The sequence below is a fragment of the Aethalodelphis obliquidens genome, unplaced genomic scaffold, assembly GCF_003676395.1.
Source record: "Aethalodelphis obliquidens isolate GAN/ISIS:26980383/991018 unplaced genomic scaffold, ASM367639v1 scaffold11, whole genome shotgun sequence".
Taxonomy (NCBI): domain Eukaryota; kingdom Metazoa; phylum Chordata; class Mammalia; order Artiodactyla; family Delphinidae; genus Aethalodelphis; species Aethalodelphis obliquidens.
Genome location: NW_020837955.1, coordinates 33,515,887 through 33,660,065, shown reverse-complemented (window position 1 = coordinate 33,660,065; position 144,179 = coordinate 33,515,887). Strand labels below are relative to the sequence as shown.

At 43.4% G+C, this 144,179-nt stretch overlaps 1 protein-coding gene and 2 pseudogenes across 2 annotated transcripts; 2 read left to right on the top strand and 1 right to left on the bottom strand.

Moving 5' to 3' along the window:
• Positions 1–1,944: 1,944 nt before the first annotated feature.
• On the top strand, positions 1,945–2,622 carry LOC113623668 (essential MCU regulator, mitochondrial pseudogene; annotated as a pseudogene).
• Positions 2,623–59,729: 57,107 nt separating this feature from the next.
• LOC113623667 (N-alpha-acetyltransferase 50-like) lies at positions 59,730–61,412 on the bottom strand (annotated as a pseudogene).
• Positions 61,413–68,310: 6,898 nt separating this feature from the next.
• Positions 68,311–132,724, top strand: CACUL1 (CDK2 associated cullin domain 1). Of its 2 annotated transcripts, XM_027112726.1 has the most exons (9): positions 68,317–68,950; positions 89,736–89,862; positions 90,748–90,850; positions 113,163–113,258; positions 118,051–118,153; positions 120,144–120,233; positions 123,789–123,927; positions 131,172–131,215; positions 131,635–131,838. In XM_027112726.1, the coding sequence occupies exons 1-9, from the start codon at positions 68,590–68,592 to the stop codon at positions 131,673–131,675; spliced, it is 1,104 nt and encodes a 367-aa protein (XP_026968527.1). In that variant the 5' UTR covers positions 68,317–68,589; the 3' UTR covers positions 131,676–131,838. The 2 variants fall into 2 exon arrangements, with proteins under 2 accessions (XP_026968525.1, XP_026968527.1); XM_027112724.1 differs by lacking the exon at positions 123,789–123,927 and having other exon boundaries at positions 68,311–68,950; positions 131,635–132,724.
• The last annotated feature ends 11,455 nt before the right edge of the window (positions 132,725–144,179 follow it).

The following is a 144,179-nucleotide window of genomic DNA, read 5'->3' as shown; positions in this document are numbered from 1 at the left end:
AAGGCCGTGGGTGCACAGGTGTGCTGGGCTTGCCTCAAGCTGGGGCCTGGCATGTGGTGTGCAGGCAGCCACTTGGATCAGGCAGGCCAGACAGGGCCCTGGACTACACCGTGCCCTTCTCTTAGGGTGGGAGGCGAGAAGGGGAGACCCCATGGGAGATGCTGGTCCAGTGACCCCTTTGGTCAAGTCTCTGCCACCTGGTTCTTCTTCAGGCGCATCTCATCGGGATACTTCTTCCATCCTGGTGCTGGTTCAGCTTTGATCTGGGAAAATAAAATGCCAGGCTGCTGGGTCCCCAGCTGCCATCTTCTGCAGCAAGAGTGAGACTTCATGATCCTGCTGGCTTACGCGCACTTCATTTCCCGGTAATTAAACAAGTGGAGATCAAAGTCGACAAATCTCCCCCATCTCTCAGCGCAGCAGATGAAAGGTAAATATTTCCAGGAACAGTTTTTTTTTTCCTCATTAAAAGTGAGATGTGAAATGTCTTCTCCTTACTTTGAAGAATACTGATAAGTTCAAGGTCACTCCAGATAAGATATTTAGTTTGACTGTCTTTATTATTCCACACCAATTGTTGGTCTGTAAAAAATTGGGTTAACCTGAGGGGATTGCAGAGGCTAAATCATAGCAAATAAGTCAGAAGACAAAGGAGAGTAAAGAATGATACCAAGATGGTAACTGGTCCGCACTGTGGAAACCTACGCCTTGTGTATTATCTTCTCGTTGCTGGGCAGGTGCAAGGGCTTCTGAGGCCAGTATCTAAGATGGGTCCTGGAGTCCTACATATGGAATCTCAGGCAGATGGCCCGATGCTTTCCCGGCTGGGCTCCAGAAGAGACCATTGAGATCTGCTGTTTTCTTTGTAAACGAAAGAACCCATCCCTAAGGCCATGAATCTGGGGGAGCTGGTCTATCCAACCTGGGTCCACAAATGCCTGCTGCGTGTCATCAGGCTCTTTTCAGTGCAAAGAACAGACCTCCCTTGAGCAGGTGGCTAATGTAAAGACACCGTGGGGACTCGGAATCAGAACAGGAACTCGAGTATGGCTCAAGGAGCCCACAGAGCCTTGGGAAGGAAGAAGACAGCCGCTTCCTGCTCTCTTCTGACTGCCCTCCCTGGCTTATCCATCCTTGCTGCCTCCTCCGACTTCCACCTGCTCACCAGCTCCCGGGGCTGCTCTGAGTGCAGGCCTCCCCCATGTCCCCTCTGTCCGTCTCTCACAGCTCACCTCTTCAGTCCCTCGTTCTCCGGTTCCAGACTCTAGAGAGAGAGGGAGAGAGAGATCTGGCTGACCTGGGCTGTCCTGTGGAGTGAAGTCACAGGTTTCTGGCCAGGCTGGGGGTGTTCCAGGCCACGCCCCCACCCAGCTAGCTGTAAGGGTGGGGCCTTGTCCCCAGAGTCACACGGTAAAAAAATGCCAGCTGCCCCTCAGCAGCAGATGTGGGTGTGAGAGTCTCCTCATGAGGGACTCTGGTGGTGTGAGGTTGTGATGGGCGTTTTAAGGGATGTCAGAGCGGGACCAAGAGGCTGATGGCTTGGGTTGGACTCTTGGCTGGCTTTTTATCAGCTGTTTTGTTGGTTTGTTTTTGAGATGTAATTCACATACCATTGTATTCACCGTTTTTTTGTTTGTTTGTTTTGTTTTAATTAATTTATTTATTTTTGTGGTACGCGGGCCTCTCACCGCTGTGGCCTCTCCCGTTGCGGAGCACAGGCTCCAGACGCGCAGGCTCAGCGGCCATGGCTCACGGGCCCAGCCGCTCCGCGGCATGTGGGATCTTCCCGGACCGGGGCACGAACCCGTGTCCCCTGCATCGGCAGGCGGACTCTCAACCACTGCTCCACCAGGGAAGCCCCTATTCACCGTTTTAAAGTGCACAATTCAGTGGTTTTCATTATATTTACGAGGTTTGGCGACCATCACCACTAATTCCAGAACATTTGCATCACTCTCTGCACACAGGGATTTCCCCGGCGGTCCAGTGGTTAAGGTTCAGTGCTTCCAGGTGCCCGGACGAGGGACGGAGCTGGGAGATGGCGTCCGGAGCGGCTCGCTGGCTCGCGTTGGCACCCGTCGCATCTGGGGCTTTCCGGAGCCGGCTGAGCCTGAGGAAGGGTGGTGAGGTCTCCGACGGACGGCGGACGCGGCGGCCCAGTTCGGAGTCTGGTACCATGAGGTCAGTCACCGTTACTCTCAACGGCTCCTTTTTGCCCAAACCGGTGAAATGTCCTTCTCCCTTCTCCGTGTGTTCTCCCTTGTGATCCCCTTTCTCTCATTAGCAAGAACTTTGCTGCCCTGCTTGAGGAGCATGATATTTTTGTTCCAGAGGATGATGATGATGATGACTAACAGGGCATGGAGGAAGTGTAGAAAGGAGAAAGTCCTGACTCGAGAAATGGTGATGCTCGCACCCTCTCCTCCTTCCCTGTCAGCACGTGGGAAAGCACCAGGGAAAGCCCGCAGCCTCCCAACCCTAGTGAAGCCTCCTGCATGGTCTGTGACCGTAGCTCAGATCCCCAGGCTCCGGGAGGCTCCTGGAGATGTGCTGCCCACCGAGCATAATCAAATTATGAATAAACGTAATAAATATCAAAATATCAAAAAAAAAAAAAAAGGATTCTGTGCTTCCACTGCAGGGGGCGCAGGTTCCAGGAACTAAGATCCCACAGTGCTGACAAAAAATTAAAAAAAAAATAACTTTGCACTCAAAGCAGTCCCTTCCCGTTTCCCCTCCCCCAGCCCCAGGCAGCCACTGATCTACTTTCTGTCCCTGTGGATTTGCCTTTTCTGGACGTTTCATGTAAATGGAGTCATACAATATGTAGCTTTTTGTGTTTGGCTTCTTTTACTTAGCATAATAATTTCAAGGTTCGTGTATATTGTGTAGCACGAATCAGTACTATGCCTGAATAATATTTAATTTACGGATATACCATATTTCATTTTTCCATTCATCAGTTGATGGACATTTGTGTTGTTTCTACTTTTTGGCTATTATGAATAACGCTGCTATGAATATTTGTGTACAGTTTTTAGGTGAACACGTGTTTTCATTTCTCTTGTGTAGATATCTAGGAGTGGAATTGCTGAGTTACATGACACTTCTATATTTATCTTTTTTTTTTTGGCCACACCACTTCCTAACCACTGGACCACCAGGGAATTCCCTATATTTATCTTTCTGAGGAACTGCCAGACTGTTTGCCAAAGTGTCTGCACCATTTTACATTCCCACCAACAGCGTACGAGAGCTCCAACTTCTCCATATACTCGCCAACACTTACTATCTGTCTTTCTGAGTGTAGCCATCCTGTGGGTGTGAAGTGTTTTTTCACTGTGGTTTTGATTTGCATTTTCCCAGTGGCTAATGATTTGAGTGTCTTTTCATGTACTTGTTGGCCACTTGATACCTTCTTCGGAGAAATGTCTATTCAAATCTTTGCTCATTAAAAAAATTTGACTTGTCTTTCATTAATTTACTAGCTGTTTGACATTGGGCTCATTGCTCAATCTCTCTGGGACTAAATTTTCTCCCCTTAACAGTGGGGGTACCTACCTTTCAAGGTCGTTGGGGACATTACATGAAGTCACGCATGTCAGTGCTTTCCTTACACAGTGCCTGATCGATGGAAAAAACTCAACTTATTGCGCCACTGTGAAGACTAACTTAATTTCTCAGTAGTATAATCTCTCCTTCACAAAGGAAACTGTTTTGCAGAGAGGGAGAAGGGACTTATGGAGAACAATTTGATCAGCGGCTGAGAAGCTGTGTCTGGATGGAGAGCGAGGATTCTCATCCCCGCCAAGGGACAGACGTCAGTTACAATAGAGCTTAATGCCTTTTTTGCTCAGTAGGGTTTCAGACCAGGGCTGAGGACAATAGAAGAATTTGGGAAGTGACAAAACGAGATAAGCTGGGGGGACATACGCAGAGAACAGAGAATCTTTAAAGGTGGTTTTTATGGAGCTTCACCTTGCGATGTATAAAATGTCTTCCTTGTCTTCCCACCAAAGTGTTAGTAAAATCGACATCTCACTAAGAATTGTAGAGTTGGATCTTTTTGAGAGAAAGCTGTGAAATGCTTCTGGTTGGAGGGGGTGGGGAATGAATGGGGTCAGCCACACCTGGAGTTGCACCGTGATTAGTGGAAGATGTGAGTCCAGGGAGTGCAGGGGGTCAGGTCCCTTTCCTAGCTGCTCGCTGCTGCTGTGTGATGGGGGGCAGGCTGGCCCCGTCAGCCTCCATGGTTCAGGGTGGGTGTATTCAGGGCAGAGATCTCCTAGCCCTACTGGGTGTGGGTGGTGCTTCGGAGCCGGGCCCCCAATCGGCTGAATGAGCATGGGGGGTTTTACTTCTGCTGTGCTGGTGTCACTTCCTCTCGGCTGGTGCAAACCCCCTCCAGGCTGGGTCTGCAGCTGGTGCAGTTCCTCTGACAGTGGCTGTCCCCCGGGGCCACAGAAGGGGATTCTCAGCCCTTCAGATTTCAGTAGGGAGAACTTGTTTTGGCTGGGCACTGCCTGCAAGATGCCTGTGGGCTACAACAATTGTCTCCCATCAACGGGATGCCAAAGTTAAAACTACCCCCATATCAAGAAAGTACCGCCTTGCTGGGGCATGGGCATTTCATGCCCTCAACATGGGATTCCATGTCAACGCTGGGATCATCCCTCTGGGCATGTGTGATGGCTGGCATGTGTGCAAGTACCACCTGAAGAACTATTAGAGAACAAGCTCTCTTATAAAAACACCCAAGAGGACAATTTATTTGTCAGTCCACAAACACAGATTAAATAGCACCTGCCGGGTAACGTGCACTGAAGCAGGCACTGGGGGAAAGACAGAGGTGAATGAATGAGATCTGCCATTCCATCTAGTGGGAGGGATAGAGTTAGACCAAGAGGGAAACAACATGCAAAGTTCATGATAGGATGAAATAAACGTCATAGTACAGTTCGAAGTAACCTGCTGTGGGTGGAGAGAGCACTTCATTTTAACTGGAGCACGAGGGAAAATGTGGTAGAGGGTGATGGGGCCTTGGAAGGGGGAGGATGCTCCTGGCTGAGGCACTGCCAGGATCAACGTGGCGTGGGTAGATGGTGTGGGGTGTGAGCAGAAAAGGGTGGTTAAGTTCTGGTGGCTGGAGCACAGGAGGTGTGGACAGCTGACCGGGAGAGGAGGCTGAAGAGGTGAGCTGCGGCCAGGTGGTGGGAATCTTTGGTGTCAGGCCAAGAGGTTTAGACTTTATTCTGGAGGCAAAAAGGAGACCAAAGAGGACTTCAAACAGGGGCTGTAGCATGGTCCTGCCTCTTTTTAGGAAGAAAGTGAGACAGAAGGAAGACAGCTAGGAAAGGTGAGAGGCTCAGAAGATTAGTAAGATTAATCAATCATTGTTAATTATATTTAGGAGTGAGAATTCCATTATGGATTTTTTTTGAAGAAATAGGAGTCCTCATCAGATGCATCCTTATCTCAGACCCATATTGAAATATTTACAATGACTCTGTAATTGAACCCTGAATAATGCTGGCCACTGGAAGATCTCAGGGGCTGGGCTTCAGTGGGTGATGGTGGAGTAGGTATTATTGGGATGGTCCAAGGGAGATAGGAAGCCCTGGTCCAGGATAGGGCCAGGTGAGGATGGAGTGGAGGGTGGATGAGGGAGAGGATATGAAGTAAAGCTGATTAGACTCTGAGTCCCTTTGGGGCAGGGGCCAGGTCTTCTGTTTCCTGCACAAGGTCTGGGGCATAAAGAAGGGGCCTGCTCCATCCTCAGAGATCAGCCATCCCCATCCCCAAGTCATCATTCTATCAGGTGGTCCCTCCCTCTTCTTGGATCCACGGGAAGATAGAACAGCTGGGCAGTTTGGAAATTCTGTAATCAGCTGGTCAGGACAGTGGGGAAACATCATGACCGTCTTCTGGCCTTGGTCATGCGCCTGTAATCTGGGCCCACTCTTGAGGCTTCAGCACCTTCGAGACACAGAGCGAGCACCCGCCTTACAGGACAGAGGCACCGGGGCTTTGAATGTCCCGAGTTTGAACAAATGGGAAGGGGAGAGGACGTCTGCTTTTCCTTCTTCTTCTTCTTTTGAGCCTTTCCTGGAGGTCTATGAGTTTGTTAAGGGCCCTGGTTCTCCTAGACCCACCCATAAAGGTCTGGGGTGGTGGATGACCCAGAACCTGTATTTTTAACAAGTGAGTCCGCTGCCTTCCAAAGTTTGAGCACTACTGATATGGGAAAATTTTTCTAAGGAAAAGGAAGGGTCTGTGTATTTAAACCCAAATACACTAGGGTTCAAATGACCTTGAACAGGAGAAGCCATTGGATTCTCTTTTCTTGCGGGAAACTGCCAAGAAATTTGAGTTTTTAGAAAAAGTCCTTCCGGGTTTGTACGAGAAATTGTCACCTTTTTGTAAATAATATGCTGCCTGAATTTCTGTAGACCTTACCAGCCTGTGCGTATGGAAGAGCCATGTTACAAGTAATAATCCCAACTGACCTGATTCTACTCCAGCTGTACCCACAGCATCTCTAGCATTTCCCATGAGGTAACTTAAACATGCTAAGGATCAAGTTCTCATCCACCAGGTGGCGCCATGGGCTTCCCAAGGTTCCGCTAGGCATTGGCCATCTTCCACCAGGCACCATCTCTTGGATACCCCAGAATTGGCATCATCACCCCCACTGAAGCCTGGGCTCTGAGGTTTTCCAGTGGCCAACACTATTCAGAGTTCAACTGCAGAGTCACGTAAATATTTCAGTATGTGTCTGAGATAAGGATGCATTGGATATTTCTAAAAAGACATACCCCAATAGAATTACCACCCCTAAAAGAAATGTGTAATGATTTCTTAATATCATCCAATACCAAGTCAGTGTTCAAATTTCCAGTTGTCTCATAGATGTCAACTTTTTAAACAGTTTGCTTATTTGAATCAGGGTCCGCAGAATGTCGTACGTGGTGACTGGTTCATTTGTTGCTAAATTTGTGGTTCTTTTATTCTACAGTCTCCCCCTCCATCTGTTTTTTTCCTTCTTGCAATTTAATCATACAAGAAACCAGGCTGTTTGTGGGGCTTCCCCAGTCTGGGCTTTGCTGATTGCAGCCCCTTGGTGTCCTTTAACATGCTCTTCTGCTGTATTTCCTATAAACTGGTAGTTGAATCCAGAAGCTTGATCAGATTCAAGTTCGTTTTTTTTTTTTTTAGTCATTACTACTTCATAGGCGGTGCTGTGTGCTTCTATCAGAAGGCAGTTAATGTCTGATTCTCTGTCTCTGTCTCTATCTCTATCTCTGCAGCTATCTCTATCTCTCTGTGGTATTAGCAGCCATTGAGGAGCAATGCTTAGGTCCATTAGTTTATTAGGGGCTGCAAAATGGGACATTCTAATTCTATCATTGTTCTTTATTTATTAGCTTAGTTACTTCCATAATGAGAAATGTCCCTCTATCAACTCTTTGCTTCCTCAGTGGCACAGTCCTTTCTGGAAAGATAGGTTAAATGCTTGATTGCTTTAATTTTATCAGTTTTCAAAATAAGAACTGGGTTCTCTAGCATCCTCTGATGGTAATCAGTTAGGTTTAGCACCATTAATGATCTCATGGATTTAAGTATGTTTGGTGTGTTTCGATCCACAGCAGTTATTACCCTTAGCGATGCTCAGATTTTCTCAGCTTGAGCCAGTGACCCTTGAGTCCTTTGTCATGACTCTTTGATGGCTTAGTCTCATCTTGTATATTTCCTGAGCCGGTCCTGGAACCCATCATTTCTCCAAGCAGCCCTGGTTCCTTCCAGTAGGAAATGGTATTTTAGAAGCGCTTTCTGGGTGTGAGGGATGCTTATTTCTCTTGGGTTGGTGATTGTTTCTGGGCCTTTTCAGTGCGTAAATCTCAGAACTAGTTCTTTTCTTTCGTTAAAGATAAAATGCATCATGATACTTACTGCTGCTTCCTATTCAAGTTCAACTGCAGGATTTTTACCAGATTTCTTCTATCTTACACGTGTCTCCTTTCTTTCATGCCAAGAATACAAGAACGATAGAATTAGAAAATCACAAAATCACTCATTTTCTTCATCCCACATACACACAGGGAAGTCAAGTGACTTACACAGGTCACATGGGCAGCAGGCATCGGTTCAGTCTGCCTGGCCTCAGAACCTGAGTCTTAAGGAGCACACGGTACGCTCCCTCTCTCTTACCAACTCCGCTGTCTGTAAAGTTCCTTCATGGATCCGTGGGGCCGGCTGAGGGACCAACCAGTGGAAACAACAAATCCCTCACCGAAATCAGAGCCTCCCCTCCAGCGAATCTGTTGACTGGGCCAAGAGCTTCCGCCTAGGCTCCCTTTCCCATGGAATGGGTTCTCTCAAGATGCAGCTCGACTTCGATGCCCGTAAAGCTCTCATGAACACCATGCGGGTTTCCCAGACACGGCCACGCAGTCTCTTCTCACTCAGATGGGAGTGGGACCCCACTTGCTTTTATAAGGCCCCCTCCCCCTTCTCTTTCCCGTTCAAGGCCAGGTCCACTTCTCCATCCTCAGCGAGTCTTGAGCTGAGCGGTTGCTTGGGTTTGACGTGAGGGCTGAGGCATGGTGTGTTGCAGGAGACCGAGGGTCCTGTCTCCGTGGCATAAGGAAAAGAGCTCAGGATTCACTGTGCTGACTTGATCTCCAGCCCTCGCTCTGCCTCGATCACTTCCCTGAGCCTCAGTTTTCTCCTCTGTAAGATGGGATTGTCCCATGTGCAAGGTGGAGTGATGATAAAGCCTCCTCGCAGGGTGGTTGTGAGGATTCAATGGGGGCATGTATAGGGATAGGGCTGTGAAATGAATCTGTTGACTAATGGTTTTCCTAAAGGGCCTCTGTACCCTGGGGTGTAAAGAAGGGGTGGCTGGAGAAGGGTTGGGTCCCAAACATCATTTGTTGCTGGTGGCAGATCAGGACCAGAGCATCTGCTTGCCGAGTTGAGAGGGAATTTATTTCGGCTCTAGCTGCCCGGGCAGCCCAGCCGCCTGTGTGGTCCCCGTGCGCCGCGGGTATGCTGAGATAATAGCTCAAGTACTTTGTTAAAAGAGAAAAGCTCTCCACGTTTCCATTAACTGCTCACGTGGGGCAGTTTCATCTCACTGCTCCAGGTTCCATTTACAGTCCAGTTTCTCAGCTGTGATGGACAGAAATACCTGACTTGTTTCCGCTTCTCTCCACGAACCACACGCATCCACAAACAGCAGAGATTCATCAGCTCACCCCTCACCCGTCCTTTCGTGTTCAAATCATTGCCTCCCCCTGATCTTTCTCTCCCTTGTCCTCTTCAAATGATAGAGCCACGCATGCATTTCACTTTGAATTTCCAATGTCCCAAGAAGTGCTTTCCTCCGCATTGGGGCCTGATGAGTTAATTTCTTAGGAAATAAGCTGAGCACCCAGGAGCTGTTATAATTCCCTACCCCCAATGCCAGCATCACAAAGAATAGCACAGCAGCACATAAATCTATTACTTGCATATGTTTACTTAATCACATTGGAATTCTCTTTGAACTTGACCCCAGGGAAGAGAGATCCCAGAACTGGCTGGTAGCTAAAATAATCCGCTGAAGAAAAAGTTCAGTGTCACACTAGAACTTCAGGGGCTGTTTGTGAAAAGCATGGAACCAGTGTGACTTCTACACTGTTTGATTCTGACAACAGGCTTACCCAGGGCTGGGGATGCCTCCCCATCTTAGGCTGTGGGTTGCAAACTGACTGGGAGGATATGATTTTCTTTTAAAATAAATAGGTGCCCTTACCTTGAATTTCCATATGGTAGGCAGTTAATGTGCCTGATCTCTGGAAAGCACAACGGGCAGTGGGGCCCTGGGCTAGACTTGTTAAGGCAAGATGGCAGAGTGGTTAGTACTGACTATGCTTGGGGATCCAAGGGGTGTGTGCAAATCTGGGAGTCAAAGAGGTCAGGCTGGGCAGGCCCAAGGACAAGCAAAGAGGAGCACGGGGCAGGGCAAGGGGTGGGGGAGTGAAGTGATGGGTCGGAGACCAACACTGCCCACAGGGCCCGGATACGCCAGCTCATTGCTACGGAGCGTTGCTTGTCTATATGTGGATGGATTAGTGCAGGCACAACTACGGCCAGTGCCGAATCTGACCTGATGCCTGTTTTTGTGTGGCCTGTGAGCTAAGAATGGTTTTTATATTTTTAAATGGTTGGTATCGATGAAAAAATTAATCAGTAGTCAATCTAAGAAAGAAATGGAAAATTTTATTCGAGCCAACCTGAAGATTATAACCCGGGAGACAGCCTCTCAGAAAGCCCTGAGGACGGCTCTGCCCGGGAGAGGTCAAAGCACAGTTATATAATTTTTGAGACAAATGATCTATTGACAGTTTACGCAACCCAGATCCAGAGGTACAAGAAGTAGTGGGTCATTGTGACCCCTTACAAGATTAAGAAGGAAGGTTATCTTCTAAGGAATTATGGGTCATCATGACCCTTTACAAGATTAAGAAGGAGTGTTATCTCCTAAGGAGGCCTGGATAATGCAGGTGCACAGTATACGCCAAAGGGGAGGGAGGAGGCCCAAATGGGCAGAGAAAAATTTTATGTTTTTTTTGGTCTTTCCATAAAATATGAATTTTATTTCATCATTGGAAAAAAATCAAAAGGAGAAAAATATTTTGTGATGTCAAATGTATGAAATTCAAATTTCAGTGTCTAGCAATAAAGTTTTATTAGAACACAGCTGCACTTGCTCGTTTACATAATGTCTAAGGCTGCTTTTGTGCCGCTGTGGCAGGGTCAAGCCACTGCGTCAGAGGCTGTGTGGACCACAGAGCCTGAGATATACTTTCTTGCCCTTTGCAGGAAAAGTTTGCCCACCTGTGGATTCGTTTAATATGCACAGATGTGAAGCACAGGTTTGAGACAACTTGGGTTCTGGGTGGAATTAAGACCAAGTGAAATGAGCCATGAACTAGCTTGTCTTAGTGTGGGCCAGTTTCCTAATCTGTGAAATGGGTGTATTAACGTTACCGGTCTCATAAGGTGGCTGCCCACTGAGAACCTGCTGACGGACCCCTCATGTGTATTTCAAGACATTTACGTGGCTGGGAGGGGCCACAGAAATTGGCTGGAGATCATTTGCAGACCTGGGTCATCATCTGAACCACTTGCTGAGCTCTAAAAACAGGGAGTCCTGGGCCACCATTCCTTGGAGAGACTGATGCAGTAGGTCTGGGGTGGGACTGAGAGGCTGTGATGTCACCGAGCTGCCCCGGGTTGGGGAAGCAGTGATCTGGCTATGCACCTCGAGCCACAGGTGAAGACACAGGGGTTTGATCAATCCTTCCGGGTCCATCTTCAGTGACTCCTCTGCCTGTACCCTTTCTTCCTGAGATCTCGTGGCCCCATGTTTCTTCTTTTGTCCCCTCACTGAGCTCAGGCTGTCCTGTGGCATCACAGTTTGTGGACGCCATTCTCTGCCCCTTTAGGCTGGGAGCTTGCTAAGGCCAGGCTCGAGGGAACACGTTTGTCTCCCCACTAAAGCCCTAGGCCAAGGCCACTCCTGGTTCCACACCCAGCGAGGCGTGGGCAGCTGTGCCACAGGTGGGAGGTGTGGCTTTGACTTCTACTCGGCTCTTCCCTAGCTGGGGGGACTCGGGCCAACCATTTAACAGTGCCTCCCTTTCCCCCCATCCAAGGCCTCAATTTCCTCATCTATGATATGTGGCTGGTCCTCCTCACGGACTGTTGTAGGAGAGACAGTAGTCATAAGAGCACTCAGTAAGAGGAGAATACTGTGCAGGTGGAGATGCGGCTCTTAGATGCTCAGTAGGAGAATACTGTGCAGGTGGAGATGCGGCTCTTAGATGCTCAGTAGGAGAATACTGTGCAGGTGGAGATGCAGCTCTTAGGTGCTCAGTAGGAGAATACTGTGCAGGTGGAGATGCGGCTCTTAGATGCTCAGTAATTGTGTTCCCGTTTGCCCAGAACCAGGGGGATGTGCATTCAGCCCATTCTCTGGACATTGTGTCTTACACTTCCCAAGCTACCTCCCAAGGCTGTTGACCTCCCCTGCCAACATGGATTTTGGGCGTAGGGTGACCAGCACTGAAAGTCCTTTGTCCGGGGAAACCCCTCAATCGTAGGCAAACTGGACGCTTGGTCCCTCCGGTTGGGCCTGACCTGGGAGCTGAACTTTTACTCACTGGCACAAGGTGATCAGCTGAGTGCAAGGGAAGGTCCCGGAAGGATGGTAAATTAGGGGTGTGGGCTTTTGGCATCCTGTCAAGACCCCTTTCCTCCTGGCCAGCACCCCCAACCCTGCTCCTAGGACCCGTCTCCTTCTGGCCTCTGCTGAGTTGACATGGAGCCCAATCTAAGCCCATATTTAGAATTTGTCCACTTTTCTCCATCTCCCCCTCCTTCCCAAGTCTGAGCCACCATTATTTCTCACCTGGAGGCAGCTTCTGAACTTGTCCACCTGATTCCACTCTGACTCTCATCAAACATACCCTCCACAGTCTACAGGACCAATACACTGATTGCCTTAAATTGCCAGTATAATCATGTAGGCCTATGCCTACTTTTTTTTTTTTTTTTTAATGCCTACGTTTTTTAATCGCCCTCAGTCCTCTTAGGATATAGACCAAACTCCTTACCTGAACTGCAGGGCTGGCCCCTGGTCCCTCCTCCTCTCCAGTCTTAGCTCTTGCCCCTCCCCACTGCTCACCTACTTCCTGCTTTGGCGTCTGATTCTTGGAATGCTCTTTCTCCTGCTTAGCCTGGCCAACTCCACTCCTTTTCAGGCCCCAGCTCCAACATCACTTCCTCACGGAAGCTTTCCTTAGCCTTCCTGGTTTTACCTGAACTTCTTCATAGCAGTTAACACAAATGTTATTCTGATTTGTGCGTGTGTGTGTAATTACTTGTTGTCTGTCTCCCCACAAGGCTGTAAACTTCATGAAGATAGAAGCCACATTTTTCTTGTTCCCAGCTGCATTCCCAGCAGCTAGCACAGTGCCCAGGATATAATAGCTGCTCAATAAATATTCTTGAACAAATAAATGAATGAAGGGTTGAATGGATTATCAGATGGATAGATGGATGAAGGTTGCAGGGGGTGGATGGTGGATAGATTATGATTGGACGGTGGATGGAAAGATAAATGGAATGAATGGGCAACTGGAAGAATAAGTGGTTAGATAGTGGATGGATAAGATGGATGGTTGGATGGCTGTACAGTGGACGGGGCCCCTGAGACCCTTGTTCTTGGGTGGCTCTCTGTCTCAGCCTCATTCCATCTGTGCTCTTGTTTTGTTCTCATCAACAATAATAGCTACCAGCATTCCTGGCAAAGGGGAATTAACTTTCCCCATCTCTTTGGGAAGATGTTTGCCTTCAGAGAGGCAGCAGAGTGGTTGGCAGGCCCCAGTGAAAATGAGGTCCAATGCTGTGGCATCATTTTCACCAAATCCTGCTATCTGTTAGGATCACTTGGATGTCATCTGGGAATATGACCCTCAGTAGCTGCTGAGGTCCTGGGCTCTCCTCCCTGGGGATGGACCCTCTTTGGTCAGATTCTGCAGTTGTGAGTGGCAGAGCCAGCTGATGGTGCTGGTGCTTTGGCTCCAAACACCCTGAACCCTACTTATCCCTAAAACAGAGGTCAGCAAACCTTTTTTGTACAGGACCAAATAGTAAATGTTTAGGCCTTATAGACCATACGATCTGTGTTGCAACTATTCAACTCGGCTTTTGGAGCATGAAAGTAGGCATAGAGAATATGTAAAGAAATAAGCGTGACTGCATTCCAATAAAACTTTACAAAAGCTGGTAGGTTTGGCCCAGAGGATATAGTTTGCTGACTTCTGCCTTAGAGAAGTAGGTCTTAAAGTGTAGTCTTTGGACCAAAGCATTAGCATTACCTGGGAACGTGTTAGCAATGCAAGTTCTTGGGCCCTATTCTAGACCTATTAAATCAGAATAAATATTTTCTGGGGCTTCCCTGGTGGTGTAGTGGTTGGGAGTCCGCCTGCCGATGCAGAGGACGTGGGTTCGTGCCCCGGTCCGGAAAGATCCCACATGCCGCGGAGCGGCTGGGCCCGTGAGCCATGGCCGCTGAGCCTGCGCGTCCAGAGCCTGTGCTCCGCAACGGGAGAGGCCACAACAGTGAGAGGCCCATGTACCGCAAAAAAAAAAAAAAATTTCTGTTTGCATCCCCACTTCCTTCTGGGACTCCAATTACATGTATGTTAGGTTGCTGGAAGTTGTTCCAGAGCTCACTGATACTCCTTTAATTTTTTTTAAGATCTTTTTTCTCCTCTCTGTTTCATTTTAGATAAGTTCTATTACTGTCTTCAAGTTCACTAATCTTTTCTTTCGTAATGTCTAATCTTCCAGTAATCCCATCCAATATTGCTTTTTATCTGAGACACTGTAGTATTGAGATGAAGTTTGAATTTTGGTCTTTTAAAAATATTCTCCATGGTTAGGGACTTCTGTGGTGGTCCAGTGGTAAAGAATCCACCTTACAATGCAGGGGATGTGGGTTTGACCCCTGGTCAGGGAACTAAGATCTCACATGCCGTGGGGCAACTAAGCCCGCGTGCCACAACTACTGAGCTTATGCGCGTCAGCTAGAGTCATGGTGCCGCAAACTACAGAGCGCACGTGCCCTGGAGCCTGCGTGCCACAGCTAGAGAAGAGAAAACCCACATGCCACAACTAGAGAGAAGCCCGTGCGCAGCAAAGAAAGATCCCACATGCCTCAGCGAAGATCCTGTGTGCTGTAACTAAGACCCTACACAGCCAAATATAAATAAAATCAATAAAAAATCTTAAAAAAATAAAACTATTCTCCATGGTTTTATGTAGCTTTTCAACATATGGAATACAATTATAATAATTGTTTTCATGTCTTTGTGTGCTAACTCTGACATCTGTGTCAATTCTGGGTTGATTTCAGTTGATGGCTTTTTGTTCCTCACCATAGTCGTGTTTTTCTGCTTCATTGCGTGTCTAGTAATCTTTGACTGGATGTCAGACATTGTGATTTTACCTTGCTGTGTGCTGGATGTTTTTAAATTCTTGAGCTTTTTTCTGGGATGCAGTTAAATCATCTTTGGCTCTTTTGGGTCTTGCTTTAAGATTGGGTAGGCAGGACCAGAGCAGTGCTGTCTGGGGTTAATTATTCTCCACTACTGAGGCAAGACCTTTCTGAATACTCAACGTCCATGTTTTCCAGTCTGGCTGGTAGGAATAGGCACTGTTCCTGGCCCTCCTTTTGGAAGGTTCTTTCCATGACAGTGGGTAGTTTCCTCACATGCCTGAGCTGATCAGTCTCGGCAGATACTCAAAGGCAATCCTTTGCAGGCCTCTGGAGATCTCTCTGGACAGCTCTCTTCTCTCCAGGACCCTGTCCTTCGACCTCTAGCTGCATGGGTCTCCCCCAACTCTCAGCTCCATCTCTTCAACTCAGAGAGTCCACTGGGCTCCACTTGGGTTTCCCTTTTCTGCACCACCTCTGGAAACTTTCTGAAGGCAGCAAGCTAGGGCCATCATAGGTCTTATCTTGTTTATTTCCTGAGTCTCAGGATCACTGTCCATCATTACCTGATGTCCAGGGGTATTAAAAATCCTTATTCCATCTTGGTCAAATGCACTTCTGTAAGCAGATGTACTGATCTCTGATATTCTGATTGCTCAAAAACAGTAATTCAGACTTTACAAATGTGAGGACATTTGATTCCTCAGAAACTCCAGTGAAGTACTGTAGTTATTTTCATTTTATAGCTGAGGAAACCGAGGCTCAGACAGGTGAAGTGACCATTTGCCTGACCCCCAAGCTCTCATATTTTCATTGCTTGACGCTGCTCCCCTTCCGCGTCTGCCAGCCCCTGCTGGGATATCTTCTCTTTGAACCAAAGCACACCCTGGGAGTGCAGTAGACGGGGATCCTCCCGATACTCGAAGTGTGGGCTGGGAGCCAGCATCATCTGCATCCCCAGGAACTTGTTAGCGAGCAGAGGCTTGGCTCCTTCCACGCCTGTTGACTGAGAACCTGCACGTTAGCAAGATCTTAGGTGACTTTTTGCATGCGTCACAGTTTGAGACACATTCAGTCAGAAGCTGTTTCCTGTTCCTTAACTCCTGAGTCCAGTCCTGGCTCCCCGGGAGCAGGGAGCTGAGCTGGACTGGGAGGAGGCACGGCCAGAAGCTGTGGGTCCCACACCCGGGGGAGCCTGTAGGGCCCCACCTCTCTTCCAATGGCAGTTTATGTGCCTGGCCCAGCACATACTGGGCAAGGCTGCCGGAGGAGCTGCTTGGACATGGCCTCTGCCCTCTGGGAGTTTGTCTAGAACACAGTTTTCCAGGAAGTTGTGACTCACCTGCCTTCATCCACCTGCCAGGTGCTAGCCTGGCTGGAGGCCAGTGGGCTGAGCTCTGGGAGAAGCAGCCAGGAAGGCCTCCAGGGGAGGGGAGTGGAGAAAAAGTGGATGGTGGTGGGGGAGCAGCTGCTGGCTGTGGCGCCTTCCCTGCAGGCCTGGCCCGGGCTGCCCGGTGGCCGCATTGCCTGCCCCACTCCCTTGCCCCCCACCTCGCCACAGCCAGAGGCAGGCCATAAAACAGCCGGACAGGGCTTCCCTGGTGGCACAGTGGTTGAGCGTCCGCCTGCCGATGCAGGGGACGCGGGTTCGTGCCCCGGTCCAGGAAGATCCCACATGCCGCGGAGCGGCTGGGCCCGTGAGCCATGGCCGCTGAGCCTGCGCGTCCGGAGCCTATGCTCCACAACAGGAAAGGCCACAACAGTGAGAGGCCCGTGTACTGCAAAAAATTTCCTCTGAGACCCTTACCCCTTACCTTGCAATTCATATAAACTGCCCCCAGGAGGAGGGTGGTACCCGAAGCTGGGAGAGACTTAACAGAGTTCTAGATCAGCCTCCTCTTCCCAGGTAAGCATGCTTGTTCTCTAAAGAGGGAGCTCCAGGCACTGGTAGAATTTTTCTCCTAACCAGATACCTGTAACCCCTCTCTAGGCATGGGGTTCCCAGACTTCTCTAACCGGTACCCACACCTGCGCAGTATTTATGAACCGCACTGCAGCCAGGTGCCGGGGAAATGAACCAGCACAGCTGTGAAGTCAGAGAGCCCTGGCTTCGGGTCTGGCACGCACTGTGACAAGCTGTGTGGCTTTTGGCCAGCTTAGAAGCTTTGAGCCTCAAATTCTTCATGTAGACCATGGAGTGACAATCAGAGCCACCTGAAGGAGTTTCAGTAAAGTGAGTTAATGTATGGACCGGTCATGATGGTTCATTTTAGGTGTCAACTTGACTGGGTCACAGGGCGCCCAGATTGTTTGGCTGAACATTTCTGGGTGTGTCTGTGAGGGTGTTTCCAGATGAGATTAGCATTTGAATTGGTGGACTCCAATAGCTAAATCATCCAGGCTATAATAGCACCTGGCTGAACTGTGAATTTATGCCTCATTTCTCTGGGGTTTTGCTCCAAATCCCTGCTTTTGTTGTCCAAATGCACCTCACTGTTAAGACAGCCCTGCATCTTATGCCAGTAACTGAAGCCACTTAGAAATAACTCCACTGTGATATTTAGCAAATTATTTTTTATCTGATGGGTAAACTCAGCTTTCATGTCAAAGAGAAGGGAACAGAGTGAGGGGTGTTCAGGGCGCCTGCTGGGCTCGCTTCATAAAAGGTGCCTTGTTATTTTGCATTCTGTCTCCAGTCATGCTATTTCTGCTGGGCTAAGCTGTCACTGACGTGTCACTGGTGGCAATAATAAAACTTGAGGAATGGGGGGAATATCCTAATTCAGCTAGAAGGCCCGGACTGAACAAGTGAGGCAGTTTTCCAGATGAAGGAAGATCCTGGCCCCAGTCTTATTTTCCCAAGCCTCATGCTAGGCAGGCTTCCTGCCCACCCACCTCTGCATCGTGTTTTCTTTTCCTTCTGCACAGCCCACTCCCAAGCAGAGAGCACCAGCTGCCCCCTTTTCTGGCCAGTTGGGTTCGCCTGCCGCTGGGGCTGAGATCTCCCAGCCGAGGTCCTGGCATCATAGCCTTCATAATTGCTGTTCCTTCAGCTGCAGACAGGCTTCCCCTGGGTATCTGCATGGCTGTCTCCTCACCATTCAGGCCTCAGCTAAAATATCACCTCCTCAGGGAGGCCCTCCCTGACCACCTCTATAAAGCAACCCCCACTCCCACCAGCAGTCTCATCCACTGTCAGCCCTGTGAGTGAGCTGTCTTGGACACCCAGCTCAGCCAAGCTTCAGGTGGCCGCAGCCAGCTGATATCTGACTATAAGGACATGAAACACCAAGTGAGACCCGCCCAGCTGAGCCTTGTCAACTCACTGAGCCATGAGCAATGCTGTCCCCTGTTGAAAGACACTGAGTGTTAGCTAACTTTATCCTCCTCACAACCCTGTGAGGAGAGACACTCTTACTCCCTTTTTTTTTTTAATATCTTTATTGGAGTATAATTGCTTTACAATGTTGTGTCACTTTCTGCTGTACAACAAAGTGAATCAACTATACGTACACATATATCCCCATATCCCCTCCCTTTTGAGCCTCCCTCCCACTCTCCCTATCCCACCCCTCTAGGTGGTCACAAAGCACCGAGCTGATCTCCCTGTGCTATGCGGCTGCTTCCCACTAGCTACCTACTTTACGTTTGGTAGTGTATATATGTCCATGCCACTCTCTCACTTCGTCCCAGCTTACCCTTCCCCCTCCCCGTGTCCTAAGTCCATTCTCTACATCTGCATCTTTATTCCCGCCCTGCCACTAGGTTCATCAGTACCACTTTTTTAGATTCCATACATATGTGGTATTTGTTTTTCTCTTTCTGACTTACTTCATTCTGTCTTACTCCCTTTAGAAAGAAGGAAAGGGAGCCACAGAGAGGCAATTGAATCCCCACAACTGTGCTATGAGGCGCGAAGATCCTCATTTTATAGAGGGGAGCTGAGGTTCTGCAGAGGTAGGAAGTCTGCCCGGGGATCCCCGCTGGGGACTGCGGCCTGGGTGAGAGGTCTGAGGGGCTCGAGGTCTGAGCCTCCGCCCCCCACCCTCGCTGCGGCTCTGCCCTATCTGTCCTTCAAGTGCGGCTCTTTTCAGCCCTGCTTCTGCATTTCTCACCCAACAGGCCCCTTCCAGGGAGCACCGGGGGCTGACATTTTGTAAGCTGCGCTCGGAACAGTGCTGGGTGAAAATAAATTCCATGTGCAGCAGTGAGCTAAACAAACAAAACACCAGCACAGAATATTTGCAGAAGATAGAGGAGAATATTTTTGTCATCCTGGGGAGTGTGAGCCGTCCTCACCGAGTCACCAAACCCAGATGCTACCAAGGAAAAGACTGACCTACTTGACTACAGGAAACCAAAAAGTGTTCAGATTGACGAAGGCACGATAGAGTGAAGTGCAGACCAGGGAAAACTTTTTCTTCATATCTGACAAAGAATTAATATTCAAAATATACCATGAGAAAAAGTCAAAGTGCCCAGCTTAAAAAATGGGCAAAGGGGACTTCCCTGGCGGTCCAGTGGTTAGGACTCTGTGCTTTCACTGCCGAGGGCCCAGGCTCCATCCCTGGTCGGGGAACTAAGATCCCACAGGCTGCGCGGTGCGGCCAAAAAACAAACAAAAAACCCAGAATGGGCAAAGGATCTGCTAAGACAATTCACAGAAGACAACTGTGATTAGCGGTCAACCTAGAAAAATGGACTCGGCCATTTCCTTCACGGTCAGGGAAGGGCAAACTAAAACAGAGACACTTCATTAAAAACAGATGGACAAGTTTTTAAAACTTGATGCTATCAAGTGGTGTTGAGGCTTAGGAGAAAAGGCATTTTCAGCCCAGCCTGCTCTTTGTAATTGCATGTACGTATTCACAAAGTGCTTTGTGCTTTGGAGGATGTGAAGCTTTCCCACCAACCTTCAGGAACCGTGCTGTTCCAGACGGGAGCCACTCATCACCTGTGGCTATCGTGCCCTTGAAGGGTGGCTAATCTCAACTGAAACGAGCTGTAAGTGCAAAACACACACCGATATTAACGACCTAGTACGGAAAAGATAATGTAAAACAGCTCATTAGACATAGGGCGCTCCTGACAGCAGCCCTCCTGGCCTGACTCGTGACGAGTCAGATGGACAGACTTCTGGGACTTGGAAGGAGGCCACTTCACTGGTCAGCGGCCTCAGGGGGAGGGCTGCCAAGCAGAGCTGGGTGAGGGTGAGGTCCAGGAAGCGAGGGCCCTGGCAGCCCAACTCCCACCCAAACCCCAAGGCCATGTGGGTCCCATTTACCTGAGCACATAGGGACCATGGGGCCTGAACCTCAGGAGAGCTAGAATGTTCTGAGCCAGTGAGAGGAGGGAGAGCAGGGCCAGTGTGCCTAGAACGTGTTGTGGTGCAGAGTCACCACGGCCAGATTTCTGCTCCCCCCTTTCACGGTGGCTGCCCCCTCATAAATGGGTGCTTCTTCTTCCAGTCTGACAAACTTTGAGTGAATCAAACCTTTGGGGCTACCCACTGCCAGTGCTGAGATGGCCATGTTCCTCATTTCATGACTTAGAAATAGTACTCAACTCTGAGCAGACTCAAGCCTCCCCACACCCCACCCCTCCCGCCCTGCGATAAAACCGCAGCGCAGACTCACCACCTCAAGTGTTTTGTTTTCCCTCTCACATACAAGTCCAGAGGATGGTGTTTCAGGGCTGACGCGGGGCTCCACAGTGATCAGAGACCGGGGCTTCTTCTGTCTTTCTGCTCCACCCTTGTTAGTGAGTGGCTTTCATCCTCAAGTTTGCTTCTGCTCCAAAATGATTGTTGGAGCACCAGCCATCATGTCTATATTCCAGGCAGGGAAAAGAAGAAGAGGGAAGAGCAAAAATGTGCATCCCAGCTTTCTGTTCTCCTCAGCTGTCATACCCAGTAATCTCTGCTTATATTTCCTTGACCAGAATTTAGTCACTCAGGTGCGGGTGAGGCTGGGAAAGGTGGTTTTCTAGCTGGACACATTGCCACTTGGAATTAAACAAGAGTTCTGTTTCTAAGGAAGAACAGGAGAATGAATACTGGTAGACAACTAGAAATTTCTGCCTCACTTAGCATGGCAGTCAAGGCCTTGAATGAACTTTCAGAACCAGTGAGCTCGTTCTGCTTCTTCTCCTGCACCGCGGGCCTGCCTCACGGTTGGGAGGACTCGGAAAGTCGGTCATTCAGTTCTGTTGGGCTTGTCCGCCTGACTTGGATAACCAACACGTGACCAAGCCCGAATATTCTGCCTTCCCACTCAGCTTTTCTGCCGCTTCCAAGGTAGCATCTGGAACCCCACGTGAAGGGCAGAGCTGCTAAGGGCTCCTATTCTGTTCCCCAGCGAGTAGGGCAGTTTCCGTTCAGCTACCCTGGAGTCGCCCACTGAGAAGACACTGCTGCTGTAGGGCCATGGGCTGGAGCCTACTCCGTGTTTGCACGCGTGCACACCCCCATGCACACATTCCCCCAACTCTCTGTCTTCAGTCACTTACATTTCTCCTAGCTTTCTCTCTCTTGCTTCTACACATACACCCCAAGGAAAGAAACCTCTTCTAGTGTTAATATCTTTCCACCTGGAGCAGGTTACAGGGCTCCCACATGTGAGCAGATCTTTGAAAGACTTGAGTGCAGTGGAGGGGTGATGGTGACGGCAGCCTGTGGTCCAAAGTCCCTCAGGTCCCCCATGGCAGGCTGCGGGTGCCTTTGTGATTCATCCTTTCAGGTGGGCAACCTCGCAAATCAAATATCAGGTCTAATTGTTAAAGCTGTTTTCGTGACAGTGGTTTCCATTCAGTCCCCCAGAGCTAACAATATGTAATCAGTTTTCCTGAACAAATGACCTCCTTTAACTTCCTTAGTTCATAATTAATTTGCTAGCTTGTAGCAAGATAATTAACACTCCTGATTAGAGACAGGCAAAAGAAGGAACCTCTTTTTTTCATGGCCAGGGCAAATATTGATTAAAATCTGAGCTGTTTTCTAATTTTCCTTCCAATTTAATTCACTGAAGGTGGTGGTTGGTGATTTGTGGGTTTTGTTTAAAAAATTAAACTGGAGGTAAGATGAATGAGTCTTGCTACAGAGCACTTTATTACCAGCTCACGTTTTGGATACTTTTGCTGTCTTTTCGTCGGATATAAAGACGTGAAACCAGAGAATCAAGGGGCAATTGAATATGTTTAATAGAGGCTTTAAATAACTGTAGAGACTTGCAGCTCATTAGGAGGGGAAATGAGGGGTGGGCTGGGGTGAGGAGAATGGAGAAATCCTCCCAGAACCCTGATGGTGAGCACCGTCTTCTGAGTGGTCTGGTCCATCTAAGTTTACAAAGCCCTTTCACTCCCTTATCTCACTTGGTCCCCACACAGCCCTGGGATGGGGATGGTGGGGAGGGACCCACCGTGGGAGCCTCAGCATCTCTGACGTGTAAACAGGTCCAGAGATGTGAGGAGAGTTGAGGAAGTGGAATCAAACCAGGGACTGCACCCTCTGCAGGCTGCACCCTGCGTCTTCCTACCCTTTGTGAAGACCCATGCAGATGGCTGATTCCGGGCTTTTCGTGTCTCTCAGCTTCACCTGCGCATTATCGTGAGGTAAGCCAGGTGCCAGGCCACGAGGTTTAAGGTGCCCTCACTCTCGGGCCCCTGCACTCTCTGCCCTCGCTACCTCGCTTGTTCCACTCCAGCCCGGGCCCTGCATCCAGGCCCTGTGCTACTTCTTCATGTTTCAGGCACTATTTAATCCTCACGACCTGGTGAAATGGGTGTTTGGGGTATCTCCGTTTTTACTGATGAGGATAACGGGGCTTAGAGAGGGAGTAACTTGTCCAAAGTCACGAGGCTGGAAAGGCGGAACTTGTTTGGAGTCCTGGCTGGCTGGCTCCAGGGCCTTTGCCCTTGAGGCAGAATCCCAGATTTCCCAGGAGGAGAAATGCTTGGACCGGGCCATCATCTACCCACAGGCTGCTTGCTTGGCCTGCCCTGGCTGGGGGTTCCTCGGAGAGGGGCCGGGAAAGGGAGAGAAAGCCCAGTGCAGGTGGGTCTTGGGAACGTGGCTGGGATGTGCGTGTGTGGAGCGGGGAGGGCAAGTGGCCACAGGAAGGAAGTGAGGAATATTGCTCGGTCCCCTCAGGCGGGCAGACCCTGCTGATGAAAACAGGGCTGCTCTCACTTTGGCCTCTTGCAGCCTCCCAATCTTAGACACAAAATTCCCTCAGGGTATTGGGCTCCTCTTCCAGGTCTCTGGAGATGGAGCCTTTCCCAGGGAATGGAGGATGGAGTGGGCATGCTCAGAGGGGCTGGGGTTTGGGGCTCAGGCTGTGGCCCTCCAATGGGTGGGCAGCTTTCTGGGAGTCCTTCCAGGGTATCCCCTCACCCCCAGCCCAAGGAGCATAGCAAATGCTTGGGGGAAGGAAAGCCAGGGGCAGGAGGTAGGCAGTGCAGGGGTAGCAAGATCCCGCCCTGCCCCAGGGCCATGAACAGCACTCTGAGGGGACCCTCCCAGACCTCTGTCCACAAGGGGGTGAGAACCAGAACAGTGGCTGATCCAAAAGACTGTGATCTATAATTTATCCCCAACTCCTTCCAGAAAAGACTGGCGGCTGCCTGCCAGGGGATTTGTAACGGAGGATTTTGCTTTGATGAAGCTAAGGGGATTTCAGGTGGTCCCTTGGGTTAGGTGCTACTGAATTAAGACCATCTGTGAAGCGGATTCCTATGTATTGACTTCTCTATGCTCACGGCACCGCGGCAGTCAGGATGATTATCTCCATGTGACAGATGGGGAAACTGAGGCTCAGGGGGTGAAGTAACTTGCCCAAGGTCCCATACCTAGGGCAGGCAGGATTACAATTCAGGTCCATTTAACTTGGGCAGCATCAAGGACTCTTCCCTGGAAGCAGACGGTGATACCGTTTAAAATCTGACTGAAATCTCTTTGGTGCCTACAGCCATTTGAGGCATGACCCAGGTTACCCAGATGGTTCTAGCCACCCACTGAGCACTGGCCTGTATTTCCCTGGGACCACTTCTACCCAAAACATGGGTGTTGCCTAGTCCTGAATGGACTGTCTTTTGTTAGGCAGAATAGGAGGGAAGAGGGTGAGATCTGGCAATCTCTGTACTTTGTACGCACAGGCCCAGTCATAAGGAGACCCACTACCCACCTGTCCAATCAGAGTCAGCGTGTCGATGGCGAGGTTCTTGTGGACGTGGCCCAGAGTCAGATTGACTGGTTCCCGTGACGGCTCTGCCAGCGGGAGATGTGTCAGCTTGGGCTGCCGTTACGAAATACCACAGTTCTCTCCCAATTCTGGAGGCTGGATGTCCAAGATCAAGCGTTACAGGATTGGTTTCTTCTGAGGCCCCTCTGCTTGGCTTGCAGATGGCTGCCTTCTCCATGTCCTCACGTGGTCTCTTCTGGGTGCGAATCCCTCCTGTCCCTTCCTCTTCTTATAAGGAAACCTATCCTATTGGATTAGGGCTCTACCCATATGACCTCATTTAACCTTGTTTTACCCCTATAAAGGTCCTATCTCCAAATACAGTCACATTGCGGGGTAGGGCTTCAACATACGAATTTTGGAGGGATACAATTCCGTCCATAATTGGTGAACATAGGCGTGTGCCTCCCTAAGCGTCAGTTTCCTTGTCTGTTACATGAGGTTAATAAAAGTAACTATTCCATAGAGTTTTCCAGGGAATTCAATGAAGTATTACATGGGGACGATGATGGCATACAACACGTGCTCAGTGTGCTAGGTACCATCACCATCACTTTTATCGTCCCCATCACCACTACATCGTCTCCATCAGTCTAGAGATCTGCTGCTTTCAAACCTCTGGGTCCTGCTTGTCGCTTGTGGTTCAAGGTTGCAGTTAGTGAGAATCAGAGCTGCAAGGATCTTGACCTTTAACACCAAAGGCTGATTTTACAAATGAGGAAACTGAGGCCGAGCTAGTGGTCATCTGGGATCAGAATGCTGGTAACCTGTCCCCTGGCCTGGTGATCTTGAACCATTTCAGTGTCTAGGAGGGGCCAGGAGAAGGCTCCCTTCCCTGCTGGGACCACCCATGGAGTATTTGGACAATTCAATTAGTTTTATCCCCTTAATATTTTATGGACTGTATTTCCCTCATGTCTTAATGGAGTGCCTGTCACATAGTGAATGAATAAAAGCCATTCATTACCAAATCCCTACACATGGGTCCTCAGCCCAGCCCCTCTCCATAAACCCGGAGTCCCAGCTCCTGGTGTGATGACATCAAACCCTTCCAAGGGCAGCCTAACATTTCCTTGCTTCATCCCATCCAGACATATGTGTCTCCCTGGGAATTTGGATGGCAGTATTAATAAGCCACCAGGCTTCAGTCAGAAGGGCATGGTGACTCACTTGTTTTGACAGTATAATATCTCTGGTTAAAAATAACGCAGAAGCTAAAAAACAAAAAATCCCAACAAGCCCTGGCAGTTCGGTTGGTTTCCAACCGCATGTCCACTCCCACCGTCTTCCTTCCAACAGAATCCCAACTGTGCTCGGGATGGGGTGCAGGGTACTCAGTGGGGGTCAGCCTGGAGCCCGGCTCTCGCCTGTTCGCCAGCGATTGCTTTAGGACTGGACGTGTGACCCAGTTCTGGCCAATCGGGCTTAAGGGGAGTCTCCGGAGGACTTGATTTGGTTGAGAAGCCTCCACCCCCCAACTTCGGGTCTTGGGATGCAGTTGTTTGGGGAAGCGATGCCTGCAGCAGCTGCCTTGCAACCAGGCAGGCGAGGCCGGCAACACAGACTCTCAGAGGATGTGACCTGGAGCCCAGACATTATAGAGCTGTGAACCTACCCTGGAACCTCCTACCTCCAGGTTTCTCATTCCATACTGTTTAGGCCTGGTTCACTCAGGTGCTGCTTGCAGCCAAAGCCAGGCCAGCTGAAGCTGGGTTGATGGTGACGGCCTTGGCCAGGCGCAGGTGAGGGAAAGCGTGTGTTCCCACACAGGGATGGAGGTGGTTGTGAGGACACTGGATGCTGTTCTCAGTCTTGATACCTTACCTGGTGACTGGTGGTCAGGTGATGCCCCCACTTCCTGCCTCCCCGCCCCCTCCCCCACCTTTGTGTGCTGCACCACCAGGCACCACCCTGAGAAACGAAGTGGGGTCGTTCTGATCTCAGCCTTGCTCGTGCTCCCTCCTCATCGGCCTCAGGTCAGCTGCACTCCGCCTTCCCACGGCTGTTTCTCCACCGGCATCTCCACAGCTCATCCTGTTTCTGGACCTCAATTTTATATGCAGGTCCAATAAGCAGCTGCTGAAGACTACACATGTTCCAGGTCATAGACGCCCTATGCTGGGCCCCTCCTCGTCCAGTGAGTGTCTGATTTATGGGCACCTGAGCTGGGCGTGGCGATCACTGCATTTCACAGATGGGAAGCTGTGGCTGAGCGGCTGACTCACAGGTCCTGCGGCCAGAGCTCTGACCCAGGCTGTCCGGTGCCAGGCCTCTTTCTGCTAGTTTTTCCCTGTAAGATGGGGTGGAGTGGGCAATATAATCTAGAAGGCCAGGGTCCCAGCACGAAGCTAAGTAGATTCAGATGTGGCTGGGCTTGGGCACTGGAGCTACCAGAAGTGTGTTTGTCTGATGGACTAAGGAGTTTGCTGGGAGGTAAGTCACCTAAGGGAGAGGGACTCAGGAAGACAGTCTTAGCCCGGCACCGAACATGGCACAGGGGAGGGGGTCTTCGCGACCACAGCGGCCTGGGCACAGCTGGGGGCCTCGGCAGTCCCTGAGGTAGGGCAGCATCGCCATAAGGACTGCGAGGTGTTGGGACGGTCACGCTGCAGCTCGGGGGCCCCGTGGGACTAAGTGGGGCCCTGGGTGGGGAGAGAGGCCACAGCATGGCACAGGTGGCAGGCCAGGGTTGGGGAGGGAAGAGACCAACACACACACAGTCTGTCCCCAGCTAAGGTAGCCATGCACAGGGGCTGTGGAGCTTGGCTAGCCCCAGACCTTCATGGCTCTGCCTTGGAGGAAAGCTGTAGGTGGCCTCTCGTGCTGGATCCCTTGCCCAGGATCCCTTGTCCAGGGGTTGGCAAGTCTGGCCCACGGCCTGGTTTTGTATGGCTTGTGAACTAAGAATCGTTTTTACATTAAGTGGTTACATTTTAAATATTTATGCAAGTACCTACACAGTATACTCAAATTTTGCCTCTTGGGTCGTAAAGCCTGAACTATTTACTACCTAGGCCTTTACAAAGTATGTTGGCCCCTGGAGTAGGCGGTCTTTAGAGTCCAACCGTGGGGACCACAGGTTGCTGGTGGAGACACCTGGCCTTGCCTGTGTCTTGGCCCTGGGGGTGCGGGACGCCGGACCTCCTTGGCCTCAGGCTCAGTGTACGCACATGCCCTCCACGTTTTCTTAAGCCCCCCCACCCAAGCACAGAGGGCTAGGTCTGGGAGAGGGTACCAAGCCCCAAGAGCAAGCCCATGGCTCCAGCCTTCCCACCACAGTCTTCCCAGAGCCATCGGTGCTTCTGGAGGCTGCCCTTGCTGGGGGCAGGTGTGTTCCCGCCAACGGAGCAGCATCTTGCTGATAAAACCTGATGAGCTGCAGTTAACAGCACAGCCCTGCCATGTGGCTTCCTCCCAGGGCTGCCCATCTGTTGGCTTTGGGGGACCACTCTCGGTGCAGCTGAATCCCACCCCCACACATCATCATCGAATCAGGAGAGAGCCCAGGTCCCCGGGGCCAGGCCCAGCACACAGGCCAGCAAATCTCTGTGCTTAGCCTGTGCCAGCTCCTGGCCACCCTCCAGGCTCTCAATGACACCTGCAGATGGTGGCTAACGGAGGGTGAAAAGCTCCTGGGAAGGTCTGGGCACGGAGCAGTAGGGAGAGGCCAGCCAAAGGCACCCTGACCATGGCCGTGGGGAGGGCTCCAGGTGTGGCCTGCCTTTGCTCGGGCCAACCTGCTTTTATTCCTGACGCCTTGCCAGCCGTCCTTCTTCTCCTCTCCTTGTCACTAAACCCAGGGACCTGCCAGCTGGGCACTTATCCCTTGCAAAGGACAAGCAAAGGCAAGGTGTGGGTAGACATGTGCAGTCCACAGGCCCAGGCCAGGGTATTCCGGGAGGGAACTGCTCTGTGGCCTCGTACCTGCAGATGTCCTAGCAGCCCAGCCTTCCTTTCTTCCAGGAGTGAAGGAGTGGGGCCATCACACAGACGGGAACTCTGCAGCTCATCCTAAGCCACAGGCTGGGCTGTTCAGGTGAAACGGTTTGACCTAACCCGTCAGGGCTGTGATCGACGTTCACTTCATCCTCTGATGGTGTCAAGCATCGTGCTAGAGAGGCCAGTTCACAAACACATCCAGTGCCCCCTGGGCCAGTGTCTTCTTCCTCGAGACCCACCCCCAGTCCCTTTGGGCTGGAGGACCAGATAGGTCTGGCCAGATGAGAGAACAGGGCTGGATGAGGGCAGATCAGCTCCACAGGATGGAAAAAATATCATCATAAAAAAAATCCAAGCCAACGCTAGGATGCCTGTCTTCCTAGGGGGAGCGAGGGAAATCCTTCCCAGTTGCTTGAGGAAGCGGACGTGCATCTGTATCATGTGGGATGGGAGAAAGGCAGAGGTCACCTGGACGGTGTACTGTTCCGAGGACATGCTGTGGTGGACACACAAAGGGGTTCTGGGGCTGTTGGGAGCTGGAGAAAGCTGGGCTCCTCTGCACTATAAAGTTGGGGGGGGATTTTTTTGCAGTTGCAGGGGAGCCAGCCACGAGAGGAGCCTGAGCAGCCTGGAAGGTGCTGGCACCCAGGCTGGTGAAATAGCTAGGGTCTATTTGAGAGCAAGCACATCCAAGATTTAATTTTAAACCTGTTTTGTGGATCCATGTGCCTTTCACATTTCCAATCACCAGTGTGGACTGCTGCCCTCTCCAGACCTGTTGGGTCTGGGCCTTGTGGCTGGGGGGGCCACACGGGCACAGAAACCAGCCACAGAACGTAGAGCAGAAAACAGGAATTCATGGGAGGCAAGGATTAGAGCCGGGATGACTACGGGGATGCAATGCTTTGGGGGGGGGGGGGCCCCGGGGAGGGGAGGGGGGGGGGGATTTGAGGCAATGTTGTCTGGATTTTAAGGGGCAGAGAGAGCCCAGGTGACAACTGGATCGTATCCACTCTAGAAAAGTGGCTTGAGCCCCTTGAGCCCAAAGTGGGTGGATGGTGGCTTTGCTCTGCTGGACGCTGACCCGTTTTCCTGGCCAGTTTCCAGCCAGTCCCACTGTCTGCACAGCCCCGGCTTTTGAAGCCAAGAGATGAGTCTGCAGCCCAGGTCTCTGCCTGGTGAAGGAACGCTTTGAATGGGCACCAGCCGTCCCTTCTGGGCATGGAGGAACAGCTGGGACATTTGAGTGTTTCTTTTATTCTGCTTATTTTATCTCAGTGGATGGGGAGTGAACGGCAGGAATTAAAACCCAAAGAATCTTATAGCTTCACGTGCAAAAGCAATGTGTTGCTGTATTAAGCCATGAAATTTAGGGGTGTTTGTTATGCAGCCATAACTGACTGATACAGGGGTAGGAGGAGGGTATTACCACCTATTAAGCAGCCATTTTGCCAGATATTTTACAGGCATGAACGCGTTCAATTCTTGCAGCAGAAAAGCAGGCACCACTGATAGCCCTGCTTTAGATGCAGACACCAAGAGACATAAGAAATAAGTGACCGAAGACACACACATGTGGGTGACAGGGTCAGGACTGGAACCTAGGGCTGACCCAGAGCCTAAGCTTTTATCCATGGTGGTGCTTCCATGTTCTGGAATTCTTGCCCCAGCTCCATTGTGAGTGGACTGACCAGCCTGGGGCAAACCCTGCCCCCTCATCTATGGAAGAACAGACTCCCAGCCTTGACCTTGTACCAACCCCTTTCTCTTGTCACAGAAGGCTGGCCCCTGTGGACCTACAAACTTAGGCCTTTTGAGGCCGGTGGAGCTGGATACCTAACCATTCATGGGGGTTGGCTCCCCAGCAACAGGGCCGGGGGGGTGCTCTGGAGCACAGAGCTTTTGGGGGACGGGTGATAAGAAATATTAATATCTTTTTCTATTTGCAGCATTTACCACATACAAGCACTGCTCTAAGGGCTTTACAAGCACTTGCTCATTGAATTGTCACAACAGCCCTATGAGGTAGATACTATTATCACCCTGTTGTACAGGTAGGGAAACTGAGGCACAGATATGACTGAATTTGCCCAAAGTTACGGCTAGCGAGGGCTGGAACTGGGATTTGAACACTGGCGGACTGGCAGAAGAATCCCATGTGGCGGGACATTAAAACAGCTCCATGAAGCCCGACGCTGCCATTTGTCAGGGTGGGTAGCTCTGCACCTGTAGGAGGACGGGGGAGGGGGGCAGGAAGCAGGATGGGCTGAGCAGTGGTGCGGGCTCACGAGAAACCTCAGCCGATCTGCGGGGAGTTCTGAGTGGGGATGACGCTTGAGGGCTGTTCCAGTCTGAGGCGAGAGGGCCAGGCCGTTATGCCCCCACGTCCATCGGTCACTGGACGTGAACTGTATGGGGCGGGACGTGTCACCTTGGCCGAGGCGCTTGCTTCGGCTGAGCCTCCCGGAGGGCGCTGCCAGCTGAGGGCTGTCCTTTGTTCTGATTGCGCTTTTTAATTCTCAAGGCGAGCATCAAAACCTCTCCCACTGGGGGTTGGGGAAGTTCTCTGGGAGAAGGTGCTTTTTTTTTTTTTTTTGCTGTACGCGGGCCTCTCACTGTTGTGGCCTCTCCCGTTGCGGAGCACAGGCTCCGGACGCGCAGGCTCAGCGGCCATGGCTCACGGGCCCAGCCGCTCCGCGGCATGTGGGATCTTCCCGGACCGGGGCACGAACCTGCGTCCCCTGCATCGGCAGGCGGACTCTCAACCACTGCGCCACCAGGGAAGCCCAGAAGGTGCTTTTTGAGGAGAGATGACGAGAAGGGCAACAGGACTGGAGTGGTGTGGAGGAGGGGCTGGTGGTGGCAGAAGTTTAAGTGGTAGCAGCGAGCAGATCACACACAGCCTTGAATCCATGGATGTGGCTTTTTCCCCCCAAATGAGAGGGGAAGCCCGCGGTGAGTTTTGAGCAGAGGAGGGCACAACTTGACTTCAGATCAAGGGCTGGCCCTCACTGCCTCGTGGAGAACAGGCAGTGAGTGAGGGGCAAACAGGGAAACCGGCCACGAGGCTACGGTCGCAGTAGGGAGGGTAGGATGGGTGGGGCGTGAGGTGTGAGAGAGGGGTCTGGAACCAGGATTTGGCCTGACTCACTGGAAGAATGGACTTGGCCATTATGAGATGGGAACCATAGAGAAGGGAGCCTGGGGTGGGGGCCCCTTACCTTCTCAGGACTGCACCCCTCCCTGTGGGCACTCCCTGGGGCTGTACTCAACTAAACTCCCGCCGCTAAGGCTCTGGAAGCCTCCCTGGAGCTCTGCAAGCTCCTGGAAGGTAGGGCTGAGTCTATGTTTATCTTTGGAGTAACTGCTCGTGGAATGGGTGCATGGATGAAGGGATTCAGGAAAGTCCCATCACTCAGGTAGAAGTGATGCTTGGCTCAGCTAAGGATGAGGTGATAGCATTTTCTGGGCTTCCTGACTTCTGCTGGTGGGAGTGGGATGTGGAAAGTGAGTTCTCAGAGGGGCTGGTCTGACCAGATTCTATGCTGCCTTTTCTTTTCTTTTTACTCTATCATCACTTGATCCAGATCTCCTGGAGAAAGAAAACAGGGAGATATGGGCTGCCACTACGAAGGGGAAACGGGGAGCTCCGGGCTTCTCCCCAGCCCCTGGGTTCACTCTGTGAACAGCCTGCCCCACACAATGACGAGAAAGGTCTGAGTCATCCCTGGAGAGCAGATTCCCATCTGATCAGGCTCAGAGTCTCTCCACGGTGCCCGTTGCCATGGCAAACAGCCATTTACTGAGAGTCAAGCAGATCATTCCAGAACCCGTGCCCCACTGGTTACCCTGTGACCGAGCACAGTGAATAGGCTACACTTTGAAGATGCCAAGTCCCGAACCCGCATCTGGGCTCAGTGTGTGACCTCCCCTCTGACAGGCAGTGCTCACGCTCCTGCTTTGCACCTGGACAAAGCTTTCGCTTCACCTGCTGTTCTGGGGGAAGGAAGTGTGATGTTCAGATGCTCACAGCCCCTCGGCCTTAGAAAAGAGCGTTACTCTCTGTGCTGATGAGGCTGAATCCCTGGATCTGAGCTGTCACTGAAGGCCAATCCTGAGCTAGTTTTCCTGCTGGGCCTTGCGTGTCCCCACATCAGACACTCAAGGGCAACTCACTGGTCAATGACTAAGGTTGGATTTTTGTTTTGTTGGGGCAACCAGAATGTCTCCCTTTTTTGGGCTCCTTGGTGGATAGAATGGGGTATAGTATAGCAAGGGTTCAGCACAGGGCCCCGCCCCAGGGAGGGGCAAAATGCATGCCTGTCCCTGTTTATTATCCTTATTCCCTTCCTCGCCTCCCCCTCCATCCCCTACACTCTCCTCTGCCCTTTCTTTCCCCGCAAAGGACTCCAGAAGCTTGAAAGAGAGCCTAGAGGGTTTCCTGGAGGTGGTGTTCCTATAACCAAAGCTGGCTGTATGTATTTTCCAATAAAATAATGGCCCCTATTTCTAGAGTGTTTACTGTATGCCATGCATGGGCTATGTGCTTCTCACTTGATTCTTATTGCAACCTTTAAGGTTTTATTATCCTTATTTTTCAGATGAGACTCAGAGAAATTAAGTAACTTACCCAAGATCACATAGGCTATTTGGACCTGGGAAGTCTTATTCCAGAGCTTGGGCATTTGCCCCACATGCAGTCCTTTTTTGTTGTCATATTTGTGTTTGTATTTGCTTTGGGCCTCTTCCCAGCTCCCCTTCACACCCCTCCCCAGGTTCCCCTGAGTAGCAGTGCCTGCCTTCCTCAGGGACACGGGACACTTCCTGCCTCTGCTCCCTTTTGACTCCTCTCTGCCCTCAGTAAGGCAGTGGCCACTTGACCAGCCAGTGGACCACACCTTCCAGTCCACTGAATGAACATGGAAAGAGAAGAGAAAGAAAGGAAACAAGCCCAAGTGTGAGACCGACTGGGGCCACAGCCATGTGGTCATCAGGCTCATGAGAAGGGAGAAGGCCCTAGGACCAAGGGGAATGGGGCAGGTGTGGTCCTGGCAAGGCCAGCTGTCCAGGGTCCAATGGCAAGCTCTGGGCAGTCTGGGGCGCAAGCTGCAGCCTCTAGGGAAGGGCTGGAAAAACTCCAGCAGAGTGTTAGGTCCCCACCTCAGCAGACTAAGGGGAATTCGAGCTGGGCTTGAGGTCTGTAGGGCAACAGAGTGCTGGGTAGGGAAACTGAGTCAGGGATCTTGTCCTCCATGCTGGGTCAACTCATGGGTCCCCATGCAGGCTTCTGACTCCCAGGGTGACCTGGCTATACAAGCCTTAGGCCCATGGGCAATAGAATTTTACCCCAGCCCCAGGGGCTGGCATTACTCAGGCTGCCAAGACACTTGCTGCCCGTCAGAATGGTCTCAGACCTGGGTAGTGCTGAGTGTGCATGGGCATTCCAGCTTGGGGAGCAGGGAGGAAAAATTGGGTGAGAAGAGATGAAGATGGCGCCTCTCAGCACCCTAATTCTCCCACCACAGGATCCTAGCTACACAGAGCTCTCCCTCCCCAACATATTATCCAGGGCTCCCAGGCCCCCCGAAACTACTATTCAAGAGCACGTAGGGGTGGCGTCACCTAGGGCTTTGGAGGGAAGAACCTGATAACTTGATTGCAGGACTTCATACTAAAGTGTCAAGGACTACTTGTTTTTTTCAAAAAGGGTCTAAGAACCTCAAAGAAGCCCCTCCTTGGTGTGATGTGGGGCTGGGGGTGTTGATGAAGCTGGGGGATGCTATACACACTCTGATCACTTCCTGGGCGCTTGTCCCGTAGTTCTGGCCTATTATGAATTCACACATTGTGACGTGGCTCTCCCAGACTGAGAGGCCGGCTACAGAAAAAGCCGCAGGGAGAGACGAGGGAGGCCACGCCTCAGGGGCTCTTTGCTGTCTGGCTCCATGGGTGACGTTCATTATCCCTAAACCCCCAGCGCTGGAAGTCAGCCACGCCGGCCTCTGCCTGCAGCTGTGGACGCCCATCCCTGCTCCACCAGCTTCTTTCCACCTGATGACCACTGCCGCCTGCACAGGAAGATGGATGGCTGCTGTCATCCAGGCAGGTGTGTGATGCAGAGGCACAGATCAGGGCTGACAAGGGGCAAAGGTGGCCAATGCAGACAGGCTGGAGCTGGTATGGGGCTCTTGGGAGGACGGATGCCCCAGCCCAGCCCAGCCCTCTCGTGGAATGCAGTTGCCACTCTGACCTCCTTGCCTTTTCCTCGTTTCTGGAAGCCTCTCCCCTTGGGACCAGCAGGCTGGTGGGTGGTACATGGGCACCATGGGCTGTCCTGCAGCTCCCCTGCTCCCCCACTCCCTGCCCCCTGTGGGTGCCTCCACAGTCTCTGGAGACCCGTGTGCTGGCTCTGCCTGCTGTCCTTAGCCTGATGCTATCAGTACGATTTCCACCCTCGTTGTTACCGGGGAGAAAGAGGAGAAGGAAGGAGGGGTCATTGACTCCCAGGGGACACTCCCTCCCATCGAGCTGTGCACCTAGTGACCAACCACTTCAATTTGCCTGGGACCAAGGAGGTTCCCAGGAAGTGGGGCTTTGAGTTTTAAAACTGAGAAGTCCCTGGCAAGCTGGGACGGGTCGGTCGCCCTGTGTGGAAAGCCGGGGGTGGGTGGGGCTGGAAGCAGCGCCTCACGGCTCTGGAAGAACAGCCTGTCTCTCCAGCTCCCCTCCGCCTCTCCAGGAATGCGGCTTTGTGGTCGCCTGGCCGTGTGAATCTGGCTGTGGCTGCTGGGGGACTCAGAGTCCCCCTGATGAATGTCCCAAGAACTGGTGTGCTTGGAACCTTGGCAGTGCCCTGAGAACGAGACGGCCCCGTGTCATTGGCACCATCTCCTCCCCTGGAGGGGGGGGACCGGAGCCTGTCCCTGAGAGCTTAAGGTCCAAACCAGAGAAGCAGAGGCACTGTCAAGTCCAAGGGCGGGGTAGGAAGTGAAGAGGTCAAGGACTTCTAAGAGCGTGAGACAAAGCCAGGTCAGGAGTTGAGAAATCCAGAGGAAGACTGCTGAGTTGACCACGTGGACCATGAGAGAGAGGGTGGGCTTTGTTATGGGACAAGAATGGCCAGGCAGACAGCCCTGACCAGCCATCACAGGTCACCCCTTCACATGGTGGGACTTACGGAAGGCACACAGTCTAGTAGACAGTGGAGAATGTCGGCTACGTGCCAGCCCTGAGCTTGACGATGCGTGGCATGCAAGCTTCACGAAGCAGAGACCCTGCTCATCGTTTACATTCCTAACTTTCCGAGCACCAGATAGTATTAGCTAACACTTACTTAGTACTTAATATGTGTTAGGCATTGTTCTAAGACATTTTAAAAACAGCTTTAGTGAGATATAATTCACATACCATACAATTCACCACTTTAAAGTAAACAATTCAGCGGCTTTTAGTATATTCACAGAGTTGTGCAACCATTACCACAATCAGTTTTAGAACATTTTCATTACCCCAAAAGGAAACCCTGCACCCACGAGCAGTCACTCCTCATTCTCCCCTCCCCCTGCCCAGGCAACTACTAATCTACTTCCTGTCTCTCTAGATTTCCCTGTTCTGGACGTTTCATACACATGGAATCATATAATACCTGATCCTTCGTGACTGGCTTCTTTCATTTAGCATAATGTTCTCAAGGCTTATCCTTATTGCATTTGTCTGTACTTCATTCCTTTTTATTTCAGGATAACCTTCTATTGTATAGATGTACCACATTTTATTTACCCATTCTTCAGACGGACATTTGGGTTGTTTCTACTTTTTGGCTCTTACGAACATCTGTGTACAAGTTTTGTGTGGATATATGTTCTCATTCTTTGTTCTCAGAAACTTATATATATACCATGTGATCCTTAAAACCCTATGAGGTAGGTAATATTACTATCCCTAAGGCTCAGAGAAGTTAATTAACTTGCCCAAGGCCACGCAGCTTGTAAGTGATGGAGCTGAGGCAGGAACCAGGCAGTCTGGCCCCAGAGTCTGTGCCCAGAACCACTCTGCTCTATTACCTGGAAGAATGCCTGGCACAGCCAATAAGTATTTATGGAACGAGTGGCTGAATTAGACAGGGGCCCTGCTCTCCAGAGACTCATAATGTAGTTGCCTTCTTGCAGACAGCTTCTCTCTAATTAATCTCTGCAATACTCTCGGGGCTGGAAACAGGAAGAGGAGGTGGTTGGCTGGAATCAGCTGTTAAAAAGCTGAATGTAGTTGACGCCGATTGCATAAAGGGACCCTTTCAGCCGTGCTGAGGCTGCAGGTTCCTAAGGGAGAGAAGAGTCAGCATAAGGGCTGAAATTTTTGAGAAGTTACAAAAAACTTCTGCTTCAGAGTGGCAAACAGGAAATCTGCTTTTTTGGTTGTTTTTTGAAGTGAGTGATGTTGAAGTTCATTTGTGTGCCTGGTAACATCTCTGCCTGAGGTTCTGGACTGCCTGTTCCGTGTTACCTGTCACCGGATGACCAGGAGAGCTGATTCTGGGGTGGGCGGCTGAGCTGAATATTCTAGGGCAGCAACTGGTAGGGAAGTGCAGAGGTTCAAAGCCAGAGAGGCGGAAATCCTCATCCTAGCTCCAGGTGAGCAGGGAGACCAAGACCCCAGCAGACCATGTTCCCCAGAGCCCAGCCCTGCTGCGTCCTCTGCAAAGCCAGCACTCCCTTTGTACCAGCACCCACTCCATAGGCACTCCCATGTTTCTGGGAGGTGGCACTGACTTTTACGAATTGGGCAGTCATCAACATGAATCTTAAAAAAATTTTTTTGTTAATTGAAGTACAGTTGATTTACAATGTTGTGTTAGTTTCAGTGATTGAAAGTGATTGAGTTATATATATATATATATATATATATACACACACACATACATATATATATAATATTTATTCTTTTTCAGATTCTTTTCCATTATAGTTTATTACAAGGCATTGAATATAGTTCCCTGTGCTATACAGTAGGTCCTTGTTGGTTATCTAGTTTATATATAGTAGTGTGTATCTGTTAATCCCAAACTCCTAATTTATCCTCCACCCCCCCACCCCCCTGCCACTTTCCCCTTTGGTAACCATAAGTTTGTTTTCTATGACTGTGAGTCTATTTGCTTTGTAAATAAGTTCATTTATCAACGTGAGTCTTAAACACAGCTCTGGCCCTTTTACCCTGGACTCAAAAACCTTCACTGTCCACAGAATTAAGTACAAATCTCTACGCCTGACCCTCAGCGCTCTCAGGGCCAGCGCCCGTCTCCCCTGTCAGCTCTGACCTCTTGGCTCTCCTGCCCACCTTTCCCTCCACCCATACCCTCCACCCACCCCCTCCACCGTAGCATTCTGGGTCCCAGCCTCTCTTCTCTCCCTGCACAAGCCCACTTTTCTTTTGCTTCCCAATCTTTGCTCAAGTTGTTTGTCTTGTCTGGAATGGCCCTTCTGGACTATTCAATTCCCCATATCAATTCCCGCCTCCTCCAGGAAGCTTTCCCAGTCCCTCTGGCCATAGAGAATCTCCCCCTTCCTCGGGGACCATGTTACTCCCACCTCTTTTTTTTTTTTTAATAAATAAATAAATTTATTTATTTATTTTTGGCTGCATTGAGTCTTCGTTGCTGCGCACGGGCTTTCTCTAGTTGCAGCGAGTGGGGCTACTCTTCGTTGTGGTGCGTGGGCTTCTCATTGTGGTGGCTTCTCTTATTGCAGAGCCCGGGCTCTAGGCATGTGAGCTTCAGTAGTTGTAGCACGCAGGCTCAGCATTTGTGGCTCACGGGCTCTAGGGCGCAGCCTCAGTAGTTGTGGCGCACAGGTTTAGTTGCTCCGCGGCATGTGGGATCTTCCCGGACCAGGGCTCGAACCCGTGTCCCCTGCATTGGCGGCGGATTCTTAACCACTGCACCACTAGGGAAGCCTACTCCCACCCCTTTTAGCACTTCCCCCTGGTCTACAGTTGTGAGAATTATTTATGTTTATCTTGTTCCTGGAGAGAAGAGACAAAATTGCACTTTGTGTCTGCCCTTTCCCCAGGCCTGGCATAGTGTCAGCACATAGTAGGTGTTCAGTTTCTGGGCTGAGCTGGCAGCCTCTAACGAAGAGTTTGTCTTCATGTGGCCTGAGTCCACAGACAACCAGGTGTCCTAATGCCCTTTGTGTCTCATTCTGACACAAGAACATATGCCCCCATGGGAACGTGGTTTACTATAGGCTCAATGGTAAAGGAAAAGAACATCATGAATGAAAATGCTATAAATATTTGATTGGAATTTTAAAATATTTTTTAACCTCTCAGAATCAGGGCCACTTCTAGCCAACATGGTGTCTTGTGCAAATCAGAAAAAAGGACTCCTTTTTTTCCTGGATAAATACAACCCTGCACCAGGGCACATAGCTGGATTTCAGTCCTCACTTACCCCCTTGGCCAGGTGCCCTTGCACAGTGCACAACCTACCCAACCTTACAGTGCCATTTGGGATGAAACAACTACTTATAATGTGTAAGTCTTTTGCTCTGCTTCTATACAGTTACTTTCATACATATTTTTGTATTTATGAAAGCAGAGGACTGCCTATATACAGTATTTCCTGTTCATTTACTCTTTAAATTAGACAAGTTGTCCCATATTCAAGACATCCCTAGGAAAGTTGAGAAAGCTGGGCCATGAAACTATGAAAATTGCCTGAAGGGTGGTGCTCTGCTTCTAAGACCAGAGTTCGTGTTCCCTTCCTTCAGCAATTCTCCTGCCCCTTTAGCACAGGAGTCACCCTTCATCTTGTTTCCTAGTTATCTGTATCATTTCTTCTTCCTTCTACTAAATTGTCAACTCTCCGAAGATAAGCCCCAGCAAACAGCACAGAGACCTGAGGGAGTTTGCTGGCTGTGCTTTGATAGAAAATGAGCAGAATTGCTGGAATCATTACTGTTATAATGCAGAAGAATTGATATATTTTCTTCAGGTACTTACGTCTCTGGACTCTCGTAGCCTTTTGGGCATAAGCAACCCTTGGCATACCGATTTGCTTCCATTTCTTCTTCCTCCCAGCAGCTGATGGGAAAACCTTTGCTGACACCAACAGGGCTTGTGGATGATGGAAGACTGGTAACCGTCAGATCTTCCTTGGGATTGAGTCATGCCCTCCCAAAAGGATTGCATTCAGGGACTGGTAGATTCCAGCACTTTCTGTGAACAGGGGCTCTGTATGTTTTCTGTAGTTGGTTCCTTCCCAGTTGTGCAGAGGAGCCTGGGCTGAGCTTTAGGCTGAGCCAAAGGAGAGAAGAGTTCAGGTGTGGGAATAAAGAAGTGGAACCCACCATGCCGGGCAGCCTCTAGATCTCGCTGGGCTAGGAACATCCCCTCTCAGGCGTCATCCTCCTCTTCTCTAAAGCAAGCAGGAACTCAATGTCATGTACAGCCATGCTCGTCAAAGTGCGGTTCTGGGACCAGCAGCATCCGCAGTGCTTGTAAGAAATGCACACGAATCTCAGGCACCGCCCCAAAACTGCCGCCTCAGAGCCTGTGTCTTGACAGCATCCCCAGGTGATCCGCTGTACATCGAAGGTTGAGAAGAGCTATTCTGAAGCCCCTTCTGGCGATAAAGCTTTACGATTCTGTAGGAAGGTACCCAGTAACAACAGCCAAAACATATTGAGCCTTTACTCTGTGCCACGGCCTCTCCCATGAGCTCTGCTCATTCCCGGCACAAGCCAGAGGCAGGGGCAATCAGGATACGTATTTTACAAGGAGACGAAGCTAAGACATGGCTCAGAAAAGCTGGGCTTCTCGGCTGAGGACACCCAGCTAAATGGGGACAGAAGTGAATCCACAATCAGCTGGGCCTGACTTCACGCCTCGTGCAGCATCGTCTCAAGGGTCCAGGCAAAACTTCAGAGAGGAATTGGTGTTTGAATTCTGCATTGCCAGATGCTGAGGAGTTTGCCAGGCAGGGAGTGGGAGAGAGATATTCCAGGGGAGAAAAAGAGCGAGGGCTGTGGCCCCAGGGCACGAGAAAGTATGGCAAGTCCAGAGAGTGGCCTGAAGTTTTGTTCTAATAAAATGAATGATAATTTGGCATGAGCTGGTTTCTGCTGAGCACAGCATGGGAAGAGGGGGAGATAATCAAGTTACCCAAATTATCAGCAAGTTTAAATAAAATCTAATGACATTTTAATGTGTTTTCTGAAGGTGCCGTCTACTGCAGTGAGATGTACCACACTGAGCAGATGTATCACGTGCTCGTTGTGCTGGAGAAAGAGCATGCTTGTGGATTGAATTTGCTTTTTATAATTTAGCTACCACTACTGTAAAAGGGTCAATTTCACCCCTGGAAGTCTCTCTTTGGAAGGAGGAACCATCACCAAAGAACCTTATGCTTGTTGAAATTCTTCCTGCACTTACCTGTCAGCCCAAGCTTCTGAAGTTGTCCTCAGGGGGTCCTCACATCAGTGGGCAAAGCAGCACAGACTCATGTGGTGAGGTCAGAAGTCCTTTTATAACATACTGTAACCATGGTGACACGCCTTAAAGTCAAATTTCGGAGACATCTATTGGAGCAAACATTTTGTAAGCTCATCTTTAAAGATCTTGTGAGAGGCCTTGCCCCAGTGATGAATCACTTGATAAAAACATACGAAAGAAAGGGAAATCAACACATCCCTCTCTTTAACTTGGATTTTCCTTTTCTGAGGAAGCATCTGAATCAGGGAGGTTTGAGTTGCAAGGGACAGAAACTGTAAGGAAACGAGGCCTAAGTAACAAGTAGCCCAGAGTTAGGGCAGTGCCAAAGACTCACTATGGGATGGCTACTCAGTAACATCTGGGACACAGGCTTTTCCCAATCTGTCCTCTTCAAAATGTTGGTTTGTCCTGTTGTCAGCTCCCCTCATGGTCCCAAGATGGCGGCAGCAGTTCTAAGAGTCTAGTGGCATAAAAAAAGGAGGCATCATCTCATGAGTTTCTTATAAAGAGGAGAGAAGCCGTTTCAGAAAGCCCCAGCAGCCTCTTCACATTTCACTGGCCATAACTGTGTTATATGCTCTCTCCTAAACCGATCGCCAGTAAACTACAGTTGGCTTAGATGAATGGAGATTTGCCCCTTGAGGTTGAAGAAGATACCTTCTCTGAGCACTTGTCTGGGCTGGGCATAGGGTGAACTCCTGAAAATAAAATCAAGGCTCTACCAGCGGGAAAGAATGGCAGGGGACATGGATTTGGGTAGACAACCATTAGAATTTGCCATTAATAATCATATATTCATGGTAATGAAAAATTTCTTGAAATTCTGAAATCAAAGGGTGGGACAGTCAACTGTTGGTACAAAAGTGCTGCATAACAATCACAAAATTTCAGAGGAACTGAAAAATAATTAACTCATTGGTCTGTGGATCAGCTGGTGGTTGTCTAATCTAGACTGTTTGGCTGGGGTGGCTCAGCCCCACCTGACTCTCATCCTCTTCCTGTGCCCAGCATGTTCTTCTTATGGAGGTGGCAGAGGGGCAGGGGCCCAAGCCCCAGAGACCAAGCCTGTTTCAAAGCTCTGCTTGCATGGTATCTGCTAATATCCCATTGGCCAAAGCAGGTCACGTGACCAAATTCAACATCACGAGGCTCCACCCATTTAGTGGGAGGTGCTGCAGAGTTAAAGGGCTGAGGGCCTGGATGCAGGGAAGGGTGATGAGTTGATGCAGTCTACCACAAGGGGAAACAAAATGTTGTCAAAAAGAAAATTAAGGGCAACTTTAACAATACTCTTATTTTTAAACTGCACTTTAAAGATACAAAGCCTTTCTTTAGAATATAAAAGAACTTGGGGATGTTCAGGTGAATATAAACATTAAAAATTTGTGTGTGTGTGTATAGGTTGCAAAGGGTCTTAAAAAGCAGATTTTTCTAGCTCTGAATAACCCACTGTGTGTGGTTATATTAACACCTCATATCAGGGTATCAGTTTCCTCAGAGCTAACTGTTCCCATCGCCCCCTCTCCCTCTTCTACAAAGCAATACCTGTGGTCTATACTGTGGAAATAAATGAAGACACCACTTAAATGAGAATAAACAAGCTGTTTATTTAGAGGAGAAACTCAAAGGCAAGTGGAGGAGAGGAAAGCTTTTCAAAGGCTGCAGGTGTGCCCTGATTGGAGGTTGTCGTCCTGAGGAAGCCGGAAGCAGGTAACTAGAAATAGGGCATTTTACGTGATTGGTCCTGAATTGGAAGCAGGGACAAAAAATTGGGGAGCTGGGAGGCGTTGACCGAATCCTGACCTTTCTGGCCAGATTGCTGCAGAGGCTGTGATTTGGATTTCCCCGCACGTTGCTGCAGAGGTTGTGGTCTGAGTTCTACGGCCACCTGTGATCTGAACTTTGTCCATTTGTGTGTTCGGTCTCTCAGGACCCATCTGAGAAAGCCCCAACTCCTCGGCATGGCGTAAAGACCCCTTCACTCTCCAAACAACACTTCTGGCCCCCACTCCTGACATCAGTGGTGCCAGCAATCCCCCCACCCGTTTCTCTCCCAGACGCAGACAGCTCCCAGCTCAGCAGCCCGGCCTCAGCGGGACCTCCGCCGCACGCTCCCAGAGCCCAACATGTCCTCCTCAGGGCGTGCCTTCCATTGCTTTACACCTGCCCACGGAGTCAGCTCAAGAGTCCCCACCCCTGTGCCTTCTCTCGAGCTTTTCTTCCACCTCAACTGGCTCTTCCCCATACAGAACTGCTGCTGCTTCTGTGTCCCCCAAATCATTTGCATAAATATTTATTAGGACAGGGATGGATCTCCTTGTGCAGAAGGCATCTGTTACTGTTTGTCTCCTCCCCTAGGCTGTGAATACCTTGAAGGCAAGCATTATGCTTTATTTTTGCCTACTATAAGAGAGTAGGCTTTTTGGAAGGAAGGAAGGGAGGGAGGGAGGGAGGGAGGGAGGGAGGGAGGAAAGAAGGAAGGGAGGGACCGAAGGGAGGGAGGGAAGGTCATAGGTAGGGTTGACAGATAAAATGCAGGATACTCAGTTGAATTTAAATTTCAGATAAACAATTTTTTAAAACATAAGTATGCTCCAAATATTGCATCTTAAATAGATTTTTAAATAAGCATGATAAACAAGTATACTAAAAATACTAAAAAACTACTCAGTGTCTATACAAATTCAGCTGGGTATCTTGCATTCTTGTTTGCTAAATACAGCCACCTTGATCATTGGACAAACACCTAGTTGAACTTGAAAGCGGTTAGACTCTGAGGCCAAGATGCAATGTCCCCAGTCCACTCTTCCCTTCCCTGTTGGCCAGAGCTCTGCCCTGGGGCTGGCCAGGCTTTGTTGCTGTTGTGCCCGGTAAAACCCCAAGGATAAAACCCCAATAGCTGTCTCCTTCCTTGGAAATCAGAAACCAGGCTGGTAGTTTCCAAGAGAATGCTTTGAAGAGTCCTAGAGGAGAAGAAATGCATGGAAATGGTAGTGGAAAGGCAGGAGGAAGGAGGAAGGAGCCTTAATGGCCCTTAAACGGCAAGAAATTGCATTTCTAAGCCTCAGGCATTTCCTTCACATGGGAAGACATGAGTTAATTATGAAGGACAGCCAGGAAGGGCTGCTTTCCCAGGGGAAGGGTTCTGTAGAGAAGCACTGTGTTCAGAGAAGCTCTGCAGGTCCATGAGGGAGGGAGAGACAGAAGCTGGTCCACACTGTGCCCCGACTCCCCTTCTGGGCCCCACTGCATCCATTAAAATTGTGGGAAGGATGTGTGCATTGGGTTGAATGGTGACCCTTAAAACCTGCAAATGGGACCTTATTTGGAAATGGGCGCTTTGCAGATGTAATTAAGGGTTCTGAGATGAGGAGATCATCCTGAATTATCTGGGTAGGCCCTATATCCAATGACGAATGTCCTGGTAAAGGGCACACAGAGGAGAAGACAAACACACGGGGGAAAAGTCAATGTGAAGACATTGCGGGGTGATGCAAGCCAAGGAATGCTGACGACATTGGAAGCTGGAGGAGTCTAGGAAGGATTCTCCCTGGAGCCGCCAGAGGGAGCAGGGCCCTGCCCACTCCTTGGTTTCAGATCCCCAGCCTCCAGAATTGTGAGAGAATAAATTTCTGTTCTTTTAAGCCACCAAGTTTGGGTATAAGGCATCATTTTAAATCTTAGTATTGGACTTCCCTGGTGGCGCAGTGGTTAAGAACCTGCCTGCCAACGCAGGGGACAAGGGTTCGATCCCTGGTCCTCGAAGATCCCACATGCCGCGGAGCAACTAAACCCATGCGCCACAACTACTGAAGCCTGCTCTCTAGAGCCCGCGAGCCACAACTACTGAAGGCCGCGCGCCTAGAGCCCGTGCTCCGCAACAAGAGAAGCCACCGCAATGGGAAGGCCATGCACCATAACGAAGAGTAGCCCCTGCTCGTTGCAACTAGAGAAAGCCCGCGCGCAGCAATGAAGACCCAATGCAGCCAAAAATAAATAAATAAATTTAAATCTTAGTATCATGTGTGAAACCTCATATTCGTCTTTACAAAACAAATCATTGGTCCCCAAGTGGGGTGATCAACACAATTGGGTTGTGGGGAAAAAGTGAAACTTTGGGGCAAAAAAAAAAAATAACGCAATTATACTTTCCTAATCTTTTGAAGTTCAGATCAGCACTAGTAACTTCCTTCAGTGGGAATGTCAAAGGGTCCGATGTCACCCATGGCACAGGTAGGCCTTCCAAGGGCTTCACAATGAGAGGCTGATGGAAGTAACCTCACATATGCATTACCTCCCAGGGGAATTTGAGGTATTGTGCTCGACATGTGCTTGGGTAAGTGGATTTACAAATTATGCAATCTAGCTTTAGCTAAACTAATCCCTCTAAAATGGAAAAATGGTTTTAATAGATTATTGTAGAGAGACTGAGGATTGAAGACAATACTCATAGTGCAAGACCTGGTAAAAACCAAAAACATTAGCTGATGTGGTGGTATGAACTCGTATTATTAGCACATCATGAGGTAAAAATGCGATCGGACACGAAGTCAGTCCCCTTGCCCCCCAATCTAAAATTATCAAGAAGGTTACTTGAAAGATGGCTTTACATGCAGTGTCGTTAATGATGAAACTCACCCTTAGTGTATATTGTGCCTTGGAATATTAGTAATTAATAGTATAGAGTCATCAAAATTAACACTTAAAATATTACTTTTTACCTTTAACTCATCTGCTTAAATTTTCTGTTTAATAGAGTGTGTGTATAATGTATACGTAAATATGCATATATTAGAGATGCAAAATTTTAAAAAATTAGGGACTGCCATGGACTGTATTGCCCTAACCCCCATCATGACTGGATTTGGAATTAGAACTTTTAGAAGGTAATCAAGGTTAAATGAGGTCATAAGGATGGAGTCCTAATCTAATAGATTGGTGGCCTTACAGGAAGAGGAGAGAGCTCTCTTTCTCTCCATGCACACACACACAGAGGAAAGGCCACGTGAGCTCACATCGAGCAGGCGGTCATCTGCAAGCCAGGACGAGAGATCTCAGCAGAACCCAATCGTGGTGGCACCCTGATCTCAGACTTCCAGTCTCCAGAAGTGTGAGAAGAAAATTTGTGTTCTTTAAGCCCCTCACCCCACCCCTGCGTCTGTGGTATTCTGTTACGGCAGCTGGAGCTGACTAATGCAGGGATAAGTGATCATAGGCATTTGGGGATCACTGCAGTACATAATACGTGGTTGCCATGTATTCCTTCTCTGATTCTTTATCATCAAATTCTTTTTCCTCTGGAAAGTGGAAATGGCTCAGAGTAGTTGACTGTAGCAGTGACAGCCCCCATTTGTTCGTGCTTCCCTCATTCCATGCCCTTAGGCGGTCCCCTCCCATCCAGACCCTGGCCTTGGCCTTGTGACTTGCTTTGGCCAATGGAACAATAGCTAATGTGTCACAGGCAGAGGCTGGGAAAGTGCTGGTGAGTTGGAGCTTGCCTCCTCTCTTACTGTGGGGCTTCTGGCACCTAGTGAACGAGCCCACCAATAGCCTCCCGGAGGCTCTGAGACTACAGGGAGAGCAGCTGCAGACGTCCCAGCTGAGGCCCAGGACCTGTGTGTGGAGCCAACTTGGCCCACCCAGCTCTGGCCAGACTGGCCCAGACCAGAAGAACTGCCTGGGTATCCCACAGAGTCATGAGAAAGTAGAAACATTTATTGCTGGAAGTCACCGAGTTTTGGAACGGTTTGTTACCCGGCGTAAGCTAAGTGATAGCTAGTGGGGTAGGTAGATCATAGGGCCTTTCGCCCAGTTTAGATGCATTGCAGTCTAAAAACGGATGGTCACCAGATGAGATGACTTTCAACAGTCATCAGTCAACAGCTTTGTTATTTGTCTTTGCATTTCCCAAGTCTAGAACAGAGCCTCACACATATTAGATGCTCAGAAACATTTGTGGAGTGAAGAAGATGGGTCAAAGAAAACACACATTTCCTAAAAGTGGATTCTTTTACTTACTCCTCCCCCCACCCCCAATTTAGGGTAGGTATTGTGATTACTATGCTCATTTTAAGATGGGGCAACCAAGGCTTAGGGAGGTTAAGTACGTTGCCCAAGACCAGGCACCTGGAAACAGCTGAGGAAGATTCCCACAGGTCTGCTTTCATAGTACCCGCTTAGGCTGTATGCAGTCCCTCCAATTCTGGACTGCCTATCTTTCTGTACTGCCTGAAATTCTAAGGAGGAATGCCAGAAAGGGAATTTTCAGAGTCCCTCTGTTGCTTAAGTTGTCCACAGCGCACACACCCAGCGCCTCCAGGCACATGGTGGTGGATGGGATCTGATCACTTAGCTCTGAGAACCAGGTTTCTCATGATAATGACAGCTGTGGGCTTGGTGGGTCCTGCCTGATGGAAAAGAGGTCACCAATGGAGGCTGTTAGGAGTAAACGACACACAGCCCAGGAGCTGGCGGTCCCCGATGCCACTAACCAGGAGGGGATCCAGGGTGCTGCTCCAGCTTGGGCTCAATGAGAGCTAATTGATGCCAGTTGCCATCCCTGGGACCCAGGTGGTGCCCATTAGGCCCAGGGACAAAGCCAGCTCAGTGGCGGGTGTGTGCCACGTAGGGTCCGCAGCCAATAGCTTTCCCTCCTGGTAGTCTGTGTGAGCCCTCTGCCCAGCCTCCATCTCTCCATCCTCAGATGGACAGAAAAAGCACAGATTGGATTACCCTGGTAGGAGCTGTGCACAAGCTACATGGCGTACGGGGCTGGTCTTTGGCTTTGTTAATACTCCCCGTGAGGCAAGCAGGTGTGGAAGGTTCCAGGTGAGGGCTATAATAGTAACTAGTGCGTGCGCTCAGAGCTTTACCTGAGGTTTGTCTTTTAGCCCTCAAAGGGGAGGATTTCCCAGTTCCCAGGGCTCCCACACTCTGTTATTCTCCGTTACGGTAAACTGGTTACTGTGATTATTTTGTTTGCTTATTTATTTGCTTCCTTTATCATCTCTCCCTCACTGGACTTCAAGGCTCTTGTTTTTTTCTCTATGGTATCTCCAGCTTAATGTCATGCAGAAAGTGGATGTTCAATGAAAATTTGTTAGGTGAACTCTTCAAGACAGACTATTTTTCTTATTGAATAGAACAGGGAACTAAAGTTCAGAAATGTTGGGTAACCTGCTCAAGGTTACACAGCTGGGGAAATCTTAGAAACCAAATTCTAACCTGGGTTTGGCTGACTTTGGAATCTGTGAGTTTATTCTAAAGCATGAGGCAGGTACCACTCATGGCAGGAGAAATAACGTTAAGTAGCACACAAACATGTTTAAAGAATAGCAAATCATAATGCAAAAGTCATTTCCTTTGCATTTATCTTTTAATCCTGGTTATCTCAAGAAAATAATTTTTCCAATAAAGAGAGACTTCAAGCTTAGAGCCAGACTATCTGCATAAGTTTTGGCTGTAAGAGAAAGAAAGTTTGAAAAGATTGGTTGAATATAGTAAGGTATATTTCTCTCTTATGTGAGTAGACTCAAATAGCCCAGGGTTGGAAAGGCAGTTCCATGATTGTGAAGAAGCCATACTCCTTCTACTCTGTGGCTCTGGCATCTTTATCATGTAGAGTCTACTTTATAGCCCAAGATAGTTGCTGTAGCTCCAGCCATCATGTCCATCAGGTCTACCGTCTAGCCATCAGGAAGTAGGGAAGATCCTGCTCCTTTCTTTAAGGGTCACTCCTTTCTTTAAAAGTCAGTTTATATTCCTTCAGCCCCTGGAGAACTGAAGAAGGAAGGAGGGGAGGGAGGAACCAATAATTTTATTCCTATGGCTCTGTTAGGAGCCTGGCTTTTACACGGTTCATGAACTCATGGCACTTGGCAGGGCCTCCAAACCTGGAAGCTTTGCTCAGGTGATTCTTGGGACAGGCTGTAAATTGGGACCTTGTCCTTTGGCTCTGGGCCCAAGGCTGATGAGGACACAGAGTCACCATATTGGGCTGTGTGAGGGAGGGTCACAAGGGGCAGCTTCCTTTCCTCCCCAAGGTGTGGTGGGGGGAGGGCGGTTGCTCCTTTGTGTTTCTACCCTCACTGTGCAGTCAAGGGTTGCAGAAGAATCCCTTATGGGGACTTGCTGCGGGGGGGGGGCACTCCATCCCGATCGGGTAGTGCTCAGTCCCTGGACATGCCGATCTCCAGATCAGCCCCACTGAGCAGGGGAGAAGGGGGCTGGAGAGAAACGGCAGGTCTAGGGCAGGTGCCTGTCTACCCATGTGTGCCCTGAACACCCACGTGTGTGAGCTTCTCAGGCGTCCAGGGGACACAGTGGGAGGTGGCTGCCTCCAGACAAAAGAACCCCAGTAGCAAAAGGCTGTGAGTATAACTGCCAGTGGGGGCAGCTTAGGTGTGGTGGAGTAGAACTGGATTGCTCACTCGGGAACATCCAGGGGAACCCATGCCTGCAGCAACCCAAGGCACTGGCATCTAGAAGCTGCTCCCAGCGAGGGTCAGCCAGACCAGCGACACCTACTAACCCAGAGAGGACTGCAAAGCACCAGCTACACTAGGAGATGTGCCCCCCGCCCCTTTCCCTTGAATCGCTGACTCCCAGCCCCCAACCACTGACAACCTGAGGGGGTGGAGGGTTATCTCCAAGTCACACCAGGCTCCCCTTCACTCTCAGGTGTGTTGGGGGGAGGAGGTGTAAAGCAGACTGCCTGTCCCCTTTCAAGTCCCCAGAGCCCCAAGTCCAATCGTGATGGGGAAGGGGTGACCTTGGAATCAGATGAGAGATTAGAGCTCTAAACCAGACTGGGCTGGGTTTTAATAAGGAAAGGGACCTGAAAGCTCTGCCCCACACCTTGTTAAGGGATGGGAATGGGAGATTCCATAGAGGCTGGTTCATTCTCTTCTTCACCATATGTGCTAGTCACCGCCCCATGCCTCAAGGGGTCGGGGAGACAGATGATGAACAATAAACACACACTCCAGGTCGGGTAGTGAAAAGTGCTACGAAGGACGAGGAAGGGGATGGAGGGAGGCAGCTACCCCTCCAAGGAAGGGATCTTGAGCGAGGGCTTGAATGAGGGAGGAGGAAGTCTTGTGGCTGCAGGGGGATGACTGCGTTAGGCCGAGATTGGCCTTTTCTCCCTACTTCCTCGCCAGCCCAGTGGGGTCTCCCCTAGGGTGCCGAACCTGGCTGATTATTAGAATCTTAGATTCCTAAGCCCAACCCTGGGATTCTGATCCAGGTGCCTGGGGGAGAGGGCAGGAACCTTTCCCAAAGCTCCTCATCTGATTCGGCTCATCTGAAGGCCTGAGGACCAGACTGATTCAATGATCACATCTGCTACCCCCCATGCACTGCAAGGCTGAGGAGGGAGATGGAACCGTAGAAACTGAGAGCTCTCACTGTGTATCAGGAACGCGTCTGAGCACTTTGCCTGCATTACCTTTTAAAATATGTATATATATATAAAATATTTGCAAGAACTCTGAGGTGGGTACAATTATTCTACCCATTTTGTAGATGAAAAAATTGAGGCCCTGAAATACTATATAATTTGCCTGAGATCACAAAATAACATGTGGGGGTGCCAGGTTCTGACCCAGGCATGAAACTCCGGCCCCATATTCTCCCTGCAGAGATGAGATAAACACTCACTAGAAAGGGAACCAGCCACACAAGGTGATAATTCTAGGTGAGAGATGGAGTGGGCCCTGTGGCACTTAAGATTTCAGAGGCAACGAAGAAGCCAGTGAGGTCTGGATATTCAGGAAATAGTTAAGATAGTGCCAGCTGCTGGGACAGGTAAACCTAGAAACCTTAGTGGTTTAACACAATAGATGTTTATTTCTTGTCTACACCATGGTGTGTGGGTGTTCCTGGTCAGGCAGCCTTCATCGAGGCACCCAGATTCCTCCATCTTATGATTCCTCCCTCCTGTGCAACTCTGGAGTCCACTGAGTAGGCTGAGACTGGGGGGAAATACTCCTGCCCAGATGTGATGAAGATCCCTTCCACCCACTTGCCATTGTGGAGACTAAGTTGTCAGTCACACAATCCCACCAAAATGCAAGAGGGCTGACGCTGTGGAAAACAATATGGCGGTTCCTCAAAAAGTAACAGTTACCACCTGACCCAGCAATTTCACTCCAAGGTGTATGCCCAAAGGAATTGACAATAGATGTTCAAACAAATTCTTGTACACGAATGTTCATTGCAGCATTATTCACAGTAGCCAAAAGGTGGAAACAGCCCAAATGCCTATCAACCAATGAATGGATAAACAACTTGTGGTAGAAATAGTCACAGATGTAGAAAGCAAACTTATGGTTACCAGGGGATAAGGCAGGGGGAGGGATAAATTGGGAGACTGGGACTGACATATACACACTACTATATGTAAAATAGATAACTAATAAGAACCTGCTGTATAGCACAGGGAACTCTACTCAATATTCTGTAATGGCCTATATGGGAAAAGAAACTAAAGAAAAAAAAGTGGATATATGTATATATGTAACTGATTCACTTTGCTGTACACCTGAAACTAACACAACATTGTTAAATCAAATACACTTCAATAAAAATTAAAAGCAAAACAAAAACAACAGCAACAACAAAAAGCAACTTGTGGTAAATCCATACAATAGAATACTATTCAGTCATAAAAAGGAATGAAGTACTGACACAGGCTACAACACAGATGAGCACGGAAAACCTTGTGCAAAGTGAAAGAAGCCAAACACAAAAGGCCACATGTTGAATGATTCCTCTTATAAGAAATATTCCCAATAGGTAAATTCATAGAGACAGAAAGCAGATGGGTGGATTCCAGGAGCTGGAAAGACGAAGGAATGGGGTGTAATTGTTTAATAGGTACAGAGCTGGGCTTCCCTGGTGGCGCAGTGGTTGAGAGTCCGCCTGCCAATGCAGGGCACACGGGTTCGTGCCCCAGTCCGGGAAGATCCCACATGCCGCAGAGCGGCTGGGCCCGTGAGCCATGGCCGCTGAGCCTGCGCGTCCGGAGCCTGTGCTCCGCAACGGGAGAGGCCACAACAGTGAGAGGCCCGCGTACAGCAAAAAAAAAAAAAAAAAAATAGGTACAGAGCTTTCTTTGGGGATGACGAAAATATTTTGGAACTTGATATAGAGGGTGGCAGCACAACATTGTGAATGGACTAAATGCCACTGAATGGTACATTTTAAAACAGTTAATTGTATGTTATGTGAATTTCGTGTCAATTAAACAAAAATCCCTAGCAGGGCAGCTGCTGCTCCCCAGTGACAACTCCACAGTCCAGCAGGGGGTCACGTATCATTGGTGACCAGCTAAACATCTTTGTGCACTTTTCTTCCTCCTTCCCCCAGAACACACTCATCTCCTCCCCAAAGGAGATAATCCGAAGACCTCTCAGGTCGTTGTAGCCAGCTCAGAGCTGAGGATGTGCGGTCCTCCCTTGAGTTCGGAGGTGGCTTCTCTTGCTTTGGTGACATATAAACTAAAAACTATCTGAATCCCTCCACCTCCATACCCAATACACAGAGGTAGAGCAGAAACAGCACGACTGCAGTACCAACTTGTATTCAGAAAGGGGAAGCCTAGCTTATGGAGCAGCTCCTGGCCCCTGGCAATTATGAGCTCCTGCAGGCACTGAGAAGGTGGGCCCATGGGTGGAGAAGTTCCTTCATTACGCCCTATTCTGATTTCTGGGAGGAGCTCCCTGGTCCGTTGATCTTTATGGCTGACTCCACCCTCTGGGAGATTTCTCCTTGATTATTATCTCCTGGGCCACATCTAAAGTGAATGTCAGGCCTCCCTGGTGGCGCCGTGGTTAAGAATCCACCTGCCAGTGCAGGGGACATGGGCTCGAGCCCTGGTCCGGGAAGATCCCACATGTTGCAGAGCAACTAAGCCCGTGCACTACAACTACTGAGCCTGCGCTCTAGAGCCCGCGAGCCACAAGCCCACACACCGCAACTACTGAAGCCCGCACGCCTAGAGCCTGTTCTCCACAACAAGAGAAGCCACCACAATGAGAAGCCTGCCCATCACAACGAAGAGTAGCCCCCACTCGCCGCAACCAGAGAAAGCCTGCGCGCAGCAACAGACCCAACAGAGCCAAAACTAAGTAAATAAATAAAATAAATTTAAAAAAAAATAAAGTGAATGTTGGGGAAGTTTGCCCTACTTAGAGGCTGTACAGCTTGCACAAGCCAACTTCCTGCCTGTGCAATCTTGGGGGCCTGAGGGTGGTTTAATGCTTGAACAGTCAAAATCTTTGCTAGTTTGGGCTCATCATTTCTTTGGCAATAAAATACACTAAAAAATTGTAGTAGGTTTCTAACTAGACCCACAAAAAAGTGCATCGTCTGTGATTTTAGTTACATGATGCTCAAGAACAGGTAAACTGAATCAACGATGACACTTTGTGTTTGATTGGAATCCTACAAACAAGAAGACTCAGAGGGGCTAAGGGGCTCACCTAAAGGCACACAGCCAGTTTGAGCAGAGGCAGGATTAGAACCCAGGTTTCCAAATTTACAGCTCAGGGAGCTTCCTTTCACACTTGGTGTTCATAGGGAATAAAGAGACACAGCGGTTTCCAAATGCAGCTTTTTCATTTGGTGCTTTTAGTTAGCAAATATGAAATACACTGCTAATCTAATATAATTATAATTAGTTAACCAGAAGGCTGATTATGTTGTAAATTTAGATTAAAGAGCTGCTGTTTTCAATTAGATTTGATTGTAAAGTGCTTTGACACTTTTCCCGGTCTCAAGGAAAGTTCATTGTATAATTTCCCACTTGTTCACTTGCATTTTACCCACAGGTCTAGGGTGGTGGTAATGGGACTAAATTCCCAGGGCACCCCCAGCCTGGTGCAGATTTGGACCTGGTACCCCATCGATGACAAGGGCCACCAGATGTTACTGAGCTGTTGTAGCAGGGTGATTTCAGCTGCGTGTAATAGAGGATCCAACCGAAAAAGGCTCGAACCTCAAGGGGACTGAAAGTCTCACGTGATAAGACGTATGGAGGTAACGCAGTTCCAGGGTTAGTTAATTTACTTTCGAAACACCCAGGCTCATTCCATCTTCCTGCTCTACTAATTTCAGCATGTTGGCTTCTAACCTCAGGTTTGTGGTTGTGCGACCGTTGCTGCATCTCCAAGCTTTCCCATGTCCCTAGGAGAGGACATGCCTTCCTTGCGTCCCTTGAGTCTCCAGTAGATTAATCATGACTCCTTGGAAGGACTGCCACCCAGGCCCATTCCTAAGTCAACCACTGTTCCTGAGGAATCACCATGATTGGCTTGGGCAAGTCAAGACTCATTTTGTAGAGCCCATGGTTGCCTGAAACCTGCCAGCCACTTAGTAGATCTGTGGGGAGAGGGAGTGGCTGTTGGTTAGGCTACCAACTGTCCTTGCCTGGAGCCAGTGTGCCCATGCCCTAGGAGGATCTGGCTGGACCCAGCCTGGGTCTGCAATATTATGATCAAGGGAATCCAGCTGCCAATCATTGCTTCTTGACTTTCCATCCGTTGTCTGCTATCTCTGTTTTCCTGAGGGCTAAGCTTTAGTTTTGCTTGTAGGTGGCGTTGGCAATATAAGGCACAGCAAGGCAGGGAAAAAGGATGGAAAAGAGCGGTTAAAGAGGGACTTCCCTGGTGGCACAGTGGTTAAGAATCTGCCTGCCAATGCAGGGGGCATGGGTTCGAGCCCCGGTCCGGGAAGATCCCACATGTCGCGGAGCAACTAAGCCCGTGCGCCACAACTACAGAGCCTGCGCTCTAGAGCCCTCAGGCCACAAATGCTGAGCCCACGTGCTACAACTACTGAAGCCCGCGCGCGCCTAGAGCCTGTGCTCCGCAACAAGAGAAGTCACTGCAATGAGAAGCCCGCGCACCGGGACGAAGAGCAGCCCCCGTTTGACGCAACTAGAGAAAGCCCACGCGTACCAACGAAGACCCAATGCAGCCAAAAATAAATTTAAAAAAAAGAGTGGTTAAAGAGAGGACTGTTTAGAAGATGACGGAGGAGGCAAGCTGACTGGAGGATGACAGAGACGTGCGTATGGCTATGAGGGTGGCCAAGCTGCCCACGTTGCCTCTGGGGAATATCGAGAGCTCTGCCTTGGGAAGAGGGTATCAGAGAGAATGGGACTGGCCCTCAGCACCTCAGGAAATGCTCCCTCTAAGGTGGTATTATCTTTCTGACCCAAACTCTAGTGTTCTGCCATACCAGGCTGCCTGTCTCTCCTGTCAAAGCCTCCAGAATGATGCTTAAGCGATCACCTTGGAGACACTGTGCTCCAGGAGAGAGGTTTCCATTTTGAATCTCTGCTGACAGCCCAGGCAGCCTCCGCTTCCCTACAAAACGTGTTCTTCAAGATGCTGGGACAACTGTATGCATGAAGTTGAACATTGGACCCACAAAGTTATAAAAGGCTGTTCCATTCTCAGAAAGCTAAAAATACCATAAAATCCTCAATCACAACTGTCCTTTTTAACACTCCTTGATGATATTCTGTTGCCTTTTGAATTTCATTTTGTTCTTTTATTTTGCAATTAAACACGTAACTGGCTGAAGTCCAGTGACTGACCAGCAGAGATTAGACTTCCTGCGGCACCTAATCGTTTCCATCTATGTCTAAACGGGATTAACTTCACAGCTTTCTAAAAATCACTAGTATCAGTTCATCCAGTTTTCCATTTTCCACTCATTTTTACAAAACAATACAGCAAAAACATGCAATTCTCATAAACGTATACTGTTGACCAGATAATGAAAGGGAGCTGCCTAAACTGACCAGCTGGCTGACAGGAGGCACAACTGTGCCAAACCTGGAAATGTTTGGGTTTAGAATATGAAAGGCAATTTGGGGTATAATGTATGCAAGTGCCAATTGTGTGCAAAACAGATGGAGTTGAGGCCCATTTATGTCTGTCCCTTCTTAAACATGACAAGGTGGATGTGGGCTGCTACCAGATGATCAGTGTGGCCTTTAAAAGGCTCTGGGCCCTGCCCAGGGCTAATCCATTGAGTACTGGCCCCAAGATCATGACGCATCTTGGTCCAGCCACCTGGAATGCTGATGAGAATTGCTTGGATTGACTGGCCATGAAGAACCAGGTGTTTTGTGCTCCCCGCTGCCAACCATGTTTATGTCCATGGCACCTGCTGGTGCTGGCTGATGGCGGAGGGCCAGTCCTGAATTTCAATCCCAGGAAGGCCCTTACTTCCAGGCCACAGCTGAACTATGTTAGGATCAGATGTTCCTGTCCCCTAAGACTCCATCGGGATTGGATGCACTGGACCTTTCAATGCCATTTTATCACTCTAGGTGCGAGCGATAACTTTTTTTTATTTTTTGCGGTACACGGGCCTCTCACTGTTGTGGCCTTTTCCGTTGTGGAGCACAGGCTCCGGATGTGCAGGCTCAGCGGCCATGGCTCACGGGCCCAGCCGCTCCGCGGCATGTGGGATTCTCCCGGACCAGGGCACGAACCCGTGTGCCCTACATCGGCAGGCGGACTCTCAACCACTGCGCCACCAGGGAAGCCTGATAACTTTTAATAAACTTCTAATTCTCATCTCCAAACTTCTCTGTAATCTTCTCCCCTGACACAATCCTTCACCCCTTTCCTCCTTCATAATCCCTTTCACTGTGCCTTCTAGAATACTTGTTCCATGATCAGCATATTCTTTCATGTATTTTTCTTTCAAATATTCCCTCCACGTCATTGCCTTAACCCAGACTTAGCTCTCCCCTGAGCTCAGCTTCCCTGTGACCTCCCAAAGGGACACATTTCTTGTTGCCTGTGTTCCTCTGATGGGGAGGTGGCGTTGGTGTCCTCCTTGTTCCATTCCATTCCTTCCCTTGCCCCTCGTGAGCTCCACTGAGGCTCACACCATTGGAGTTTTCTACCCCACCCCCTCATCGTGACCACCTCCTGGTCATTAGCACTCCCATCACTTTCGTTTCCAGATTCCCGTTATCTCCACGTCAGCCCCTGCCATCATTCCCATGAGGGAAACACCAGCACCTGTGCGAATGGCCCTTCCAGCCCTGTAGCTTTGTATGTCCTCCTTTGCATGGCCTCCTCACCAGGCCCATTTCTAATATTCGCTGCAAGAGTACAGATGAAGGCTCATCTCTGTGTCCAAATATTGACATGTTATCCATCCAGCTAACAGAATGTTAAATAACACATATACTATCCCCTTTCCTTGACAAATATACCTTTATATGATGACAAGATTAAAAAATGTATAAAGTGATGGTAAAATTTGAAAGACGACTGAATTTAACTATTTTTTGTGAATGCTGGGTGTTCTTTCTATGAGCTTGTTATTTGGATAGGTAATAAAATGAATTGATACAAAATTCATAAATTATATTTACTCCATGAAAGTTAATCTTCTTGCCTTCATTTAAGTAAATTATTAATTATGCTGTTATAATCAAGACTTTCACATAATTTGTGTTCTATTGACAGTAATGATGACTTAGACAAACTTCTGGGGACATTGTGGTTCTTAGGGTGTTTTTCATTAATTTCAAAATGAAGAAACTATGTTTGGCTGAGGTTGGAACAAATGGAATTGTCAATTAAATTCTTAAAGCAATACTTAGATTGGAAATGAACTGTCAGTCTAACATACCATGTTCATATGATCATGATTTATCATGAGTTTAATTCATCATGTTTAATTTATAACATTTTGATGGGGTTAGGTTGTATATCATTAATTATTTTACAGAAAATAGCACAAAATATTTGAATTTCATTATGAAAGTTTCTTTCACCAATATCATGAGTTTCACTCTCTCTTAAAAGCAAGATCAAGATTCATACATTATCTTTTTTTTTTTTTACCAGAACATCATGTAAGTTTATTTCAGATATAACAGCCATGTTAAAATCAACAAGTTTAAATCTTAACTGCACCAAGTAAACTCAGCTCTTTAAGTATTTTTAAAGTTATTCCCTCCAAAAAACTGAGGGAGCTTTTTCTTTTCCACCCCATATGTCATGGTTTCCCAATAGTTCTTTCTTTGGAGGACTTTCAGTTGATGAATAAACTACTTTGAGGATATTTCAGAATTCTTTCTGCAAATGAAAACTAACCTGGACAAATTATATATTGCATAGATTTCTCTGCAGATTCTTTTCTTTAGAACCTAAATGCAATTACCATACAATATAATTTTTACCTATTTGCCCCACAGAAAAAACTATCTGCCCTGAAAAATATGGTGGATATATCCTGTGATCTTCCAGTTAATAGAATTGTTTTACCTCAACGATAATTTTTATCATATTTCAAAATAACCGACTCAACATGGGACATTATTTCAATCTTTACTGACTCACAGGCACATGAACTAGAGCCCAGCTTGTACGTCTTCTACATCCTCCTCCTCCATAAGTGGATGGAATTATTTCATGTAAGTTGGATATAGGACAATTCACCCTTTACAAACACTTACACATTAGGTTAAAGTCAGTGACTAATGTGGAAAAAGAAACACTAAAATGACAGGGAGCCTACACACTCAATTCAAAATTTAATATTTTTTCCTCCATAAATAATATGTACTTAATTGTCATGAGGCAGCTATTCGGTTTTCATTAACCACATTTAGGGATATATTCATAGGACTGATTAGATAGTCCAGGTGAAATGGTTATAGAAATAGAGGCAGTATCATCTTACAAAAGTCATTTATATATCAAAATCTATTTTGATATGTGAAGTTTACAAAAAGGCTGAATTTTCCAACTAATTATGCCTTCTGTAACTCAAACACTCTTCTCTTGGCAAGAGCAAGCTGAAGCTTATGCATGAAGGTAAAGGTGCTTAAGCTAAACTTTTCTTCTAAGCTTAGATTTGGACTGCTTAAGAAACTGATACCCAAGAAACCAGCACGGTCTTTCTACATTTTTACTATCTTAAGATTACAGCCCTATAAACTCATTTATCAGCTATCTTCCTTTTCTATATTATTCTTGGCACTCAATTAAGACTGTTGAAGTCGATCGTACCTTGTATTTTTACATTCTCAAATAAGAACTTAAGATTATAAAATGTGCATAAACATTGTGTAATCTTGCCATTCCACATAGTTGAAGAGATGAGACTTTTATGCCAGAATTTACATAAGAGGATAAATATTCTGAAGCAACCTTCCTTTTAAAGTCAAATGACAGAAAATTCAAACACTGTGCATTGTTTTAAAGTCTAATCAAAACATTCTTGGTCCACCAGTATTGGCAATGTAGAAAAATTTAAATATTGGAGATGGGATTATGGAGGAAAATATGAAGATTTCAGATGTCTTCTATCTTACAAAAAGTTATTGACCCGTTAAAACCACTCCCTATGTGCCAGAAAACGACCTGGCGTAAACCAGTCCTGTCACTAGAGGAGGTCACAGTGACATTTGCGTTATTTAGACTTCTGCTTTTTCCAAGAATAGAAGAAATATGTTTAATAATTCCCGCACCCCCAAATCCTTAAACTCAATATCACAAGCACAGAGTGTAAGCAAATCTGGGATGTTCTTCAACAGATAAGCAATAGCACAGCTATGTTATTCTCAAAAATTCTGTCTAGATATTCTTTCCTCTAAAATCAAATGCTCAGTGGCCACACTTCTAACAGTCTACATTAGCTGACATTAAATGCGTCTGTTGTGCCACAAGTCCATCTAAGCTTCCTTTTAGGTTTGTTTTTTTTAAATTTTTTTTTGCGGTACGCGGGCCTCTCACTGCTGTGGCCTCTCCCGTTGCGGAGCGCAGGCTCTGGACGCGCAGGCTCAGTGGCCATGGCTCACGGGTCCAGCCGCTCCGCGGCATGTGGGATCTTCCCGGACCGGGGCACGAACCCGTGTGCCCTGCATCGGCAGGCGGACTCTCAACCACTGCGCCACCAGGGAAGCCCTAGGTATTTTTTCATATGTCCAAGAGACAGCACCTGCTTCAGGTTTATTTAGGGCCATTGACCCATCAACTCCATTTTTAAGGTTTGACTAACTATTGTGGATTTACTGAAGAAAAAGGACAGGAGAAAAAATAGCAAATCACAACAAACCTCTTTAGGTCAGTTAAAGGCCATATCTCTAGCTAGGATATTAAAAATATTACTCTCACCAGCCCACACTCTAAAAGTTAATGCCACTTCTAACAATCAACAGCAGGAAAAATAAACCTGCTAACAACCAGACCACTCATTAGCAAAAAGCAGCTCAACTCAAGTGCTGAGACCAAAGTATAATACTACCTACTCAAACTGTCCCACCTACCCTCAGGCACCAGCGAGGGAGGAAGAAATAACTGCTTAACAGAACAAAATAAGCTTAGTATTTCTTAGGAGGCTCACAATGGTCCAACTCCTGAGCTAATACTCAGAAGGACAATAGGTGGCGTGAAGGCAATGTATAGGGATTAGTATCCCACAAAATCTTGAAAAACCCAAAGTACCACAAACACACTAAACTTGTCTATGAGTTAGAGAACAGGATATTGCTGCTGCTGCTGCTTGTCCTTTGAAGTATACAATATTTTGTAGGTTCTGCCCTTCAATGTGAAAGCAGGACATTAAAAAACAAATTGAAATTGACACTCAAGTTTTTGGGACCATATATCTTAACTGTGAAACTAAACAGATCTATACCTTCTCCTTCCTGCAATCAAACCACCTCACAAAAATAAGAAAACTAGAACAATCCAAACCCGATTAATAAGTCCTTAAAAGTTTAAAACTTTGAGAGGAAAGGGAAGGAAGTTTTGAAAGGAAGAAACACAAGAACAAGGAAGGGGGAAAGCTTTAAAAGAAAAAAAGCGGGGGGCGGGGGGAATCAGTGGGTCTCTCTTTTATTTGGTGACCAGCAAGTGCAAGAAAGTTCCTCTGTAATTTGTTCAGTTGTCTGTCTTTTGCACATCTGCATTCTGGCCAGAAGGGACTTTGAGGTTTTTCTGCAGCACATGAGCATCAGCGGGCTCTATCCTCTTATAGTAGTTCTTCTTTGTCTCAATAATCTCAAAGCCAAGCTTTCTGTAGAAGTCAACTGCAGACTCACCGCTGATCTGGACATGCCGATAGTTGTTGTCAAAACTGCTATCTTGGGCTTCCCTGGTGGCGCAGTGGTTGAGAGCCCACCTGCTAACGTAGGGGACACGGGTTCGTGCCCTGGTCCAGGAGGATCCCACATGCCGCGGAGCGGCTGGGCCCGTGAGCCATGGCCGCTGAGCCTGCGCGTCCGGAGCCTGTGCAAAAAAAAAAAAGTGCCGTTTTTTTCACAGATGTTTAAGACATGATTTAACACTTTAGCTCCTACTCCTAGCCTTCCGTATGGTGCCAGACATCCTAGTGTCATGACGTAAATAAAGTCTCTTCTGATTCAGTGAAGGATCCACCCTACAGCATACTGCACCTACTGCAATATCATTGAAATAGGCAAGTTTTCCTAGCTCGCCAACCTCCAGCACATCCTTATAGAACTTGTCATTGTAGCTGACTGGAAAGTTGACCTGGTTTAATCTCTTCAGCTGTTGAATATTGTGTGATGTCACATCTCCCAGCTCGATCCGGCCTTTCATCTTCCCCGCCAGCTGAGGCCGTTGTTACCCCCGATATCAACGCCGTTGTCGTCGCCGCCCTGAGCTCTCCGCGCCCTGAGCTCGGGCCACTCAACCGGGCAAGCCGGCCTCCTCGCCTAGGGCAGGGAGCTGAGCGGGTGACCGAGGCCGCGAGAGTGCAACGCGTCTCTGCGTCTCCGGAGGGGGCGGGGGTACCTCCCGCCGCCGCGCTGGTGCAGCCTCTTCTCCACACGTGCACACGGGGCACTCGCCTCCCTCCGGCCACGCCGCCGCGCTGTCCATACATTATCTTAAAGTATCTTCCTTTCAAATTCCCCAATGCTGAGATAGAATAAGAAAATTAACGATGGCAGCGTGTTATTTAATTTGTTAAAATCTTTCTTCAGATTGCATTTTTGATCTATAATGGCCAAAAATAGTCTCCAAAAAACTAGTTTGGGGAAATTTCGTCCAAGGCTTTCTGCAGTCGTGCAAACATTTTTGTTTCCCTTAAATTTTTCTTTAAAAATACAAATATTAATGCTTTAAAAAGTGAAATACACAAACAACTGTGTATGGTTTTCTTTTGTAAGCAGCAGTTCATACCAAACACCTGCAGACAATGCAAATACAAATACACAAAAAAGTAATTTTATTTTCCACTAAAAACTACAGTTCACTCATACTTGAGGATCTTCTATTGTTTCACTTAACTTTTCAAGTGTATGTCATTCATCTTATCTCAACTAAATCAAGTTGCTTTAACATAGGGAGTAGCTCCAAGACTATGAATTAGAACACGAAAATGGACACTTGGCACAACTGGGAGATGATACTTCGTTATGCAAGAATTTATCACATTAATGCCAAGTGGAAAGGACTTCAGGAGTTATAATTTGTCTTCTCTTTCAGTTAAGTGCTTCTGTTGCTCAGATCCTTCTTGCACTCTGATATGTCACTGTCTTGTGTGTAGGTGGTAGACACCACCCAGAAACCTTCATGGCATCCAGAAGCTGTTGCTTGTTGTTTTGAGGATGTGGGGTGGGGAGAAGCAATACTGACTTGCTAATTCAAACATTCTACCTTTTGGTTATCATCTATCCTGCTGGTTTCTTAAGGACAGACATCCTTACAGTAGCTCTTCAACATCATGGAGACCTCTCATCCATAAACAACTCTCCCTTCTCTCTAGCCATCTGCCCCATCTGTCTTTATTTTCTTATCCAGCTTGAAGCCCATGGCTGATTCATCTTTTTCATAACTAATCCAACTCCCCTTCCATTGCACACATCTGACAAAACCCCAGGTTTAGAGAAACATGATCATCTATATCAGAGCAGCTGCGTCATCCTTGAAACCTTTCTTTCTCTCACCTTCAAACTTTAACCCATCAAGTCCTGTCCATTCAAATGCCAAAAGAAGGACTTCCCTGGTGGTCCAGTGGTTAAGAATCTGCCTTCCAATGCAGGGGACATGGGTTTGATCCCTTATCGGGGAACTAAGATCCCACATGTTGCGGGGCAGGTAAGCCCGCTCACCACAACAAGAGAGAAGCCTGAGCACCGCAATGAAAGGTCCCACTGCAACGAAAGGTCCCGCCACAACGAAAGGTCCTGCCTCAATGAAAGGTCCCACATGCCTCAACTAAGACCCGACGCAGCCAAAAACAAATAAATAAATATTTTTTTTAAATGCCCAAAGAAACCTGCAATCTACCACATCTTTCTATGACCATTACTGTCCCCATAGTCCAAGCCACCATCGTCTCTTTCCTGAAGTATTGCTTTAACTCCCTAATTGGTCTCTCCACTCTTTCCTTCCCTATAGGCCACTCCCCTCAGGGCAGTGAGATGCTCCTATAAATTGTAAGTTACATCTTACAGCACTTCCTTACCTCTTTTCCATTCAAACAGAAACACAGAATCCTCAACAGGACTTACAAGAGTACCCATAACGTGGCTATTTCCTACCTTTCCTCCATATGCCATATCCCTTTCTCTCTCCTTCACGCCACTAGAGTCTCATTACCTTTCTTTCAGTTCCTAGATGATGTCAAATGCTTTCTGCCTGGAAAGTTCTCTCCCTAACTTGTTGACTAACTTCTACCCATCCTTTTATTTTGGCAGAAGTACACTTTTTTCAGGACGATTCTCCTTGATCACCCAAAGTAAAATAACTTTCTCTGTTATGCCCTCTCATAGCACCTGGTATCAATATTTTCCTTTATTGTGCTTGTCAGGCTTTGGTTCCTGTGGTTAACTGTTAAATCTGGACACTTCAGAGGACTGGAAACTCCATGAGGGGCAGAAACCCTTTTTGTCTGTTTACTTTTGTAGCCCCAGCACAGTGCCTGAACACATAAATATTTGTGAATGACTGAGTGAAAGGAATAGGCTAGCAACAGGGTGCTGGTAGGGAAAGCTTTTATCCTACAGCCTCCTTCAGCCTGATGTCCTTTCCTTCAGCTCCTAGATTCATCAGGTTTACAGAAAGAATCTGCATTATTATCTTTGTTCCCCTGCTAGGATGGAATTTGGATTCAGATGCTAAGATATAAAAGGAAGGAACAAAATCCAACATGGAAAGAAATATCGAATAGAGAATACTCCCCCGAGTGGCTACACATCTTCACTGTAAGCAGTAATCTCAGTGTGCAGCTATGGAGGCTTGAGTTATTTACATATCTCTAATCCTCTTACCTTCTAACTGAGATCATTCCAATAGCTTTGCCTTTAGACTTCCAATTGCCTTATGCATTCACAAGTCATTTCTTTGTCAAATGCCGTATTGTAATCTCCTAGGGAGATTATAAAAAAAGTATTCATTCTTCTTTATCCTAATATAGTTTATCTGTCTCCATCGAAGTTGTGTTTTAAATTTTTCTGTGCTAATGCCTTCATGAAATTAATAGTAAATTTAAAATGAAATAGAAATTAAAATAATTAAAATTAAAACATCATCTATAGGTCTGTATGTTGTCTACCACAGCTTGTCTGATTCAATGAGTTCAGACTTGACCACTTAGAGGAAGCATGTACGGTCTGTGGATTTTTTCATATAATTTCTCATCTCTTCTTTCCTTTTCCTCATGTCTGAGCAATTTCATTTCTTTCTAACAATGCAAGAATTAGGATGAAAAGATGTAAAAATGGCAATAATAAGTTTGCTTTCTCTTAGGAAAAATGTATCTCTCATCATACAGATGATGTTTTAAGAGTTGACTAAAGAAAAAAGGACTATTGATATAAAATAAGATTTCAAGTAGATTTAAGGTAGTCATGCATTTATTCATTCAAAAATGTTGAACAACTCTAATGAAATATTCTGTGGGAAAGGTGACATAAAGGTATTTAAAGCCATAATAAACAAAGACTAATTCTTAATGACAAAATCTCTGTGCCATGACCTCCACCCCATTTTAACTATTTTAGATAATTAGCTACATATTTATTTTGTAATTGTCTTTCTTGATTCTAATCAGAACATACACAATTTTGATACATATATTTATTAGGGAGCTATTTATGAGGGGGAGGGAGTCGAGTGGTTGTGATGAGGTAATGTAATGGATAGGCTTTGGGGCTTAGGTACTTGGGCCTATAATGGGCATTGCACCCATTTCAACCTCCCTACTTGACCCCAGATTTTATTCTTGTGTCCCACTCTGAGTACCAGGGGTGGGCCTCATTTTCCAGGAATAAATCCATACCCTTTCCAGTAAATGGCTCTGGAATTCAGGCGTAAATGCCATGTAGATTGGTTCAGGAATGAGTCAATGAGACATTGGAAAAGAAGTATGCTGAGGACTTCTGTGAAAGAATTTGCTTGCTCACAATAGATGTCTACCAGAGTCATGGGTCCTCTTCTTCTGGACATTGTTGTCCAAATATGTTGGCAGCCTAAGGATGAAGCTTGCAAAAGAGGAGATCAGGTCAAATAACAAGGCAGAAAACAGAGCTGGAGATCTGACTGAACCACGCCTCACCTTTGCCCTTCCTAGACCTTATCAGTATGTTAGCCAAGGAATAGCCTTGACTTTTAAGCAATGTTTTACTTGAGATTTCTGTTTCTGGAAGCCAAAATAAATATTTTAATGTACAGAATCCCAATTTATACATTCTTAATATTGTTTTTATTTTTTAAACTTTAAGGTTGTTTTTCTGATTATAAAAATAATACGGACTCACTGTAGAGAATATAGAAAAGATCGAAAGATACGAAGAGGATAAAAACCATCTATAAGCCTATTAGCCCTAGATAATTGCTATTGATGTTTTGAATTAGTCTTCTCTTTACATAAACAAACTTACATATATATTTTACATATATATGTATTCTGCTAAATATAGATTTTTTTATAATGGTGTGTTTAACCAATTACAGTTTAAATAAATGTCTTATATTGATTGTTTTGGCAGTATACATGTAAAGGGTTCAGTGTTCACCAGCATGCTGGGTAAAACCCCCTGGAGTAGGGCCTTACTAGATGGAAGTTATATTGCTGTGATAGTACCAATCCCTTCAGTTCTAAATGTCTTCTAGTTTCCATCATGATTTTCTGACCCATATGTTGACTGGAAGACTAGAAATATGGGGGTTTACTAGCTGTCTGTTGGTTATTGATTCCTAACTTAACTACACAGTGGGCAGAGAATGCGGTTGCTATGATACCAGTCCTTAGACATGTTGAGAAACTTGCTTTATGACCCAGTATGTTCAATTTTTGTAATGTTTCACATATTGTTGAAAGGAAAGTATATTCTGCAGTTGCTGAGTGCGATATTCTATATGTATTCATTAAATCAAGCTTGGTAATTGTGTTGTTCAAATCCTCCAGTCCCTTAAAGATTTTCTGATCCCTTTGATCTGTGTGTTAGTTTCCTGTGGCTGCTGTTAACAAATTAGCACAAATGGGTGGCTTTAAACAACAGAAAGGTATTCTCTCCCAGTTCCAGAAACTAGAAGTCTGAAATCAAGGCACTGGCGGGGCTGCCTTCCCTCTGAAGGCTCTAGGGGAGAATTCATTCTTTGCCTCCTCTGGCTTTGGGTGGCTGTAGGCATGTGGTGTCGGAGTGTGGCTGCATCACTCCAACCTCTGCCTCCGTGGTCACACTGCCTTCTCCTCTTCGGTTTCTGTCTCAGATCTCCTCCTCCTTTCTCTAAAGAGGACACTTGCCATTGGTTTTATGTTCCGCCTGGATAATCCAGGAAGCTCTCCTCATTGCAAGATCTTCAATTACATCTACAAAGACCTTATTTTCAAATAAAGTAACACATAGGTTCCAGGGATTAAGACACTAGAGATATCTTTTCTGGGAGCTACTATTCAACCCACTGCAATGTGATACAGAGATATGTAAAAATCACCTACTCTGATGATAGATTTCTCTTTCTTCATCTACTTCCGTCAACTTTTGCTTCATATATTTTGTGACCATATTTTTAGAGACACATTTATGACTCTCATATCTTGTGTATTGAGTGTTATCTAGGCACACCCACCCACCCACCTCAGAAGTCTATTGATGACAAACTATCAGCGGTTGTCTGAAAAAGACTATAATTTGTCTTTCCTCTTACATTCTTTACTTGCAGGGCATAGACTTCTAAGGTTGCCTTTTTTGCCTCCTCAGCATTTCACTCAGGTGTCTTTTACTTGAAAAAAATTTATTTTCATATTCCCAAAATGTCCCAGGGCCAGAAAATTAGTACGGTTCCAGGCCCAGAGAATCAAAACCGTGTGCTGATTCAAAAAATATATGCCATTAATTAATATGAGGGAGCATTGTCTGAAATTAAATCATTCTAAGTGATTGGTCAAAACATTTCATTTAGTGCAGAATATATTGGGAAAATATGTGTAGGGAAGATGAAACAAATGTGGACACTGAAGTATATCAGAGACAATTTCTCAGTGACTGAAGTGATTCTTCACTTCACACTAATTGCACATCTGTAGAAATAAAGATTCATTATTCTCGTATAATATACTGCTATTGCAGGGCTTCCCTGGTGGCGTAGTGGTTGAGAGTTCGCCTGCCGATGCAGGAGACACGGGTTCGTGCCCCCGTCCGGGAAGTTCCCACATGCCGCGGAGTGGCTGGGCCCGTGAGCCATGGCCGCTGAGCCTGCGCGTCCGGAGCCTGTGCTCCGGCAACGGGAGAGGCCACAACAATGAGAGGCCCGCGTACCGCATAAAATCTTATATATATATATAAATAGATAGATAGATATTGCAGAGGAATCAAAAATTATAATAGAGTTACATAATCTTTCTTCCTTGTCCCTCAAGACTCTCATACATAATCTCAAATTTGTAGTTAGATTTGTGAAACAGCATACGGAGAGTGGCATTTTTAAGTTTAAAATTTCTGGCCTCAGTGTACGGAAGAGTTAAGGAACTTTTTAAAAGTTCTTGAATAGCTCAAACACATTTATTTTTTAAGCCACTCTGCTGTCTCGGTTGTTTTCCTCGATTTTGAGGGTTTGGGTCGTGTGGGCTGAGGCTCAAGAGCAATCCTGCCAAGGGCCGCCCTGGACACTCCCACCCGTTTATTATGGCGAAGCGGAGCTTCTACTGGCCCCCTAGCGCCATGGTCAAGCAAAAGCTGGGGCTGCAAGGCCCTCTGCAGTGCGAAACCCTGTAAATTGGGTGAGCGGGAGAACAACACCGGTGAGACGGGAAGCCTGGGGCACACCGACCGAGGGCAGGCTTCAAGCGCGTCTTCAGTCGCCCGCTCATCTCCCCGTAGTCCTGGTAACCAAACTCTGAACGTGCGTGCGCAGCCAAACTCCCTTATCACGTGAGGCCGGGCCGGGGGCGGAGCCGACGAATGCTCCTCCGGACTGGTTGCCCAGTTCCTCTCCGCATGGGACCAGCCGAGGCGGGGCGAACCTCTGCTGTACTGCGTTGGGGTGGCTCACAGCTCCCGCCCCTTTTCGTTTAGCTTTCTCGCGGCTGGTTCCTCGCACCACGTGCCCTCCTGGCCGCTCCCCCAGCTGCCCTTTCCAGCTGCCTGTTGGAAGCTGCTGTAAAATGTCGTGACGGGCGCTGCTGCTTTACGGCTGCCTCTCCCTAAGTGGAGCCCTGGAGCGCCCACCGCCGTCAGCCCTGTCTCTACGAGTCGGCCGGGCAAGATTGAGAGACCCGGCGCGCCGCTGCCCTCCCCGCCGCGCCCGTTCCGGCCCTCGGCGATGTGAGCTCGAGGAGGCTGCGGTGCCCCCCCGGCCTGGGGTTGAGACGGGCGGCAGGTGCCTGTGAGGCGGGCGGGTGCTGGGGGCCTGCAGGATGGAGGAAAGCATGGAAGAGGAGGAGGGGGGTAGCTACGAGGCGATGATGGACGACCAGAACCACAACAACTGGGAGGCCGCCGTGGACGGCTTCCGGCAGCCCCCCCCACCCCCTCCGCCCCCTGCTTCGATCCCAGCCCCTGCCCGAGAGCCTCCGGGGGGTCAGCTGCTGGCGATGCCTGCGGTCTCCGTGGACAGGAAAGGCCCCAAGGAGGGGCTCCCGATGGGGCCACCGCCGGAGCCGAATGGGGTGATCATGATGTTGAAGAGCTGCGACGCGGCTGCCGCCGTGGCCAAGGCGGCCCCCGCCGCCACCCCCACCTCCAGCATCAACATCAACACCTCCACCTCCAAGTTCTGTGAGTACAACCTTTCGTCTGCAGCCTTGGCTTTTCTCCTTCCCACCCGGACGCCGAATCCTTCTCTCTCGGCCATCCCGCTTCCTTTGTTTCAGGCCTGGGTCTCTCCTCCCCTCCCCGCCTCCCTCCCCCGCCTCGTTTGGTGTCCGCGGCCGGCGCCGGAGCGGCCCTGGCTTCTTGTATTACCTGGCCTAAAAGAGCAGCCTGGTTACGCACACAGCCCCAAGTTCTCCTACAAACGCGAGCCGTATCATGACTGGCTATCTCTCAGCATCAGGAAGCTCTTTTCTTCTCCGTTCCCCCTTAAGTTTCACCCTCAAACGTGAAGGGAAAATAAGGCTGTCCGAGTTTCGTTAGGGAGAGGCCTTCAGTTTGTTTTTTGCAACCAGGGGAAAAAGAAATCTGGCCACTTGTGTTTCTGTGCTTTTAGCCAGTCTGCGTTAAACAAGTCAGGAATTAGAAAGTTGACCTATATCTACGCTTCGTTCTTTCCCGTCTCCAGTGCACGCCTTCTGCATCCCGATAGGGAAATGTATGAGTTGCTTCTTGAGTAACAGCAGCGCAGTGGGAGCTGCGACATCCGTTTTGAAGCTAATAATGTATAAAATTACTTTTTCAAAGTCTACACTCATAAGAATAAGCCATTCGGTATGTGTCCAAATCTAAGATTGTGTTCAATGTTGAACTTTTATGTTAGTGATCTGCCCTAACGCTCAGCTGCAGGCAGAAAGATTTAAGACCAAAATCTGTTTTGTAACCGAAACTATCTCCAACCAAGGATGTATGCTTCCACAGCTAGGAAGAAAAGTGCGTTTGCTTTAAGTGGTAATTTTGGGGGCTGGTGATGGTGGAAATTGACCGTCATAGCGAGATTTTTCTCTCCTATTAATAACTGCAAGTTTTGAATGGCATCTGGTAAAGAACTGGAGATTTCATTTCTAGTTGCTAATTTTATCAAGCTGTACCAGTAATTGTCCAGTTAGCTGTGCAAAGAAAATATCTGCCTTGGTTCAGATGTATAGTCATAGCCTTACACTTTTTTTTTTTTTTTTGGAACAAGCACATAATCTTATTTATTTGCCTTCAAGATACTGCTTTAGTCAGAGACATTCATATGTAGGTATGGTTGGTAAGATTTGTCTACGATTTTTTCCGTATTATGTGTACATGAAAATAATGTTTATATTGTATAATTTGTGTGTTGAAGTCTATGTAGTGAAACCAGACCTGGGACACAGTGGCAGGGTGACTCATCTAAATGCTGAAGGAAGCATGCTTTAGTGTTTTAACCAAGTTCATTTTAAGAGTTCAAAAAACAGCATACAGCTAAGAGCAAAAATTAGTGAAATTAGGAACAAAAGAAAGATTTGCCAAACCAAAAGATTGTTTTTTGAAATTAATAAGCTAAACGGACCTCTGATTTTTTAAATGCAAATACAATAAGTGATAACTGGGAAATAGGTACAAACATGAGGTGTTTAAAAGAAGAGTTTTATGAATTGCTATCGGTTTATAAATTTGAAAGCCTAGAGGAAATGTGTAAATTCTTAGAAAACTACAAACTATGAAAGTTGGTAACAGAAGAAGTAGATAGCTTGAGCTAATAAATATTTTTTTAATTTAATTTATTTTTATTTTTGGCTGCGTTGGGTCTTTGTTGCTGCGTGTGGACTTTTCTCTTTGCGGCGAGCGGGGGGCTACTCTTCGTTGCGGTGCGCGGGCTTCTCATTGCAGTGGGTTCTCTTGTTGCGGAGCACAGGCTCTAGGTGCGCAGGCTTCAGTACTTGTGGCACACGGGCTCAGTAGTTGTGGCTTGCGGGCTCTAGAGCTCAGGCTCAGTTGTTGTGGCGCATGGGCTTAGTTGCTCCACGGCATGTGGGATCTTCCCGGACCAGCGTTCGAACCCGTGTCCCCTGCATTGGCAGGCGGATTCTTAGACACTGCGCCACCAGGGAAGCCCGAGCTGACTAATAAATATCTAAAAACTGAAATAGTAAAACATCCCCTTTCAAAAACTCTGGATGAAGATAATCTTATAATTGAGGTGCAATGAGCTTTTAAATAACAATTCCTTTTTAAAAGTTGTTCTGGGAAATAGGAAAAAGAGAGAGAGAGAGATGCCAAGCTCATTTTATGAAGTTAGTGAAATCTTGATTCCAAAACTAGGTAAAGTTGATATGAGAAAGTTATACATCTGTTTTCAGTTATTAGCATAAATGTAAAAATCCTACACAAAATACTAGCTCTTCAAACCCAACAATGTGTTAAAAGAATCTTGATCCATAGAGTTTGTTTTAGGAATGTAAGTGTGGTTCAACATCCATTTATCTGTTAATGTAATTTATCTTATTAGTAGACTAAAGGAGAGTATATGGGTTCATCATTCTCTCTACTTTTGTATATGTACTTGAAAATTCCCATTAAAAAGTTTAAAAAAAATAGACTAAAGGGAGAGAATTCATCATTATTTCGATACCATAAAATTATTTGATAAGATGCAGCACCCATATATGATAAAAACTCTTGGCAAGCTTGGAACGCAGGATAACTGAATGATGGTCATTACCAAAAACCTACAGCAAATAATAATAATACTTAACAGAGAAATTTCAGATACATTTACTTTAAGGTCAGTAACAAGGGACTTCCTTGGTGGTCCAGTGGTTAAGACTAAGCGCTTCCACTGCAGTGGGCACAGGTTCAAACCCTGGTTGGGGAGCTAATCCTGCATGTGGCATGGCAAAAAAATAAATAAAAAGATCAGTAACAAGATAAGGATGCCCTCTGTCATTGTTACTGTTTAACATAAGAAAGGTTCTGACGAACACTACAGGGGGAAAAAATTAAAAGTATAAGTATAAGAAGGGAAGCAATAAAACTCATTATTTGCAGATAATATCACTTATCTAGAAGAACCATTAGAATCAAGAGAAGCTATTAGAACTAGTAAGAGTTTAGCAAGGTTACTGGACTTAAGATCACCCTACAAAAGTTAGTAGCATTTACTACACTAGCAATAACCAATTAGTAAAGGTAATCAAAAGTAAATATTGTAGGGCTTCCCTGATGGCACAATGGTTAAGAATCCGCCTGCCAATGCAGGGGACACGGGTTCAAGCCTTGGTCTGGGAAGATCCCACATGCTGTGGAGCAGCTAAGCCCGTGCACCACAACTACTGAGCCTGAACTCTAGAGCCCGCAAGCCACAACTACTGAGCCCACGCGCTGCGGCTACTGAAGCCCGCATGCCTAGAGCCTGTACTCCACAACAAGAGAAGCCACCGCAATGAGAAGCCCGCGCACCGCAAGGAAGAGTAGCCCCCACTCAACGCAACTAGAGAAAGCCCGTGCGCTGCAACAAAGACCCAACACAGCCAAAAATAAATAAAATAAATAAATTTTTTTTAAAAAGTAAATATTGTATACAATAATAGCAAGAAAACTATAGTCTCTAGGAATTACTCTAAGTACATAAGATCTTTAAGGAGAGAACTTTAATAAGGAGCTAGAAGAGGACCTAAATAAATGGGAAAACTTTCCATGCTTTTGGGATTGGATTACTTATTGTTGTAAGGAAGTCAGTTTTCTCCATTTTAATCTATAAATTTGATTAAACTGCCGTCAAAATTCCAGTTGGTTTGTCTGACAAACTCAGTAACCTGATCTAAAATTTATATGGCAGGTGGGATAAAGTCTGTGAATAGCTAAATCAGTCTTAAAGTTTTGCTTTCGTGGGGGCTTGCCTTACCAGAGGTTAAGATACTGTTTCAAAACTATAGTAATAAAAACTAGTATAAGTGCAAGAACCTAAAAAATACACTGGGGGAACAAATTGGAGAGCAGAGACTTACCTATATGTTCAGGAACTTAAGATAAAGGTGGTATCATAAATCATCAGAGAAAGGAGTCATGTTGCTAGGAAGAGTGGCTTACTTTATGGAGAAAAACCTACCACCACAGATGGGATGAACTATGGATAATTAAAGATCTAAATGTGAAAGGAAAAGTTATAAAATTAATGGAAGACAATGTTGAAGAAGCTCTTTCCCTAGGGAAAGTTTTATCTCAAAACTTACAAAGGTGAAAAAGTAATGACTTTGATTATATAAAAATTAAAGGTTTTCATTCAGTGACAGACAGATGAAAGAATTAGGGAAGATATTTGCAGTGCCCAAAATTGCCAAGGGATTTAGCCTTGCATTTATTCAGCTTTTGTTTGTCCCCAAAAGCATTTTACCTTCATTTTCTAAGGATATTTTTGCTGGATATAGAATTCTAGATTGATAATCTTGTTTTGTTTTTGTTTTTCCTTTCAATACTTTAAAGATGTCTTTCCGTTGTCTTCTGGCCTGCATTATTTCTTTTAATAAATGTCTGAATATTCTTATCTTTGTTCCTCTCTAGTAGTGTGTCCTTTTTTTCTGGCTGCTTTTAAGATTTTCACTTTATCTTTCACTAAATCAAATTTAATTTGATTGTGATATTCCTTGTGGTAGAGTTTTCTGTAGGCTTATTCTTGTTAGTGTCCTTTGAGCTTCTTGGATTTGTGGGGTTCTAGAATTTGTCAAATCTGGAACATTATCATTCATTTTATATTTTTTCAGAATTACTGCCCCATGCCCCTCAGTTGCATATATGTTATGCCACTTGTTATTGTACACTAAATCACTGAGGCTCTGTTCATTATCTTTTTCAGCTTTTTCACCCCCCTCTGCTTCAGTTTAGATAGTTTCTATTGCTGTGTTGTCTCTGGTGTCTAATCTGTTGTTAATTCAGCAAGAGTTCCAACTGTTTTTAACATAGACTGTCATTGAGTCCAGGTTGTAGTCAGTTAACTGAGCGAATTGTTATAACCATATCTGGTTTCTTGAGATACTGCAGTGAATGAAGAATCTTCAGTAAGTGTATTCCTTTTGATAACTTAAGTCTTACCTAAAGTTCTGTTTCAGTCTTTAGAATTCTTAATGTCTTCTGAGAGTCCACAGTGGTGTACCTCAGAGATATTATGGGTTCTGTTCTAGACCACTGCAGTAAAGTGAATATCACAATAAAGTGAATCACGCGAATTTTTTCATTTCCCAGTGCGTATAAAAGTTATGTTTACAGTATAGTATAGTCTGTTAAGTGTGCAATAGCATTATGCCTAAAAAAAAAATTGAACATATCTTAATTGAAAAATACTTTATTGCTAAAAAATGCTAAATATCATCTGAGCCTTAGCAAATCATAATCTTTTCGCTGGTAGAGGGTTTGAAATATTGCGAGAATTACCAAAATGTGACAGAGATGCAAAGTGAGCAAATGCTGTTGGAAAAATGGCGCCGATAGACTTGCTAGACTCAGAGTTGCCACAAAACTTCAATTTGTAAAAAGCGCAGTATCTGCAGAGTACAATAAAATGAGGTATGCCTGTAGTTCTTTAGGAATGAAGGCTGGCTCCTGTTTGTTTAGATTTGGTGCTCCTTCCCCTGGGAAATTTGATTTATAATAGTTGGAGGTTTAGAGGCGGTGAGAGCTGCTTGGAGTAAGGCATGAGGAGAATCTGCATTCCCTTGCAAGGCTCCAGTCAGTATTACAGCAAGGGAGCAGGGGCTTCAGTCAAGTAAAGATTAGCCTCATATTGGGTGGGAGGGGTGCTTCTCAGGTAGGGAAGGCTCAGTGAGTTTTGTGAGGTCAGGGTTCTCAGATTGATCAAACTCCACCCCATTTCAGGCCTCAGGGTCTTATCATTTCACAATCAGTGCCCTAACTTTTACTTAAGAGATTGTTTTCATATGGTAATTCTGTAACTTGCAGAATCACTCTTTGATTTTTGGCTATATCAACCCTATACCTATAAGAATTAAGAGGTTCTTTTATGCATTCATGGATGCTCTTCTGTCCTCTGTTTATTGAGTTAATCATTTTCTTAAAGCTTTCACCTGTCCTCAGAATCAGCCCACTCCACAGTCCTTGTCTTTCTTATTTCCATCATAATGCACTTAGCAGTCTGCCATGCTGTTTTCTTCAAGAAGAACTTTATTCCAGGTATCTACAGGTGGTAAGTAATTCTTTGCTGCTACATGCCATGTACTATTAGTATTATGTTATCTAATGGTGGCAATGTCATCATTGCCTTTAAATCCAACTAGATTGGAAAACCAAAGCCAGGTTCCTAGCTTTTAAGAGTCTGTGTCCTGTAACCACTCTGGAACCAAATACTTTAATCAGTCAGTTCAGTGCAAGAAAATACTCTAGGTATCTAAAGCAACAGGAGATCTAATAGAAATTGGGTCCACTGTAAATTGTCGGAAAGGTCAGAGGTATGAAGTCAGTGAGGCTGCTCGCCTAAAGCTGCGTTCCAGAGGACAGGCTGCTGCTTCTGCTGCCACCACTGCCATTCTTACATCGTCACACTTGCCTCGCTCATCCTTGAAGCTGGTGACCAGACACGAACTTGGAGTTCGGCTGCCACAAATTCTGACGTCTCTAACCTTACTTGCCAGAACCACCGGCAGCAATAATCTGTCCTTTGCCTCCCTTTGGCCTTCCAAATCTCATTCAGATGTATCTCATTAATGGAATGTAATTTGGGAAGTGTAATCACTTAGTTCAGTTTTTCATTGCACATTAGTCAGCTTGATAATTACCCCCAAATTTCAGGAGCTTATGGACCAACAAAGGCTTATTTCTTGCTCATGTTGTGTTAGTGGCTGACGGTTGTGGCTTTTCATGTCATCTCATTCTGAAGCGCAGCTCTTTTCTGGGTCCTGTCACTCTTGGCAGAGACAAAGAGAAGAGAGTGGACAGCAACACACAATGGCTTTTAAAGCCTCTGCTCAGATGTAGCATATGTCACATCTGTTTGCATTCCAGATATATTAAACAGGCTAGAATGGTTCCCTGTCTGAATGTGTTGGGGCAGGTGGGACTGGAGCGTGAGGATAAAAGGCACTGAATGGCTAGATGGAAGGGGGGTGGGGTGGGATCTTGCCTTGACTGATGGTACTGTGCCATGATCTCAGGATAATTATGAATCCACTGCACCAAAAGCTTCTCCAGATGAATAAAAGCTTCACAGTATTTTTTAATTGAACTCAATGAAATTATTCTTTTCTTTAAATTAATGACTCAGAAGTATGTTAAAATTGACTTTTGAATTTAGTGAAAGTGTTAACTGACTTTAGTAAATCCTAAATAAAGTTGCTCTACTTGATCAGGTCCTACCTGCGTTTCCAGATTGGTTGATTCTTTTACAAGTGAATCAGTTAATGTATTCAGGCCTTAAAATATGCACTGTTCGCAGCATCCGTGGTGGTTATTTGGTATCTTCTTGCCTTCCAGCTTAGTGGAGTTGTGCTGCAGCAAGCATCACTGTGGTATCGATCGATTGTCCAAATTTCAGGATCTCATTGGGGATCTTGTCTTGCCGTTTTTTGACATGAATTGCACAAAGTGACAGTGATGAAACTGTAAGAGAAAGCCATTGTAATGTTTATGTAAGGCCCAGTCCCAAATCCCTAAAGAAAATGAATGCTGTTCACTTTCTCTTTAAACTGTAACTCTGTAAGCCGCAGACCATATATAATCACGTTGTGAACTGTTAAATGCTATATAAAAAATGATTGTGGATATTCTTTTATAATATGCCTTGGCAGGGAAAACTGGCCTTCCATTTTTCTTCCTACTTTTGTAGTTGTTTGCCTATTAACCTCTGTAGTTAAGAGTATAGATAAGTAATTTGTAGTTGCAGGTGTGCTGACTAGAATGGCATTTTATCCAAACAGATATTTATTTATCGTCTTCTGTATGCCAAGGTAATATTTTAGCCTCTGGTGATGAATGAGACAGAGTTTAGTGTGGTGGTTGATGGACAGATGATTGTGATACATTATAATTAAGTGCTGTGGTAAAGTTATGTATGTACATGGTAGCATAGACGGAAAAAGAATCTTTGAAAATGAATAAAAGTTTGTTAGGAGGACTGAGGTGGCAGGGTTGGGCTTGAAGAGACTTCCTTTGCAGAGGGAGAAGCCTGTGTGGAAGACCCAGAGTTGAAATTATTGTAGGAACATAGGGTGTGAGGAGGGAGTGGCACAAATTAAACCTAGATCGATAGAAAGGTCTAGATGCGAAGGGCATGCTAGGTTAGAGATGGGATTTTCTTCTGCAGGAATAGGGGCCACTGAAGTATATTAAGGGAGTCAACTTGGTAAAATTTGTCTTAGCGTGTTAATATAGATTAGAAAGGAGAGAGAATGGAGGCAGAGAGACTGGTTAGGGGGTTTAATTATTGTAGTCTAGGCAAGAGATGACAGCCTGAACAAATAAAGCATTGGAAGAGAGGTGGTTTCCGACTTTGGAAACATTTGGGGACTACAGTCTAAAATTTGGGTGGGAAGAAGGGAGGATAAGGATATGGTAGGCGTATAGGTAGGGGTGTGTATGTGTCTTTTTTAAGTTGTCTGTGGAACATTTGGGTGGAGAGGTCCAGTAGGCAGTGGGTAAGCTGAGCTTTCTCATTTCATGCACTTTAGAATACTGGAAGTGCTGAAACAAAAACTTAGTTTCACCAGATTTGTTTTTACCTTTCTGAGGATTTGAGTTTCACCAAACTCTTTGGTCTTAGAACAGAACAGCACAGAACTTTGCTTTTATATAGGCTTATACTTTAAAAACTTAAAACTGTATGAAAAGATATATAATGAAAATCAGTGATTCCTTCCTTTGTTCCTTCCCATTCCTGGACCTGTGACCCAGAGTCAATTATTTTTGATTCATTTAGTTGTCTCTTCTGGTATTTATCCACACATTTCAATGTGTTAATATTGTTATTAATTAATTAGTTAGTTTTATATTACCTGTTGACCTGTTATTTCCACGATGTTTTAGTTCTCTTATACCTCTACACACCTTACCTCTTTAATTCTTTAAATAACACAATTTTTGGTTCAAAATAAACCATATTTACATTACAACTAAATAATCACTGAAGGGCCAGGAGTGTACTCAGATTACATTTTCTTTCACATCAAACTCTGCTGTTAAGTTGCCTTGTTTATACTTGCATAGTTTTTGAAAAACTGATTCTTAAAGTTTTTCAACTTTATCACATCTACCATATACCTGTCACTGGTGTTTTTGAAATGCTCAGTTAATCAGTATTTCCTTTTTGTCTGCTTGTGGAGCTGTTAATCTTCTTGTTCCTGTTTATTTCTTAGGGCCCACAGTTGCCACTCATGGACTTCCCAACAGGTGGAATGATTGTTACTTGATGTCTTCCTTTTTATTTATTTATTTATTAAAAGTTTTGTTAAAATATAGTTGATGTACAGTATTATGTTAGCTTCAGGTGTACTGCATAGTGATTTGACATTTGCATACATCATGAAAGGTTCATCACAATAAATCTAGTAACCGTCTCTCCCCATACAAAGTTATTACAATATTATTGACCATGTATCTTAAGCTGTATATATGGTACAACATATATACATATGTGATTGTTTTCAGTTGATGATCTCTTAGGTTTGAATGCCTTCTAACAACGATACATTTTTATTCCCCCCATCATGTTGAATGTTTTTGATGTTGTATTTTCCATCTTTTTGTTTTGTATATCCCTTAACTATTTATTGTGGTTTTAGATGATTTTACTACTTTTGTCTTTTAACCTTCCTACTAACTTTATAAGTGGCTGATCTACTACCTTTACTATATGTTCGTCTTTACTAGTGAAATTTTTCCTTTCATAATTTTCATATTTTGAGTTGTGGCCTTTTCTGCTTGGAGAACCCCTTTATCATTTCTTGTAAAGCTGGTTTAGTAGCGCTGACCTCTTAGCTTTTGCTTGTCTGTAAAACTCTTTATCTCACCTTCGAATCTGAATGATAACCTTGTCAGGTAGAGTATTTTTGGTTTTAAGTTTTTTCTTTCATCACTTTGCAAATATCATGCCATTCACTTCTGGCCTGCAAAGTTTCTGCTGAGAAGTCAGCTGTGAGTCTTTATGGGAGTTCCCTTGTATGTAACTAGTTGCTTTTCTCTTCTGCTTTTAAGATTCTTTCTTTAATTTTGCAATTTTAATTATTATGTGTCTTAGCGTGGACTTTTTTCAGTTCAACTTGTTTGGGAGTCTCTGTGCTTCTTGGAATTGGATGTCTGTTTCCTTCCCCAGGATAGGGAAGTTTTTAGCTACTGTTTCTTCAAACAAGTTCTTTGCGCCTTTCTTCTCCTTCTGAGACCCCGTAAAGTTAGTATGCTTGATGTTGTACCAGAGGTCTCTTAAACTATCCTCATTTTTTAAAATTATTTTTTCTCTTTTTCTGTTCAACTTGGGTGATTTCTACTACTGTCTTCCAGATCACAGTCTGTTACTCTGTGTCATCTAATCTACTGTTGATTCCTTTTAGTGTAATTTTAATTTTAGTTAGTTGTATTCTTCAGCTCTGTTTGGTTCTCAGGATTTTCCAGCTCTTTGTTGACATTCTCACCATGTTCATCCATTCTTCTGGGCTAGGGAGCATCTTTATGATCATTACCTTGATCTCTTTGTTGAGTAGATTGCCTTTCTCCACTTCGTTTAGTTCTTTTTCTGAGGTTTTGTCTTGTTTCTTTGTTTGGGACATGTTCCTCTGTCTGCTCATTTGGCCCAGTTTTCTGTGTTAGGTTGGTTACATTTCCCAATTTTAGAGAAGTGACCTTATGTAGGAGACATCCAGTGGGTCCCAGTAGCACACTCCCTTCTGGTCACCAGAGCTATATGCTCAAGGGGTGCCCCCGTAGGGCTGCCTGTGCCCTTCTTTCATGGCAGGACTGCTACGGTGGGTGTGCTGGTAGGCGGGGCTGGCCCCCAGCCTGACTGTGAGGCCCTGCCTCATGCAGTGGCTGCCGGGCTGCTGGAGGGCAGGGTAGGCTTCCCAGCTGTCTGCCTGGCCCTGGGGCTGGGGCTGGCCTGTTGGTGGGCGGGTAAGCCCCCAGTGCCAATAAGCTAGGGGGAGGGTTCCAAAATGTCACTTGCCAGTGCTGTGTTATCTTGGTAGAACGAACTGCCCAAAATGGCTACTGCCAGCATCTCCATCCCCAGGGGGAGTTCCAGTTGCCTCCTGAGGAGGCTCTCCAGGATCAGCAAACGGGTCTCACCCAGGCTGCTTTCAATTTACTGCCTCTGTGCTGAGATTTGAAGTGTGTGAGATTTAACGTATGCCCTTTAAGAGCAGAGTCTTTTTCCTACAGCTCTCTGGCTCTCCTGGACATAAGCCCTGCTGGTTTTCAAAGTCAGATGTTCTGGGGGCTCATCTTTCTGATGCAGGAACCCTGGGCAGGGGAGCCTGATGTGGGGCTCAGAAAGAATCCTCGCTCCTTGGGGAGAACCTCTTTGATTGTGATATTCCTCCCATTCGTGGATCGCTGACCTGGAGTTGTGAGTCCTGACAATACCGCGTCTCACCCCCTCTTACTCAGCTCATTGTGGTTCCTTGTTTAGGTATGCAGTTGTGGAATATCTTTTCTGCTAGTTTTTAGGCCGTTGTCATAGATAGTTGCTCTGTAAGTAGCTGTAATTTTGGTGTATCCATGGGAGGAGGAGTGAGTTCAGGGTTTTCCTACTCTGCCGTCTTGGCCACCTCACTTCATGTCTTTCTTTTTACTGGTGTGTTCCCATGTATGTGTGTGTATGTACAGAACATATCTGCTGGCAGTCTGTTGGGAAAATGTGTATGGATAATAATATCAGGTCTTGAATATATAAAAATGCTCACTTGATTGACTGTTTGGGTATAGAATTCTTACCTAAATGATTTTTTTTTAAATTTTTATTTATTTTTGGCTGCATTGGGTCTTCGTTGCTGTGCATTGCAGCGAGTGGGGACCACTCTTCACTGCGGTGCGCAGGCCTCTCACTGCGTTGGCTTCTCTTGTTGTGGAGCACTGGCTCTAGGCACGCAGGCTTCAGTAGTTGTAGGACATGGGCTCAGTAGTTGTAGCTCCCGGGCTCCAGAGCGCAGGCTCACTAGTTGCAGTGTACGGGCTTAGTTGCTCTGCAGCATGTGGAATCCTCCTGGACCAGGGCTCGGACCCGTGTCCCCTGCATTGGCAGGCGGATTCTCAATTGCTGCGCTACCAGGGGAGCCCCCTAAGTAATTTTTAAAGTGTTGCTTCATTGACTTTAAGCTTGCAGTGTTACAGTGGAGAATTCAGGTGCCATTTTTATTCTTGTTATTTTGCGTGTGGTCTTTTTTTCCCTTTGGAAAATTATTGGGATGTTTTCTTAGGTAAATGAGTCAGTGTTTTTCTCCCTTTACATTTTCTCTCTTCTCCCTTTTCTCTGGAATTATTGGTAGTCAAATGTTGAATTTCCTGTTTTGATCTTCTAAGTCTGTTAACTATTTTTTAGTATATTTTATTACTCTTAATGTTCTAGGAGAGTTTCTAGGTGTTTACTTTTTTCTTTTCGATTTTTTTATGATAAAGGCATTTGTGATGAGATAAATGCTTTTATTTATTCATTCATTCATTCATTCATTCATTTATGGCTGTGTTGGGTCTTCATTGCTGCATGCGGGGTTTCTCTAGTTGCAGCGAGCAGGGGCTACTCTTTGTTGTGGTGTGCAGGCTTCTCATTGCGCCGGCTTCTCCCGCTTCAGAGCATGGGCTCTATGATGCGCGGACTTCAGTAGTTGTAGCACATGGGTTTGGCTGCTCTGTGGCATGTGGGATCTTCCTGGACCAGGGCTCGAACCCGTGTCTCCTGCATTGGTAGACGGATTCCCAACCACTGCGCCACCAGGGAAGCCCTTCTTTTGGATTTTTAACAATGGCTATATTTTTAATTTTAAGAGCATTTGGAATTCTCCTTTTTCATTACTGTTACTAATTTTTATCTTCTCAGCATAGTAATTATAGGTTTTTTAAAAAGTTTTCTTTTGTTCTTTTAGTTCTTTGCTTTTATCTTTGCAGTTTTTGTTTGTTTTGATCTCTGATGTCTGAGACTTTGCAAATATTCCTGATCCTTAGCTGTCTATTCGTATTTAAAAGTGAAAAAGGCTAATTGGTAGTTCAGTGTTTACAAGGGACCTTGCCAAGTGTAAGTGTTGGGCTTCACTTCGGGTTAATTGGATGCAAAGCTGCTATTCTTGGGGAACTGCCAAATAGTATGTGAATGTCTTTTCTCTGGGGCTGTTCCGTTTCTCTAGGGAAGGATCTTCTTCCTTCCTGGGAGAATGGTAGGGTTGGGTAGGTGGGGCAGGAAGTAAAGACACTTCTCCTGGCCGATGGCATTCTAGAATTAAAGAAAAGGAGCAGGGTTAGATGTTTGAACATTTCTTATTTTGACTTTTGACTTTACTTAAATCTGCCAGCCCTGTGCTTCCCACACACCCACACACCCACCCGCCACGTATCTGTCCTGGAGTCCCAAGCTTTTACCTTTCAGTTTCTGTGCAGGATAACTCTTCTCTTTTTTACTGTTTAGTCTACAGACTTGCAACCAATCTTCACCCTTCCCACTCCAGCCACCAGCTCTCTGCCTCTAAACCTCGCTCATTGTATCCTGTCCTTAGGTCCTGAATTTCTCAGGGTCCTGCAGGGCAAGATTAGCTCACTCTTGGTGTTTCCACCTCAGCACACACTGACTTAATGCTGCTACTTCAGAGTTACTTTCCTGGTCTTAATGCCATGGAGAGTTTGACTTGTTTAAGTCTTGCAGGAAAAACAGAATTTTAGAACTACGGCAGATGTGCAGTCAGCATGGTTTGTACATATGTAATCACAATTGAGCAGATACTTTCTATTTGAGTATTGTGAGATTCTGGATTAGTTGGAGTTGGAGCCATAATGGATGTTTTGATAGCACTTGACCTTTTCATATATGTACTTTCATAACATGTTCGTAGTGAGAACTGTGTCACAGGCTCAAATGTGATGTTGTAATTGTAGAATAATGTTGTGCAGTAACTATTCTAAAGTAATGTATTGATAGATTTCAATCTTGCTGGTAGGTCACTGCAGCTACTTTCTAAGATAGTAGTGATGAAGGAAGTTTCTACTGTTCTGTTTTTTCTTCAATTTGAGAAATGTGTCATTTCTAAGCAGTAGAACAACAGTGGAGTGTGTTTTCTATACAAGTTTTACAGTGTTTGGGGGAAAGAAACATGTCATTTGAAAGAAGGCAAAGCAGGTTATATGGTTTCATATAGTTAGTATGTTATAAGCCTTATCTGGACCAAAATGTTATCTAGTTATTCGTTTATATAAATGTAACTTACCCTAAACCCCAAGCCCTATAACTTAGAAACTTCCCAAACACGTGCAATTTAGAACTTAAAACTTAGAAACTCCCCATAGAGCATATAACTTTTAAAAGTTTTTAGCTTACTTCAGAAACAGTTGCTTCATTAGGACTTGACATTAGCTATATCATCTTTTACTGGCGAGTCAAAATATACCCGAGTAGCTGGCACAGCTTTTGTTTTTTTCCTCCTAATATGGAAAAGGATCTTTAAAGGATTTGGTCACCTCTATTACTATTTTTTTCCCAACTTGGCAGTTCTCTTAGGAGCAGCTAAGTGTTACTTTTTCCTTTGCCAGGATCAAATTATTTTCCTTTTGAGAGAAATAAGTAACAGGGATTTTGTTTTTTTTAAATAAATAGTAAGACTCCATTTATTTGTTAGACTACACAGCCTTGTTCTGATTCTGATTCTCTTCCACTCTGACTGATCTTTTTCTTTATTCCCAAAGGCTTCTCCCCATTCTGCAGGCTTTGTTCTTGGCCTTCAGCTTCTCTCTGTCCATTACTTGAAAGATTTCAGACATCCCCTTGTGCTGGAGGAAGAATAATATTCTACCAGGTGGTAATGTTTTGGACCACACAGATTTACAAGATTGTTATGGGCTTGCTGTGACGACAAGAAGTCGTAATTTTTCTCTTAGAGCACGTACCCTAGCCAGAGTTAAAAGGAAGGCCCAGAGCTTTTTTCTACTAGTCCATCTGTCAGATTATCTAATTGTAATTAGTTACAATTAATCTGAAAGGTCACTATGTTTGAGACACAATTTAGCCTGTTTAATTGGGCTTAATCATTTATTTCATAATTGCCAATACTGTATTCTTCTTAAGGAGCCAGTTCTTAATGAAAGTGGCCTTTTTGGTGGGGAGAAGGGACATGGAAGAGTAGAACTTTAATGCTTTTTGAACATAAAACAGTTCCTAGCTGCCCTTTAATTTTTTTTCTGTGCTACATTTACACCTTTGACTCTCCGGTTCGAGTTTTTCGGAACCAACAACCATGTGCTAGCAATGGAGAACAGAGGAGCACCTGTGACCCTTGGCTGTCCTGAGCTTGAATAGGAGCATCAGGCAGTGGTTCTCAAAGTAGCCGGCATAAGAATCACCTGGAAGGGGCTTCCCTGGTAGCGCAGTGGTTGAGAGTCCGCCTGCAGATGAAGTGGGACACGGGTTCGTGCCCCGGTCCGGGAAGATCCCACATGCCATGGAGCGGCTGGGCCTGTGAGCCATGGCCGCTGAGCCTGCGCGTCTGGAGCCTGTGCTCCGCAAGGGGAGAGGCCTGCGTACAGCAAAAAAAAAAAAAAAAAAAAGAATCACCTGGAAGGCTCAAATGGATTTCTGTATCATGTGTTACACGCTCCCCACTTTTCTGACTCCCTAAGTCTGGGTTGGGGCCTGGCAGGTTGCATTTACATTAAGTTAACAAGTTTCCAGGTGATGCTGATGCTGCCCTGGTATCAGATTTTGAGAGCCACTGATAGTAGGTAGTGGCCAGTCTTTGCAGTAGACCAAGAATGAATTAATAATACCTGCTATAGTTTCTGAATATATCCTCCCCTTACAAACAAATAACAAGAAAAAAAACTCAAAAGGAATATCTGGTAGGGCTTACCTGGTTTGCTTTAGCCTGTGTGAAACCAAATGCACTTCAATTTTTAATTCCAGAGCTACTAATAAGTAGTATGCCTTGGACTTTTTATATTAAACGTTTATTTTGACTTCCATTAAATTAATTTACTTCACATACATTATTGAATACCTATCATATGATAGTTTGGAGCTGGGGCTCTAGCGCTGAATTCCTTCTCCAAGGGGCTTATGTGTAGTTTGAGGAAGATTGATAATAAACACATAATGTGTCAAGTGTTGATAAGTTACTTGGATAACAAAGTATGAGAGTTGAACATATTTATTCCTGCCTGGTATGAATTACATATCCCTAATAGTTTCTCATTTATTAGCAATCTGATAGTATTTCCTGAACCTTAGATTCCAGCTATTCCATGTGTTTTAGATTTTATTTCACTTTATTTTAGTAAAGGTCAGTTGTAGTACTTTCTCAATAGAACTGAGGCTGTGTGAGCTTGTTATCTTAAGAGTTTCAAGGTTTGAGCCTTGTGGCGTGATGTTATGAGGGCAACCTGAGGGTTTTTACATTTTGTGAACTTGAATGTCTCTAGAGGGCATATGAATTCTCCAGCTCATTGAAATGCTCACTGCTCTTTTTTATTCTTATACCAGGCCTGTTTTACTCACTCATGTTAATGGCCTGGGCCTTGTAGGCATTTGAGTTTAGAATACCTTCTTTAAACAGTTTAAAAAATAGTGCACTTTTTTCAAGCTGGAAAATCTAACCTAGGTAAAATGTAGTTATTTAATGGTAATTTCATTTTTGTTTAGGTCCCATGTTTCATATTTTTTTTGGTTAGTCTGAACTTTTTTGTGGGCAAAGTTGAAAGCGATTGATTACATTTCTCTAGCTAGAAGATCTAGTTTTAGAATTCAGGACTGCACGCACGCACACACACATACACACACTTTGAGGCTGTGCATGTCAAATGTTGGATAAACCAAACAGCTGATATATTTTGTTTGTTTTAAGTCAGAGATTGGATTGAGATTAGCAAGAAATTCAATATCTTAACATTTTCTGGATTGTCATTTTAAGTGTTGACCACAGATTGGTATGAAAAACCTTCCTGATCTTTGGCTAAGTGTATGAATACCAACTAGTGCTCGTTCTTCGAACTCCCTGTAGCTCTGCAGATGCTCCTCTGTGTTCTGCTTTCCTTTGCTACTGTGGTGAAGATTGGGTGGCTCCTGAGAAGAAAGTCATGTTAGCCAGTGTCTTAGTCTGTTCATGCTGCTGTACCAGACTATCATAGACTGGGTGGCTTATTTATCTCACGCTTTTGGAGGATGAGAAGTCTAAGATCAAGGCGCTGGCAGATTCAGAGTCTGGTGAGAGAGCCTGCTTCCTGGTTCATAGAAGGCCATCTTCTCACTGGGTCCTCACATGGCAGAAGCGGTGAGGGAGTTCTCCAGAGACTCTAAATCCATTCATGTGAGGGCTCCACCCCCATGACCTAAAAACCTCCCAAAGGCTCCACCTCCTAATGCCATCACATTGGGGGTTAGTGTTTCAACACATGAGTCTTGGGGGGACACAAACATTCACTCTGTAATAGCTAGCATGTAAGTGAATTGGTTTTCTGTTGTTTTTCAAGCAAAATATATGTGGAAATATAGCTTCTTTTAGGATTTAAGATTTTCTACTGTGACTTGTGCCTTTTTCATTTTGGTTTGAAAGTCTGTTTTCAAAGATATTTAAAACCAGAGCAGTTTGTTTTTTTTTTTTTAAGGCCACATGAAAGACCTGAGAGGCATCAGAAGTCATTGCTTCTGTGGAACTTCATTCTGTCCTTAGAGCTGCGGGACTTCACATCTTAGGTTCTTTTTCCTCTGTCACATCTTTGACTTGGAGATTTGCCAAAGTGAAACGTGTGCTTGGGAAGCAGGTGTCTCCCCAGCCGCAGCGCAGGGTGGAGTTAATTGAACCGAGTGGTCCAGGAACCCATAGAGTTGGTGTGTTCATTCTTGGCATTCAGTACTTGAAGATTTCTTTCTGAGCTTGTCACTTACCTTCCTTAATTCCCAGCGTTTGGCGTAGAGCAGGTGTATGATGTGGTTTAGGTGATAAACACTTGATAGGAGGTTCAGTAACCTAGAATCACATAGTGAGAAAGTTCTTTGTTTTTCAGTTACTTAAAAAAAAATTTTTTTTTTTTTTTAAATCCTTCTGAAAGCAGAAAGGGGGTATTTTGGAGCTAGCGTGTAACCCTTCTCAGCATCTGCCGATCTCCTTCATTCACAGGGAAAGCAAGCTTCACTCAGAACCTTTAAAGGCAGCAGGGCCTAGCTAGAATTTCACGACACTGTGTTTATTTCTGTATTGCACATGACACTACTTTTCTGTTTTTGATCAATTCTTATTTTGTTTTAAGTGCGAGTAGTTTTATGCACAAGGGGGTGATTCTAGGAAGCACCTGCAGGAGTGTGGAGACAGAGACAGGGATGGTAAGGAAGCCATGAAGAAGGCAACACTGCGGCGACGGGAGTGGAACCCCAGTGGGGACTTGGGAGTCAGTGCATACTCACCCAGAGTAAAGGGAGACGCTGGGTACTTACACTGAGTTCTCATTAGTCATTACTTGATGGTGGCTCCTGGGGGTGTTAATTCTCTAGAACTTCCAACTGGCCTCTCCTTCAGGCAGAGCAACCCCGGCAGCCAGAGAGAACACTGGCAAATAATGGTAGGTGTTTACAGTGCCCTTTGTGGATCACTGTAAATGGGTGGGGTACCAACAGTTTCAGCTTCACTCCCAGACATGCTAAGCTTCTCCTACATCCTCGTCATCTTAGTCAACGGCAACCCCATCCTTCGGTGCTGAAGGCTAAAAACTTTAGAGTCATCCTTGACCCTTCTCTCACATCGCACATCCAAACCATCAGCAAATCTTGTTGGCTCTACCTTAAAATATATTCAAAATCTGACCTCTCCTCTTGCCCTCACTGCTGCCACCTACTCCAATCCCCCATCATCTCACAGCCTTCTAACTTAGTTTATTGCTAGTACAGAAGCTGGAATGATCCATAGAAAATCAAAGTCAGATTACATCACTGCTCAAAACCTTCCACATGTCCTCATCTTAGAGTGAAAGGCAAAGTCTTTCCATTGCCCATAAGGCCCTCCAGCATCTGGCCTCCTTCTCCCTTTTGTGTGTGTGCCTGTGTGTGCACACGCATGTACAGTTCTTTCTGTTTTTAGTCTTATATGTAGTCAAAACATTCCTTTCCTCTCCATTTTCTTCCCTATTTTTTTTTTAGTGTGGGTTATGTGATTCATTTGTGAATTAGATTCATTTGCCACAGTTTGCCATTCCATCTTTACCACTACATCCTGGGTGAAATTTTGTGTTTTTTTCCATACAGTGAATGTACTTTTTATAGTGTATAGTTCTGTTGGTTTTGACAGATGCATGGAGTGGTGTATCCACTACTGCGGTTCCATACAAAAGAGTCCATTGTCTTAAAAATTCCTTCCTGCTTCCCCTTTGCAGACAGTCCTTCTTTCCACCTTCCAGTCCCACTGGCAATCACTGATCTGTTTTCCTCCCTATAGTTATGCCTTTATAAATAAATGAGAGTCTTACCATATGTAGCCTCTTTGGTCTGATTCTTTGATTTAGCAGAATACATTTAAGATTATTCTGTGTTGGGCTTCCCTGGCGGCGCAGTGATTGAGAGTCTGCATGCTGATGCAGGGGACACGGGTTCGTGCCCCGGTCCAGGAAGATCCCACATGCTTGCGTATCGCAAAAAAAAAAAAAAAAAAAAAAAGATCATTCTGTGTTGTGTAAATCAATAGTTCACTCCTCAAGTGTCCTTTAAGTATATTTAAGCAAAAAAAAGTGAACTGATTTAAAGAAAATATTGAACAAACATGATATAGGTGGCACATAGACATGAGACACGTCTTGAACCTGAATGACTAAAATTTGGAAATCAGTGTGATAGAAAGATGATAGGTCAAGGCTTTGCTTTACCTGGTACCTCTGCCAGTGATTAGCTGTGTGCACTTGGGGAAGTCAACCTTCTGCTCTTGAGTTTCTGATAAAAATAAACAGTAAAATGGCTGATCCAGTAGTTGTTAGCTCCTACCATGGTTCATAAGACACAGGGTATCTTAGGTGCTTTGGGTAGCTCTTTTTAACATTAGCATTTCATTGTTGTGAAGCACCCATCACCCCTGGATTTCACAGTTGTTAGGACAACCTGTTACAAATGCTTTATTAAATCTATCATGAAGGAATAAGAGCCAGCCATTAAGAATGAGGTACGCCTTCAATGTAAAGCTCCAGTTCATCCACATTTTTTTTTCTGTTGGGCTTTTCTAAAGGATAGGCTAGGGAGAGCCTGAGTCAGAGCTGTAGTCATGTCCAGGAGGTACTGGTGGTGCGATAAATCTCTGTGAGTTTTTAGCACTGTAGCATTTGGAATTTAATTTCCATAGTCCTTTCCCTAGGTAGATTTCCCAGAGCTGTCTGTAAAGATGGATTGGAGGTCATAGTTTCCCAGAACTTTATCGTGGTTCGTGCATAGGCCATCTTGTCACATCGTTGGCAATGTGTATTTGAGGGTCAGTGCATGTTAAGAACTCTCCACTGATAACGGAAAGCGGGAAAGGGAACCAGAGATAATTGCTGTTTTGTTTTTATTTTTAAAGATGAACAGATTCATAGTAATTCTTTTTTAAATCATAATTAATGGCTGCTTAAAATCCCTGGCCAGGTTGGGATTTTTGAAATTGGAAATGGGATAATGATTGAGTTGTATTTAGGTGACACAGTGTCAGTGTAAAATCGGAGAGTCAGTGGGAGGAGTTCGAGAACGCAGAACTGATTTGTGTTGATTTTACGTGTGGCACATGGTAATATTAATTTCACTTTTTACTTTTAGTAATGAATGTTATAACTATTGAAGATTATAAGAGCACATACTGGCCAAAATTGGATGGTGCCATAGATCAGCTTTTAACTCAGAGTCCTGGTGACTATATCCCCATATCCTATGAACAGATATACAGGTAAGTCAAGATTTAATTTGCTTGGGTTTTAGAGGGTATAGTGAAGTTTACAGCAACTTGAATTATGACAGTTTGTATGCATATAATATATGATACCTACATGAAGGCTCTGTAAGTTATTTATATGTTCCGTACTTGTGGATTGGGGGTTTGATTTATACTTTTTGCTTCAGAATTGGTTTTCAAATGAAGATAGTGTTAATCCTACCTCAGCCTGCCACGCCCACCATACATAATGCAGAAATTATAGAGGTCAGTGGAAAAAGACAAAAAATATGTAGTTTTAGTATCACAGGGAGATGTTAGCTTAATCTGTTGATGTTTGTGGCACACAAGTTTAACTATCTTTGGTTATTTTGTTTCCCAGCTCCTGGTAAATGGAAGTAGCAAATCAGTGAGGACTGGGGTGGGTTGTGAGATCAGCCCAGTCACAAGAGGAGGAAGTGACAACTGTGCTGTTCTGCACAAGTGATGCACAAAGAGGTTACACAGCAAACGTTTTTGTTAGTTAGAAACCTGCTGATTGTCACTCTCTTCCTTATTTTGACATTCATTAAAACGAGAGAGAAACTGGCTTATAAGTAGTTATCATAGTCAGACTCTCAGATAATCACCCAATATTAGATTATCTAATACTGATAAAACATTTAATAGAATACTCAAAAAGATTATTTGTAGCTGGTGATAATGTCCCTTCCATATGAACACTGATTGGGGCAGGATAACTTTTTGTTTTAAGAGTTGCAATGAGTCACTTTTTGAGGCCTGAATTAATTATTTGACCAGTGGTTACATATTGAGGGTATGCCTTAACCTTAGGTTGAATTAAGTGCTTCAACCTTAAAATCATTAACTTGGTTTTTCTGTCTCCCCTCCTCCCCACAGTTGTGTGTATAAATGTGTATGCCAGCAGCACTCGGAACAGATGTATAGTGATCTGATTAAAAAGATAACTAATCACTTAGAAAGAGTCTCAAAGGAGCTGCAGGTAAAGAACTTATGGTATTGGTTTTAGCTTCTTTGGGATTTTCTGACTGGTTGGAATTAGCTTGTATATTATACCTTTGGAGGCTTGTTCATTTGATTATGATGTAAATATATAAATATTTTAGAGATGAATATTGATCAAATGTCTTATCTTTGGAATAGATTAATTTGAAAATTTGACATAAACTGTGGACATTTTTGAATTAAATGTATTTCCGACTTTAATTCTGTTTATTACCATGCAATATTTCTTTTATGTAAAACCTTATTCTGTTAACCTCAGTATTTGGTGACTTTTATATTATAAACGTGTATATTCTAATTTTTTTCTGGAACTTTTTTGAAAATTATTATCTTTGAAGTGGTATTTGCCTACCAGTTTCTAATACTTGCTAATATAAACAACTGAAGTCAGCATTTTGTTGATAAACCCTCTACAGATGAACATCATCCCAGCTGTAAAATCTGGGGCAAGTTGCAGGAAATATTTTATTTAAGGAAGCACTTGGCTTCTTGATCCTACTCTGCCCCTCCCTGCCTCAGTAAAGTTTCCAGTGCTTGAAGGTCAGGTACTATCTTTATTCCAGGACCAGATCACATTTTAGTTGTGGTGTAGAAGTTACAAGATGTGCAGAAAAGTCACTCAGCAGTAGATCACCAGGGTCCACACCACAATTAGGAAGTGCTCCAGCAATTCTGAAATATCTACAGTTTCTAGCAAGTGCTGGGTTGCTATTTGGATATTCTCCTCACTTACCTTGTGTTTTTTTTGTTTTGTTTTTTTAAGTATAGTCAGAGCTGTGTTTATCATAGCCAAATATATCTTTTTCCTGTTGTTAGTGTAAATCGTTTTCGTCATCTTTTTGCCATTAAATACAGAACCTTTATTCATTTAATAAATATATTTAGTGCTAGGCATTGTATGTAAACCATAGATGAAACCTGAGATCTGCGCATTGTAGCTTTGAATGATTTGCTTACTAATTCTTGACTCTCCCCTCTCTCTGAATCCCCACGTTCGATTTACTGCTGAATCCTAGTTATGTTCTATTTCTCTCTTGGCTCCTGTCCACTTGGCCACCACCCAGTCCAGGCCACATCATCTCAAGTGTTTTACTAAAATGCTCATCTTAGTTGGTGCTCTGCCTCTAGTCTTAACACATCTAACTAGAATCTTGCGTTTCAGTCAGAGTGACTGCTTCTAAAGTACAGCTCTGATTATCATATTCCTATTAGAATAAATTCGAAATTTCTTAATATGATTTAGGAAGCCTTTCACTTTCTGACTCCTACTTATTTCTTCAGCCTGATGTCTTACCTTTCTGCTCCTGCATACTGAACTTATTTCAGTTCCTTGAACATTTTAGGTACTATCTCACATCTTGGCTTTTGCCATGTTTACTTAACTGTCTGAAACATTGTTCCTTTTCTTCTGCGCTCTTATTTTTTCGGTCAGTGTGAACTTAACATTTAGGCTGCCACTTAGACATCATTTGTTTTGGGAAACATTCTCTGATACCTTGTTCCCCAAGTCAGGTTTGGGAGCCCCTCATCTGTGCTACTGTAACACCCAGTACTTCATGGTAGTTCATTGTGTAATTTCTGGTTTAGCTGTTCCCCTTCCCCACATTCCCCACCCCAGTATTGTGTTCTGAGAGGGCAGAGGAGCATGTCTGTTTTCATTATTGTGCTGTTAGTACCTTGCCCAGTATCTCATACATACTAAGCATCACTTGCTGAATGAAATGTATAGCAAATGAATGTTTATAAATATTTACTCTCTGTTGGATAGTGAAAGCTTTTCTAGTAGAAATCCGAGTTTGATCTCGTTTTTTAACATGAAGTCTTGGTGGTCTTTGGGGTGCAGGGTGTACCAGAGATTTCATTAGATCGACAAAGAACTCATCTCAAAAAAGATTGTTTTATGAATACTGTTTTCCTATTATTAAAATAATATTAAATATTCTAAAACAGAAAGCGAACCATTTCAATTCAAATTATAAGGATAAAATAATTACTTGTCTTGCTTATAAAAGTTATCTATGAAATGTGAATTGGAAATTTTATAATATGTTTTACACGTATGCTTTGCCATCCCGTGAGTCATTAATTTGACTGATAGAATTGTGATTTGCTAGTTATTTGTCATATTGCAGTTTCTGCTTGTGTAGAATTTTTTCTTGTACTTAATTTTGTAAGCACTATACGACTACATTTCATTCTTACAATTAGAATATTACTGTAAAATGTTTTAAAGTTAGAGGGCACTATAGTACTGCGTTATCAAGCTCAGTCTAATTGGCAGTTTTGGAAGGCCACTTGGCTACATTCTGTGGCATAAATTTGCTTGATCAATTATCAGTAGTACAAAGGTAACCTGTTACTTGCCCAGGATGGGCTGCACAGGGTACTAATACTTGAGAGTCACTGAGGTTCAGAGAGTAAGTTTCTGAGGTTTTGGAGAGTGAGATCCCTGTCAGTGTGTGTAGAGCTCCTTTATTCTTTATCAGGAATGCATAATAGTTCATCGTACCTTGCTTTACTGATGTACCTCAATTTATTTAACCACTTTTTAATCCATGAATATTTAGGTTGCTTCCAGTCTTTTGCTGTTACTAACAGTGCTACAGGGAATAATCAATCTTGTAAGTTTTATTATGCTTCGCTTCATTGTACTTCACAGACATTGCATTTTTTACAGACTGAAGGTTTGTGGCAACCATGTGCTGAGCAAGTCTTTCGGCATCATTTTTCCAATGGCATTTGCTTGCTTCTTGTCTCTGTCACGTTTTGGTAATTCTCACAATATTTCAAACTTTTTCATTATTTCTATATTTGTTATTGTGATTTGTGATCAGTGATCTTTGAATTACTGCTGTGACTTGCTGAAGGTTCAGATGACGGTTAGCATTTTTTAGCAATAAAGTATTTTTTTATTCTTTATTATTATTATTAGTTTTAGCAATGAATTATTTTAAAATTAAGGTATGTACATTGTTTTTTTTAGACATAATGCTATTGCACACTTAATAGACTACGGTATAGTGTAAATATAACGTCTATATGCACTGGGAAACAGAAAATTCATGTGACTCGATTTGTTGATATTTGCTTTATTGTGGCGGTCTGCAGTTGAACCTGCAGTATCTCTGAGGTCTGCCTGGCATGTCATTTACTATGTCCATATTTTGTGGTTCACAAAAGTTGTACCAAGTTATATGCTTCCACTGGTTCTATACGTTTCAGAGTGCCTGTTTTCCCTACCATTACTAATATGGCGTATTAGGTAACTAAAGAATTTTTGCTTTATACTAATAATAGGAATAATTCTTATAAAAATAACATAGACGGGCTTCCCTGGTGGCGCAGTGGTTGAGAGTCCGCCTGCCGATGCAGGGGACACGGGTTTGTGCCCCGGTCCGGGAAGATCCCACATGCCGAGGAGCGGCTGGGCCCGTGAGCCATGGCCGCTGAGCCTGCGCGTCCGGCGCCTGTTGCTCCGCAACAGGAGAGGCCACAACAGTGAGAGGCCCGTGTACCACAAAAATAAATAAATAAATAAAAAATAACATAGACAGGGGTGATAGCTCTTTTGATGCTAGTATTTAAAAAACCATATTGATAAATGTGAAGGTAATATACGATGTAAAACCAGGGAATTTAGCTTGTCTTTAGAATCCATACATGTCCTACTTTGAGTTCAGCAATATGGGACTATAAAAAAATCTTACTTTGAAATGATCTATTTTGTAAAAGAATGTAAACTCGAACGATTGTTAAATAGCAGGGTAAAGTGGATAAAAACATGGGGACCTGGGCTCTGGTCTCAACTCTGCCACTCAGCAACTGTGTGCCTCTTGATTAAACATGCTAATATCATCTTGTGAATTTTCTCAACGTTAAAATGAAGTGGCTTTACTGAAACACCTGGTTGCTTTAAAGCTCAGTTCTAAGATATTTTTTCTTTGCTTCCTGCTTGGCAAATGCTTCTTCATCCTTTTCTCAGGCTTGAACTCATTTGTGTCCACCTGTGTAAAATCTTCCTAGAACCCTCACACTCCCCTCAAACAAAGAAGCAAACAAACAGGCCATTGGAACCTTTTCTTCTGTGCATTCGTAGCGTCTTGGCAATAACTCTGTGTTGTTTTTGCGACCATGTCTGGCCACCTCACAGCCCTGTCCTCCTTTGAGGGCTTGTGTTTCTATCCTTAGTGCCTGGCAGTTACAGCTCAGCAAATGTTGAGTGAATGCTCAGCATCAAATTTGACCAGTGGGAAGAGTAGCATAATTAGCCTTGTATGACCACTAATCTTTGCGTCTCTAGGTGCTCAGGCAATGAATTTATTCATTGTTCAGTTAATCCAGTACATTAATTTATTCAGTGTTGCAAGTATGTGGCATAATCCTGGTGTAATCTCTACTTTATAGAGACCTTAAGGGCAGTTTTCACTGGGGACAGAACAAGAGTGTATGCCAGGCCCCAGGAGCCGGAAAAGTCTTATTTGGGTGGAGTGTTTTGTTTGCAGTTGCAGCTCTGATTTTAGTAATGATATATTGTTATTATGAGCTAGAACAGGAGTGTGGGATGAGTTGAATTTGACAGATAATCAGAAATTTGGTGTTGGGGTTGATAAAATCAATGAGTTGAACCTTTAGGGCATCAGCCTCTTATCTCTCAAGGGCATCTTAAAATAGCTACTGGTGTGTGTATAGTTTACATGGCCCAGAGTGACTTACTTATCTCTATCAAAAGCCATATATCAGTGTTGGAGGGCCTGAAGAGTGTATGAAATAATGTTTCCTATTCCCCAGTTACTGATTTAAAAGCTAGAGAATACTGGTTTTTAGAGATTGTAAAAGATTATTTTACTTTGTTGAACCTAAATGCTTTAATATAACAACATAATCTAACTTGCTTCCTCTTTTAAAAAAATAAATATTGTTTTCATTTTGGAAACAATGACTTTTTGACCACTTCGGCAACTTAAAAATTTTTCTTGTTAAATTTATTAAACTACTTATATAGCTAAACCTACTTAGTATTCTGCTTACTCTTGTATTTTATTACATGTATATCTATACTTTTTACTTACTACTAGGTTGTTTGAACTGTGACATATATTTTGCGTTAGTTTTTTTTTTAAACCGTTATCTCCGCTTGTGCTTCACTCCTCTGTTCTTTAATTGTGGTAATGAACATCTCTATTTTATTTTCCTTTTTCCATGCCTCCAGAACCTCAAAATGTGAATTTCCAGTTCTGATTTTTTGATATACCAAAATTGGTTTATTAGTTCAGTAAACAATATTCTGGTTAGTTTTGGCAAATTCTGTTGAAACTTTTAGCAATCACTGTACTTTTGGTGAGGGCTCAAACCAGCTTTTCCAAATGCCTATTCAACAGTTCAACTTGGATTTCTTCTGACAGATACTTCATATTCATGTCTGAATCTAAATTCCTCTTCTCTCAAATCAGTTTTACTCTCAGACTTGAGATTTTATATTCACCTTTGACTCCTTTTTTCTCCCTTACCTGTTATTTCCAGGTGATAGTCAAGGTTTGATAGAATACGGCAATTTCATTTGCTTCTGTCCCCTTTCATTCCCATTGCTGTCATCTTTTTCCTTATTATTGGTTCATGCCTGCACTAGAGCAGTACTCTCCTAACTGGTCTGCCTTTCTGCAGTCTGTTCTTTTGACTGACGAATCCTCTAAAAATGCTAATTTTTGATGGGCATACTTTCTTGTTCCCAAACCTTAAAGACTCCTTGTTGCTTTTCTCAATCACAGTTGATTTCTTGGACAGTATAAAAACAACTGAGCTGGTTGACTGGTTACAGGGCTACCTAGTGGGGAACTTAATATAGCTAGCTCTTTCCTATATAACTATGCAAGGTACTCTGTTAGGTACAGCCGTAGACATATGATTGATAAGGCTAGATAATTTTAGACCAACCCTCCTGCTGAGAACAATTTTTAAAATGGGCCAGGGAGCTAATAAAAAAATGAAGAATTGTAGGACCAAGACCTGGGAAGAGAAGGAAATCCAGAGACGGGAGACTAGCACTTGAGCCATTTCTCTTCTAGAGGCACCTATTTATTCTGGAAGAAGAGGCTACTAGGCTGAGAAATTTAATAGAGCTTTGATGAGTTTATGGGGATAGAATAATAAAAATTGGAGGTCAGGTCCCACCAAACCTAAAGGATCACATCCCAGGTATAGTAAGAATAAAAAGTTACAGACTAGCTTGTTGTAGCCGACACTTGATTCCTGACTGGATTCAGATGGTCTGGATTTGCTGGCTCCTCTAGTTGCTTACCAGAAGCGAAAGTAAATTCTTCCCGGAGAAAGAACATTATCCTAGACATCAAATTGTTTCCATAATTTTTCATAAACAGTGTCTGACGTTCAGTCAGAAATATGTAGTTATATTAGGAGGTGAGGTGATCATAAAACCAAGAGAAATACATGTTTTAGACAAGAATTGGGAGAGTGCTTCCCTGGTGGCGCAGTGGTTGAGAGTCCGCCTGCCGATGCAGGGGACACGGGTTCGTGCCCCGGTCCGGGAAGATGCCACATGCCACAGAGCGGCTGGGCCCGTGAGCCATGGCCGCTGAGCCTGCGCGTCCGGAGCCTGTGCTCCGCAGTGGGAGAGGCCACAGCAGAGAGAGGCCCGCGTACCGCAAAAAAAAAAAAAGAATTGGGAGAATTCATCACCAGTAATCTCTAACTTTAAAGAAATACTGGAATGTTCCTCAGATAGAAAGAAAATGTCCCTAGATGAAAATTTGGAGAATCAGTAGGAATGAAGGAAAACAAGGATAAATATGCAAGTGTAGAATAATAATAGTGATAATGTCTTATAGGGTATAATATAAATAACCCAAACACATGACAGTTGCATGGAAGATGGAAGAAGGTAAAAGGATTTAAAATGTTCTAAGGCCCTTGCATTGTTGAGGAAGAAGTAAAAGTACTCATTTATTTCAGACTATGGGAAGACAAGGATGCAGTCTATAACCTTAGGGTAATCACTAAAAAAAATAGTAAAACGTGTAATTAACAAGATAATAGAGAAAATGGAATAATTTGAAAATAAAGGAGTCAAGAAAGGGTAGAGAAAGGTACAGAGAACAGATGGGACAAATAGAAGAATAGGAAGGTGTATCAATTACATGAAATGTTAAAGACAAAATGCTGCATTAAAAAAGTAAATAATTATTGGACTGAATGACATTCTGCAGCCTTACTAAATGCTGCTAACATGAGACACATCTAAAATATAAGGAGACAGAAAGATTGCAAGCAAGTGATGAAAAAAGATACACCATACAAACATTAGCCAAAAAGAAAAACAATATAGCTACATTGATATCATAAAAAGTAGACTCACAGCAAGAAGTATTGTTGGATATAAAGAGAACCTTTTATTATGACAACGTTCGGTTACTAGGAAGATAATAATTCTAAATTTGTATTGACCCAAGATACCCAGAAAAATCAACAGATCCAAAAGGGGAAACAGACAACTCCACAATCATAGTGAGAAATTAACACATCAGTGGCTTTAGCGTTTATCTCAAGAAATTAGAAAAAGAACAACAAATGAAACCCCCAAAAAAGAATTAAGTCACAATCTCTGCTAGTGTACCTTTGGAACAATAAGAAATATTCAGGGAACTATGGTATAAAGCAGAATAAAGAAAGTGCTGTATCAGACTAAAGGTGAAATGATCACAGACAGATGGAGGGATGAAGAGGAAGATGGCGTTAAAAATACGTCATGAAAAATGATATTTGGGGAGGGGGTGTTTTGAGCTGAGAGAACTTCCATAAGTAAAGACTTATGGGTGAGAGAGGTTTGGGTAACAAGGAGTGGTCCTATGCGGATAGAAAGTGAGGTATTTGAGGGAGATTGGGAGGTGATAAGGATGAAAAAGGCAGGCTGGGGCCAAATTGTAGAAGGCCTTAAAGGCCAGGAGTTACATTTTAGGAAGATCGATACAAGACGGATTGGAGTAGGAAAGAATGAGATATGATTACAGTAGACTAGATGAATTACAGGTCCACAGTCCCTTATCTGTAATTCAAAAATAGAAAAAAAGCTTTGAAAATGGATTTGTTTCCCTCTAAGTTTGGTGCCAAAACTCATTTGGAGTAAAATTTGATTTAAACTCATGTGAGGAAGGAACTTAGTTGGGAACATTAATGTATTTTCTCCCAGAAATATCAATGGATTGATATTCCCAATCTCTACTGGGTATTTTACATAGTATATGGTATATGTACCATAATACCTTCTAAATCTGAAATCCTCTGAATTATGGCACATCTGGCCCTAGGAATCTTGGATAAGAAATTGTGAACCTGTTGGCAATGAAAAGGGAGAAAGAGATGTCTGGGGCACATTGCAGAGATCAAAGAAACAGGATAGATAAGACAATAATTAAGTTGGAAGAGAGGTGGGATGAGAGGATTTAAAGATCATTTTGGTTTCAGTGGAATTGTTAGAAGTTGGTAGTGGGGACTTGAGAGAGGGAAGGAGAATGATAGTGGTTTTAGAATGTTTATTAGTTCAGCTAACATTTAGTGTCCACGTGCCAGGCATTGTGCTAGATGCAAAGGGTACAGTGATAAATAAGATGGATTTGTTCTTTGTACTGTTTAGGGGAAATGTGCGATGGTCATTTTAATATACTGAAATGCGATGAGTAGTAGGATAGAGATATGAAATGAGTCACAAGTCTTGCTGATTTTCTCCCTTGTAAAATGTCTCAAATTTATCCCCTGCTACTTCCCTAGTTTAGGTCCTTAGTCGTACTTTCTTGAACAATAGAAAAAGATTTCTAGTTTGTATCTTGACCCTGCACCTTCCCTCAATCCATTTTGTTTATTTTTTAGACGTGTCATGTCATTCATTTTCCCAACCTTCTGCCTCCTTTTACCTAAAGAGCAAAGACCATACTCCTTCACAAGAATTTCAAGGCTCTTTACACCTGAACTCAGCAAGATAGTGTAACAGTATTTTGCTTTTAAAATTTAAATGTGGGAGAGGGTGTCTTTTTATCTTTGTGTATTTTCTTAGTTTCTTGTGCCACTATTTCTTTCCTCCCTTCCCTTTCTGCAGAGGGGGCATTCTAGTTGTCTGTTAGGGTTTTCCCAGTTTTTAACTTCGCTATTCCCGGTAGGCTTAACTAATCACTTTCTCTTCTTTGCTGCTGTTAGCACTTTATTTGTGTTGCTGCTAGAGTACTTAGTTTAGCACTTGGGATATATTTAGTTACCAGCAGGATATCACCTTTGCAACACTGGGAGCTTCTTCTTCTTTTTTTTTTTTTTAAATGAATTTATGTATTTTATTTATTTATTTATTTATTTATTTATTTATTTTTGGCTGCATTGGGTCTTTGTTGCTGCGCACGGGCTTTCTCTAGTTGCAGTGAGCAGGGGCTACTCATCGTTGCGGTGCACAGGTCTCACTGCGGTGGCTTCTCTTGTTGTGGAGCAGGGGCTCTAGGCACGCGGGCTTCAGTAGTTGTAGCATGCAGGCTCAGTAGTTGTGGCTTGTGGGCTCTAGAGCGCAGGCTCAGTAGTTGTGGCTCAGAGGCTTAGTTGCTCCGCGGCCTGTGGGATCTTCCTTGACCAGGGCTTGAACCCGTGTCTCATGCATTGGCAGGTGGATTCTTAACCACTGCGCCACCAGGGAATCCCATAGGAGCTTCTTAAGGGCATGAATCCTGACTTACTTGTTTCTCTTGGCCTGTGTGGTATTGAACTAAGTTCTCATTAGGTAAATATGCTGTCTTAATGCTATTAGTCAGATGTTTCCAGTCAGGAGTGTACTTCTCTATCCCATTGAAGTTAGACTTGGTCGAGTGCTTTGGCCTGTGGATTGTAAGAGAAAGAGAAGTGTGCTTGGTGAGGCGTTTACACAAAGATCTGCGCCTTTAAGATCGGCAGTGCAATTTTCCATGTCTCCCTTTCTCTGCCAAGTGTTCTAGGTGGTAGAGGCTCCCTTAACCTGCGTCCCTGGGTGATTATAACATGAAGCAGACCCTCAAGATGGGCATGTAACGTGGGAGAAAGAAAACTTTGCTATATATTTTTTTCTTTTTAAACACATTAAAAATTTTTGTTATTTTTTTATTGAGATACAATTCACATACCCTAACATTCACCTTTTTAAAGCGTACAACTCAGTGGTTTTTAGTATGGTCATGAAGTTGTGCAGCCATCATCACTAATTTCAGAACATTTTAGTCACCCCAGAAAGAAGCCAGCACTTACTAGCAGCCACTCACTAATCTCCCCTCCTGTCAGCCGCTGGCAGTAACTAATCTACTTTGTGGATTTGCCTATTCTGGACACTTGATAGAAATGGAATTCGTCAATATGTGACCTTTTGTATCTGGCTTAATTTACTTATTAGCATGTTTTCAAGGTTCATTCATGCTTATAGCATGATACTTCATTCTTCTTTCTGGCTGAAAAACATTCCATTGTTTGGTTATACCACATTTTGTTTATCTAAGCTCTGTTTTGTTAAGTCACTGAGATTTTGGGGGGGCGTTGACTGGTAAAATCAGTATTTGAATTGATAATACTTAGAAGATTCTGTTTTATCTCACTACCATTTGGATAATTGAACTTCATGGATATAACATCCTTTACTCTTAAAACTGTTTTAAATGACACTTAGACAATTTGATTATTTTTGTGTACATTTGAATCCGGAATCCACTAGAGCAGTTGGGAGGCATTTTCTCCCCACGTAATGTTGATAAATTTATTGTATATGTTAATATACTTCATCAAATTGAGAGTATATTTTCACTTTGGCCAAATAAAAATATTCTGGTATTTTGATCTAGTAGCTTTATAGTCAGGAACCCACTAGCAAGTGTGTTTCTTCCAACAGTTTCTTTGTCAGTGGTTTGGAACTTAGACTGTATATTACCACCAAGAAACAGTGTTTAAACAGAGATTTTGGCTCCCAGGCCAGGACAATAACATTGAATTGTTAGGAACAGCACTGATAATACTAACCTGAGTGCAGGGTCCTGAGGAGGAGAGACCACAAAGACAGAAGCAGAAAAGGAAAATGGTGCAGTTTTTATTCTCAAATAAGGCAGAATTTAGAATAGTTTAAATGAGTATTTGTCAGCTATTTTAAAGGAAGTTAACTAATTGCGTTTAAACCATTCATTTAAATGAATTTAGAGTAATTTTAATGTCTTTTAAGCTAAATATATCAAATATATCTTGGTTGAGTTAAATATAATTTAACTCTCAAACCAATTAATAATGGAAATTAATAGAAACTAAATCATAATCAGTCAACATGACTTAACTTTGCTTCAGTCTTCATAGACGCCAGATTACCTGTAAAAGCTTTATTGCCATACTGCCAACAAATGAAACCAAGTTTATCTTCCTGTTTAAAATGGGCCAAGGATTGCTTTGCTATTTGTGTTTTGTCCAGTGGGTGGCAGCATAATTCAACTAGTTGTATGCAGTCATTTGAAAGCTTGTATACCTTTCAAAGGCTATAATTTCTATATCTGTTGAGCTACAAAGTGTGTTTAAAAAAATGTTTCATTCTCCCAAAATAATGCTGTTTACTCTTTGCTATAGTGAGGAAGATTTTTAGATAGAACATTGTTATCCTTTCTACATAGATTTCAAGTAAGGTAAATATCACTGCCAACTGGTAACTATCTCTTCACAGAAAGTCTTTCTTTTTTTTTAAAATAAATTTATTTATTTTATTTATTTATTTTTGGCTGCGTTGGGTTTTTGTTGCTGTCCGTGGGCTTTCTCTAGTTGTGGCGAGCGGGGTCTAATCTTCATTGTGGTGCGCGGGCTTCTCATTGCGGTGGCTTCTCTTGTTGCAGAGCACGGGCTCTAGGTGTGTGGGCTTCAGTAGTTGTGTCACGCGGGCTCAGTAGTTGTGGCTCGCGCGCTCTAGAGCGCAGGCTCAGTAGTTGTGGCGCATGGGCTTAGTCACTCCGCGGCATGTGGGATCTTCGCAGACCAGGGCACGAACCAGTGTCCCCTGCATTGGCAGGCGGATTCTTAACCACTGTGCCACCAGGGAAGTCCCCAGAAAGTCCTTCTGAATAAGTATTTGGAGATCTATTTTTAAGTCCAAACTAGAACTTAAGCGAAGTTGTTCTTAGAGAATTTGCCAGTGAGACGCCTTAACCCTCTATCAGTCTACAGGCTTCCATTCAGATCATAATTCTAATAAGTTTACTACCATCCTTTGAAGGCAGGGTCTGTGTTTTCTTTTCATGTGTCCTTATAGAACTCAACATAATGCCAGGCCCCAAAGAGATCCAGTAAAAGTACTTACTAGTTGACAAAAATAAAAACCATATGCTTGCCTTACAGCTGAGATTATTAAAACCACCTACTTATTCCAGTTAAAACAGCATCCTTAACTCAGGAAATGGAATTTATGATGAGCAGGAGAGTCAAATCACTTAAATAATGAATAATTATTTGCAGTTGTTTATTATCAGAGTGTAGAGTACATTTAGGAGTTGTATTCTTTTTAAAACAAACTTTTTGTTTTGAGGCAGAGTTATGTACTTGAATTGGAAGTTTTGCTCAGTGGTAAAAGAGATGAGGCATATAGGAGATTGAGAAGTCCTCCTATTTCATCTGACTTCGGATATTTTCTCTTATGAAGTAATCTTGAACCTTTTGTAACTGTTCTTTGTTACCTAGCTAGTCAGTTAAAAAGCTGAGATTAGAACCTAGGTTTATCTCATTGTTATGTGGGTAAGCTAAAGGAATCCAGGATCACAGAAGCTTGGCTTTAATTTTGTTTAGTGTTCAAGTCCAAATAGTATTTGGAAAAGGAGGAAAGTCTTACCTTAGAAATAAGCGGGGAAGAAATTTCCGTATAATTGTAATAGTAATGATAGTAACAGTTAACTTTGAAAGTTAAGAGACCTAAGAGAGAAATGTCTTCTACTGTCTTTTAGACTCACCTTGACCTTTTTTATTGTTGCTTTTAATTAGAAAATCATCCATACAACTTATATTAGGAGCATCAGAGATGTGCATTATAGTTCTTACTAGCTCCCGAGATTCATTTACCTTCTACGTAACCTACGCTTTTTGGATACTTTACTATGGAAACAATATCTACACAGCAGGAATGGGAATGGATGAGAATATAATGCCAGATGTATGTATTTGTCTATTTGGAAAGAAATTCCAGTTTTATGTAGCATCTCTGTCAGCCTTAGGTGTAATTAGTGTTGCTTCTGGAGCCTTGATAAATCTGTCTGTTGGCAGAGTGGTATTGCTCTGGAAAGTCATGGAATAAGTTGGTTAGACTAAAAGTATATTACACGCTATTCATTTTTGCTAAAGTTAGTCATGTAGAGGCAAATTTTTTTAAAAAAGTAATTTCCAGTTTCATTCAGAAAATAATATTAAGAGAGCATTCAGGTCCGTTTGTATCGTATCCATAATGCCGAAGTCATACTTGGTAATATAGGAATAAATGTTAAAATGTTAAAAGATTATGAAGGAACTGTTTGAAAACTTTTAGCATTTCTGTTTGACTTAAAAAAAACCTTTTCATTTGTCTGCTGTAATTCCCCATCTTTTTATGCACGTTTCCCACCTCTTCTACTGGGTCATAACATACATTAATCATAGTTATTTTAAAGTCTCTGTATGATAGTTCCAATTTGTGGGCATCTCTGTGTCTGGGCCTGTTGACTGTTTAACTCTTGACAGTGGGTGTGTTTTCTTACTTTTTTGGTGTTTCTAATTGAATGCTAGACATTGTATAAAAGCATCAGTGGAGACTGACATAAATAATATTTATGCTTAGTAATGGGCCTGGCACTCTTCTGTTGGGCTGTTGGTGTGAGGAGTTGAATCAGTTGTATTAGTAGTTGACTTGGGTTTGCGTTTTATCATTTCAATAACCAGTAAGGCCTCAGATTCTCTAGCAGTGGACAGTGACTGCTCTGTTCCTAGTGTGAATCAGGAGGGGGTTTTCAGTGCTCCTGCTCTATCCTCAGCCCTTAGCAGGCCCTGCTTTGTGGCGGGGGCCTTTCTTTGCACTGTTGCCCTCTCCCAGCAGTGAGTGGATGGCTGTTGCTTGTTACTTGGTGCAAGGCTTCGGGGGTGGGGAGCAGGGTTTTTGGTTTGGGTTTTTTCCCTGGTTCTCTTACTCCTGCCTCAGTCATAGGTAGTCCCCATGCACCTGAACCCTCGGAAGTGGGGCTTTCTCAGTGTTCTCATCTCCCTCTTCCTCACCCCATTTGCAGATAGCCTTTTCCTTCTCAGTTCAAGGTCTAGAACTGGGGTTGGTAAACTTTTGCTGCCAAGGGCCAGATAGTAGTTATCCTCACGGGCCTTGTGGTCTCTATTGCAGCATCTTTAACTCTGCTGTTGCAGCATGAAAGCGGCTGTGGACAATTCATACATGAATGGACGTGACTGTGTTCCAGTCAAACTTTATTTATAAAAACAGGTGGTGGGCCAGATTTGGCCTGCAGGCTCTGGTTTGTTGACCCCTGGTCTAGAGCTCCGGAGAGTTTCTTGCTTTCTCCCTACCCCTTGCACCTCTTGTCCCCTATACCCTGTGGCAACCAAATTTCGCCTTGCATCCATGGGGGGCTTTAGGAGTGAGCAAGTTTCCTGCACTTCCCTCAGCAGCAAGATGCTTCTGTTTTGTAGTAGTGCAGAAACCTGGGCATGAATGGATTTTCTGCCCCCTCCTCGGTGATTGGTGACCTTTGCCTGTGACAGGAGGTCTAGAGGATTCCCTGTCCATCCCCCCACAGTAGACCGTTTTTACCTCAGGTAAAAGAAGGGTCACCAGGGTTCAGGTGGATCTCCTACTCCTTCCCTTCAACAAATGGCTTTTGCTTTGTAGGTGAGTAGGGGCCGGCGCATAGGCAGTTTTCATTCATGTCTTCCATTGGCGGCTAATCAGCAGCTGTTTACCCATGATGGGCCCGGAGTGTGTGTGGGTTTCCTTAGGGACTCCTGCCCCACCCTCAAACCTTGACAGGCCTAGCACATCTGTGCCATAGAAGGTGCCTCTCTGATCTCTTTCACTGCCCTCAATTATTCATCTCAAAGGCCCAGTGGAAACCCATGGAAAAGAGCTGGGGAGTAGGTATGGACTGCCCTTGTGTTGAGGCTCCCAGGGATTCTATACTGCTAGTTCACACTTGGCCTTTAATGGTTGATTTCAGCTTCGGTTGTTCTTGTACCAGCTTTTGTGGCTGCCATCACCAGAGAGAAACAGTTCACGTGTCCTTTCTTTCCTTAGAAGAGCTTGTAACGCTTTGGAATTCAGTTCACCTGGTTGGACATGGCAGTTGTAAAATGTAGTGACCTCAGGTCTCTGATGAGCTCAGAAAATTGATGATGTAGGTTAGCTAGCTTTTTCTTACCATCAGGGCAGGACTGATGTTCTCTGGTGGCTTTCTGCATTCTAAGTGGAGTTAGAACTTCACCATTGCACTTTAATAACTTCATAATCACTGAAGTTGATAATAATCAAGAAGCTGTTAAATTAAAAAGAACAATTCACCTATAGTCTTAACACTAATATTAAAATGTTAGTGTATCATATTTTCATTGATTTCAGTACAGTTTGCAGCTGCAGTGTCACTATTGTCATGCAATAAATGCCTTGTGTAGGGTGGGTAATTACTGCTCTGCTCTTTCTTGGATCCTCTAGACTTCCTTCCCATAGAGCACCTCTCTTTCCTTTGAAGCGGTCTAAGGTACAGGCTTCTAAATGCTTAACAGCTGCTGGGCCAGCTGTTTAAAGAATCCCCTGAAGTTCTCTTTAAAAATATACACTTCTGGAAAGTTTCTGAGTCTGGACTTGTGGCTAAAGGAATCTGCATCATTAACAAGCCCTTCAGGTGACTTGGAGAGCAGCATGCTTTGAAATTCACTGGCCTAGGCACTGGTCTCTCTCAAGCAACTAGTGGTGTCATTTTTTGTTTAAATGTAAGATTGTATTGTTGCTGAAGACACGCAACACATTTGCACCACTGAAGTGCTAATCTGGAGTAGAAGTACCATGCAAACCTGGATAATGCAGACAGCAGAGCTTGGTTTTAAGTACCTAATGAAGAGGGACTGATGAAGTAGACAATGGTGGGGCCAGACAGTCATTACAATCACGTTGTTGAAATACATTTGGTCTGTGAGGTGTCAATGATATATATAGCTGAGTGATAATAGCAGATTACAAAATAATTCCATATTTGTTATAAAACATACACACAGAAGAACAGAAGAAAATGTTGATGGTAGCTATCTACCATTCTTGGTAGTGGTTGTTTTCCTATAATTGCCTTTTTAATTTTAAAAATTTCAGTGAACATGTGTTACTTCCACAAAGATATATGTTAGTGGCCTTGATATGTTTATTAGATCCCTCCTTCCCATCTTTTCTTCCTCCTTATTTCATTATAACATATGAAAGTCATTTCTTTATTTAAAGACAACTACACCGTTTTTGTGAACATAAAAGCAAATATTCTTAAATTTTTTTCATGTTTCATTTTGGTGGGATGGGGATAGGGCGTAGATAGAAGAGGAGGGATATAATTATGAAACTGTGGAACTTATTTCTATTTTACATCTGCAGTGTCCAGTTTGGTTACCATTTAGTCACATGTAACTTTAAAATTAAAATGACATAAAAGTTCACTTTCTTAGTTTGTTTTATTAAATACATTTCAAGTGCTCAGTAGTCACACATGACTAGCGGCTGCCATATTGGACAGTGCAGGTATAGGACATTTCCATCATCACAGGAAGTTCTGTTGGGCAGTACTGACCTAGACCATAGTATATTTGTCTGTTGGCTAGTAAAATTATTTAAACAAGTCATGCTGTTCTAAAAATTAATATATGTCTAATTAGAGTAACTGACCAAGCTTCCTTATCTAGCTTTCAAAATTAAAAATAATTAAGGAATATACTTAGTAAGCAAATATATATATGTGTGTGTATGTATATATATATTTTTAAGGGATATTTAGCAGATTGGTTCTATAAAACTCTTAAGTACCAAAATTATTTTGTTTTTATATGATGATACATGATTATCATCTAATTCTACTTCTTTTAAACTTAATTTTTCTTTAAAATTACTCTCTACAAAATAGCATCTGTATGAAGTAATTCATTGCAACATCTTGTGGTAATAAAAGATTAGCAACAAGCTACCAAATGGGGGACTGGTTAAATAAATAGTACATTCAAACATTGTACTTAAAAGAATAGATTTCTTTCAGAAGTGGTTTGAGGACCTCTAAGGGCCCCTGAAGTCTTTCCAGGGGGTGTGTTTCTCTGATACGACTAAGGTCTTGTTTTCCCTCTTCACTGTGTGGCTCTTGGGTCCTGGGGGTAGAACTGCTTGGTGCCTTAGCATCTTCACATCTACAGACTCACAGCAGAAAACAAAAGCATTCCACTAAGAATGTCCTAGATGAAGCAATGAAAAATATGAATTTTACTGAATTGTGACTTTGCGTGTACTCAGAAAAATATTCTTTGTGAAGAAATGGGAAGCTGTATACTAAAGTAACAGTGATTGTTTTGAAAAATAGCACTTCTGTGGTTATATGAGTTTTGAGCTAAGCTAGCTATTAAGCTAGTGTTTTCCCCTATAAAACACTCCTTTTATTTGAAAGAATCACTGACAAACTATGGTTATTTAGACTGGTGTTTAATAGACATTTTCTGAAAAATGAAAGAAGTGTGTCACTTCAAGGAAAACAACTGACGGTATTTGTTGCCAATGAGAAAATTTGAGCTTTGAAGTGAAAATTAGAATTTTGGAAAACCTGTATCTACAATGATGATCTTGATAACATCCTAGTACTTAAAAAGACTTTTCTGATGAGATAGATGATGATAACTTTTTTTGATGTTGTATAGTGAAATGTGTCAACATTTAGATCTACATAACTCAGTGAGTCAGTATTTTTCAAATGACAGGTTTGTAATGCTATAAAATGTATCTGTAAAAGACCCATTCAAAGTAGAAGATAGAACAATGGGTTTTAATGTAATAGAGTATCAAGAATTCATTGATAGTTTCAGATTTCATATCCCAACTAACCTTTACGAAACTACCACTTGTCAAGTTTCAGAGAAAAATATCTACAATTATTTGAAAAGGCTATTAAAATACGCCTTCCTTTTCTGACTACATATCTGTGTGAAGGTAGATTTTCTTCATTTACTTTAGCCAAAACATCACATCACAACTGATTCAGTACAGAAGCGGATATGAGAATCCAGCTGTCTTCTATTAAGCCACTCTCAAGAGACTTACAAAACTGTAAAAACAATACCACTCTTCTTACTAATTTTTTGGGGGGAAAATATAGTTGTTTACATATAACTTAGTTTATAATATAAAATATTTAACTGTATTTTAATATTAAAATTGTTAAAATGTGATGAGCTTATTGTCATTTTAGAATATATTAATACATAGTTTTAAAACCCAGTTTTAGTTTCTAATATGGTAAATACTAATAGATACAACCTACATTATAAATAAAAGCTTTTTGGAATTTCCAGTTATTTTTAAGAGTATAAAGGGTTCCTGATATCAAAATGTTTGAGAAACACTAGAATAAAACAGTCTCCAAGCTACATTGTTAGGAAAAGTGCAGATCAGTATGATTGTAAGTTAGCATTTGTGTGAAAAAGGATATAAATGGGATTCTTATTTTTTTGTATATATGTAAAATTCTTCTGGAAGGTTATAAAGGAATTAAGTGTTGGTTTGTTCAATGCGGAAGGAATGAAAGGTAAATTCTTTACTCTAAACCCTTTTGAACCAATTTGAATTTTAAACCAGATGAATGAATTACTGATTTAAAAAAGAAGAAGAAGAAATTAAAACATTCCTACCAGCTATATTACAAATTTCAGGGAATCTAAGTCTGTTATGAGAAGTTGGAGCATGTTTGGAGTAATGGTTATTTTTCTGGCCAATTGCTTTTTCTTATTTTATTTGAGAAGAAAATGAAGCTTGCTTATTTTAGGGGTAAAAAATTTCATTTAATGTTCAATCCAAATACATTCATGGTGAAATTATGTAAATCAAATAGGTAGCAGTTTCCACAGTGGGACCCGAAGTACACTGAGCTTAAGTTTTAAGGAGGAACAGTTCGATTAGTTTTGTTACTAACAGGTATTTCTAGGTTTCTAGTAAAGAGCATGGATTTATTTTAGAAGACTATTATAATTTGTAGTCTGTCATTTAAGAGGTTTTGAATAAGTGCTGCATGTAATGTGGAAGTAAAAAAGCTAAGTAAACGTTCTGACATTTGATTCAGTACAAAAAGTACTTTTTAATACTCATAACCTTTGTGGCTTTGGGAAGTCTTGAAAAGAATAACTAAGGAATTCAATTTTAGTTATTCTGTCTGCTATGAAGTGTGGCTTTTGATCAATGTTCATACTTTTAACTTTTAGATAGATAAAGTATCCTTTTATGAAAAAGGAAAATTATTTTAATGCAAAAACTCTTCAGATTTTCTTTTTTCATATCATACTTCTAAATTTATTTCTTTGAATATTGAAATATCATTTCCAGAGTTCTTCGAAGCAGTTTAGAGAAAGATATTACATGTGATTCTGTTCGTTATAGTGAAAAGTCTGCCCATAATGTGGAACTGTTTTCCCCAATTTTTTTAGTTAACAAAGAATGCCTTTAATAATGTTAATAGGTTTTTCTGAAGTATTAAACAAATAGGTAGTTAATTCATAAAGGAGTTTACTCTTGCTACTTGCATGTGCATGTGTAATAGTTGACATTTTTCTAAGCACACGTTATTTTCTTTGATTCTCAGCACATCTTGGAAATAGCACAATTAGTGTTTTTATATGTATGGAAATTGAAATTCAGAGGGCTAAATGAATTGTCATATAACCTTGTTAAATGATAAAATAGCAATTTAGATTTAAGCAAGGCTAGATTAGATTTAGATTTAAACAACTTTAGATTTAAGCAAGACTGTCCTAAGTACAAAAAAAAAGCACTTATCTATACCTACTATGCTCGGGTTCTGTGGTCTGCACTAGAGATGTAAAGATAAGACACAGATCTTGCCCTCTAGGGGCTGAAAGTTTAGTGACAGAGACTACCCAGTGGAGAAGTGAGTAAGTGTGGTGGTGCCCTGTTGAAGGGCCGTATATCTCAGTTTTGAGGAAGTGAAACAGATCTTGAAGGATGAGTAGGAGAAGTTAGCCAGGGTGAGTATGGTTGAGGGTGGTGATAAAAGGCGTCAGGTAGAAGATACAGTGAAGGAGGCCTAAGCAGCATACGGACATTGTTTGGGAACTGTTAGTAGTTCCATGTGATGACTGTGTTGGGCTACACGGGAGAATGAGCAGGATGTGAAAGCAGAGAGGTAGATAGTGGCCTAAACTGGAAGTCTGAACTTTCTTCTAAAAGTTTCAGGGTGCTAAAAATTGATTATAAATAGTTGGAAGGACTGAGTTTGAACAGGGTTAGAGTCTTAATTCTTGGGCTTATTAGCTGTAGGACTGTAATCAGTTGACCAAATATTTCTGAGCCCCAGTTGCCTCAGATGTTAAATGGAAATAATGTTCAATTTATTGCAGTAGGAGGACTAAGAAAAATAAATGTTTTTTAAAAAAAAGCACCAAGTGTGCACCAAACCTGTATGTAAGAACTCAGTAATGAAAGATGAATTAAAAGTAAGGACAGCTCACTGCACATATCTAAGCTTCTAAGTAGAACTGATAAAAATGAATTAAATTTTACTTTAAAACATTATTGGACTATTTGGACATTTCTAAGACAGCTTAGCTGAAATGGTTTTATAATTTCAATGTTTAAATATAATATTTAGGAGTCTTTCAACGTGGTGTTTCTTTATATACTTGTTTGAAAGCCAGACTTTGTGTATATGATGTGGTTGTCAGATGATGAGGCTGTCATGAGATAGCCCTTGTGTAGAATCAGTTTTGTTTGTGTGATGTTTTGTGCCATGCCCATTCCCCCAACTCCCTGGCCCAGGAATGAATTCATAGCTGGAAGACCTGGATCTGTCATTCTAATTTTAGGCAAATCCTTGCCCATTTGTGTGTTTCTTCAACATTAAAATGGTATTTAATTAATTTAGCTTTAGGGAATAAAATGAAATAGTACATGGATACGTTTTTGTAAAACACAGTATCTTAGTCTGCTTGGGCTGCCATAACAAAATACTACAGACTGAGTGGTTTAAACAACGGATATTTATTTCTCACCATTCTGGAGGCTGGGAAGTCCAAGATTAAGGTGTCAGCTGATTTGGTTCCTGATGAGAGCTCTCTTCCTGGCTTGTAGACAGCCATCCTCTTGCAGTGTGCTCACATGGCCTTTCCTCTGAGTGTGCTTTGGGGGAGGGGAGGGAGAGGAAGGGGAAAAGAATGAGCCCCTTGGTGTCTTTTCTCGTAAGGACACTAATCCTGTAGGATAAGGGCTCTGCTCTTATGACCTCATTTAGCCTTAATTACTTCCTTACTCTAAATAGAGCTGCACTGGTTAGGGTTTTAACATAGGGATTTGTGTGTGGGGACACACACACTCACATTCATTCCACAACGTGCAGTTAAATTGGAAGTGTTCTCTTTTGATGGCCTTATGACATGGTATTTGGTAACAATGAGTTAAATGCCAGTCATGTATTATATTTATTTTAACTGCTCTCCAGAGCTGCAGATGTATATGGACCATTTGAGTCCTGCTTTCTAGCCAATAGGTTTATAATTGGCTAGCTACAGGAGTGGTAGAACCAAGTTAGTATCAACTTAGAATATTACTGTGCCTAAGGTAATTCTAACATGTCAACAGCCATTCTCATAGTATATTAAGCCTATATCACTTCCTTGAATTTCCCCCCCTATTGCAAGCCCAAATATAGTTTGATTCCCATAGTAAATGTCTATAGTTTAGTGGTGATTTAAAAAATCATATCATTTATCTTAAGTGTAAATTCACCCTTTTACTTGTTAACAGAGTAAAGCCTTTTAACTGACATGGGAAGGTTACACACATTTTAAAGGCAGCTAAATCAAACCTCAGTTTTGCATAGCAGATATTGGAATAGAGATAGAAATCTTAACTAAACTTCAGGATACAAGCCTCCTCTTTTTCTTTATTGTGAATTTCAGTGTGAACTTTGATTGAGTTCTAAGTCTGTTTGCATTTTAGATTGTGCCGGAAGATCTTTACACCTGGTTTCCTGGAATGATCACATTTATGTTCTTTTTCACAGGCCAGCCCTCCAGATCTCTATATTGAAAGATTTAATATAGCTCTTGGACAGTATATGGGAGCATTGCAGAGCATTGTGCCTCTTTTCATATATATGGTAAGTTAGAGCTGTTTCCCCTTTCCAAATACCTCTGTTTATTGGTCTAAGTGCAGATAGATGCAGAAAGTTAAGCATATTCTATTACTATGTATTATGTTAGAAATGGAAATTAATCTATTTCAGCAATGTTCATAGTGTTGGCATAGAAGACTTATTTAGCCTTTCACTGTTTAAAAATTTCATAAATACCATTGCTGAAACAGACAGTTAGGCATTAATAATCAGCAGTCACCCAATTAACATTTTGTTTCTGCCATATGGAAGATACTGTGCTTGGAAAATAAAGATATATCAGAAAGATTTCTTACCTTCAGAAAATAGAGAGTTAAGACATGTATCTACAAACATGATGTATAATAAATGCCAAGGAAGTAACTCCATAAAAAGTAGAACAGTAAAGTTTGCTTTCATTCTGTTAATCTCTTTCACTTGGAAAATTATGCCATGAGTACGTCTTGTAGTCTGTTGACTTTGTTGAAGTGTCCCCGCCCTGTCCCCCACCCCCCCACCCCCGCCTTTTAAATATATAAGCTATAGGATCTTAATGTTAGTGTTCCTGTTGAACAGGAAGAGCCCTTAGAAACCATTGTCCCACTTTCTCTTTGTTGATTAGATTAGGGAATGGTTGTTTAGGTTGATCCTACAACCTAAACCTAGAGAATGGGTTGTAGCCTAGAGATAAACTATGTGTGTAATACCAATCTTCAAAATGATTTATTCTCCATAAGATATGCTTTACTGAAAAAAACAGAACATTGGGAGGAATTTGTGTCATCAGTGAGAGACTACTATTTAAATAATTTATGGAGGATATTTACCGTAGAAAAATACGCAGTTAAAAATAATGACATGTCAAAAACCCTGCAGAAAGTAGGCATAGAGGGAACTTTCCTCAACATAATAAAGGCCATATATGACAAACCCACAGCCAACATCGTCCTCAGTCGTGAAAAACTGAAAGCATTTCCACTAAGATCAGGAACAAGACAAGGTTGCCCACTCTCACCACTCTTATTCAACATAGTTTTGGAAGTTTTAGCCACAGCAGTCAGAGAAGAAAAGGAAATAAAAGGAATCCAAATCGGAAAAGAAAAAGTAAAGCTGTCACTGTTTGCAGATGACATGATACTATACATAGAGAATCCTAAAGATGCTACCAGAAAACTACTAGAGCTAATCAATGAATCTGGTAAAGTAGCAGGATACAAAATTAATGCACAGAAATCTCTGGCATTCCTATACACTAATGATGAAAAATCTGAAAGTGAAATCAAGAAAACACTCCCATTTACCATTGCAACAAAAACAATAAAATATCTAGGAATAAACCTACCTAAGGAGACAAAAGACCTGTATGCAGAAAATTATAAGACACTGATGAAAGAAATTAAAGATGATACAAATAGATGGAGAGATATACCATGTTCTTGGGTAGGAAGAATCAACATTGTGAAAATGACTCTACTACCCAAAGCAATCTACATATTCAATGCAATCCCTATCAAACTACCACTGACGTTTTTCACAGAACTAGAACAAAAAAATTCACAATTTGTATGGAAACACAAAAGACCCCGAATAGCCAAAAGAATCTTGAGAACGAAAAATGGAGCTGGAGGAATCAGGCTCCCTGACTTCAGACTATACTACAAAGCTACAGTAATCAAGACGGTATGGTACTGGCACAGAAAGAGAAAGATCAGTGGAACAGGATAGAAAGCCCAGAGATAAACCCACGCACATATGATCACCTTATCTTTGATAAAGGAGGCAGGAATGTACAGTGGAGAAAGGACAGCCTCCTCAATAAGTGCTGCTGGGAAAACTGGACAGGTACATGTAAAAGTATGAGATTAGATCACTCCCTAACACCATACACAAAAATAGGCTCAAAATGGATTAAAGAACTAAATGTGAGGCCAGAAACTATCAAACTCTTGGAGGAAAACATAGGCAGAACACTCTGTGACATAAATCACAGCAAGATCCTTTTTGACCCACCTCCTAGAGAAATGGAAATAAAAACAAAAATAAACAAATGGGACCTAATGAAACTTCAAAACTTTTGCACAGCAAAGGAAACCACAAACAAGACCAAAAGACAACCCTCAGAATGGGAGAAAATATTTGCAAATGAAGCAACCGACAAAGGATTAATCTCCAAAATTTATAAGCAGCTCATGCAGCTCAATAACAAAAAAACAAACAACCCAATCCAAAAATGGGCAAAAGACCTAAATAGACATTTCTCCAAAGAAGATATACAGACTGCCAACAAACACATGAAAGAATGCTCAACTTCATTAATCATTAGAGAAATGCAAATCAAAACTACAATGAGATATCATCTCACACCAGTCAGAATGGCCATCCTCAAAAAATCTAGAAACAATAAATGCTGGAGAGGGTGTGGAGAAAAGGGAACCCTCTTGCACTGCTGGTGGGAATGTGAATTGGTACAGCCACTATGGAGAACAGTATGGAGGTTCCTTAAAAAACTACAAATGGAACTACCATATGACCCAGCAATCCCACTACTGGGCATATACCCTGGGAAAACCATAATTCAAAAAGAGTCAGGTACCAAAATGTTCATTGCAGCTCTATTTACAGTAGCCCGGAGATGGAAACAACCTAAGTGTCCATCATCGGATGAATGGATAAAGAAGATGTGGCACATATATACAATGGAGTATTATTCAGCCATAAAAAGAAACGAAATTGAGCTATTTGTAATGAGGTGGATAGACCTAGAATCTGTCATACAGAGTGAAGCAAGTAAGAAAGAGAAAGACAAATACCATATGCTAACACACATATATATAGAATTTAAGAGAGAAAAAAAAATGTCATGAAGAACCTAGGGGTAAGACAGGAATAAAGACACAGACCTACTGGAGAATGGACTTGAGGATATGGGGAGGGGCAAGGGTGAGCTGTGACAAAGTGAGAGAGTGGCATGGACATATATACACTACCAAATGTAAAATAGATAGCTAGTGGGAAGCAGCCACATAGCACAGGGAGATCAGCTCGGTGCTTTGTGACCACCTAGAGGGGTGGGATAGGGAGGGTGGGAGGGAGGGAGACGCAAGAGGGAAGAGATATGGGAACATATGTATATGTATAACTGATTCACTTTGTTATAAAGCAGAAACTAACACACCATTAAATAAATAAATAAATAAATCCACTCATGCTGCAAAAAAATAATAATGACATGTCTGTATGTTATTTTAGCGAGAATCTTTTCAACATACAATGTTAGGTGAAAAAGCAAGATGTAAAACAGTGTGTGTTATAGTTCATTAGCAAGTGTTTTCTTCTTCATTTTAGAGGAGAAAAAAGCATATCCAAAAAAATGTAAGAATATTTTAGAAAGAATATACAAAAGTTTTCGCAGTGCAGGATGGGGCCTTTGGGAATGCGACAGAAGGTCTGCTTGGGAGACTCCTTTTTATTGCATACCCTTTTGCGTGGTTTTATTTTGTAATTATGTGCATGTTTTATATATATATATATATATATATATTTGGCTGCATTGGGTCTTCATTGCTGCACGTGGACTTTCTCTAGTTGCCGCGAGAGGGGGCTACTCTTCTTTGTGGTGCGTGGGCTTCTCATTGCAGTGGCTTCTCTTGTTGTGGAGCACGTGCTGTAGGCACGTGGGCTTCAGTATTTGCAGCACGTGGGCTCAGTAGTTGCAGCACATGGGCTCTAGGGCGCGGGCTCAGTAGTTGTGATTCATGGGCTTAGTTGCTCTACGGCTGTGGGATCTTCCCAGACCACGAAATGAACCTGTGTCCCCTGCATTGGCAGGCAGATTCTTAACCACTGCACCACCAGGGAAGTCCCTTATGATTTTTTTAGAGAGAAAAAAACATGTTAAGAATTGAGAGAATCAGTGAACCAACTTATTGACATTCATTCCTCTTTGTATTTTCCACTCCTGTGCATTGAGTTAATATTTAAACATGAACAAATTCAATCTTTTTTACTTGCCAATCATTCTAATTAGGATACTTTTGGCTGCAAGAAACAGAAAACCTGATTCAAAGTGATTTGTAAATGAGAAAGGTATTATCTCTTGTAATAAAACTCCAGAAATAACGGCAGTTTCTGGGTTGGTTGAATCTGTGGTTCAACAGTGTTACCAAGGTCTCAGCTTGTTTTTTGTCTCTTTGCTTTACACATCTGTTTCATCTTGTTCTCCTCATGGTTGTAAGATGATTTTTACTCAAGCCTAGGTTTCCGTTAGTCTGATTGGGTTACCTTGGATCACTTGTCTACCTTTGAACCAAAGACCATCCATCCCTAAGGAATGCCATAAGCTGAATGACTTAGACTAATCATTAAAGTGAAATGTAGGGGAGTCAACCAGTGCATGCCCACTGCATGCTTTCAGCCTAGATCATTGATAAATAGGGTACCTTTCACTAGTGTTTCCTGCTGTTGCCTTTAGCTGATGATGTAGTCATTTAAAAGGGCATATTAAGTGCCTGTCATACAATATGGTCCATTGAATCCCTGTCTAGTTCATGTTGAGTATCTTCCCATGTTCTTTTGTATGATTTATAGCATTTTATCTTTATGTGCTTTTAACCCCATGCTAGGAAGACTATAACTAATAGTGGCAGGGCTTTTGTTTTCTGATGTTGGGTTTTTATGTTTTAATTGATGCCTTTATGAATTGTTTCCTAAAACAATTTATTTTTTAGTGCTTCAGTTCATTAGACTAATCATTTCTCTCTAATTGATGCACTGAAAAATAACTTATTTTCTTTTTCAGAATAAGTTTTACATCGAAACCAAGCTTAACAGAGACTTAAAAGATGACCTTATAAAGCTGTTTACGGAACATGTTGCAGAAAAGCACATTTACAGCCTAATGCGTAAGTAATTAATCTTACGGGGATGACATAACAGTAGCAGTGTTTTGGGGTTTTTTTTTTGAATCAAAGAGCATTGGCATCTAAACCCCAATGTTGATGTCTTCTGAATCTTGTAGTGATCATAAAGCCCAATTCTATACAGAGAGACACTGAGGAATTGAAAATGTGACATGAAGATCACCCAGTGAGCTGGGAGCAGCCAGGTCATTGGACAGTGCCTTCATATCTGGCATGATACTTGCTGCCTTTTTTTTTCTCTGACATTGGGGGAAATATTAAGGAGTTCACCTGTAACTTTGTTACTGGTAATTCTAGAAGGAGTGTAATGTTAATATCTTTGAAATGGTAGCACAGTATCCTCTCAGTTTACTTATTTGTACTAAAAAAAAAGGTAGATGACAGTTAAGCTTGTGAGAAAGTAAATCCTAAGTTAAATAAAGCATATGAGAATTAAACATATGTAAAGTACCTAGCACCTGTTAAATGCTCAATAAGTATTTTCTTCCCTCTCTCAAGCTACTTCTCCCTCAAATTCCCATTTTCTTTTCCTTAAAAGGGGAGTTCAACTGGAAAATTTTACTTTTAAAGACTTTTCCTACAATGAATTTTAAGTGGAGAGGATTTTAGTGAAATGTTATACCTTCTTAACCTTACCTTTTGTTACTGAATGTGATTATTTTTCAGTTAATTCATCCCAAATTAATTTATGTACATTTTACGTATAACTTAACCTGTGAATTTATCATTTCCTTATAGCTATCAAATTTGACATAGGTGGTTATAGTTATGTAGAAGTTGTTTGCAAATGTATATATTTGACCACATAATGAATGTGTGATTGAACATAAAGAGTTAGTGGAAACAACACTTACTGAAAACCAAACGATCGGTCAAAAAGTAGGAGGAAGATGGATTAATAGAGATAGGGTTTGGGCTACGTGTTGAAATTAGAGAGAACCTTGAGTAGAATAGCCTCTAAGAACCTAAAATTTAGAATTTCAATTTTTAAACATGACATTTTAAAATATGATTTTTCTGCAATGCCTAGCATTGCAAATGTAATTCACGTTGCATGTTTGAAACTACAGAAATCATTGTTGGCCAAGTGAGATGGTGTTTCCATTTTTTAAAAGGTGGGGATAGAAGAAAACAACTTATATAATTTTACAAGCTGGCTTAGATGAAAATTATGCCAAGTTTCATGGGTATTTGGTTAGTAAATTACAGGTCTTTGAGAGATGAATTAAAAATGAGCCGTTTTGAGTCAGTAGTATCTGTCATATTCATTAAATGATGGAGTTCGTTTATATATGTTTTGTCTAGAGGAAGTATTTGTATCCATTTAACATATTTTAATAATATTTTTGTGTGACCATAGATAACCTAAAAGAAAACTGACTCTGTTGTCATGTTTAGTCAGGGTCACATGGTTAGACAGTGTGATCTCTTGCCTTTACCTTTAGTAAGAAAAAGTACCTGCAGTTGTAGCATTTGGGAAAGTGAGTTTCTGACTCTGATCTCAGTTACTAGAATTACTAATAACATGTCTTTCAGAAAAATTCCAAGAGCCTCATATATGGGTGATTTGGGGGAAAGGGAAATGATTGAGGGAGTTAGAGAATATTTCATTCCCCAAATGTAAATCTTTTGAATCGTGAAGTTAATGGGAAGTATTTATAGCTCACTCACTAAGTACCATGAATACTGTTGCTTTTAGAAAGCTTTACTTACTTTCAGAACCTCCATCAGTTGAATCATTTCCGTTCGTGTTTCAATAGATACGCACATATCTACTTGTTAGATTGAGCTCTACTGCACTGGATTAAAAAAAAATCTTTAGTGTACAACTACTTGGTTTGCCCTCTTGGGCTGTTCTTTTCTTGCCCTTGTTTACCCTTCAGTCTTTGGGAGAAATAGTGATAGAAAGTGAAACCTTGACAATCAATAAAGTGTTGTATCATTTTTGTAACCCATTTCCTCTCTATTTCAGCTTTACTTTTAGAAGCCCAGTCAACACCATTTCAGGTCACACCTTCAACTATGGCAAATATTGTGAAAGGCCTGTATACTCTCAGACCAGGTAAACATTCATCATTTCTTTAGGGGTTGGACTTGTTTGTTTGTTTATGGCACTTCCAGCCCTATCTGTCAGAGGATAGTGTTTCTATGTGTTTTCTGAGGTCTAATGGTGTTTGGATTTGTTATAGCAAAAAAATGGAGTATATACTCATCATTGTGAAATGTAAACTCAGGACCTCACTTGGAAATCTTTCTATGCTAGTGAAAACCAACTAGTTTGGGGAATACAAAAATAGTTTGTAGGAGACACTTTAGATAAAGTCGAATCTTATGTCTGGCATTAATCTCTTTTGTTGTTGTGAGGTTCTTCTTCACTTCTACCCCACATTGCAAATATGCACGGGCGTACACATTCACAACTCCATCTTGTTAGGCCTATTATATAACTTACAAGGAATCTAGAAGTGTTGGTAAAGTTACAGTCATTTCATAAGGATAGTTTGAGGAGAAAGATAGTCAGAATAGCAGAACCAAAAATCAAAGATCACTGTATTCAAAGGCATGGTTTGTAAATTATCTTAATGTATCTGTCTTATAATAAAAACATTGTGGGACTTCCCTGGTGGTGCAATGGTTGGGAATCCGCCTGCCAGTGCAGGGGACACGGGTTTGAGCCCTGGTCCGGGAAGATTCCACATGCTGCAGAGCAACTGGGCCCTTGTGCCACAACTACTGAGCCTGCGTTCTAGAGCCTGCGAGCCACAGCTACTGAGCCCTCATGCCGCAATTACTGAAGCCCATGCACCTAGAGCCTGTGCTCCGCAACAAGAGAGGCCACCGCAATGAGAAGCCCGCTCACTGCAATGAAGAGTAGCCCCTGCTCGATGCAACTAGAGAAAAGCCCGCACACAGCAGTGAAGACCCAACGCAGCCAAAAATAAATAAATTTAAAAAAAAAAAAACCCATTGTGAATTTAAAGGACTCTCAAGATGCTTTTGTATGTATCTTTCTGTTTTTAACCCAGAGCCTCAAACTTAGCATAGTTGTCTAGCCAATTAAAAAATGTCCGTAGGAGAGAGATTGCAGAAGTTCAGGGTAGAAAATCATTTTTCAGTGTAGAAACTTAAGGTTTGCTTTTTTGACAGCAATTATCTTTTTATGAAATTCTTTTGTCATTTGAGGATTGAATGAAATAAAACGTGATCTAAAGAGCTTAACATAGTACCTGATAATGTAATGAGCATGCTAATATTAACTGTTGTTACTACTATTCAGTTGGGTCCAGTGGTTATTTTATTTTAATTAATTGATGTCTGAATAGTTTACTTACTTAATTTAAAAGATATATCAGAATTTAGCTTGCTAAAATGGAAACCAGTTTAAAACTGATACTAGGGGTAGACTGTGATACCCAGAAGTACCGTCTTTCTCAGGCTACTTTCAGCAGTTAGTGACTTCTAGAGTAGTCAAATGTAATGTTACTTAAATTTGGATCAGTTCTTGCTCTGTTCTTCATAATTTTTAGACAAATTATTCCTATAATTATTTATATAAAGTAGCAAAAGTGTTGCATGTGTCCAATAAACTGATATATTTCTTTTTCCAGTTTCTTAGAATTTTGAATTTCATTTTACTAAATGTGATGAAAATAGCTCATGAGTTTTTCTTTTAGTGCTGGCTTATGAATGATTTTTTTCTTTTGGAAGACATCCAAATACAGTATGACAGATTTCTAAATTCTCCCTCCCAAGTGGGCAGCTTTATCAGCTCTGGCTTTTATCATAAGTAACAAAATTACAGAATAAAACTAGTCATTAAGGGGAGAAAAACTTATAGATGCTTCTTTATCTAAATGCTATTTTTATCCAGGTTTGAGCTCTTGTAATAGGTTTCATACTACTTGTGAGGAGAATTCTGTATTTGAGAACTGTCCTTTTGAAAAGGTGAATTTTATCACAGACTAACCTTTTGCTGTCCTAGCTGTTTTCTGAGATACTATTAAACATACTTTGACGTTTACTTGTCTTGCCCGGGCCCAAAGCAGATTTATTCACCTGACAGATTATGGTTAAACTATTTTAAAAGTTGAATTTTGAATGTAAAAGTTTCTTTCATTGCAGTAGTTCTTAAGTGCTGATTTTTATATAATGAATGCATCTGAATCACCCAAAAAAGTTTGTTAAACTGTAGATTCCTGGGCCCTAATCCTTGGAGATTCTGATAACATCTATTATTTACATGTGTTTCTACCTAGTGTTTAGAAGCTCAGTCTAGGAATAGTTCCCATCATCCCATGCTGCACTTCTTCATTTAATACATGCACTTTTCATTGTTTCTTTATCTTTATTTTATGCCTGGTGTTCCATAAAATGTCAAACTGGTTTGACTCCTTGCCAACTCTGACTGATGGGTTAGTGGTTCCCCAGGGCACTGAGTTGAGACTCTTTCTAAAGCCATATTTGAACTGAGCTTGAAGGAGGGACACTATTGAGAACATTTTGACATGAATTTGTACAAAGCGTGAGTGGATTGGCCTTGGTGGTGTTTGTGGTGGTGGTTTTTTTTTTTTCCCCCATCTCTAATTTAGCTATTCTTTTGGGCATTTTTTTTTTTAACTTGCCAATGACCCAGCATTGCATAGCATTAAATGTGTTTTTTTCAGATTTAGAATTATTTACTTAGATTACAGTTTTTAAAATGAGCATGCTGGATTAAATAGAGCATTGACATTTTATGGGTTTTATTTATGGGTTTTATATATATACAGCCAAGATGTTTCCAAAAGATAAAATTTGAAAGGGCTCGATTAAAAGAATCCAAAAGGACATAGAGATGGGCAGTATTTATATTTAGTGCTCACTGAGTAGGGGAAGAGTATCTGATCTGTTAAAACGCTTTATAATAAAGATACGAATTTATCTTTGTCATGTCCGATGCACATATTTTCCTTAGACTTCTCTTTGTCTTTTTATTTTGATGAATAAATGTTTATTTTTCTGTAGGTTATTCTGTTGATCTTTTATCTTTTCCTTAATAATTTGATAACCATTTAATTCTGTTTTCTTTCACTGTTATATATGTTTAATTTGCTGTAATTTAATGTGAGTCAAAGTAGGTTTATATTTTAAAAGTACTTACCAGTTATCTCTCCCATCTCCCTCTGCATTTTTGAGGTACTTTTTTTATATGTCTGCTTACTACCACATGTACTATTCTATTTTTAGGCCAGTGTATTGTTTTAATTAATGCTTTATAGGGCTAAGTATTTCCACCAAATCCCTTCCCTCCAAGTCCCCTCCTGCTCAGAATTCTTTGGTTATTTCATTCATGTTTTCTTCCATATTTAGAATTTTTGCTAAGTTTCCTTCAAAAATTCTCTAGGGCTTTTTGTTAATGTTGTTAAATCATAAAAAATATAAAAATATCCACTTTCTGTAAATTCTATTTAGAAAGGAAACTTAACCTCTTTATCAGAAGGGGTTGCACTAGTTTTTTTCCCCATTTTAAGTTTGGTTTAATACATAATCTTGTTCTTTGGGAAGAAAACTTTCCCTTTTCTACTTAATGTAATTTGTCTATACGATCTCCTTAATGAATCTTTTCCTTCCCTCACAGAGTGGGTTCAGATGGCTCCGACTCTATTTTCTAAATTTATTCCAAACATTCTCCCTCGTGCAGTGGAGTCTGAACTTTCTGAATATGCTGCTCAAGATCAGAAACTTCAAAGAGAACTTATACAGAATGGTTTTACAAGGCAAGTTTTCTTTTCCTTTTGTGACAAAGTATGTCCATTTCCTTTGGCTTGGCAGGGGAGGGATGCCAGCGTTCTTAGAATGGGAGATGGCTGTGCGAGAGTCAAGGTGGTGTTGCTGGGAGAGGTGGTGAGCTCCCTCTGTGGAAGTGCTGAAGCTGGGTTTTGATTTTATGGGAGCTGCTTCACTTAAGTGGAGTTTGAAGAAGGGATTTCTCATTGGGTGGGCAGTTAGGCTGGACAGCCTCCAAAGAGCTCTTCCAACTTTGATCTGCTTATACTAGTTTTGAATATTTGGAAAAACCTTGTAGAAATTTTATGATCAGTTATAATGTACATTTATGACTAAACTAGCAAATGATTTTATGACTAAACTAACAAATGATATTGTAACTAAACTGGTAAAGAGCCTTCAGATTCTGTTTTTCATATTTCCATTTTCCCCCTAAATTCTAGTTGTTTCTTCTTAAAAAGTAGGTTATCACTTAAATGTGTCCACAAAATTTGCCTCCCTCGATTTTTTATTTTTTAAAAAATTTTCTCCTGTTTATTTTTTATTTTTGGCTGCGTTGGGTCTTTGTTGCTGCGTGCAGGCTTTCTCTAGTTGTAGCAAGCGGGGGCTACTCTTTGTTGCGGAGTGCGGGCTTCTCATTGCAGTGGCTTCTCTTGTTGCGGAGCATGGGCTCTAGGCGCGCAGGCTTCAGTAGTTGTAGCATGTGGGCTCAGTATTTGTGGCGCACGGGCTTAGTTGCTCTACGGTATGTGAGATCTTCCTGGATCAGGGATCGAACCCATGTCCCCTGCATTGGCAGGCGGATTCTTAACCACTGTGCCACCAGGGAAGTCCAGCCTCCCTTGATTTTGCTATAAACACTTTGCTAATTTTTCTAAAATTTGCAATTCAGTATCACGGCTTTATCAAAGTGCATATTTTCAACCAAAATTATGTAAAAATTTTGTGATTCCCTATGGGAAAGCACCCTGTTGTGTCACCAAATCATTAAAGGGTACAGTAGTACTTTTTTTTGTTTGTTTATTTTTGTTTTTTTAATATCTTTATTGGAATAAGTAGTACTTTATAGTTTCATAATCCTGGCCCTCTCCTTAGCACTTTTACATATCTTCTCTTATTTGAATCCCTCGCCATTAAAGGAAGAAAGTTGTAGAAAGGAAGACACCTGGGTTCCTCACTGAGGCATAGTTGTGACCACAAGGAGTAGGTTGGGTATTGACTCACTTATCTGGCTGGGGCAGAGGGTGGACACTGTCTTTCATAGACTCTGAGGCCATGCTCATTCTCAGAATACCAGCCTTGATCAAGATCACTGTTCCTAAGTTTCTAATTTCAGCACAGGTTAGGAAAGAAAGCAGATAATTTGTTCTCTGTTGACCCATGGATTGGCATTTATTCCCTTTTTGTCCTGGTGGCATCTTTATTCATGTGGTAGAGGGAGCACTGAGTAATCCATGGGTCATTACTCCCCTCACTGGCAGCTCACACTGCAAAGGTTCAGTCAGCCATCACAGGGAAGCTGTGTAGACAGGCCTGCTAACCCTGCCTTTCCTATTTCAAGGAAAGGCCAGTGGGAGATTCTGCATGTAAACAGCTGACTTCTCTCCCTGATGTCCGGTGGTCAGGGGTCTCCTGACATCAATTGTAATATTTCTAACATTTATTTTCATACACTGAATGAGGCCACTTAATGCTATAGTAATTTTACTCGTTCATTTTTGAAGAGCTGATATATTTATTTATAGGGTTTTTTTTAAAAAGGTATAAAAAGTACATACTGAGAAGTTTTATTCCCACCTGTCTCCTTGTCTCTCCCAGCCTTTAGGCAGCTGTTTTTATTAGTGTCTTATGATTCCCTCCAGTGCTTATTTTATATAGATATAATCGAATACAGTATATATTCTTATTTTTATTCCTTTCTTACACATTTCATTGTGTAGATGTACTATAACTTATTTAACCTGTCCCCCGTAGATGGCAACCTGAATTATTTCCAGTCTTCTGCTGTTACAGAGAGTGCTGCGTGTGTAACTTTGTACCTGTTGTCAGTACGTTTGGAGAATAACTCCCTTAAGTTAGATTGCAAGGTCAAGAGTAAATGCAGCGGTAATTTTGATTAAATTGGCAAATTGCCCCCCATAGGGGATTGTGCCATTTTGCATATCCACTAGCAAAGTTTAAAAGTGCCTGTTCTTCATGGCCTTGCCTAGAGTATATTGTTACACTTTGAATTTTTGCCAATCTGGCAGGTGAAAAATAATTAGTCAGAGTTGGTTTCGTTTGCATTTCTCTTACTATATGAGTGAGGCTGAGCATATTTTCATATGTTTTATTTCTTTTCCTGTAAACTGTTTCTGGTTTTCTCATTTTTCTATTTGATGGTTAGTCTTCTTTTCCTGGTTTCTAGGAGCTCTTTCTATAGTGAGGAGATTGATTGTTTGCCCAAGATAAGAGTTATTTTTCTCAGTTTCTTTTGACTTCGCTTATGGCGGTTTTTTGTTTTATTTGAAGTCATGCAGACTTTTTTTACTTTATGTAGCTAACTTTATCAGGTTTTTTTCTGTGTGGCTTATGTATTTGGAATTATAGTTAGAAGTTTTTCCTTAGATGTTTTTAAATAAATGCAGAATACATTGAGTATACCTCTTATGTTTTCTCCTAGGCTCACCATAATTTTGAAGTCTTTTATGCTTTTTCTCATGTTTTATTTGAATGTTTGCTTTTAATTTTAGAGATGAGCTTACTGATGCCTTTAACAAATAAACAGCCTTCTGAAAACTTGTATTTCTGTGAAGCAGTGTAGGAAGATAGCTCTTGTAGATTTCTCTGAACATCTTGAATTCACCTTCCAGAAGAATGTGTGGAACTATTTAAACATATCCAGAGAGTTTTTGTTTTGTTTTGTTTTGTTTTTTTTTGCGATACGTGGACCTATCACTTGTTGTGGCCTCTCCCGTTGCAGAGCACAGGCTTCCGGATGTGCAGGCTCAGTGGCCATGGCTCACGGGCCCAGCTGCTCCGCGGCATGTGGGATCTTCCCAGACCGGGGCACGAACTCGTGTCCCCTGCATCGGCAGGCGGACTCTCAACCACTGCACCACCAGGGAAGCCCCAGAGATATTTTTGTAATCCTAATTTTGGAACTGGAATAAGAGAACAGGGTGCAGGACTGTTTGGTGTGTAGTTGCTTGGGATGACTGACTCCATAAATAGTCTCATTTAACATTGCCTTTGAAGGACTAGCCTAGCACTGTTCTGACAAGGCCAAGTTGGTCATATTCAGGGAAACGCCTTGGACTTTTGGTGTAAATATGAACTTTTGTTTCTCTTAGTGGAATTCTTTCATATGAAATTTAAATGCTAGTATTCCAAAACTTGATAAAATTAAAATGTTTTATTTTACAAACTGAATTGAGCCATTTCTAGAATTAAGCTAACAAATTATTATACATTTACTATGAGGATTAAAGGCTGCCTCGTGACTTATTCTGATGGGTGCTTTGCACAGAGTAGGCCCTGCTTTACCTGACATTCTGGACTCATGCTGGACTGGCTCAGACTGGTCAGAAAGGGTGTGCCTGCACCATATACTTAGCAACTGAAGACAGTTTGCCTGTGCTTCCAGCACTTGTGTATGGACCTTCCATATTCTGCCCTGCCAAACTTGATGCTGCCTTTGACCATTATTTGGCTAGGATTGTTTTGGAAGAAATGATGTCCACTGATGCAAAAATATAGTCTAAGCTATCTAACAAAAATTCTGTTACTGGCTATCCTGATATGAGCAGTCATTTTATGGTTTGTATCTAGCCAATCACATGATTCCTGTTCAGCTTTGCAAACTATTTTTTTATTTAAGGCTGTGTTCCATTTATGTGATATAGGGAGTAAGCAGCGCACAGCTTTAATGTGGATGGCACAGAGAAAGTCTTTGAAATGTTTTGAAATAATATGTGAATATTATCAAATATATCCTCTTTTGCAGTTAATGGACAGATTCTCGTTTGGGCTGGAGTTTATGTGAAACATCTTTAGGTTCATGGAAATATAGCGTGGAGTTATTTCAAAGCTAGAAGTAACGTACAAGCTAAGAGCAATATTTTCTTTTTATGTATTACCTGCATAATTGAATTGCTTATTGGGGGAAGGGCAGGTTGGTGTTTGTTGTCAAAGATTACATTATGGAAGATAAGCTCGTTTGGGAACGTCTAGCTTGCAGTCTCTCAGATGGAGCATCCTCATTCAGACCAGCCTATGGGCCTCTTCAGAGGGTCTACCAGATAGCTTTTAAAGGCAAGTAAAATGTTCTTGCTGAGTGATTGTTACCTGGATTTCTGGAACAAAATAGAACCTTGTTAGGAGTATTATTGGTCTTTTAGCTGAGAGGGTCACTCCTAGCTGAGAGGATTGGGGCTTTTTCATTTAGTAGCAGGGGTCTGGTTTTGAGGGCAGCTTATAGCTTTCTAGACTTGTAGCATTATTAGGTAATGTCTCTGGCAGCCTCTCGCATGCATACACCACACTTACATTCTTTGTGCCTCCTGTTGTTTTCACATCTGCATTTTTCTCCTGTTATTTTTGCATGTTCCATTTTTAAAAAAATTTTGGGGGGTGGGAATGAAGGCTGTCTGTAGAAGTTGAGGTTCCAGATACAAGGTCCATCCTGTATCTTCCTTTTTGCTCAGCATTAACTTACTTGTTTCAGAATATTTGGTGAATGCTACTGTGATGATACTAGTGTAAGACTCTCAGCAGGCTTTGGCCAGATACTGTGTTAACAATAGAGGTGTTTAAAAGCAGTATTAAGGCGGATCTGTTTAGGGCTCTTTAGGCTGTCTAAAGCTAGTTTGTGCTAAGTTTTCCTCCAAATGCTCAGCCTAGAGAAGAACCCTGCAGAGACCCTTTGGTGTGTTCTCTTCCTGCCGGTCCTTAAGACTCCTCACCCAGCTCAGCAGGAGGTTTCTGTCCTGGTCTTGAGTGTAACCAGAGAAAGAAAGTGGGAAACTTTGGTAATCTGGAGGATTACACAAAAGCATGAAATAATTACTTGGGCTGCATTTTAATCCATCTGTAGAGGCTGTTTATGGATTATTCACTTATTAATTCAGCAGATATTTTGTATTTTCTATTATGTGCTAGATGCTGCTCTAGGTACTGGGTGAGCAAGACAGGCAGAGTTCCTGTTTTTATGGAGCTTATGCTCTGCTGTTGGGAGTTAAGTAACAAACGTGTAAACAGATTATTTCAAGTAATAATAAGTGCTAGGCAGAAAATGAAACAGATTATGGGATACAGAGTGAGTGACCAAGGCATGCATGAGGGGCTGTTCCAGCTAACTTGGTGATGTAATGCCCCTAAGGAGGAGAATTCCAGCTAAACGTAAGGAGATAGCCATGTGGCTAACTCAGGGGAAGAGTGTTGCAGGCAGAGAAAGTAGTAAGTGCAGAAGTGCTAACATGTCCAAGGGACAGAAAGAGAGCCAGAGTGGCTGAAGTATAATGAACAGGGGTAGAAAATGAGCTTGAAGAGGTAGGCAGGAGCCATATCTCACAGGACTGGGAAAATGATTTTTTATATATATAAATTTATTTTATTTATTTATTTATTTCTGCCTGCATTGGGTCTTCGTTACTGCGTGTGGGCTTTCTCTAGTTGCGGCCAGCGGGGGCTACTCTTCGTTGAGGTGCGTGGGCTTCTCCTTGCAGTGGCTTCTCTTGTTGCGGAACACGGGCTCTAGGTACGCGGGCTTCAGTAGTTGTGTCTCACAGGCTCTAGAGCGCAGGCTCAGTAGTTGTGGCGCACGGGCTTAGCTGCTCCGCGGCATGGGGGATCTTCCCGGACCAGGGCTCGAACCCGTGTCCCTTGCATTGGCAGGCGGATTCTTAACCACTGCGCCACCAGGGAAGCCCTGGGAAAATGCATTTGAATTGATTTTCTTTAACTGTGATGGAAAGCCACTGAAGGGCTTTAATCAGGGGCATGAAATAATCTTATGTATGCTTTTACATAAGATTGCTCTGGCTCTTGTCTGGACTAATACTAAGACTCTTGCAGTGGTGTAGGGGAGAGATGATAGTGGTTTGGATTGGGATTGTAGCCATGGGGCTGAGGAGTGGTTGGTTTTGGATTATGTGCTGGGACAGAATGCTCCAGAGTGAGGGAAAGAGAGGAATCAAGGATGAGCTAGGATTTTGGCCTGAGTAATTGGACGGGTGGTGGTGTGATTTATTGAAGAAGTCTGAGGAAAGAGTGGGGATGGAGTGCATTCTGGCCGTGGTAAATTTGCAGTAGATGGAAGTCGTCCAAGTGACAGTGGCTGTGAGGCAGTTGGACCTACAAGCCAAAGTGTCAGGAGGAAATCAGAACTAGTGATAGAAATCTGGGAGCCATTGGCATATGGATCGTATTTCAAGTCACAGGACTGGTGTGACTGCTGTCCTAGACGAAGGAGAATTTTACATGGTGAAGAAAAAGTGGCCAAGGACGGAGTGTCGGGCAGAGCTCGGAGTGTTTCAGGAAGGAAGAGGTCAACTGTGTAGATGTTGCTAAGAGACCGGGAAAGAAAAAGCTAGTGGATTGGTTATTATTACTCATTACTTAAGCATTTTAGTCATTTGTCTGAGAAACAAAAATAGGATTTACAGATAGCATAGGACTTAATCAGACCTCTATTTTATTATCTCTAAAGTGGAACTAGAAATTCTGTGGGTGTTTAAGATGAGCTGGTTATTCTCTGTAAAGGTTCACGTTCTTCTGTCTGCAAGAAGGATATTCATGTCCATTAAGATTCTGAGATTTTTCAGAAGCTTTAAGCAGTTTCTGGTCCCGTAATACGGCTTTTAGCGGAAGATTTTGAATTTTTCTATTCCATATTTGAAATTTGCCCTGTTATATGCAGGTCACCAGGGATGTCGATCGTAGAGCCCAGGTTTGTCTTCAAAGATGTTTTAGTCAATCGATTTCTAGGACCCAGGGTAAACCATCTTTATAGATAGTCCTTCCTTTATTTAATAGCTTTCTATATTTAAAAGATAGCACCTTTTAGCTAAGAATATTCAGGTTATAAATGACTCAGCTACTGTTGTAAGTTTAATGTCTGTTTTAAAATAGGTTGTTAGCATTGAAATACCTGCTCTACTTCCATTGTCAATTTTGCCAATTCATTTCTCCTGCTTTGTTGTGTGAAGCTATCAGTCAGTTCTGTTGACTCCCTCTTCTTTTTTTTAATCCCCAGAGGTGACCAGTCCCGGAAGAGAGCTGGGGATGAGTTGGCTTATAGTAAGTAATGATGTTCCTTACCATCCTTGATGGTTTTGTGATGTAAGGCAGCCACTGGTTATAATGATATCCAGTGTTCTTGATGGTGGTCTCCAAGGGCACTGTGTGCAGTCAGGGTCAGACTGTTCTGTAAGCTGTGGCAGCTCTGAAGCCCAGTCGCTGGTGGCAGTTTTCAGGCAGTTGCCAGGAGGCTGCCAGTTCTTTAGGCTCCACTAGAATGAGATAAAGGGCCCAGACTCAGCTCCTGATGATTTGGTCCCCTTTCACTTCATTCAAAACCACATGGTTTTGAGGTTTTCTCTGGTCTCCTTTTGGGGGATTGGGAGAGGGGTGAGAAATATGTGTCAAATAAACAGATTCCTACCATTATCAAATGCTGTCGGCTGTTGATACTTTAACTCTTCTGATGTTTTTTTCAGACAGCTCATCAGCATGTGCAAGTTCCAGAGGGTACAGATAGTGAATGTATTGAATGTACTTTCCTTCCTGAAAAGAGGACACACTGGAGCTGCAGAGACTGTATTCAGAGCGCAGCGGGGTCCTGCAGACACTCAGGAGCTCTGTCACCAAGCTGTTCTTGGAAAAGGATGTTGGAGTTCTTACTTTGGTTTGTAATTTTAAAAAACAAAAAACTAACAAAAAACAAAACAGTTGCTGCTAGACTTGGGAATGATTTTGAAATGGGACAATCTTCTAATGACTTTATCTACAGATTCCGTGAGGAACAAGCGTCATGAAGAGTGACCATTGCTAAGTGAGATCCAGCAGCCAAAGTCAGCAGCTTCCTCCAAAAATATAAGAGCAGAAGAATCTTTTTTATTTTTTTTTTTAAAGCACTTGTTTTGTTCATTTGCGGACTTGGCACTTTGGCATATTGGTTTCATACAGAAAGATACCTTTTGCTTTAAAATCAAGCAGATCATTACAATACAGTATTTTTCACCCCTAACCAAAACAAACCCCTTTAAAAGAGTTGGTCTTTGTTTAGCATTAGAAAGTCTTCTTACAGGAAGATGCTAACTCTGCTTCCAATATAACTTCTCCCCCCCACCCCCGCCCGCACCATCAGTTCACAACTTTTCTACTCTGTGCCTTCAGCTTTGTGCACTTTGCAGCTCTGTGACCATGTTGTCAAACTCACAAATGCTTCCTGAAAAAGTTGATGGTATCACAGACTAACTTGCCAAGATGTCAGGTGTGACTTCATAGCAGGATGCTAAATAAGTGGGAAAATAGAAACATGTTGCACGTTGGTCAGATTTCCTCCTGCCTCACCGTGGCTTGTTCATGTTAATGTTGGGGACCAACTCTCGTAGACCATTTCCATTCCCTCCGTCACTTAACATGCTCTCACCGACTGCTGGAGTGTTGGCATTACGCTAGTTTAGGGCTGGCCGGTACTTTAGCACTAAAGCTCCCTTTTTAATATTGTTGAGAATTACCCAGTGGTAAAAGCTGATTCCTGTGATGCTCTACGAAGCAGATACGGTAATTAAATTCACACACAGTCAGTGGTGTGGGATTCCTGATCGATTTCATTTTTATGGGTGAGATAAGTACTTAAAAAAAGTTTGCAGGGGCTTCCCTGGTGGCACAGTGGTTGAGAGTCCGCCTGCCGATGCAGGGGACACGGGTTCAGGCCCCGGTCTGGGAGGATCCCACATGCTGCAGAGCGGCTGGGCCCGTGAGCCATGGCCGCTGAGCCTGCGCGTCCAGAGCGTGTGCTCCGCAACGGGAGAGGCCACAACAGTGAGAGGCCCGCGTACCGCAAAAAAAAAAAAAAAAAGCATTAAAAAGTTTGCAGTCTGCATCTTTTAAAACATCATATTCGAGTATAATAGAGAAAAAGTAGCACTGCTGTTTCAAGGCCCCCTTCCGGCTGTGGCCAAGCTATATTTTCTGTTTCCATACACCCACAGTGCTACTTAGTTCCTTGTAAAAGACTCTGAAGCTTATTCCAAGTTGTTTTTGAAAGGCAAAGTAAAATAGAAAGATGCGGCAAGGGAAAAACAGTTTTGCTTAAATCTAAATTGAGCATGTGCTTGACTCTCTTTGGCTGTGTCAGCTATGTTAGACTAATATTTACGTCTTCAGAGGACTAGGGGCAAAAAAAGGCACATCAGGGGTACCGACCATCACGCTTCTGATTTTCGGGTTGTTCGTAGAGTTGTCTCTGCCAATTCACTTGGTCCTTTTTGGGGGGAGCAGGCTGGGGGGCGAGTTTGAAGTGTTAGGAGCAATTCAGTCATCTAATAGAAGAAGTCCTCTGTTTGTAACATGAGTATTCAGAGAAGTAAAAGTAAGGTCATCAGATTTATTTTTTTAAGTACTTATCAACCAGGGTTGGTGGATTTTGAGGAGGGCTTTGAATTGGGCTCATTTCACTCTGTGAGCATCTTGGGTTATATTGAGAAACACTGAATTACTGTAAGAATATATACAGGCTCTCACTGTGCCCTGTACAGTTTGACTTGCTACACCAGTAACATTCTGATATCAAGGAAGAATTCAGTTTTATCAAGAAGTTCAAATTTTACTTTACTCAATGGAATGCTTGCTGCAGGCTTATAAATAACACCTGCAACTGAACTCTTGAGCGGTTTTAATAATATTTTTGAAAGGAGTGAAATTGGAATGTTTCTTTAAATGTGGATGAATTTTTCAGTATCCTAGTAATATACCCAAATGCTTTTTCCGGGAAGGGAGTATTCTTTGGCCAACAACGGAACTTTCCCTCTAAAAGCATTGTATTAGGATGTGGCTAGGCATTAAAATCTTTGGATGCTTTTTGCATTATTAAGTTAATGGAGAAATATTTTATATTGTCTTTTTATTATTACGTATGTGTTAACAAAGTGGGCAGAGTAAAGTTTGCAGAAGTTAGTTTCTCTGTACATTTTTGCGCAGTGGCTGCAGCTTGCTGTGGGTGAGGGCTTAGTGGCACAAAGCTGTGATTGGAAGGCACTGTAGAAAGAATATACACATTCTCCCAGTGCATTCGACCTGCTGCTTACTCATTTTGGCCCCTTGAGGTACATTGCAGTATGAAGAAACTATTCCTTTAAGTCATTGTTGACCTTGCTTATGTAATTGGGATTCTTAACAAAAGTCTTAGTTTGCAACATGAGGGGAATGAGATTTGCCTCCATTTAGTATTGACTAAGCACTGTTTGCCTAAAAGTATTTTCTTCTTGTGTTTACTTGTATTCTTCTTGCCAGTACAGTATATAGTTTCTGCACTCCAGTTAAACACTGGCTTTTTGTGGGGTCCAAATCATCGAAGGCAGAAAATTGTAAAGCAGGTTGATTGTCTCATGAGTCAACACATGCAGTTGGTTTGGCCATACTGACTAGTGTGTGTGTGTGCAGCCTGAAACCAGACGCTCCAAAGAAAGCCGATTCACTCACCTTGGAATGATGACACGTAACATCAGTACATGATCGTCGTTTTGAGAGACGGTGCTTATTTTAAAGGTTGGCGTTAAGCTTCAGTAACAGTGTCATCTCATATCCTCTGTTGTCACAGCTGCACCCTAACCCAACTGATTTGTTTTCTGTGGGGCAGAGAGCGAAACCTGGTGTTGTGATTCTTAATCTACTAGTTCTTAGGTAGAGTTAGTGAGAAGAAACAAAAACCTGGGTGCATTATTAAATTTTGTGGAAAAGTTACTTTTTTTTCCTGTCCCTTTTGCAAGTTTGAGGAGGTTCCCCTCCCTTTCTTTGGGGCATGGGATGAAAACCAATTTGTGAGTAAGTGAGATTGCGGAAGACTGGATGCCCCGTGGTTGTTAACACCGCACGTGCATCTCCAGCACTACAGCCCCATAAAGCTGTCACTCCCCGTGCTACATGCCATGCTTTCTGTCAGGCTGCAAATTTGCACACATAAAGAATTCCTCAGGAAGAGTTTGCACATGCATCACCTCACAATATTCTGTACTGACCGAACAAGGGATTTGAAAGTTTTGCAGCACAAAAGGAGAACTTCAGAGTGGTGGTCTGTGCACATGTAACTAGCAAAGGTAATGGTGATCTGACAAACACGATTGGTTTCTGGAGTGAACCAGAAGGTTGAACCAGATTGGTTAGAAAGTGAACAGGAGCGCTTGTATCATAGTATTTAAATAAGCCTGTTTAATCTCCCAGGGTAGCCCTTCCAGATTTTGTCATCTTCTCATTGAGACTAGCTCTGTTTTCTTTTATGTTTCTTCTGTTTTATTGCAGTTTATTATTTCCATGATTATTATGCAAGAGGCATTGCCCTTGAGCGAAAATTCAATTGTCTAAATAAAGCAGCTATTATTAGATAACATTGTTTTATGAATATACACTAATCTGAGATATTAAAAAAAACTTTACAATTAAAAAGCAAAACAGAACCTCTACATGAGCTATCCAGTCATTGTTTCGATGTTTTGGGTTTCTTTCTTTCTTTTTTTTTTTTTTTTTTTATGGTGTCTCTTTGAGCTTCAGAGTATTATGTTTACTTTAACCCAGGTTTAGGCCTCTTAAGGAGACTTGAAAATTTAAGATCGGAGTATGAATCCCTTGACTGACACCTAGAAGAGGTTTATAAGGACCTTTTTGGTTGTGATTGCTGTTTTCAATAAGATTGCATAAGTTGAAGTTCATGTTTATCAGAAGTTAAAATAGAGGTCATAGGAGTTTGTGGAGAAATGGCTTTCCTGTTATTTTCATTACCTTGTTGAAATTTGCCCGTTTCTGGCCACCAGGATATATGAAAGGACCCTTGTTCTTTCCAAAGGAAAGGATTGCTCTTCTGTCCCCACTGTTTATTAACCAAGTCATTGACACTTTGCCACCTCCACTGGCCAAGACCCTATTTTGAACCTCTTTCCAGAGCTAAGTGGCACAAGTACATATACTGTTTCTACTTATGTTGGTGGAGTGGCTGTGGGAGAATTAAAGAAAATGCTAGTCAGAGGTGCATTCTTCTAGGACCCTAGTATATATTGTACCCCTGCTGATTGGAAATTATCTTCATTTCTGGTTGGATTGCATTGTTTAGAAATGCAATGTTAATGGCTTACAATTCTGGAAAATTTATGGTGTGGCTCTGGGGTGAATTCTGTGGTTTGAAAAAAATATATATTTTGTATTGATTCTCACATGTCATTTCAATGTTATGACCACGTACTAAATGCAGTAAGACTGGATATTTTCTTAGAAGGGTATGTTTTGTTAAACAGATGGCAATTGAATTGCTCTCATTAGTCCTGTTTGTCAATATTACAGCTGTGCAATTCAGACGTGATGTGGGGAGCTGTGGCCGGAGACAGGAATGCTTAAGGATAAACGGGAGGCCAAATGCAGACACGAGGCTTTTGCCACCCACCAGCATAGCCAGAGCAAGGATGAAGCAATGAAGTCTAGTCTCTGGTGGTCCTTGTTTGTCGGAAAGCATAGTGGAGCTTAGAACAGGGTGTTCTGTACGTCAACTCTATTATTAATCCAAGAAAAACAAAGTGGTGGATGAAACTCCTACTGACCGGGGATTCAAAGCCACTGACTTTGGCTCTGACCTTTAACTCTTGATGGATTTTGGATCACTCCTTCTGTATTAGGGTGCATACCATCACTCTAAAACATTGTGGTTAATGAAATAAATCTTGTACAGATGTCCTTGGCCTTGTTATGTTGCTACCTGGTTTATTAGAACTTTGTTTTAATATAGAATATATGGTTTTGCTTACAGTACATTCATGATGCCTCATAAACGATAATGACACTCAGTATTCTACCATGGTCATTTAGCCCTCAGGATGAGTGTCCATCTTCACCTCTGTACCAGTGATAAAAAAAAAACTGTGTGTGTGTGTGTGTGTGTGATGATGATGATGATCAATGATGACCAAATTGGATTTATCTCAGGAATGCAGATTTGTTAATGTTAGGAAATCAATTAATATGACTCATCTATTAACAGATTAATGTTGTATGATCAGATTATCTATGAAAATCCAAAATATCTACAAGGCAAATTAGAAGACTTATGAGTTTATCAAGGTTGCTGGAACAAAATCAATATCCAAATGTTAATTACATTTTCATGCAGCAGCCACAAGTAATAATGGCTTTACATACTTTAAATGTTATTAAATAGAATTTACAGTAGGAACGAAAAAGTCATAAAGTACCTAAAAATCTTAATAAAATGTATATAAGCCTTTTAATGAGAAAATGATAATTTTTAAAAAGCACCTTTGTTGACCTAAATAAATGGGGAGACTGTGATGGGTAAGAAGATCATCTAGGTCTCAACTCTTTCTCCAAATTTTTTAATAGATTAAAGTAATTCCAGCAAAAAATCCCAATGGTACTTGACAAACTGATCCTAACATATAAATGGAAGAGTAAAGGACCAAGGATATCCAAGATATTCCTAAAAAAGGTGAAGTGTGAGGGGAGCTAGCACTACCAGAGTATAAAATTTACTGTAAAATACTGTGAGTGATTAAAACACTGTGGAGTTGGCACAGAGGTTGTAAGTAGATGAATGGACAGGAATAAAGAGCTCGGGAACTGACCCACTCACGTGCAAGAACCTAATTTTTTTAAAGGTAGTCATTGCAGAGCAGTGGGGAGGAGGATGGATTATTTAATAAATGGGGCTTCAGTAATTCTTCACAAAGGAAAAAAATGAATTGGACTTCAGCCTTGCACCAGGCACAAAAGTCAGTCCCCAAGTGGATTAAAGATTTACTGGATTAAAGTTAAAACTATAAAACTTAGAAGATGATACAGAAAAATATTTTTATGACTTTGGGGAAGGGAGGATAGAAAGTGCAAACCATGAGTTAAAAGATAAATAATTTAGCTGCATTGATAGTAAGTACTTTTGTTTACCAAACATGCCACATAGTGAAAAAATAAGCCCAAACTGGAATAAGATACAGATAATCACAATGTATACATAACTATTAAAAAGCACCAGCATGCAAATCAGTAACAGAGCAAGAACTCAGGAGAGAAGCAGGCAGAAAAAACACAAGTAGGCATATCACAGAAGAAGAAACAGAAGTGGCCCATAAACATGAAAAGATGTCCAATCTTATTAGTAAACAGGAAACGCACATTGAAACCATAAATATAATACCATTTCCTAGTCACCAAATTGGCAACAGTTAAGTCAGAAAAGTGGGGAGGGATAAACTAGGAGTTTGCGATTAGCAGATACAAACTACTATATATAAAATAGATAAACAACAAGGTCCTGTGTGGCACAGGGAACTATATTCATTATCCTATAATAAACCATAATGGAAAAGAACATGAACAAGTGTATATATATATATATATCTGAATCACTTTGCTATACATCAGAAGTAATGCAACACTGAAAATCAAGTACAATAAAAAAATAAACGGGGGGAAAAGTCAGAAAATACCAAAAAATGGAGAGATTATGACAACAGGAACTTTCATCTGCTACTCTTGGTGTAAGTCAGTACTACCACTTTAGAAAACAGCATTAGCTAGTGAAGTTGAACAGGTGTATCTTATAGCTCAGGATTTCTGCTCTTAGAGAAACTCATGTCAGGTGTATATACCCAGGAAACATGCCCAGGAATGGTCACAACAGCATTATTTGCAATAACCAAAAAGGAGGGAAAGAGAGAGCCAGCTGTCCCTCTACAGTGAAATGAATAGATGAAGTATATGTGTGCAGTGGGATTCTGTGGAACCCTAAGTGCAGCGCAGAGCTTTGTGCATCAGCGGTGGGTGAGTCTCAGAAATCATGTTGAGTTAAAAAGAAGCAAGTCGGAAGAGTCCAGTCAGCCTATGTTGTTTAAGGATTCGTAAGTAGTAAAACTGTAGAGAAAAGAAAGAATTATTAACATTCAAGATCATGGTTTCCTTGGGGCTGGGGTAGAGGGGAGTGAGAATGGAGAGGAACATGGGCTTATAAGCATTTGAGAATAGGGACATTTTGACCATTGTAAACATGTCAGTTTTTGAGTTAATATCTAAATTCAGCACAAAGCCAATCCAAATGCCAAAAGTATTTTAAATATAAATTAAAAATTCATTTGGAAGTATAAGCTGATGAGAAAATAAAGTCTTCGTCGAAAGGGGGGGAAAGAAGAGGAACTTGCTGTACCAAGAAAACATTTTTTAAATTACAAGTTTTACACTGGTATAAAAATAGACAAATTAATAGAAGATGGTTTAAAATAGAAAGACTCAGATGCTTTTAAGAATTTTTAGTACGTTAACGGTGGCTTTCTGAAATGATTCTGATCATGATGGATTATTCCGTAAAAGGTGCTGATATAACTGGAGAAAATTCAGTCACACCATTTGCCAAAAAGAAATTGCAGGTGGACTAAAAATGGAAAAATAAGTTATAAAAACTAGACGACGATGCAGTTTATATTTTCTTGAGGTGGGAGAAGTTTGTTCTAAGAATGTAAGCAATGGTCTGAAAACAGAACCCTGTGTAGACCACTCACCTGACTGTACTCTGTAGAGCACCACCCCCGTATTTGTATATACATATATATTTTTAAACTAATGTCTGTGCACTATACTAATACATGTAAGACAAAAAATAGAAAAGAAAAAAGATGAGGTGAAAATGTTTTAAAATATTTTTTTGTGTGTATTGTGGTAATAAAAAACAACCTTTTACTTTTTTTGAAAAGTTTAGTGAGAGCCATATGATTAAAAATGCTTCATTATTTTTGAAACTCCTAGTTTTAACCCTTAATGATAAAAACCACTTAATGTCTGATTCTAAGGTAAGTTTATTTTAATGCTAGTTTTTAATGGCTATTGTAGCTGAAAAGGCCACCTCATTAAGATCTGTGGATCCAGATGCCTCTGCTTTCTGAAAAGCAGTACTCAGTTTTCAGTTCCATCTACTAGTCTTAAAAAAAGTGTTTGTTGAAATCTTTATAATAAATTTCCATCTTTCTCACTGTCACTAACTTGTTCTGGCTCAGTAATTACAAGTGTGGTATTTTTATTGTTAACAAATGGGTTCAAAACCTACTGAAACTCACTTTTGAATTTTAGTTCCCAAGTTCATGTGTGCACTTACGAGAGTTTTTATAGGTGACAGTTTTTGGTAACACATTTTCATAAAGCTGGAGACATGTCTGGCCATTTTCAAGATGCTCTTAACATGAATTTCTTTAGGAAAAATAGCAGCTTTCTTACTCATAGTTAGTATATCATCTTTACCTTGAAGGGTCAAATATAGTCTGTTTTTTTTGTTTTTTAAAGTCTGGGTGTTATTTTTTGTAAGTTTATTTTATTTATTTATTTTTGGCCGTGTTGGGTCTTCGTTGTTGCTCACAGGCCTTCTCTCGTTGCGGAGCGGTGGCTTCTCGTTGCAGAGCACGGGCTCTAGGCGTGCGGGCTCTAGAGCGCAGGCTCAGTAGTTGTGGTGCACATGGGCTTAGTTGCTCCACGGCATGTGGGATCTTCCCAGACCAGGAATGGAACCTGTGTCCCCTGTGTTGGCAGGCGGATTCTTAACCACTGCGCCACCAGGGAAGCCCTTTTGTTTGTTTTTTAAATACCTTCTTGATTGCATATTACTGACAGGGACTTGTCACCTCAAGAAAGGTTGGCAAATTGCAGATGTTTGTGTTTTTATCAAAAAAAAATAACAATATTGACAATACTCTTTTAAATGTTGCTATAACCAACAAACCTCTTTTGGGATTTAAATTTCTCCATCTCATAAAATGTTGTAAAGACACTCTTATGTGAGATAATAAAATCTAAGTCCGGTTGCCTTGTGGGAGCACACAGGCTACAATTTTCTGGAAGAGAATGACGTCATTGTCAGTCCTCCGCATTGTGGAGTCCCACCACTCCTTTCAGGATACCTTGCTTTTTTTTTTAAACCAACCGTGGGGAAATGGGGGAATAGAATAGAATGCGGGAAATAGAAAATCCTTTAGAAAATGGCAGTAATAATTGCTATAGACAAGATCTGCTGATGGATGCTAAATTAGTGGATGGACGTTAGTTTAAGGAGAAATAGGATAGTTGCATAAGTTCAAAGTTACCCCACCCCCCAAATGTTTGTTAGTTACATTTTAACACATGTATACAAATTCTTTGATATTCCTGCCTTCAGGAGATGGAGCTTAATTACCCTTCCCCTGGGTGTGGGCTGGACTCAGTGACTGGCTTCTGAGTATGGAAAAGAGAAAATACTACCTTCATCACAGAGACACCTGGGGGCAGCCCCGTGACCAAGTGGTCACGGTTCACATCCCAGCGGTGAGTCATGTTGGTATCCTACCCCCTGATATGATGCCCTGAGAAGGACACTTCACCTCTGTGGTATTTTCTCCCAAATCCGTAACCTCAGTCTACACATGAGAAGAGTCAGACAAATCCAAATGGGGGACTTTCTCCAGGACACCTGACTGCTCCTCTTCAAAGGTGTCAAGGTCATGAAAAACCAGGGGAGACCAAAAAGCTGTCACAGGTGAAGGTAACTAGAGTCGTAGTGACTAAACACCATGTGGGATCCTGGGATCAAAAAAGGATGTGAGGGCTTCCCTGGTGGCGCAGTGGTTGAGAGTCCGCCTGCCGATGCAGGGGACACGGGTTCATGCCCCGGTCTGGGAAGATCCCACATGCCGCAGAGCGGCTGGGACCCGTGAGCCATGGCCGCTGAGCCTGCGCGTCCGGAGCCTGTGCTCCGCAGCGGGAGAGGCCACAACAGTGAGAGGCCCGCGTACTGCAAAAAAAAAAAAAAAAAAGGATGAGTGGAGAAACTGGAGAAATTCAGATAAAATCTGTGGCTTGGTTAATGGCGTTGCACCGATGATGATTTCTCAGTTTTGATAGTGTACCTTGGTTATGTGAGGTTTTAACCCTAGGGGAAGCTGGGGGAAGGATTTATAGAAACGCTGTACTGTCTTTGCAACTCTTGCATATGTAAATCTAAAACTTTCCCCAAGAGAGTTGGTTTTTTTTTTTTTAATCCCATGGGTTTCTCAGAGAATTATAAGGGGGCATGAAATAATAGTTCTTGCAGGAATCTGAGCTTCTAATTCCTGTTTTAGAAGCCGTACAGGGAGCCACAGTAATTCCAATGGGCACGTGGCTATTGGGGCTGGTGGCTCATTTCTAAGCTCTGTCATCAAAAGTCTGTTTTGAGATGAGTCAAAGTGTTCATCTTCAAATTGAAAGGTCTGAGCTTCACGAGCTGTCGTGTGAATCACTTGTGTTTTGTTCATAGCATCCTCTTGCTGTCCTTGATGGTACATGTTGGCTTCCAATCAGGGTTAGAGAATTGGGTTGACATTGGTATCACTGGCTCGACTTTGGAGAAAATGTCATTGCAACCCATCAGAGGAAGTTGTGATGGAGGAGCAGTTGACATCCTGGGCGCCCGGTCTCCGACTTGGAGGTCGTCCCCGGGCACTGAAGGGGCCCCCTCTCTTCTGGGTTCCTCACACTGTCCGCTCTCAGGCTTTCCAAGGAAAACCTGGTTAGAGTCAGACCCTCCCAAGTTCCCACAGACCTGGAGTTCTCGAGTCTACCGAAAATCATGCTAAATCACGTGTGAAGTGGGGAATTAGTTCAGAACTACAAGTACAGCAAGAAGATTAAAGGCACCAGACCCATCTGCTAATATAGGAAAGGAGATCAAAGAGAAGAAAGCAGGCGTTGAAAGGGCTTCCCGCTGTGCGGTGCCATCTTACCGGGGGTGCGAGGGGGCCTTGGAAAGAGAAATGGGAAAATTCAGGTGCAAGGCAGGTGCTCTGGGGAGGGTTGATGTAAAAGCAATTTCAGGGCCCAAGACTGCCAGTCGCATTAGGCCATCTCGGGCCCGGGACCAGGGTGAGCTCTCATGGGCAAGAGACATGGGGGACCCGGAGACACAGACTGACTAGAGGGCAAGTGTAGACATGGACCAGGACTCCTGAGGCCGTGTGATGCAGTAGAGACGACGTAAGCTCTGGACTCAGGTGCGTTTAGGGTCAGTAGCTCCCCGTCCTTCATGTTGTGTGTCCCCATGCAGGTCACTTCAGCTCTCTGAGCCTCAGTTTCCTCTACTGTAAAACCAAAGTGCTCTCACCTTCCCTTTTTCCATGGCTTCGATGTTTCTCATCCTCAGGTCTCAGAATAACAACTTCCACTACTGTTACTGCTTCCACTGTTACATTGACCCAGTTTCATTGCATGCCTGGCACTGTGGGAAGCACTCTATTCCTCTGTGTCAATTGACACCCGTGACAGCTCTGTTTTCCAGTGAGAAAGCTGGACCTCACAGGCGTGAAGTGACCTGTCCAAGGCCAGCCAGCTGTCACAAAGCAGCTGGTCCTTAATGATTACACTGGCAGGAGTTGATGTAAGGGCTTCAAGACCTAACCCTAACACAGGGCCCGGTACCGAGTGGGCGCCCAGCAGGTGCTCCTTTCCTCCTGTGGGAGCTGCCTAGGTGGCAGGGGTGTCCAAGGGGTGTGACCCCAGCCACCTCGAGACCGGACAGCATCGTTGTCAGGGGTTCTGAGCCCTCAGCCTGAAGGCCGTCTCCGTGTCAGCAGCATTCTCTGCCCCTAAGCTCCAAGTGGCCTCTGGGCCTGCGGACAGAGCTCCGGCCTAGTGCCCCAGCATTCGGGAAGAGGGGACATTTGGGGCACACGGAGAGAAAGGTGCCCGACAGGTCTGTCAAGAGTGGGTGCTCTCAGCAGGGCCAGAGACACTCCCCAAGCTAAAATGACTGTCCTGCCTGCACAACCAGAAAACACGATTGAGTGGCTAATCATTGCTGTTTGGAGGGAGAGAGATGTAGGCCAAGGTCAAAGGTACTCAGGGAGGCTGAACCCTGTTGTAGGGAAACCTCTTCCCAGGATCTGGATCCAGCTGGGAATTTTGGCTCCACCATTCATTCACCAGGCAAGTCACTGAACCACTCTGACCTCCAGGCTCATCTGTAAAACAAAGAAATTGGCTCACGGTGGCCCAC

Excerpts from the sequence above, each read along its gene's own strand:
- CACUL1 (XM_027112724.1), top strand. The coding sequence starts at position 68,590 with ATGGAGGAAAGCATGGAAGAGGAGGAGGGGGGTAGCTACGAGGCGATG. Across the intron at positions 90,851-113,162 it reads GAGTCTCAAAGGAGCTGCAG|GCCAGCCCTCCAGATCTCTA; the intron begins GTAAAGAACTTA and ends TCTTTTTCACAG. Across the intron at positions 120,234-131,171 it reads CCTGTATACTCTCAGACCAG|AGGTGACCAGTCCCGGAAGA; the intron begins GTAAACATTCAT and ends TTTAATCCCCAG.